This window comes from Hemiscyllium ocellatum, chromosome 10 (assembly GCF_020745735.1).
Source record: "Hemiscyllium ocellatum isolate sHemOce1 chromosome 10, sHemOce1.pat.X.cur, whole genome shotgun sequence".
Taxonomy (NCBI): Eukaryota; Metazoa; Chordata; class Chondrichthyes; order Orectolobiformes; family Hemiscylliidae; genus Hemiscyllium; species Hemiscyllium ocellatum.
In genome coordinates this window covers 46,061,087-46,205,265 of record NC_083410.1, presented here as the reverse complement: position 1 = coordinate 46,205,265, position 144,179 = coordinate 46,061,087, and the positions used below count along the sequence as shown (strand labels likewise).

The 144,179-nt window shown below is 40.4% G+C and overlaps 1 protein-coding gene across 1 annotated transcript; it reads left to right on the top strand.

Annotated features, from left to right (window-relative positions):
* The first annotated feature begins 61,328 nt into the window (after window positions 1-61,328).
* On the top strand, window positions 61,329-139,120 carry kctd3 (potassium channel tetramerization domain containing 3). The gene is made up of 18 exons (XM_060831466.1): window positions 61,329-61,643; window positions 74,960-75,013; window positions 77,747-77,792; window positions 91,267-91,340; window positions 94,951-95,009; window positions 97,509-97,589; window positions 102,046-102,195; window positions 103,387-103,477; window positions 108,794-108,984; window positions 116,121-116,236; window positions 123,086-123,173; window positions 126,021-126,137; window positions 126,747-126,917; window positions 129,052-129,207; window positions 131,689-131,785; window positions 131,889-132,073; window positions 134,383-134,521; window positions 136,340-139,120. The coding sequence occupies exons 1-18, from the start codon at window positions 61,561-61,563 to the stop codon at window positions 136,917-136,919; spliced, it is 2,478 nt and encodes an 825-aa protein (XP_060687449.1). The 5' UTR covers window positions 61,329-61,560; the 3' UTR covers window positions 136,920-139,120.
* Window positions 139,121-144,179: the final 5,059 nt, after the last annotated feature.

Below are 144,179 nucleotides of genomic sequence, written 5' to 3'. Positions count from 1 at the left end.
GAGCTGGTGGTAGAGGGAGTGAATATTTGTTGATGTGTGTTAATCAAATAGGCTGCTTCTTGAATGTTGTCGCATCTGCAGTATTCAGGTATGTGAGGCTTATCCAATTGCACTCTGGACTTTTGCCTTGTAGATGATGGACAGGCTTTGTGGAATCTGGAAGTGAGCAGCTCGCTGTAGAATTCCTAGCCTCTTGATCTGTTCTTATTGCTACTGTAATTATATGACTAGTCCACTTCAATTTTCTGGGCAATGGTAACCCCAAGGATGTTGATAATGGAGGATTATAAAGATAGCTTCTAACTTAACAGAATCAACTATGAGTGTCTACTTTAGTGTGTCCGATCCATTTGCAAGGTCTAGAGACAACTTTCGGGAAATCAAAAAACTGTTCTTTTGTTGCATAGAAATTTGTAAACAGGCTGCACAGTGCCAGGGTTAATAACTGATGACTTCTTAGTCTGATGCAATGGAGCTATGATTTCCAATTTTCATGGGCACTCCTTTCAGGCTTGCTGACAAGACAAATATAAGCAGCCATTGTTCAAAACTTTACCATTCCACACGGCTGTCCAGATGTCAGTGAGTATGCAAGATCAAGGTGGCTCACTGTAGCATTTAACATGCCAATGCATTGCTTTTTTTATCTTGGAAACTGTTGTCTGCATCTGAAAATGTTTTCTTATGTAATATTCTATGAATGTATAATTAATGCTTTCAAGAAATGGAAAATATTTCCTTCTGCTGGAAGCAAGTTTATTACAATGCCTGGATAGTGCAATATTTTTATTATGCTAACTACATTTCCACTGAGAGGAACATGTTTAATCATGGGAAAACCTTTCAAAAGTATGTCATTTAAATGCCTTTTTACTTTTATCTCAAAAGACATTCATTTTTATTATTGAGATGATGTTTTTTAAAATGTATTTAATAAGACAAGGGCATTGTATTAATTGGGCAATAAATCATTTAAGTAATAGCAGCCTGGAGCATAAAAATTAAATTACTGACTCCCCCATACATGAAAAAAAATAGTTCCAGCCTTATTAATATATATTGCACCATGTTGTAGAATATAACCAGCTCTATCAATAAGGGATTTTATTTTGTTGGCATTATAGCCTTTATGTAAATCTTAAACTGAGCATTTTAATGAAGGAAATATCATAAAATACGATCCTGGCACTGTGCTTCACATTGAATTGTGGAAAGCCATTTTCAATATTATCAGCTCATTTTGGAATCACAGCGGGATCCAGAGACAAGACCGGCCAAGATACAGATTTCGGCTCTGTTAGAGGCATTTAGACAATGAAGCTGGGCACCAAATCTGATTTGTAATATCCAAGTGCTCACAGCATAATGCTAGCCATAGGTAAATGCAGATTTAAAGCATGAATCAACCAGAGAATGATCAGGAGAAGACGAAGAAAGAATATACTAGTGCAATCTGGTTGTTTTACTGAGCTTTAGATTCAGACACATCAATGGTATTGTGGGTATAGCACATTGTAAGGAACATTAGCTATAACTGTGCCTCACCTAAAACTATTTGATGCTGTCCAAAGAAAGAAAGCATATATGAGGTAGCGTTATGATTCTTACTGTTGATGAGCAAAGAAATACAAAATATGCAAATTGCTTGTGAAATATCTATCGGCATAAATTATGAAATTTTGCATAGCTGCATTTTGTCTCATGTTATAAAGTTTTCATCAGGTTGATCTCGCTGAGAGCTCTTAAATCAGTCAAGTGCAACCATTCAGTGTCTGTCTTGAGTGCTTGTTTACCAATGCTAATGATTTTACAAAATGTCTTTTAGGCCTGGAGATGGAAAGTAAATGAGCTTCTTTGAGGATGTTTTAGATGTTGTAGTGGTTGGGTCTTAATGAGCCAATGCAGACTGCAGAACATTGGTATGTGCTGGTAGAGTCTAGCCAGTTGGTTTGTGTGGCATTATATAAGACATGATGGAGAGATTGATGGAGAGGAAAGAATGCCTTCACTCTAAAAGAGGGCAGAAAATGCCTCTTCAATTAAATCTGGACTACTTTCTGGGACCTGAGTCATGGTGTGTTTACAGGTATGTTTGAAAACGGCCTATAGGAATGATGTTGCACTCTAATAACCCCTGTCATTGATGAACTGAGAAAAGGTGACAGCCCTCTAAGTTTCTGTGGGATCAGCATGAGATGCTATGGAAGTTTCCAGACCAGAAGTTTACAAATGATGAACTGACTTGGCATGTCCATAGAGCTGAATACTTGCTCCATGTTGAACAGATTGACATCCATTGTCTGAGTTGTAGCTGGATATTTGCATCTCTTCAATGTACAAGGTGGCTGCTGTGATGTAGTGCATCTAGATTTCCTGGTTTATGAACAATTGCTACCTTTGTACTCTAGCCCCTTGAAGTTCACAACTGAGTTGTCTGTATTGGAGCTAATATATGATACTGTCCCCAGGTGAGGGAATACATGTGACAATCTATCCCCTGCTCTAATTCTTACACATTTCTTGCCAATGATTCACAATATAAAGAGTGCTCCTTTAGACTAACCTGTAAAGTACATCTTAGCCTTTTTAGCAATTGATGCTTGTGTTTACAACTTTTATTTTACATTTGATCCCAAAATGAAAATTCGTGCCGTCACTAAAACCACCTCTTTCAACCTCCTTAAAAAACCTGACTTCACTCTGTGTCAGTTCATCAGCTATGAAACCCTCATTCATGTCTTTGGTGGCATTAATTGTAATTCTTTCAATGCAGTTCTGGCTTGCCTTCCATCTCCTATGCTCTATAAACATGTGATCATCAAAAACTTTGCTGTCTGGTTTTTCAAATGCAGCAAGTTTCATTCCTCTATCAATCACTGTGCTTCCTGACTGACATAGACTCCAGTCAAACAATATCATGATTTCAAAATACTTATCTTCACTTTCAAATCTCTTCATGGCCTCACCCCTCTCTATCTCTATAATATCTTCCAGTTCCAAGATCCTCTAAGGTACCAGAGTTCCTCTAGCTCCGGAGACTTGTGCAGTCCCAATTTTAATTATTGCACCATTGGTTGCTGTCCTTTCAGTTGCCTAAACCCTAAGCTCTGGAATACCCGAGATGAAAGTGATTACTGCAGATGCTGGAGATTAGAGTCAAGATTAGAGTGGTGCTAGGAAAGCACAGCAGGTCAGGCAGCATCTGAGGAGCAGGAAAATCGACTTTTCAGGCAAAAGCCTGCCTGACTTCCTGATCTTTATCGAAATTTTGGGCAAATTTCCTGATGAAGGGCTTTTGCTCAAAATATTGATTTTCCTGCTCCTTAGATACTGCCTGACCTGCTGTGCTTTTCCCGCACCACTCTAATTTTAACTCTGGAATACCCTCCCTGCACGTCCCTGTTTCTCTAGATCATATTCCTTCTTTAAGATATTAATTAAAACCTACATTTGTGATCAAGCTTTTGGTCATCTGACCTATCTTCTTATGTGACCCATTTTATTTAATAATTTTCCAGTGAAGCACCAGGAGATGGTTTATTACTTAAATATAGTTTTATAAATACAAGTTTATTTTTGATGTTGATGCATTTATCAGTCAGAGCATTAAATACGGGAGTTGGAATGTCATGGTATGGCTGCACAAGACATTGGTATGGCCACATTCGGAGTTCTGCATACAATTCTGGTGACCCTACAGTAGAAAGGCTGTTATTAAACTGGAAAGGATGCAAATAAAATTTACGAGGATGTTACTGTGACTGGAGGGTTTGAGTTATAAGGCAAGGCTGGATGGATTGTTTTTTTTTCCCCTAGAGCATTGGAGACTGAGGGGTGATCTTATAGGGGTTTATAAAATCATGAGGGGCATGGATAAAGGAATAGTCAAGGCTTTCCCCAGGGTAGAGAAGACCTAAACTAGAGAGCATAGGTTTAAAGTGAGGGGGAAATATTTAAAAGGGACCTGAGGGGTAGCTTTTTCACAGAATGTGGTGCACATATGGAATGAGTTGTCAGATAAAGTGATGGACAAGTGCAATTACAACATTTAAAAGACATTTGGACAGGTACATGGATAGGAAAGGTTTAGAGGAATATGGGCCAGATGGAGGCAAATGGTACCAGCTCAATTTAGGAAACCTGGCTGGCATGGATGAGTTGGGCTAAAGGACCTGTTTCTGTGCTGTATGACTCTATGACTCTATGCTAGGGTCCGACTAAGTAAACTTTATGAAGTTTCCTATTTCATAAGTGATATACTATCTTAATAATTCACATTGAATGGAAATGAAAATGGAGTGACAAGAGTTAATGTTTAATGTGAAAGGAGAGTACAGAAAGAGATGACAAATAAAGAATATAAAGATGTGCTGTGGGATGTTGCCCCCAGCATTGTCACTTGCTAAAGCTACGGTTGTCTCCTATCCTGTGATGACTGGCATATTTTCATCTTGAGAAAACATGATGTTCAGGATGCTAACAGGGCTCAAAGAGTTAGATTATAAAGTGAGGTTACATAATATCAGTTTATATTCCCTGGAATACAGAATGTTAAGGGGCTATTTGATGGAGGTTTGTTTTAGTATATTGCAAAGAATTGAAATAAAGCAAACAGAAAGTTCACCATTTATAACTGAGAATTTGGGTCTTGAGAATTTGTAAAGTCAGGTAATTTTAAGTGTTAATTTTAAGGGTTATTCTCTTTATAAAACCAGGTCAAATTTGGATTTAGCATTTAACAGCAACTTACTGTTAAAATTAAGTTATAGACATAAAAACTCATTGCTAAAGAGGCAGCTACAGTTAATTTGTTAGATCTGCAGTTAAAGCTAGTTTTTCTTACTAGCAGTGCTTGATTCAACTCTTTCAAACTAGTCTAGTTTTTGCAAAGCACACAACTTAAACAAGCAATAAGGTAAAGGCTTATGACTGAGAATTAACTTGGGAATTTGGTAAATGAGTGAATTTGGTGCAATGGAGGAGAAGTTTTTTATTCATTCGTGAACATGGGCATTGCTGGCTTGACCAGCCTTTAATGCCTGCCCTTAGGTGCCCTCACAAACAAAGTGATGAGTTGCCTGCTTGAACTTCTGAAGTCCGTGCATGTGCATGCTATGCATAGACCCATAATGTTTACCCAATGACACTGAAGACTACTTTAACCTTTTATACACAGTTCTTGTGCTAATAAAAGGAGTGGTCCAAGAGAGAAAGAACCAAGGACCAACAGCTTGGTGTAACAGTTGAAGCCCGGAAACATCAATTAGATGAGCAGTGAGGTGAGTGGCAGGTGAATTTTCAGTACTTTTTCTATATAAACAATAGCTTAAACGTTCGCTGGCAAGATATAAGTATAACATTACGTGTATAGCTTAACTACTTTCTGTAAGTTGAGGAAATCATTGAGTGATATTGTGAAACTTAATCTTTTAAATGAAACATAGTTAAGGATCCAGCAGGTGATTTGTAGCAACTGTGGCATGGGGGTGGGGGGGGTGCGGATGGTGCCTGATGGACAAAGCAACCAAATTTGCAATAAGAGTCTGCCATTTGAGGAACTTCAGAGTTAATGAGCTGGAGTCTGGGAACAGTTACTTCAAGTTTGGTCCATAGTTAGTGACTGGAGGGTATGACTGTGAATGAAACATTTATGGAGTAACAATAGAGAAGCCTGAGCCTTTGCAATTGTCTAACAGACTCAAGAATCACCTAGGTAAGTGTGAAGATTGCAAGAAAGCTTAATAAACTGAACTGCTGGTGCAGGGACCATTCAAATGGAATAATTGAAAGGAACAAGGCTATTAGAGGGTTCAATATAGTTAGGGGGATAGAAATGTTTCTCTGCAGCTGAAAGTATGAGTCCTGACATTTGCATTGTTCGTATGGGGCTAAAGGTAAGGACACCTCTTGAGATGATAGAGATAGTTGTAGTGGGAGGGGAATGATCCAATTATCATGGCTTTTGTGAGTACTATTGACAGAACTACAAATTCAATAATCTCTATAATTCTACCTGAGCTATGAGCAAATTGGTACAGAGTAAGATCAGAGACTGTTTGCATGGCACAAAGATTACAGTGGGAGAAACCAGTTTCAATTCATGTGGCATTTCAAACTAAATAGTGGGGCAAGGGTTTCTGTGTGTGGGGTTGTGGAGAATTAAGTTCAAGATAATAGTGCAGATAATAATATGAGATGATAATAATCATCATGTGATAGGAACACACAGAGATCGGGAGGAACATAAGAGTATACCAGCAAGTATAATAATAGTAGGGGAAAATGTTAAAAAAACAGAATTAAAGTATCTTTGTTTGAATTTTCACAGCATTTCTAACAAGGTGCATGATTGGTGGCAGAAATAACAAAGGATTAGTATGATCTGATCACTATTTCAGAGACTTGGTTGCAAGATAAGCAAAGATTGATAATTGGGTGATATTTGGCATTTTAGAAATAAAGGAAGAAAGGGCAGTCAATGATCACAAAAGATACAGTAAAAGTAAAAGTTATGTTGGTTCAGAGAACGGACACACTGAATCAGTTTATGCGGCAATAAGAAATAAGAAAGGAATTAAGTGATCGGTGGAATAGTTTATAGGCCTGCTGACAGCCGTTACACGGCAGGACAATATATATGACAGGAAATGTTGGTGGCTTTCAAGAAGGTTGCCTCAATAATAGCGAGTGAATTTAATCATTGTATTAATTGAACAAATCAAACTGGCTTTAAGTTGGAGTTCATTGAGTGCATTTTGAACATTTTCTTAGAACATTATGTTCTGGAAACTACCAAAGATCAGGTTAATGTAATGCTTCAGCAGTTTGCAAATCAGCAATGCAGCCAAGGGAACCTTGGTATGGAAGATGTATGTTTAAAATATAAAACTCAATGTTATTGGCATTCACTTCAAAGAGCCTTTTCATACGTTCTATTTGAAATAAATGTTTGGTTTGTTGCAGAATTATGTTTATGTATTAGATGTTGACATTTTCATTAAATACTTCATTCAGAATATTTCTGTCTTTATAAAATGTAAAGCTGATTATAAAGGTAAGTATTTCATTTTCAGCACTTAGAAGTTAGTTTCTATTGATTTTGATTTTTTAAACAAAATTTTTAACTTATGAATCAAAAATTATTGCCAGATTGATATAAAATTGTCAGACACCAACCAAATAGATATAGAGAACTTGGCTTTATATGTCCAGGTCAGAATGCAATTATCATTTTTGATCAACTTGTCATTATTTGATAATAGAAACTAAATCACTTTTTGTTTGTTTTTCAAGTATTGACCAGACCATAAGTTTTGGGAAGTTAGTCATTAATGAGCTGCAAAATTATTGGTGGTTTGTTTTTATTGAAAATGGCATTTGAATTGACCGGTGTGATTATGTTGTTTCAGTAGTTTTCAAAAGTGACAAGTAATTGAATTGTGAAAAAGTTATTGGGAATAAGTGGATAAAGGGGTAACCTGTGGATGTGCTGCACAGAGATTTCCAGGAAGTATTTGATGAGGTGCTACATCAAAAGTTATTTCACCACATAGAAGCTCATGATTGTAGGCAGTAACATATTAATATGGAAAATAGGACTAGCTAGACAACAGAAAACAAAGAGTAAACATATAAATTTTAGGGTTAGAAAGATGGTGGTATGTGATGTAACACAGGGGTCAGTGATGAGGGTCTTAATTACTTACAATGTATGTCAATGGCTAGGATGATGGAATCAAATGTATTGTAAATAAATTTGCTCAGGTCACAAAAATAGAAGGGAAAGTGTGTTGTAAGGAGGGCATAATGAGTCTTCAAAGGTAAATAGATAGATTAAGTGAGTGGTCACAAATTTGGTAGACAGAATGTAAAGTGGGAAAATATGAACTTGTCATCACTAAACAAAACAAATTAGAGGAAACTTTCAAGACCATCAGTAATACCCTATTGGCATAAAATTCACTAAAGAGGAGGAAGCAACAACAAACTGCTATCCCTAGATGTCACAGGAGTGAACAGCCAATGGGGAACTTCAAACCAGTATCTACTGGAAAACATCACATAGGGAACAAATACTGAACTATAGAAGCAACCATCCCAATACCCACAAACAGAGCTGCATTAGAGCATTATTTCAATGAGCCACCATACACTGCAACACAGAGAAACTATGAAGAGCAGAGGAAAATCACCTAGACAGTGTATTCAAAAAGAACGGGTAACCCAATGAATACAGTCCGCTGATTTCTCAGCAACAAACCCAAACAAGCAGACATGATGCATCCAGAAACCCTAGCCACTCCCCCCTACATCAAAGACATCTCGGAAATGACTGCTAGACTACTCAAACCTCTTGGCATCATGGTAGACCACAAACACACCAACACACTAAAATAGCAGCCAGTGAACTTGAAAGACCTTATACAGGCAACAAACTAAAATAATGTCATTTACAAAATACCTTGCAAGAACTGTAACAAACACTACATTGGACAAACAGACAGAAAACAAGCCACCAGGATACATGAACATTAATTAGCCAGAAATAGGCATGACCCGCTCTCACTACTACCTTTATATGCAGATGAAGAAGAACATCATTTTGACTGGGACAACACGTCCATCCTAGGGCCAGCCAAACAGAGACACACGCCAAAAATCCTAGAAGCATGGCACTTCAACCGGAACTTTATCAACAAAAACATCAATTTGAATCCCATTTACCACCTCCTGAGAAAAATATAGAGAAATGACATCACCGCAGGAAATTACATCACCAACCCAAGGAGACCTAAAGACACAAATAAAAAGTAGACCATACCACCAGTGCTTCACCGGAGGCTCATTGATAATGTTACCTAGTATGGTGACGAAATATCTGCAAACAAACTTTCCAGCTCAACAAGTAAACTTTCATCCAGAATTATTTGAAGGCAAATGGAATTTTGTTATTTATTGCAAGGGAAACGTAATACGTAAGGAGAGGTTTGCATTACAATTACTCAGTAAAACTACATCAGAAGTATTGTATAGAATTTGGCTCTCCTAACTGAAGAAACAATATAAATATAGTTGAAACAGTTAATTTATAAGGAACTTTTGGACAGGTTGGGTAAGAATCCATTGGAGGTTAGAAAATTAGAGACAATCTTATTCAAACATATAAGATCTTGAGGGGATTTGACAAGGTAGACACTGAAAGGATGTTTCTCTTTGTAGAAGGGACTGAAAGTAGGGTCAATGTTTAGAAGCAAAGAGTCTTCCATTTAGATGGAGATGAGTTCTTTTTCCCTCAGAGGGCTACATACTTGTGGAATTCTCTTCCTCAAAAATGTCTGAGGTACTGTCATTGAATATTTTTAATATAGTAGTAGATTCTTGATAATGAAGGAACCAAAGATATTTGAGGTCGGTCGGAATGTGAAGTGTGGCCTTAATCTGATCTGTGACAATCTTATTGAATGGCAGAGTATACTCAAGGGGCTGAATAGCCAGCATCTGCTCTTAATTTATATATTCAATATTTGTCTTGAACTAGAGTTCAGAGTGTAACTGCAACTTGATTAAAACTATTTTGTTACTAGACTGTGACCATTTTGAATCCATTTGTTCTAGAATGAAAATTGGGTTTCTACGTGAATAACATGATAAATCATGAGAGAAGATATCAGAACCACTTTTTTTTTGGAACTGAGGAGAAAAATTGAATGAAATCAACGTTTTGGACATTAGCCCTTCATCAGGAATGAGGTTTGTGGGCCAGGGAAGGCTGAGAGATAAATGGGAGGGGTTGGGGCTGTGGGGAAGGTAGCTGAGAACGTGATAGGTAGATATAGGTGGAGGTGAAAGTGATAGGTCAGAGAGGAGGGTGGAGTGGATAGTTGGGAAGGAAGATGGGCAGGTCAAGAGGGCAGTGCCGAGTTGGAGGGTAAGGTGGAGGGAGGGGAAATGAGAAAATTAGTGAAATCTACATTGATCCTGTGTGGTTGCAAGGTCCCAAGGTGGAAGATGAGGCATTCATCCTCCAGTCATCAGATGATCAGGGTTTGGCAATGGAGGAGACCCACGCCCAGGACCTGCATGTCCTTGGTGGAATAGGAGGGGGAGTTGAAGTGTTCAGCCACAGGGCGGTGATGTTGGTTGGTGCCGGTGTCCCAGAGATGTTCTCTGAAACAATCCGCATGTTGATGTCATGTCTCCTCAAGGAGACCACATCGAGTGCAACAGTTGCAGTTGATGACGTGTCTGGAAATACTGGTAAATTTCTGTTGGATGTGAAAGGGGCCTTGGACGGAGGTGAGGAATAAGGTGTGGATGCAGGTTTTGTACTTCTTGCAGTGGGGCTGGGAGTGGGGGGGTTGGCTGGTGGAGGGTGTGAATTTGACAAGGGGGTCATAGAGGGAATAGTCTCTTTGAAATGCAGATAGGGGTGGGGAGGGAAATATATCGCTAGTGGTGGGGTCTGTTTGCAAGTGACAGAAGTGGCTGAGGATGATGCGATGTATATGGAGATTGGGGGGCCAGAAGGTGAGGACCAGGGGTTTCTGTCAATGTTATGATTGGAGGGGTGGGGTTCAAGAGTGGAGGTGTGGGAAATGGACATCCAGTCCCTGTACACATCCATCCGCCATGACGAAGGCCTTCAAGCCCTCCTTTTTTGCCTTTCAAGCCGACCCATCCAGTACCTTTCCAATGACACTGTCTTTCGCCTGGAGGAACTGATCCTTACCCTCAACAACATCTCCTTCTTATCCTCCCACTTCCTCCAAACCAAAGGGGTAGCCATGGGCAGCCGAATGGCCCTCAGCTATGCTTGCCTCTTCATCATGTACGTGGAACAGTCTATGTTCTACGGCTACAACGGCACCATTTTCTACTTTTTCCTCCGCTACATGGTGCTACCTCATGCTCATCAGCTTCACAAACACCTTCCACCCTGACCTCAAATTCACCTGGACCATCTCGGGCACCTCCCTCCTCTTCCTGGACCTCTTCATCTCCATCTCTGGTGACTGACTAAATGTGAATATTTAGTACAAACCCACTGACTCCCACAGCTACCTGGACTACACCTCATCCTACCCTGCCTCTTATAAAAATGTCATCTCTTATTCCCAGTTCCTCCACCTCTGCTACATATGCTTCCAGGAGGACCAATTCCACAAAAGAACATACAGGTGGTCTCCTTCTTCAAAGACTACAATTTCCCCTCCCACGTGGTTGACCATGCCCTCCAGTGCATCTCCTTCACTCCAACTGCAAATCATCTCAGAGAACATTTCTGGGACACTCGCACCAACCAACCCCACTGCTCCGTGGTTGAATACTTTAGCTTCCCCTCCCACTCCACCAAGGACATGCAGGTTCTGGGCCTCCTCCATTGCCAAACCCTAACCACTCGACGTCTGGAGGAAGAATGCCTCATCTTCCGCCTTGGGACTCTGCAACCACATGGAATCAATGTGAATTTCACCAGTTTCCTCATTTTCCTCCCCCCCCCTTATCCCAGACCAAAGCGTCCAACTCAGCACCACCCTCTTGACCTGCCCATCTTCCTTCCTACCTATCCATTCCACACTCCTCTCCAACCTATTACTTTCTCCCCCATCTTCATCTACCTATCACATTCTCAGCCACCATCCCCCCCAACTCCATCTCCCTCCCATTTATCTCTCAGCTCCTGGCCCACAAGCCTCATTCCTGATGAAAGGCTTATGCCCGAAACATCGATTCTCCTGTTCCTTCGATACTGCCTGACCTGCTGTCTATTTTCACCCCCACACTTTTCGAATCTGATCTCCAGCATCTGCAATCCTCACGTTCTCCTAGAAAAATTGAATGGGAACATAACTCAAGCAGTGAAGAGCACACTTGAACTCAGATAGGGGCAGTTCAGCTGCTGTCTGATTCACATCAATGACTATGTACGACTCAAACTTTATCACAAAAAGAATGGTTTTATAGTTTTGTACCGATGCCAAGATTACAACCAATTACATCTGCAAATAATAATTTCCAATCAAAACATTACGTACCTACTCACCTATACCATTATCCAACAGTATTAACATAGTCTAAATTTCCAGGTTACTATAGGTGACTATATTATCCAATCATATTCACTACTATCTTACTAATTATATCATAACATGAGCACATCATCAATTATAAGTATATCTTTTAACTGTAGTACTTACCTATAATTATCAGAAAACCTGTAATGTGCCTTTTTTTCCTCTGACTAGAATGGACAGGTGCCCAGCTTGGTGGTGTGCAAAAGGATGTTCAGTGGCCAATTGCTCTCGTTAATGTTTAACTTAAGGGCAATTTAGATGCCAACATTTTACTGGTAGTGGGCTGCTGTGTTAGAAGCTCCTAGATCAGCTGTGATGGCCGCCCTTCAAAGGTCAGGCTGGTCATCTGGGCCAGTGGTTCCATGCCCTACAGAGGATACCAAAAACAGGAAAGACAGTTTGCCTGGCCCTGAAAAAGTATCATGAGAGGTTTTCTCTCAAATCTAGGGGGTATACCTGTTTGGCTATTTGATTTTTAAATTTTAAACATACCTCTCTGAGGGACCATCTTTCTTTTGGAACTGTCTTGATCTTTGACCTGTTTCACCAGTATCCCACTCCCCCAGTAAAGCTGAAGAAGCTTCAGAGATGTCAGAGATTGGGACAGCAGTATTAATTGCCTGACCACCACCTTTAATGAATTTGACTTCCGGCCAGTTAGGGGGCATATTCTGTGTCTGGTCTCTGTCTAGTCCTACTGTCAGCAAGTGCAGGCTTGGGACTCTCTGTTTGGTCCTGATGGCGACGTGTTTCCATAAACATTCAAATCTTAGAGTCAGAAAATCCATTAAACTAAACATACCTATGGCTCTAACATAACTCTCTGGCAAAGGCCAAGAATGACTTCCTTCACAATATCTAGATCAGAATGGAATAAGTTGTTGATCTATGACATCTCTTGCAAGGATATTCACACACAAACTGCAGCATTGGGGTGTCACAGATGGTGGCAATCAATGGATCCACCATCCTTCTCAATGCTTTTGCAGCTACCTCCTGCCAAGTACCTGTACTTCTGTCCTCCAGGAACTCTCCAAATCAAATGAAAGGTTTAGAAAATGACTGCTCCAACACTTGTCCACCGATTCCATTTCACCTTAGCTTGAAAACTGAAGCAGATGGGCAGCAGATGGTTTAAAATTTAGCATGATCCTATGGTTCCAAAAACAGGAATTTGCCAAACCATTGATGTTCATATGTTTCCTTCTCCAAGTAAAACTGCTCTTTCCCTTGCTGCCCATGATAAGGATATTTTCTAAAAGCCTTTGTTTCCCATCTCCTAGCCTGCTCTTCATCTGTCAATTTCCTGTCAGCTTTTACTCAACAACTCTAAAATGTTCTTCTCCCAAAATTACTTCAGGTGATTTTGTTGCTGCTTAGCTGTAAAATGATTTTCTTAAAGTTTATTCTTTCAGGGGATGTGAGTGGTATTGGCTAGATCAACACTTATTCTCCATCCCTATTTGCCCTTGAGTCACCATCCTGAATTGCTGCTGTCTATGTAGGGTAGGTACGTTCACAGTGCTGTCAGGAAGGCCCATAATTTTGACCCAGCAAAAGTGAAGGAATGGAATGTCAATCCAAATCAGGATGGTTATGTAGCTTGGAGGGGAATTTGTTACCCAGGTGTCACCTACTCTTGCCCTTCTTGATAGTAGGGGTCATGGGCTTTGAGGGTGGCATTGAAGCAGTTCTGGTGAATTGCTCCAGTGCATCCTGTTGATTGTATGCACTGCTGTCACTGTGCATTGGTGATGAAGGGAGTGAAAGTTTAAATTAATGGATTGAGTGTCAAATGAGTACACACATTTGCCTTGGATATTATTGAGCTTCTGAGAGGTGTTGGAGCTGCAGTTATCCAGGCAAGTGGAGAGTATTCCATTACACTCATGCTTTGTGTCTTTCAGATGGCAGACATACTTTGGGGAGTCAGGAGGTGAGTTACTCATTGCAAAATTCCTCGTCTCTGATCTTCTGTTGCCTCAGTATTCATATGGATGGTCCACTTCAGTTTCTGGTCAATGGTAACTTCCAGGATGTTGATGGTGGGTTATTCAGTGATGGCAATATCATTGAATGTCAAGGGCAAAAGGTTAGATTCTCTCTTATTGGAGATAGTTATTGCCTGGCATATGTGGGCACAAATGTTACTTGACATGCATTCATTCAAATGTGAATGTTGTTTAGATCTTATGTATGCAGACGTGGACTGCTTCAGTATCTGAGAAATCATGAAGGTGCTGAATACTGTGTAAACGCTAATAAACATGCCCACTTCCGAAGTTATGAATGAAGCAGATGAAAATGGTTGGACCTTGGCACTACCCTGAGGAACTTCTGCAGCAATGTCCTGGTGCTGAAATGAATGAACCATCATGCTCACACATTTTCCTTTGACTCCAACCATGGTGAGTTTTTTTTTCCTCTTATTCCCTTTCACTTCAATTTTGCTCTGGCTTCTCCTGCACACATTCAACATAAAAGATGACGGTCAATTCATTTCTGGAATTTAGTTCTTTAATCCATATTTGTGCCAAGATTGTAATGAGATCTGGAGTCAATTACTCTTGGCAGAACCCAAAATGAGCATCAGTGAGCAGATTATTCATGATGCTTACCACCACCTTGTTGGTGGTTGACAATGCAAAGATTTTGATGAGGCGATCTTTATAATAATTGGCTTTGTTCTATATTTTGTCCGACATGAAAGCTAAAAAAAATCAAGACTGATACTTTAGTGAAGAACTAAAGGAATGCTGGACTGTGAGTGGAAACACTTGGATGGGTCCTTTTCAGTATTGTTCATGCTGACTTTTGATCAACCTCATTGAAACTACTTGAAAGACGTATATAGACATGCCCTACTGACCATGGAGAATAATTTGGTTATAAGTAGTTTACTTAAGAGATAAAAGAGGAATAACAATTACAAAAAAATGTATTTCGCGAGGATATATTATTGAACATTTTTGCCGCTAACCTCTAAGCGACCCAAGAACTTTTCCCATTTCACATCTACAAAATCTTTGCATGTTTTATATATTTGAACTTGTTATATATAGTATGATTAAATTTTGAACTTTGTCAGTATTTTTCAGTAAGGTTCTCTACCATCTCTAACTTCTGTGAGGGTCTATTATATTTCTCAGGCTGGATGTATCTGTTGTGTCCTGGTATGGGGCAGGAATGCACAAAGGGATCTGTAAATTCCAAAAGCAAATGACTCATCCTTCTTTGTGTTGATTGCCTGTAGCAGCTCCCACTCACTGACAATGTAATCATTCTGACCAAATGCATATTTCAGTCATAGTGCCCAAAAAATGATGACAGATACAATGAAGATGACAGAAACAACTAATATTGATTACTGGGTTGCCAAATGCTTATATCTTCACTTAATGGTCTTTGCAAATGCATCAACATAGATCCTACCAATCTGATTTTATCCATATCCTGAATGTGCCTGAAATACTTACCAAATATCTTCAATACTCACTGGAAGTCCACTCTGGTACTGTTGGAAATTCATTTTTGATTTGCAGCTTTAATATATTCGTGAGTCATGTTTCTCCATGTGTCCAACCTGCATCAAAGGGGTGAGATGTATATAAATCAGGCTGTTAGTAATCATTCTTTTCTCCTTGGGCTACTGTGAGACTGGTTGTCTTTCTCACATAAAAGCTTTTTACTTCATAAATATGTGGTCCAACATCACATGGATTATTATATCCCCTGGAGTTTTGAGATGCATTTAGAGTACAATGGAGAAATCAAATATTCTTTTATAAGATTCAGTAGTAACATCCTGCATTTGTATAATACTGTGACAATAGTAAATTGGCACAGGCTACTTCACAGAAGGGGGAGAAGAAACATTTGATAGCAGCAAGCCAAAGAAAGAAACACTAGGAAAGGTGATTGAAAGTATAATCAAAAGAATAAGTTCTAAGGATTGTCTTAGATGAGGATAAAGGGGACAGAGAAGTGTATGGAACTAATCCCAGCACCTACAGCTGAGATGGTTGAATAAACAGCTGCTAACAGTGAGGCAAAGGACATAATAAATGCACAAAATGCCAGAGTTGGAGGCGTACAGAGGTTTCAGTAGAGGAACACTAGAAGTTACGTGAGAAGGAAGGGGTCAGGAGGGCCATGTTGAACACATGATGAGAATTTAAAAACCTATGCATTTCTAAGATTTGGGATTTAGGCCTCAGTTCTCTAAAAATAGACAGTTAGCTATTCATAAATAATTTTAAGTTAGTTTACTAATTCCCTGAAGGAATGTCGATTTAGATATAGAACATCTAAATAGTCAGGTAAAGTCCACAACAGTGACCATTAAGTGTGATTCACACATACCACACATGCCATATACCTTTCTGTCCCTCTATCCTCATTTAAGACACTCCTTAAAAATTATCTCTTGATGTTGATGTTGTGCTGATCTCAATAAGTTACGAAGGCAACATCCTGCTCTGTATCTGGACTGTTAGAGGACATTCCCACTCTTCTTCTTTCTGAATCCATCTTCCAGTCAAAGAAGAAAACTTCAAAAAGGCTAATGGAATGCTGGTCTTTATATCCATAAGACTGGAACACAAGGATGGAAAAGTTATACTGCAGCTATACAAAACCCTGGTTCGACCCCACTTGGAATACTGTGAGCAGTACTGGGCACCACACATTAGGAAGGCTATATTGTTAAATGTTGATTCATAAGAATGACATGTGGAATTCAGGGGTTAAGTTATGAGGAGAGTTAATTCAAACTAGGCCTGTTTGCTCTGGAATTTTAAAGATTAAGGGATGACCTGATCACACTCCTCAAAATATTAACAGATGGAGTGGATAAAGATAAAATATTTCCATTGTTTGGAGATTCTAGAGCTAGGAGACATAGTATAAAAATTACAGCCAGACCATTCAAAAGAGATGTTAGAATGCACTTCTACATATAAAATTAGGAAATCTCTACCAAACAGCAGCTGATGCTCGGTCAGTTGTTAATTTTAAATCTGAGACAGATAGACATTTTTTTTTGTTAAGCAAAGGTATTAAAGGATATAGGCCAAAGGGAGCTATATGGAGTTAGGCCACAGATCAACCATGATTTCACTGAATAGTGAAACAGGCTCGAGGGACTGAATGGCCTACTCCTGTTCCTATAATCCTCGATTCCTTTCTGAAGAGCACTGTTATCTGAAGAGAGACCTCCCTAACAAGTACTTGTTACTACACCAATCACCCATTTGAAATCTTCTATGTAATGAAAGCAAGTCAGGTAGCCAAATGCCAAGATAGTCAGCTCATTCTAAGCCCATCACCGCAGCTTGGGGTCAGATTATGCGATGCTTGGAACATCATCCAGCTGTTTCTGAAGATAAGGAGCTGCATAAGATGAGAGAAAATAGTAGAGAGAGTAGTAGAAATAGTTGTAGTGGTACAATGGTAGAAAGTAGAGTGATCAAATGAATGTGGTATCAGCTAATTTCATAACCTCTTTACCATACGGAAAACACCAGTTTGTCAATGAGCCCAATTACTTACACATTGGTAGCCTGCAAATCCTTTAAGGTAGCAATCAGAGTGGCGCTGAATAAATAGGACTTTGTGTGAGTTAAGACACTAATTGTAGAGTTTTGGATGAGCTTATGTTTGTGGGAGCTGGGAAGCTGGTCAAATTGGCATGGAATAATTGAATCTGAGGCACGGTTCAGGCTTTCAGAAGCAAATAGGCTGAGGATTAGATAGAAATTTGTGAAACTGCAAAGATGAAAGAGATTGTGGCTCCATTGGTAACACTCTGCCTCTGAATGTGAAGGTTGTGTGCTCAAGTCTGGTTTCAGGACTTGATGGCAAGAATTAAGGTTGACATTCTAGTTCAGAACTGAGAGCATGCTGTATATTTGGAAGTGCGGTCTTTCAGATGAGACGCTAAACTGAGGTCCCATCTTCTCATTCTGATGAGCATAAAAGATTTTGTTGCACTATTTCAAAGAAGACCAGGGGAGTTAGTGCTGACCAATATTCATCTCTCAAATCAACGTGACAAAAGCAGAGCACCTTGACATGACCAAATTTCTGTTTGTGGAATCTGAGAAAGTAAGTTAAAAGCTAAGACAGTGGCATACCTTTAAGTCAATATTTTGTAACTCTTAGCAGAAATTTATCAGAGTGATAAAGAAATGTCCTTTGATAAGGATACACCAACAATGACTAAAAAGCAAATTAAGAATAACATAAAATTGAAAGAAGCTCTAAACAAATCTGCAAAGATGTTAGCTTGGTCAGTAGTTTGAACAGAATTTAACAATCAGTAAATAATGACTCAAAATCTATTAAAGAGGGAGAAAACAGAATATGAGAGAAAGCAAACCAATACTATAGAAATTAGAATTCCTATGAATACTGAAATAGAAAAAGAAAAATTAAGGCTAGAATTGGCTACCTAGACTGTGAGTCTTGGGAATTGATAATGAAAAGCAAAGAAATAGCAGTGATTGAACATGTCATGTGTCCCTGTCTTCACTGTAGAAGACATAGAAAAATTCTCAAATGCACTTGAAAATCAAGAGGTGAAAGACACAGGATCTCTAGGGTAGAGGCAATCACAGAAATATCAGATGTGAACATTGGCTTGTTCCGAGTACCAGATAGCCTGCATCTTAGGATCTTAAACAAAGAGAGTGCAGAGAATGCAAGAATGGCCAGCCGAGTAAAAAGGTCAATGTCCTTCGCCACTCCATCAGCCTAATTGCCACTATCTTCCCTCTAAAGCCTCACACACAGACTATCTCTTCTATTGCAACCACTTCCCACCAAGGTGCATGTTCCCCTACTCCAACTATTGCCTGCAACATCTTGCCTCACTTGCTCTCAGCCGCCTAAAACCCACGAGCACTACTAACTCAATTGGACCACCTTCATCAGAACTGGTGAAGAGTAACCGGACTCGAAGTGTGAATTCAACTTTCTCCCCACAGATGCTGCTAGACCTGCTGAGTGTCTCCAGCAGTTTCTGTTTTTGTTTCCGACCTCCAGCATCCATGTTTCTTTGTTTTATCCTTTCTTGATTTGTTTTGAAATGAAGACCATATCAGATATTTCCCTGCAAGGTTACTGGGAGGATTTCCACAGACTCAGGAAAGATGGTATTGCTAAAGCATTGGAGTATCCAAACCTCTCCACGGCATCGAGATAGCAATCCATGGCAGGAATCTGATAACACAGAGGTCATTGAGGGGGGAGGGGAATAAAGCAAATTCATAATGAGATTGAGCTAGGTTGAATATCATTCAGTTGATGGGTCTACTTTGCATTTGTACTCTTTCCATGTTTTAATTGAATTTGGATTTTGCATGGGAGCTTCATTGCTGTTCCAATTTTGCAGGAAATTGATTGATTGGGAAATACAATTCTTTCTGGTTTTTGGCCAACTTGCAATTAAAAGATTGCAAATGGCACTATGAAAATTCTAATTAGGCACTACCAGCCTGAGTAAATTACAGTTTTTAACTGGTTGGACAGAGTAGACAACCAGTTTTTTAGGCAGGTTAGATAATGCTATGACTTTGAGGTTTATAAGAGTATTATATTTGAGGAACATAACTTTAAATTGAGGCGGAATAAAGCACATCATATGACTTGCTCTGAGTCTGCATTCCAGTCAGCATTATTACTTTGATCATTAGAGATTCAATCATTTGACAGTCATTTGAAATTACTACTTGATGATGCGGGAATACGAAAGTTAATTGGAGGCTGGAAGCAAATGTGGACGAGGAGAAAGTGAGGACTGTAGATGCTGAAGACTCAGAGTTGAAAAAGGTGGTGCTGGAAAAGCACAGCAGGTTAGGCAGCATCCGAGAAGGAGAGTCAACATTTTGAGCATAAGCCCTTCATCAAGAATGAAGGTTGAGAGATAAATAGGGGAGTGGGGTTGTGACTGGGGGAAGGTAGGTGGGGAGATGATAGGTGGATGCAGGTGTAGACTGTTTGCTAATTCACGGGAGGAATTGATGTGTGTGACATCTAAAAAGGAAATGTTCCTCTTGTATTTTAAAGTATAATCAATAACAATAAAAAAAATTTGTGTGTAGTCAGTAGAGCATTCAGTCATTTGTTATACTAAACATTTTAAAATGTGAAATATTTTTTGCATCATTCTTACAGCCATCAATTAGAAAGTTTACAACTTTTTAGAACTTCCTTAAAATTTATGTCTCTATGGAGATTATAACACTTTTCAATATAATTTCCAGTTTGCACCTTGTCAGAAATGGGTTCATTTTGTTGAGCACTATTTGAAATTACACTGCATAGATAGTCACATGTTTCATGGGTCAGGGAGCAAGATCTCATGATGGTGGTGGTGGTGAATGCTCACCAACGGAAGTAGATATTTTCATTGGATATGAGATAAACTTATCTCGGGTGAGACCAAACAATAATAGATCTGACATACAAAAATACAACATAAAGCTGACAGCTGAACGTGACTGGATAACTAACAGTTTTAGTTTTTCCATTTTACAGCATTTAGAATTCATTTGAATATTAATTGCAAGAACAAATGTGCTATTGTATGTAGCATAGATAAACATACAAGATAAGTATCTTTGGGGTTTATGTATCACAAAATCTTCTTAGTTTAGTTTTCAGTTTGTAAGACTCATTCCATTTTGGTGAGGTTGAGATTTGTGTAATTTAAAAATATTGTGTGACTTAAAAGCGCGTACCTCCAAGGTTTCGACCTCAGTGCTACAGAGGGCGCACAGAGGGGGGAGCCGGAAGGTAAGCGGAGACCAGTTTAAATTAATGTTTTTCTTTTCGCAGTCTGTGGTGTTTTTTCAACTAGAAATGGGAACCCGGAAGTCGTCTGGGAAGGTAAGAAGTTTGAGTGGAGAATGAACCTGAGACACTACACGTGTAGTGTCTCCCATCCTCCCTCCTTTAACCTAAAAAAAAGGACTCAGTCGGCTGAACAGGTAAGCTAATTAGTGTTCTTGTTTTGGAGACTAAGTGTAGAGTTATGGCAGCGCAGGCAGTGGAATGTTCCTCCTGCAGGATGTTTGAGGTAGGGGTGACCACCGATGCTCCTGCTGACTTCACCTGCAGGAAGAGCAGCCAGCTCCAGCTCCTCACAGACCGCGTTAGGGAACTGGAGCTGGAGTTAGATGAACTGAGGATTATTCGAGAGGCTGAGAGGATGATAGGTAGAAGCTACAGGGACATAGTTACGCCAGAGAACAGAGGTAGCTGGGTAACAGTTAGAGATGGAAGGGGAGGAAGCAGGCAGTGCAGGGATCCCCTGTGGTCGTTCCCCTCAACAATAAGTATACCGCTTTGGATACTGTTGGGGGGGAACGGCCTAGCAGGGGTAAGCTGCAGTGACCGGGTCTCTGGCACGAGGTCCGGCTCTGAGGCTCAGAGGGAAAGGGAGAGAGGTGGAGAGCACTAGTTATGGGAGACTCTATAGTTAGAGGGACAGATAGGCGGTTCTGTGGACATGAGCGAGACTCTCGGATGGTTTGTTGCCTCCCAGGCGCCAGGGTCTGTGATGTCTCGGACCATGTCCTCAGAATCCTTAAGGGGGAGGGTGTGCAGCCAGAAGTCATGGTGCACATTCATTGTTCCCTGCCATTAGCCAAACTCTATCCATGCCAGTATTCTACCTCCAACACTGTGGGATCTTGTTTTACGACTCAAACTTTAATGCGGTGCCTTCTTGAACGCTTTCTGGAAGTCCAAATATAACACCTCTATTGGTTCTCTACTATCCACTCTGGTTGAGACTTCCTTGAAAAACTCTAATAAGTTAGTCAGACATGCTTTTGCTTTCATAAAGCCCTGATAATGTTAGGCTGGTTTATCATTTTCTTAGATTGTTTATGATTTTGTATTAGAGTTTTCAGATGAGAAATCTGTCTCCTTTGGTCAAATGTCCCATTGTGACTTGGCATCAACCATTGAAGTATGATCTCATTATGGTTGTATTTGTTCTTGTAGTCAAATATTGATCAGTAGCTGTTTCTCATCATGTTGTTGTCAATGTGATCTGATGTTCTTCATGTGCAGGAAAGAAATTTATTGACCTGTCCTGCACTTGATTGTCCAATCCTGAAACGGTTCAAAATATTCGGAACTCTGCTTTCCACATTTGCCAATTTGCTGATCTTTCAAATGGATTTAATAGCTTGAGTTGCAGTGATGGCAAAATTGGTCTCTTTGAATTTTGTTGAATTGTCTGATTATTGGTAGGTACTTGAGACTATTGATTATATTCTTGATTTTGATTGTCACTTACGATAGTTACTTTCTTATATTATCACATTCTTTGATTAAAGCAAAAGTGTAACTTTGAAGTTTCTGAAGTTCCAAATTAAGTTTTCAATGTAAAGTTCAGTTTTCCTTTATCAGTTTAATATGTTTAAAGAGATGAATGAAGATGGTTGAAGGATTTTTAGAAGACCTGTGAGTACTACCTTTCTTAAGATAGCTTCAATCAATAACATTCAGTGAGTTTTGACGACATCAAAGATAGCTGACATGACATCACATGATCATCAAACACATTTTCTTTGTTTCCAATATTACTTTTTAATAATTGACATCAACAAAACTTAGAAATTATTGAAACAGACTTGCAATTCTCATCCTAACTGTCAAAATAATGAAGATTATTAATAAAGAATAGAAGTGGTTAAAGGAACATATCACAGATATACTGATTGTAATGAAGTCAGCCAGGGGGACCTCATCGAATATGAGTTCCCTAACTGAGGTTGTCAGTCTGGTCCAATCAAGGAACCCTGGCTGACAGATAATAACAGGAGTGTCAGGCATCCTTTACACTCTGAGAGAGCCAGATCAGTGTCATGGACTCTCCACATGTAAAAAGGGGGTTACTTAGGATGGAATACTGGCCTCTGTGGAGTTATTTCAAGAGAGTTGTCAAAAGAATAAAGACAACTAATCCCAATTCAATGAGACATTCAATTCCAAGAAACAATTCTTATTCCTGACATTTTCAATCAGTTTACCTTAAGCCTTTTTTCTGAATAATCTTCTTAATTTGCTTGTTGATGAATTTGTTATCAAGTAAGTAGACTAAAGCTGTGAAGTCACTGCCAGGAATCTTAATTCAGCCGCCCAGCCTGGCGTTTGGGTTTTCCTTGAGGGGATTATATCTCCTTTGTGTGTCCAGTAATTTACTTCTTTTCACATATGGTTGATTTGGATTTATCCCCTCAGCTGATCATAGATTTTTACCGAATCCACTGCCTTATCTTTTCCCTTAATCATTTCTTTCTCCTATTACTGGCCATAAAATGCTTTTATTGGCTTATGGTTGTCTTTGGTGATTCCTCTGGAGTTTTCTGTTCAGATCAGACATTTTACCTTCCCAGTATCCTGGCTTTTTGCTATCAACTGGTTGCAAAACTGTATTGATTCTTTTTAGGAGACATGATTTTTTAACATATTATTCTCTTCACATGATTTTAGGTTTGATTTGTGTACTTCATTTCTGTCATAGACCATAAGCAGTGGATCTCACTGCTGATACCATATTTTATGATTTCATGCCAAACATCCAAGTGTTCAGCTTCGACACAAACTGTTTGAGGAGAAGGCAAGATCAAGAACAGTCAACAAGCTTAGGCTTCTTTAGAACTCTGTTTATTGTACATTAATACTAAATATAATCTGAGGTACACCAGTTTATAATCTTACCATTACACAATTAAACCTATTCTCCTCATATGCTTGTTTCTGTCAATCTAATCCATCACATCTATTAATCTCCTACTTAGCTAACTGTTCTTTTTATACTACATAAGAAGTTCTGGAACTTCATTGCAAGTTTGCTTCTAAAGTCCTTAAGCAACAATTCCAATAAACACTGAATGAATGCTGCTATGTAGATATTTCTGGGGAGAAAAACAGCATGACCCATGATTAAAGTGGGATAAATATATTAGCTTACATCTCGAATTTTTGTTGGAACACAGTTAACTATAATATGCAGACCTCAGTGACCTACTGGGTGGAACAGAATTGTTAGTAGATGTAGGAGAAGATTCAGTAGCAGACCTTTTGGAAATACTTGATTCAAGCCACACAGTACTTCTTCCAGCATTGATGCTCATCACTGGCCTCAGGATGAATGAGAAGGCAAGTGAAGTAAATATTGTAGAAATAGAATTATGTGGTTGGACCCACAAAGCAATGCCATGATTAGGTTACCCAGATAGTTTGGGTGATGGCCAAATCCTTACCATTCAGAAACGATCAAACTTTTCTCTGATGCTGTGGGAAGTTTTTAAATTTGTCAGATTGAGGTCATGAGGACACTTTCTGAAAGAAGTTTTTGGTAGTTGGGTGCACAGAACATGATGTATTCATATTGAATACATGTTGATAGTAGTAATTTATAAGGTCTTATGTGTTTTCCTAATGGTTGAATGTCAAGGGAAATTGGTTAGAGTCTCCAATATAAAAGTGAAATATTGCAGATGATGGTGACCTAAAACAAAAGCAGAGGGATGAAACTTATATATTTCATTGTTTAGTAACAGACTGATACTAAACCTCCTCCTTCCAGCCTCAACCTAAATGTATTGGGAAGCTCCCAAATATCCTTATCTCCTTCCTAGTAGCCTGTCCTGATAACGCCACAAGTACCACACTCCCCAGTTCCCTATGGAACCTGTCTACATGTGCCTATACCTGCCTACATTTCCCACTGAGGTCCTAGCATCTAAGTTGACCATGTTAACTGTCATCATTCACTGCTTCCACTTCCCTTTCCTCCCTACCACCCTTTCACATTACCTCTCCTTCCAACCATATTTTACAATATAGAATCATAGCATCCCTACGGTGTGAAAGCAGGTCAATCAGTCCAGACTGACCCTCCAAAGAGCATCCCACCCAGACCCAACCTCCTTTTCCCTTTGTAACCCTGCATTCCCCATGGCTAACCGTACCCCCCTCCCCCTCCCCCCATCCAGCCTGCACATCCCTGGACACTATAAGCAATGTGGCATAGCCAATCCACCTAACCTGCACATCTTTGGACGGTGGGAGAAAACCGGAGCACCAAGAAGAAACTGAACCCAGGTTCCTGATGGTCTGAGGCAGCAGTGCTAACTACTCAGCCACCATGCCGCCATTGTAACACCCTTGTAAATTCTAAAGCCCCCTTCACAATTGTATTGCACCCCTTCTCAGAACCTGCAATCCCCTTTCCTGAAGACTAACCTACTGAGGCTCAGTTTCATAGCAATGGCCATGATTGTAACCCCACTTCCCCTCTTGCCCCCTTGCCACTTTAGTTTCTGCCAACTGACTGACCATGGTCCACCATGGATTATCCTAGAGAAGGTTTACAAAGACCCCTGTCTGGTGAATATACACCTCCAGAACCACATTAGCCTTACATTGTGGACTTTATGCTACAGAGCCAATGGACTGAAGTGACCCACTCCTTAGACTCCAAACTAAAGGCACAAACTTCTTGACCATAAATGACTCAAGTGGACACCTGACCAGAATCAATTCCCTGCACTGGTATGGGAGACTGCTCTTGGCTCATCTGTTGGCACTTTCTGACTGAATCACAGAATCATGGAATTGTTATGATGCAGAAGAAGACCATTCAGCCTATTTTGCCCACATTAGTTCTGCAGTGCCAAACTCCTGCTTTTTCCCACACCCTATGTTCCATTTATATCTAAATAATCATCTAATATCCATTTGAACGCTTAAACTTTCCGCCCCCCGCATCTCCAGACAGTGCATTCCATACTCTAACAGCATGATGTGGAGCAAGTCTTTTTTTCTTGCATCACTTTTGGTTCATTTCTGCATCACTTGAAATTTATACCATCTTATTCCTTTTTTCTATTATGAGCAGGAATAGATTCTCCTGACCTCATCAGTCTTGCCTACTCATCATTTTGAACATCTCTATCAAATTGTTTCTCAGCCTTCTTCTCTCCAAGGAGAACAATATCAGCTTCTCCAAACTACCATGAGAAAGTGAGGACTGCAGATGCTGGAGATCGGGTGTAAGAGTGCGGTGCTGGAAAAGCACAGCCGGTCAAGCAGCATCTGAGGAGCAGGAGAGTCAACATTTCAAGCATAAGCCCTTCATCAGGAATCAGGCACATTCAATCTTTGGCGGGTAAGATCAAGGATAACCCCAAGGCCTTTTGTGCGTACGTGAGAAACATGAGAATGATGAGAACGAGGGTAGGTCTGATCAAAGACAATAGTGGGAAACTGTGTATTGAGTCGGAAGAGATAGGAGAGGTCTTGAATGAGTACTTTTCTTCAGTACTTACAAATGAGAGAGACCGTATTGTTGAAGAGGAAAGTATGAAACGGACTGGTAAGCTAGAGGAGATACTTGTTAGGAAGGAAGATGTGTTGGGCATTTTGAAAAACTTGAGGATAGACAAGACCCCCGGGCCTGATGGGATATATCCTAGGATTATGTGGGAAGCAAGAGAGGAAATTGCAGAACCGTTGGCGATGATCTTTTTGTCTTCACTGTCAATAGGAGTGGTGCCAGGAGACTGGCGAGTGGTGAATGTTGTGCCCCTGTTCAAAAAAGGGAATAGGGATAACCCCGGGAATTACAGGCCAGTTAGTCTTACTTCGGTGGTAGGCAAAGCAATGGAAAGGGTACTGAGGGATAGGATTTATGAGTATCTGGAAAGACACTGCTTGATTAGGGACAGCCAGCACGGATTTGTGCAGGGTAGGTCTTGCCTTATAAGTCTTATTGAATCCTTTGAGGAGGTGACCAAGCATGTGGATGAGGGTAGAGCAGTGGATGTAGTGTACATGGATTTTAGTAAGGCATTTGATAAGGTTCCCCATGGTAGACTTATGCGGAAAGTCAGGAGTCATGGGATAGTGGGAAATTTGGCCAGTTGGATAGAGAACTGGCTAACCGGTCGAAGTCAGAGAGTGGTGGTAGATGGTAAATATTCAGCCTTGAGCCCAGTTACGAGTGGAGTTCCACAGGGATCAGTTCTGGGTCCTCTGCTGTTTGTAATTTTTATTAATGACTTGGAAGAGGGAGTCAAAGAGTGTGTCAGTAAATTTGCAGACGATACGAAGATTGGTGGAGTTGTGGATACTGAGGAGGGCTGTTGTCGGCTGCAAAAGAACTTAGATATGATTCAGAGCTGAGCTGAGGAGTGGCAGATGGAGGTTGTCCATTTTGGAAGGACAAATAAGAATGCAGAATACAGGGTTAACGGTAGGATTCTTAGTAAGGTGGAGGAGCAGAGGGATCTTGGGGTCTATGTTCATAGATCTTTGAAAGTTGCCACTCAAGTGGATAGGGCTTGTAAGAAGGCCAATCGTGTATTAGCGTTCATTAGCAGAGGGATTGAATTCAAGAGTCGTGAGGTGATGTTACAGCTGTATAGGACCTTGGTAAGGCCACATTTGGAGTACTGTGTGCATTTTAGGAAAGATGTGGAAGCTTTGGAGAGGGTGCAGAGGAGATTTACCAGATGTTGCCTGGAATGGAGAATAGGTCGTACGAGGATAGGTTAAGAGTGTTAGGCCGTTTCTCATTGGAACGGCAAAGGATGAGGTAGAGGTTTATAAAATGATCAGGGGAATAGATAGAGTAGACAGTCAGAGACTTTTTCCCTGGGTACAACAGAGTGTTACAAGGGGACATGAATTTAAGGTGAAGGGTGGAAGGTATAGTGGGGATGTCAGGGGTAGGTTCTTTACCCAGAGAGTGGTGTGGGCATGGAATGCGCTGCCTGTGGGAGTGGCAGAGTCAGAATCGTTGGTGACCTTTAAGCGGCAATTGGATAGGTACATGGATAGGTGCTTAAGCTGGGACAAATGTTCGACACAACATCGTGGGTCGAAGGCCTGTTGTGTGCTGTATTGTTCTAAGTTCTATGTTCTAATTGTCACAGTGTCAGCAACTAGTGGTATAAACAAGCCAAAATAACTGAAAAATTGATTTCTGGATCATAATAAAAATTAATTTTCTACTCAATGTCATTTTTATGCTGTCATACAAAACACTATCCACTAATTCAATACAAATATTAGTGAAATCCTGTGTTTCACCACAGAAGTACTTAGTTTATCAGTGAGTGCCATCTCCTGGACTTTAAAAAGCATTGCATATATTTGGAAATTCTATGCTTTTCCAGAATTATGTTTCAGCTGACTGGAAAACCATTGTGAAGATATTATGTCATTAAGATATATATTTTGTCATTTTTTTAAATGAAGAAAGTTGAGACAGAGGTGAAGAGCAGTCTGCTCTAAGCCAACAGAATAAACAGATTGTATGGCTACATGGTGGGTGGCACAGTGGCTAGCACTGCTGCCTCACAGGACCAGGGTCCCAGGTTTGTTTCCAGCCTCAGGTGACTGTCTATGTGGAGTTTGCACATTCTCTGCCTGGGTTTCCTCCGATACTCCAAAGATGTACAGGTCAGGTGATTTAGCCATGCTAAATTGTCCATGGTGGGTTACTCTTCGGAGGGTCGGTGTTGACTTGTTGGTTTTTTTTTAAAGTTGGAACAATAGAAGCAACTTGAATGGATGGGTTTAGAACGAGGATTTTTAGTTGTTGCTGGTGTCTTGCAGCTGGATGTGGAAGCTCTTATTCCTCTCTCTATTACAGCTAACAGTGGGATCCTCTTCCTGCTTCTAGAATGGCATGTGAGATTATCTGTTTTACTGACTTTGCCTTTGCTAAGAGTGCATTTATGGGATGTTACTATATTGGAATAGATAATTAGTAATAGTTACTGTATTGACTATTTTGTCAAGCAATTCTTTTCTTTTCTTTTTATTTTGTCTGCATTTTAACTGTAGTGTAAACATAAAGTGTGTTTACTTTAATGTCAAGTATTTTGACTAATCGAATTGCATCTGGAATACAACACCTTACACTTACCTTTAAAATAAGGAAAAAAAGGCTCTAGACTATCTTCTTAATATATTTTGAATGGGTTTGGTCTGGTCTATAACACCATACAATCTCCAAATGTGTATCTAATAACCGCATGTATTTAAATTATGATGAATTCTCCAGTAAATACACATTAAATGCTTGTTAATAAATTTAACAAATTTATACATTTCATAAATTTATTAAACATTGTGAACACACAACATCTGCAGTTCTTTGTTTTATTATATAAATGAGGATAGAGTTTGCTAAAGTGGACCTGGCAGAGAGATTAGCAGAAATGGCAGACTTCAAAAAGGGCAAGTAAAAGGCAGACTTTTAAATGGCCAATTCATGACAAAAATACATGTCAGGAAGGACGAAGAATTCTTAGAAAAGGATAATCCAGTCATGGCTGACAAAGGAAGTTTAGATTAGATTCCTTACAGTGTGGAAGCAGGCCCTTCGGCCCAACATGTCCACACCGACCCACTCCCCTACATTTACCCCTGCACCTAACACTACGAGCAATTTAGTGTGGCCAATTCATCTAACCTGCACATTTTTGAACTGTGGGAGGAAACCCACGCAGACACAGGGAGAATGTGCAAACTCCACACAGACAGTCGCCTGAGGCGGGAATTGAACTCAGGTGCTCTGGCACTATGAGGCAGCAGTGCTAACCACCATGCCACCGTGCCGCCCATAAAAGAGAGTAATAAGTTGAAAGACTTGCAGAGTTACATTGTACTTTGCTCAAAAACTGCATAAATCCATTTCGGACTCTGTTAACTCATTTTTTTTAGATTAGAATGGCACAGACAACAGAGCACAGGGGGCTAACACCTTCAATGTCTTATCTGGCATGACACCAATTGTTACGGTTAGCTTGAGAATGTACCTTTTAAAAAGAGTTTTGTGATTTACATATGAAGGAAGTGAAACTATCATGGTCATTCTAACAGATGACAGACTTAACAAACAATTGATGCCAGAGCCACAGCGCCAGAGACCCGGCTTCAATTCCCGCCTCAGGCGACTGACTGTGTGGCGTTTGCACATTTTCCCTGTGTCTGCGTGGGTTTCCTCCGGGTGCTCTGGTTTCCTCCCACAGTCCAAAAATGTGCAGGTTAGGTGAATTGGCCATGTTAAATTGCCCGTAGTTTTAGGGGCAGGGGTAAATGTAGGGGAATGAGTCTGGGTGGGTTGAGCTTTGGCGGGTTGGTGTGGACTTGTTGGGCCGAAGGGCTTGTTTCCACACTGTAAGTGATCTAATCTAACCAATCAAGGGTATTTTTCAATGTATAATTTCAGTAACATCACACTGTAAACTTTTGCTATAAATTCTGTGTCTTACAATTGTGTGCTCCACAACCACCTGATGAAGGAGCAGCACTCCGAAAGCTGGTGCTTCCAAATAAACCTATTGGGCTATAACCTGGTGTTGTGTGATTTTTAATTTTGTACACCCCAGTCCAACACCGGCAAGTCCAAATTAAGTTGAAAGAAAAAGCAAATAAGAAGGTCAACCTCAGTGATAATCCTGAAGACTTGAATAAATTCAGAATCCTGTAAAGGAGAACTAAAAAAGTAATAAGGAGAGAGAAAATAAACTCCGAGGTCAAACTAGGAAGGAATATAAAAGCTGACAATAATATCTTCTTTAAGTAAACAGAAAGGAAGAGAGAGATGAAAGCAAACACAGGCCCCATAGAAAATGGATCTGGGAAGACAGTTTTGAGCATCAAGGAAACAGCAGAGGAGTTCAACGAATATTTTGCTTCCGTCTTTATTCTATGCACATCGATTTAATATAAAAGAATTTGAGGGAGGAATTAAGCACAATCGCCATCACTAAAGTAGTAGTATTAGACAAGCTAATGGGGTTAAATGCATCCTAGGATTCTAACAGACATTAATACAGGGATAATTTTCCAAAACTGATTGGGCTCAGGAGAAACACAAGAGGATTGAAGTTTTTCTCTATTTAAATAATACTTTCTTACTCATAGAGTAATAGTGATGTACAGCATGGAAACAGACCCTTCAGTCCAACTTGTCCATGCCGACCAGACATCCTAACCTAATATAGTTCCATTTGCCAATACTTGGCCCATATCCCTTGAAGCACTTACTATTCATATAACCATCCAGATGCCTTTTAAATGTAATTGTACCAGCTTCCACTGCTTCCTGTGGCAGCTCATTCCATACACACACCACCTTCTGTGTGAAGAAGTTATTCCTTAGGTCTCTTTCAAATGTTTTCCCTCTTATCCTAATGCTATGCCCTCTGGTTCTGGACTTCCCCCACCCCAGGGAAAAGACCTTGTCTATCTACCCTATCCATGCCGCTCATGATTTATAAACATCTATAAAGTCACCCCTTTGCCTCCGACACTCCAGAGAAAACAGCCCCAACCCATTCAACCTCTCCCCATAGCTCAAACACTCTGATCCTGGCAACATTCTTGTAAATTTTTCTGAACTCTTTCAAGTTTCACAACATCCATCCGATAGAAGGGAGACCAGAATTGCACATAAATGACCTCCCAACTCCTGTACTCAATGCTCTGACCAAATGCCTTCTTCACTTTCCTATCTACTTGCCATTCTACTTTCAAGAAACATGAGTCCTGCAGCACCTCAGATTTATCTAAATTAAACTCCAGTTGCCACTCTTCAACCCATTGGCCCATCTGATCAAGATCCCATTGTACTCTGAAGTAATCTTCTTCGCTGTTCACTACACTTCCAATTTTGGTGTTATTGGCAAACCTACTAACTATACCTCTTACGCTCACATCCAAATCACTTACATAAATGATGAAAAGTAGTGGAACCAATACCGATCCTTGTGACACAACGGTGGTCACAGGCCTCCAGTCTGAAAAGCAACCCTCCACCACCACTCCTGTCTTCTACCTTCAAGCCTGTATCCAAATTCCCCTTGTATTCCATGAGATCTAACTTTGCTAACCAATCTACCATGAGGAGCCTTGTCAAACGCCATACTGTTGTCCAAATAGTTCACATCCACCATACTGCCATTATCAATCTTCTTCATTACTTCTTCTAGAAACTCAATCAAGTTCGTGAGACATGATTTCCCATGCACAAAGCCATGCTGACTTTCCCTAATCAGTCCTTGCCTTTCCAAATATATGTAAATCCAATCCTCAGATTCACTCCAACAACTTGACCACCATTAATGTCAGGCTCACTGGTCTGTAGTTCCCTATTGTTTCCTTGCCACCTTCCTTAAATTGTGGCACCACATTAGCCAACCTCCAGTCTTCTGGCACCTCACCTGTGACTATTGATGATACAAATATCTCAGCAAGGGGCCCAGAATCACTTTCCTAGATTCCCACAGTGTTCTAGAGTACACCTGATCATATCCTGGGTATTTATCCACCTTTATGAGTTTTAAGAATTCCAGCACCTCTTCCTCTGTAATGTGGACATTTTTCAAGATGTCACCATCTATTTCCCCACATTATAGATCTTCCATGCCATTCTCCATAGGAAACAGTGATGCGATTAGTATCTCCCACATCTTCTGCAGTTCCACACAGAAGTCGCCTTACTGATCTTTGAGGGGCCCTTTTGTCCTTAATGTATTTATAGAATCCCTTTGGATTCCCCTTAACCCTATTTGCCAAAACTATCTCATGTCTCCTTTTTGCCCTCCTGATTTTCATCTTAAGTATACTCCTACTGCCTTTATACCCTTCTAGGGATTCATTTGATCTCTGATATCTATATCTGACATGTGCTTCTTTCTTTTTCTTAACCCAAACCTCAATTTTTCTAGTCATCAAGCATTCCCCACACCTATCAGTCTTGCCTTTCACCATAACAGGAATATACTGTCTCTGGACTCTCATTATCTCAGTTTTGAAGGCTTTGACTCTCTATGACTATGACTTTGACCTTAGTTGGGTTTGGTGTGGAAGGCAGTGAAGCAATGGAGGAGAGATGGCAGTTCAGCCATCGTTGATGGTGTTGAGCCAGCTCTGCACTGATGGACTCCCTTTAAGGTATAGAGGATTGAAAAACCACTAACGTGATAACCTTATTCAAAAAGGGAGGGAGGCAAAATGTAGGTAACTATAAGCCTCACTATATTACTGGAAGAATATTGGAATTAATTATTGAGGAAGGAGTAGTAGAACATTTGGAAAATCATAATCTAATCAAGTAAAGTCAGCATGGCTTCATCAAAGGAAATCATGTCTGACAGATTTATTAGAGTTTTTTGAGGAAGTGGCAAACTGAGTGGATAGAGGGGAACTACTAGATGTGTTGTATTTGGACTTTCAGAAGATGTTCAATGAGGTTCACAGAAGATTAAGTCATGGCAGCTCAGGTGTTGTTGATGGTGATGTGCTAGCTCAGGACTGATGGACTCCTGAGTGCAGGGAAGGTCATATCTTACCAACTGAGTGGAATTTTCTGAGGAAGCGACAAAGTAGATTGATGAGGGAAGGGCTGTAGATGTCATATACATGGACTTCAGTAAGGCATTTGATAAGGTTCCCCATGGTAAGCTGATGGAGACAGCGAAGTCTCATGGGGTCCAGTGTATAATAACTAGATGGATAAAGAACTGGCTGGGCAACAAGATACAGAGAGTAGGAGTGGAGGGGAGTTTCTCAAAATGGAGAACTGTGTCCAGTGGTGTTCCACAAGGATCCATGCTGGGACCACTGTTGTTTGTGATGTGGAGGAAGGTATAGATGGTTTGATTAGCAAGTTTGCGGATGACACTAAGATTGGTGGAGCAGCAGATAGTAAAGTAGACTGTCAGAGAATACAAGAGAATATAGATAGATTAGAGAGTTAGGTGGAAAAGTGGCAGATGGAGTTCAGTCCGGGCAAATGTGAGATGTTCCATTTTGGAAAATCCAATTCAAGAGTGAACTATACCATAAATGGAAAAGCCCTAGGGAAAATGGATGTACAGAGAGATTTGTGTGTTGAGGTCCATTGTACCCTGAAGGTGGCAACACAGATCAATAGAGTGGTCAAGCAGGCCAATGGCATGTTTTCCTTCATTGGCTCAGGTATTGAGTACAAGGTTGGCAGGTCATGTTACAGTTGTATAATTCTTTGGTTTGGCCACATTTGAAATACTGCACACAGTTCTGGTCACCACATTACCTAAAGGATGTTGATGCTTTGGAGAAGGTGCAGAAGAGGTTCACCAGGATGTTGCCTGGTGTGGAGAGGAAATGCTATGAAGAGATGTTGAATAGATTAGAATTATTTTCATTAGAAAGACAAAAGTTGAGGGGCGACCTGATTGAGGTCTACAAAATCATGAGAGATATAGATAGGGTGGATAGCAAGTAGCTTTTTCCCAGACTGTAGTACTCAATTACTAAAGGACACGAGTTCAAGGTGAGAGGGGAAACGTTTAAGGGAGATAAGAGTGGAAAGTTCTTCATCCAGAAGGTGGTGGGTGCCTGCAATGCGGAGGTGGTAGAGGCAGGCATGGTAGCATAATTTAAAATGTATTTACACAGAAACATGAATGGACATGGAGCAGAGGGATACAGATTCTTAGAAAATAGGCGACAGGTTTAGATGGAGGATCTGGATTGGCGCAGGCTTGGAGGGCTGAAGGACCGGTTCCTGTGCTGTAATTTTCTTTGTTCTCTTTGTATAAAATAAGAACCCATGATGTTGGAAGCAATATATTGGCAACAGATAGAAAATTGGCTCATGGATAGAAACAGCAAGTGGGGATAAGGAGTTCTTTTTCAACTTGGTTACCTGTGGTCAGTGGAGTTCCACAGGGATCAATGCTGGGATCATAACTGTTTACAATACATATTAACAACTTGGAGGAAGGAAGTGAAGGTACTGCAACTAAATTTGCAAACATCACAAAAATAGGTCGAAAGGCAGGCTGTGAAAGAAATGTACTTTACAGAGAGATATTGATAAGTAAGTGGACAAAACGTTGGCAAATGAACGAATGAATGATTTTACTATCACATGGTATTTTACAGTAAGAATAAAAGATAGTGAAAATCTTTCATTTGTCATCATAATTCAGCACCATTTTGAATGATGTAAGAATAAAGAAAAGAAAGCTATACCTTAAAGGGAGCCCATCATTCCTGAGCTGCCTTATCACCATCAATGGATGCCTGTACCCACGTCCTTCCTCTACTGCTTCACTGACATCTACACCAGATCCAACCAACGTCAAAGTTACCAATCTTCAGGTGCCATCTTTCACCACTGTGTGGATATGCCTCTGCCACCACCTGAACTGGACCAGCCAACCCTGGACCTAGATTATGGAAATATGTGAAGTTGTTCATTTTGGAAGGGAGAACAAAAGAAGAGAGCATTATTAAGTAGAGAAAAACTGCAGGAAGCAGCAAAAGCAGGGGATTTGGGGATACTTGCAGATATACTGCTGAATGTTAACATACAGATGCATCATGTTATTTGGAAGGCTAATGGAATGTTGACCCTTATTTAAAGGTGGATGGAGTACAAGAGTAGGGAAGTCTTATTGCAACTGTACAAGGTGCTGGTGAGACTACAACTGGAGTCCTGTGAGCAGTTTTGGTCCCTTTATTTAAAGTAAGATATCATTTCTTTGAAGATGGTTCAGAGAAGGTTCATTAGAATGATCCTTGGTGCGGAGGGATTGTCTTAGGGGTCAAAAGTTGAACAGGTTATGACTGTATTCATTGGAGTTTAGAAGAATGAGAGGTGATCTCTTTGAAACATATAGAGACTTTAAAGAATAAATGCTGAGAAACTGTATCCTCTCATGGGACAGGACAAAAGTGAGAACTGCAGATGCTGGAAATCAGAGACTAGATTAGAGTGGTTCTGTTCGCCAAGCTGGGAATTTGTGTTGTAGATGTTTCGTCCACTGTCTAGGTGACATCCTCAGTGCTTGGCAGCCTTCTGTGAAGCGCTTTTGTGATCTTTCCTCTGGCATTTGTAGTGGTTTGAATCTGCCGCTTCCGGTTGTCAGTTCCAGCTGTTCATTGCAGTGGCCAATATATTGGGTCCAGGTCGATGTGCTTATTGATTGAATCTGTGGATGAGTGCCATGCCTCTCGGAATTCCCTGGCTGTTCTCTTAAAGCCAAACAGAGAACAGCCAGGGAATTCCTAGATTCTGGGTCAGTGGTGCTGGGAGAGCACAGCAGGTCAGGCAGCATCCAACGAGCAGCGAAATCGACGTTTCGGGCAAAAGCCCTTCATCAGGAATAAAGGCAGTGAGCTGGAAGCATGGAGAGATAAGCTAGAGGAGGGTGGGGTTGGAGAGGGAGTAGCATAGAGTACAATAGGTGAGTGGGGGAGGAGATGAAGGTGATAGGTCAGGGAGGAGAGGGTGGAGTGGATAGGTGGAAAAGGAGCTAGGCAGGTCAGACAAGTCCGGACAAGTCATGAGGACAGTGCTGAACTGGAAGTTTGAAACTAGGATGAGGTGGGGGAAGGAGAAATGAGGAAGCTGTTGAAGTCCACATTGATGCCCTGGGGTTGAAGTGTTCCGAGGCGAAAAATGAGGCGTTCTTCCTCCAGGCGTCTGGTGGTGAGGGAGTGGCGATGAAGGAGGCCCAGGATCTCCATGTCCTTGGCAGAGTGGGAGGGGGAGTTGAAATGTTGGGCCACGGGGTGGTGTGGTTGATTGGTGTGGGTGTCTCGGAGATGTTCACTAAAGCGCTCTGCTAGGAGGCGCCCAGTCTCCCCAATGTAGAAGAGACCGCATCGGGAGCAACGGATACAATAAATGACATTAGTGGATGTGCAGGTAGAACTTTGATGGATGTGGAAACGTCCTTTAGGGCCTTGGATATAGGTGAAGGAGGAGGTGTGGGCACAGGTTTTACAGTTCCTGCGGTGGCAGGGGAAAGTGCCAGGATGGGAGGGTGGGTCGTAGGGGGGCGTGGACCTGACCAGGTAGTCACGGAGGGAACGGTCTTTGCGGAAGGTGGAAAGGGGTGGGGAGGGAAATATACCCCTGGTGGGGCCTTTTTGGAAGTGGCAGTAATGTTGATGGATGATTTGGTTTATGCGAAGGTTGGTAGGGTAGAAGGTGAGCAGCAGGGGCGTTCTGTCCTTGTTACGGTTGGAGGGGTGTGGTTTGAGGGCGGAGGTGCGGGATATGGACAAGATGCGTTGGAGGGCATCTTTAACCACGTGGGAAGGGAAATTGTGGTCTCTAAAGAAGGAGGCCATCTGGTGTGTTCTATAGTGGAACTGGTCCTCCTGGGAGCAGATACGGCTGAGGCGGAGGAATTGGGAATACGGGATGGCATTTTTGCAAGAGATAGGATGGGAAGAGGTGTAATCCAGGTGGTGTGGGTGTCGGTCAGTTTGTAAAATATGTCAGTGTCAAGTCAGTCGTCATTAATGGAGATGGAGAGGTCCAGGAAGGGGAGGGAGGTGTCAGAGATGGTCCAGGTAAATTTAAGGTCAGGGTGGAATGTGTTGGTGAATTGTTCAACCTCCTTGCGGGAGCATGAGGTGGCGCCAATGCAGTCATCAATGTAGTGGAGGAAGAGGTGGGGAGTGGTGCCGGTGTAATTACGGAAGATCAACTGTTCGACGTAGCCAACCAAGAGGCAGGCATAGCTAGTGCCCATACGTGTGCCCATGGCTACTCCTTTGGTCTGGAGGAAGTGGGAGGATTCAAAGGAGGAATTGTTAAGGGTGAGGACCAGTTCGGCCAAATGAATGAGAGTGTCGGTGGAAGGGCACTGTTGGGGATGTCTGGAGAGGAAAAAATGGAAGGCTTGGAGGCTCTGGTCATGACAGATGGAGGTGTAGAGGGATTGGATATCCATGGTGAAGATGAGGCGTTGGGGACCGGGGAAACGGAAGTCTTGGAGGAGGTGGAGGGCATGGGTGGTGTCTCGAACGTTTGTGGGGAGTTTCTGGATTAGGGGGGATAGGACAGTGCTGAGGTAGGTAGAGATGAGTAGGAGCATGCTGAGACATTGGGTTGACCAGAGCGGTCAGGCTTGTGGATCTTGGGAAGGAGGTAGAACCGGGCAGTGCGGGGTTCCTGGACTATGAGGTTGGAAGCTGTGGGTGGGAGATCTCCTGAGGTGATGAGGTTCTGTATGGTCTGGGAGATGATGGTTTGGTGATGGGGGGTGGGGTCCAGGTCGAGGGGGCAGTAGGAAGAGGTGTCCTCGAGTTGGCGTTTAGCTTCAGCGGTGTAGAGGTCAGTGCGCCAGACTACCACTGCACCCCCTTTATCCGCTGGCTTAATGGTGAGTTTGGGATTGGAGCAGAGGGATTGGAAGGCTGCGCGTTGTGAGGGTGAGAGGTTAGAGTGGGAGAGGGGGGTAGTCAGGTTGAGGTGGTTAATGTCCCGGCAGCAGTTGGAAATGAAGAGGTCGAGGGCAGGTAATAGCCAGCGCGGGATGTCCAGGTGGATGCAGTGTGTTGGAGGTGGGCGAAGGGGTCCTTGGAAGGTGGGCGGGAATCCTAATTGTGAAAGTAAGCTCGGAGGCAGAGGCGATGGAAGAATTGTTCGACGTCACGGCGTGTATTAAATTCATTGATGCATGGACGGAGGGGGATGAAGGTGAGTCCTTTGCTGAGGACTGATCGTTCATCCTCAGTGAGGGTGAGGTCTGGAGGGATGGTGAAAACTCGGCAAGGCTGGGAGCTGGGATCTGGTGTGGGTGTGGAGCTGGGAGTGGGGTCGGATCCAGTACCTGGAGTGGGTGTGATGGTGGGGGGAATGGGGGTGGAGTCATGACCAGGGGTAATGTGCCCTTCAGGATTCTGGGAGGTGGGGATAGTGACAGTGGGGTCTGTGGGGGGCGTGTCAACAGACTGCTGGCGCTGGTGGGGATGGAAGTGGTGGCAGGCACGGCAGTAGGAGTGGCAGAAGTCACTGAGCGTGTGGCATCAGCAATGATGTGAGGGCCGGAAGTGGCTTTGGGAGTGGCCATGATGGGCGTGGAAGTGACATCATCAATCAGCGTGGGGGTGGTAGGGAATTCCTAGAGGCATGGCATTCATCCACAGATTCAATCAATAAGCACATTGACTTGGTCCCAATATGCCGGCCACTGCAACGGACAGCTGGAACTGACAACCGGAAGTGGCAGAATCAAACCACTACAAATGCCGGAGGAAAGATCACAGAAGCGCCTCAAAGGAGGCTCCCAAGCACTGAGGATGTCACCTAGATAGGGAACGAAATGTCTGCAACACAAATTCCCAGCTCGGCGAACAGAACCACAACAACGAGCACCCAAGCTACAAATCTTTTCACAAACTTTGAAGAGTGGTGCTGGAAAAGCACAGCAGTTCAGGCAGCATCCGAGGAGCAGGAAAATTGACTTTTTGGGCAAAAGCCCTTCATCAAGAACAAGGCTGTGCTTTTCCAGCACCACTCTCATCCCCTCATGGGACAGTCTAAAAACCATAGGTCATGGTCTCAGCATAAAAGGGGCACCAATTTAAGACTGAGATGAGGAAGAATTTAACATCAGAAAGAGCTGCAGATGCTGTCAATTAGAGACAAAAATAAAAATTGCTGAAAAGAATCAGCAGGTCTGGCAGAATCTGTGGAGAAAAATCAGAATTAACATTTTGGGTCGAGTGACCCTTTCTCAGAACTGATGGTAGCTAAGAAAATGTCAGTTTCTGTCAGAAGATAGCTTGGGGGGGAGGTGTTAAGGAGTAAACAGTAAGTGAGGATAGAGCCCAAAGAGGGAGAAAAACAGTCAGACAGACAAAGGACTGGATAATGATCTGGCTAGGAGGATGAATAGCTCTTACTTGGGACTGTTAGTGGCTATCAATGGATGGTGTGGAATAGCAGACTATGTGATTACAAGGAGAAAGTGAGGTCTGCCTGAAGAAGGGCTTATGCCCGAAACGTCAAATCTCCTGTTCCTTGGATGCTGCCTGACCTGCTGCGCTTTTCCAGCAACACATTTTCAGTATGTGATAACAAGACCTGGTTATGGGCTTTGGGGTAAGGATATGGGAGAGCTCAGACCCTAAAGTTGTTGAACTTGGTATTGAGTCTGGAAAGCTGAGGAATCCCCAGGTGGAAAATGAAGTGCTGTTCTTCCAGCTTGCTCTGAGATTCACTGGAACACTGCATCAAGCCTGAGACAAAGATGTTGGCCAGAGAACAAGATGGCGTGTTGAAGTGACCGGCAACCGGAGGTTCAGCATCTTTTATTGTGAACAGAAGGCAAGTGTTCTGTGAAGCAGTCACCCAGTCTACACTTTGGTTCCACAATGTAGAGGAGACCACATTGTGAGCAATGAATGCAGTAGACTAGATTGTGTGAAATGCAGGTAAAGTGCTGGTTCACCTGGAAGGTGTGTTTGGGTCTTTGGATACCAAGGAGGGAGGAAGCAAATGGGCAGGTGCTACACCTTCTGTGGTTACAGCTGAAGGATGAATTTTTTTCTCTTAGAAGGTTGTGACTCTTTGGAACTCCTTACCAAAGACAGCTGTGGGGGCCGAATCCTAATGCATACATCCTTATATATCCTATATGACTTTACACTGAGCTGGATTGATTTTTGATCAGTAGAAGAATCAAGGGGAAAACACAGGAGAGTGGACATGAGGAATGTTGGATCAGCCATGATCCTGTTGAATGGTGGAGCAGGGTTGAGGGGCCAAATGGCCTACTCCTGTTCTTATCACTTCCTTATAATCCATTAGCTTATTTGAGCTGAAATGTGATAAAGCAATTAGATTTTATACTTGTAATGCTTTAATGTAATTGATGACATTTAACTGTCAATTTCCTATGTTTCTCTGATCCTAATTAATGACTCATTATTTTGCTGGATGATAAAGGGCCCTCTTGTAAAAGGGGCTCTTTTGTGGCACAATGGTAGTGTCCTTGCTCTGAACCAGGAGGCCTGGATTCAAATTCCACCTTCTCCAGACTTGTGTAATCATATCTATCTCTGAATAGGTTGATTAGAAAAATTATTTGCTCAACTATAATGGGCTATTGTGGCACAGTGGTAGCAAACTTACCTCTGAGGCAGAAGGCCCAGTTGTTCGTCCCACATGCTTCAGAAATGTATATAATATATCTGAACAGGTTGATGAAAAAAAAACTGTTGCTGGGCAATGGAAAACTGAACAGTTTGCTTGACTGATATTACCAGTGTCAGAGAACTCAGAGATAACTTGGGGATGAGGCACAATGTCAATAGATGTAAACAACAATTGATACAGTGTAGAGCTGGGAGGATGGAATGACTGCAGAACTGAGATCATTTATAAGAGACAGCTGAAGTCAAGGAATTGATGCAAATGAGGATTCAAGATAGTAGAAGGAGGAATTTCTGGCTGCAGGGTGTGGGAGCTTGACAGCTGGTTGGAGGGTAGCCAAGATATATACTTGAGTTAGGAAGCTGTCCAAAGAAAGGAGGAAAGAAGGGAGTTGTAGGCAGAGTCAATAATTATAGAGACAAATAGTATCATTTGTATGCTGGGTTGAAAATCCGCCTCCTCTTATCGCCCCCTTGACCACGACCCCACCTCCCACCACCAAACCATCATCTCCCAGACCATCCAGGACCTCATCACCTCAGGGGATCTCCCATCCACCGCCTCCAACCTCATAGTCCCACAACCCCGCACCGCCCGTTTCTACCTCCTGCCCAAAATCCACAAACCTGCCTGCCCCGGCCGACCCATTGTCTCAGCCTGCTCCTGCCCCACCGAACTCATCTCCCAATACCTCGACACGGTCCTGTCCCCTTTAGTCCAAGAACTCCCCACCTACGTTCGGGACACCACCCACGCCCTCCACCTCCTCCAGGATTTTCGCTTCCCCGGTCCCCAACGCCTTATTTTCACTATGGACATCCAGTCCCTGTACACCTCCATCCCCCATCACGAAGGACTCAAAGCCCTCCGCTTCTTCCTTTCCCGCCGCACTAACCAGTACCCTTCCACTGACACCCTCCTTCGACTGACTGAACTGGTCCTCACCCTGAATAACTTCTCTTTTCAATCCTCCCACTTCCTCCAAACTAAAGGAGTTGCCATGGGCACCCGCATGGGCCCCAGCTATGCCTGCCTCTTCGTAGGATATGTGGAACAGTCCATCTTCCGCAACTACACTGGCACCACCCCCCACCTTTTCCTCCGCTACATCGATGACTGTATCGGCGCTGCCTCGTGCTCCCACGAGGAGGTTGAACAGTTCATCAACTTTACTAACACCTTCCATCCCGACCTGAAATTCACCTGGACTGTCTCAGACTCCTCCCTCCCCTTCCTAGACCTTTCCATTTCTATCTCGGGCGACCGACTCAACACAGACATCTATTATAAACCGACTGACTCCCACAGCTACCTGGACTACACCTCCTCCCACCCTGCCCCCTGTAAAAACGCCATCCCATATTCCCAATTCCTTCGTCTCCGCCGCATCTGCTCCCAGGAGGACCAATTCCAACACCGCACAACCCAGATGGCCTCCTTCTTCAAGGACCGCAGATTCCCCCCAGACGTGATCGACGATGCCCTCCACCGCATCTCCTCCACTTCCCGCTCCTCCGCCCTTGAGCCCCGCTCCTCCAACCGCCACCAAGACAGAACCCCACTGGTTCTCACCTACCACCCCACCAACCTGCGCATACAACGTATTATCCGCCGCCATTTCCGCCACCTCCAAACGGACCCCACCACCAAGGATATATTTCCCTCCCCTCCCCTATCAGCGTTCCGCAAGGACCACTCCCTTCGTGACTCCCTTGTCAGATCCACACCCCCCACCAACCCAACCTCCACCCCCGGCACCTTCCCCTGCAACCGCAGGAAATGTAAAACTTGCGCCCACACCTCCACACTCACTTCCCTCCAAGGCCCCAAGGGATCCTTCCATATCCGCCACAAGTTCACCTGTACCTCCACACACATCATCTATTGCATCCGCTGCACCCGATGTGGCCTCCTCTATATTGGTGAGACAGGCCGCTTACTTGCGGAACGCTTCAGAGAACACCTCTGGGCCGCCCGAACCAACCAACCCAATCACCCCGTGGCTCAACACTTTAACTCCCCCTCCCACTCCACCGAGGACATGCAGGTCCTTGGACTCCTCCACCGGCAGAACACAACTACACGACGGCTGGAGGAGGAGCGCCTCATCTTCCGCCTGGGAACCCTCCAACCACAAGGTATGAATTCAGATTTCTCCAGCTTCCTCATTTCCCCTCCCCCCACCTTGTCTCAGTCGGTTCCCTCAACTCAGCACCGCCCTCCTAACCTGCAATCCTCTTCCTGACCTCTCCGCCCCCACCCCACTCCGGCCTATCACCCTCACCTTGACCTCCTTCCACCTATCCCACCTCCATCGCCCCTCCCCCTAGTCCCTCCTCCCTACCTTTTATCTCAGCCGGCTTGGCTCTCTCTCTCTTATTCCTGATGAAGGGCTTATGCTCGAAACGTCGAATTCTCTATTCCTGAGATGCTGCCTGGCCTGCTGTGCTTTGACCAGCAACACATTTGCAGCTGTGATCTCCAGCATCTGCAGACCTCATTTTTTACTTGAAAATCCCACATAGCTTGTTGCCTACTTGTGCTGGACTGAAGGACATCTTGAATATGTTTGAAAAAACATTGGAAAGGAATGGGGAAGAGCCTAACTCTGGATTATTACCCAAGCCATGTGGAAACTGGCATGGGGGCAACAGAATGGGAAACTAAACATATGGATGAAAGAGTGAGAGCCTTTAATAGTATATGCTCCACGCAAGCTAGGCTGAGACCAGGATGCTAGTAGAAAGGATAACTAGGGTAATTGCAAACCAGCAAAACAGGATGGGGGAAGGGTGTTGTTGAACTGTAAATGTAAAGCTATACAGATAATAATTCCAAAACAAACAACTTGGAAAAGAATAGAGTAACAGATCAAATGTATGCGCTTTAGTTATTGCATGTCAAAGGAAATTAAAAGATGTAATTAATTCAAAAGGGAAGCAGAAATAGAAAATGTGTGAGTGAAAGATTACAGCAGCAGGACAGAATAAGATATGCAGCCTAAATAAGCATCCTTTACATAAATGCACAGAATGTAAGGAAAGATTGAATGAATTGCAAGTGAAAAATTAATTTGGAGAGTATGACACGTTATAGCTATTGTGGAAACATGAGATTTTGGAAACGATTTGTAGCTCAGGTTGTAATTTCACTCGCTGAACTGGTAGATTTGTTCTCAGATGTTTTGTCACCATGCTAAGTAATCATCAGCGAGCCTCTGGTGAAGTGTTGGTGTTCTGCCCTGCTTGCTACTTATCTATCTGTCTTGGTTTGTTTTGTGGTAGGTGATATCATTTCCGGTTCTGTTTCTGAGAAATTGTTAAATGGGATCCAAATTGATATGTTTATTGATGGAGTTCTGGTTTGAATGCCAGGCCACTAGGAATTCCCGTACATGTCTTTGTTTAGTCTGTGGCAGGACTGATGTATTGTCCCAGTCGAACTGGTACCTCTCTTCATCTGTGTGTACAGATCCCAGTGATAGTTGGTCATGTCTTTTAGTGGCTAGTTGGTGCTCATATATCCTGGTGGTAGCTTCCTGCCCGTTTGTCCAATGCAATGTTTGTTGTAGTCTTTGCAGCAATTTTGTATATGACGTTCGTTCTGCTGGTCGGTATGAGATCCTTTAAATTCATCAGGGGCTGTTTCAGTGTGGCCTACCATGATGCCTAGGGGCTGGAGTTGTCTTGCCATCCTCTCAAGATATCTTTGAAGTATGGTAGGGTGGCTAGAGTCTCTGGGAAAAAGTGAGGACTGCAGATGCTGGAGATCAGAGCTTAAAAATGTGTTGCTGGAAAAGCGCAGCAGGTCAGGCAGCATCAAAGGAACAGGAGAATCAACATTTCGGGCATAAGCCCTTCTTCAGGAATGAGGAGGGTGTGCCAAGCAGGCTAAGATAAAAGGTAGGGAGGAGGGAGTTGGGGGAGGGACGTTGGGAATACGACAGGTGGAAGGAGGTTAAGGTGAGGGTGATAGGCCGGAGAGGGGGTGGGGGCGGAGAGGTCGGGAAGAAGATTACAGGTCAAGAAGGCGGTGCTGAGTCTGAGGGTTGGGACTGAGAAAAGGTGGGGGGGGGGGGGGGAGAGGGGAAATGAGAAAGCTGGAAAAATCTGCATTCATCCCTTGTGGTTGGAGGGTTCCTAGGTGGAAGATGAGGCGCTCTTCCTCCAAGCGTCATGTTGCCATGGTCTGGCGATGGAGAAGGCCAAGCACCTGCATGTCCTTGGTGGAGTGGGAGGGGGAGTTAAAGTGTTCAGCCACGGGGCAATTGGGTTGGTTAGTGCGGGTGTCCCAGAGGTGTTCTCTGAAACGTTCCGCAAGTAGGTGGCCTGTCTCCCCAATGTACAGGAGGCCACATCGGGTGCAGCGGATGCAGTAAATGATGTGTGTGTGGCTAGAGTCTCTGGGCGTGTTGTGTCTCGTTGTTTTGGAGTGCTGTACAGGAATTGGCGAACTGCGCTTTTCAGGTATCCGTTGTCCAGGTGTTTTTTCTCGGCTTCTCGTAGTTCCTGGGTGCTGCAGTGTGTTATGGCTCATTTAAATAATGTCCTGATTCACTTCCGTTTGTAGGTGTTGGGATGATAGCTCCTGTAGTTGACTATCTGGACAGTATGTGTGACTTTTCTGTAGATGCTGGTCTCCATTGGCTTTTCGTTCTACTGTGACATCTAGGAAGGGGAGTATGTTATTGTTCTCTTGCTCTTTGGTGAACTTTATACTGGTACGGATATTGTTTGTATGTTTGTGGGTTTCCACAACACACTGCAGCACCCAGGAACTATGAGAAGTGGAGGAAAAACATCTACACTCCGTACTCAGTAACAACGAGTATCCAATAAGTGTAGTCTGCCAATTCCTGCGCAATAGAACTAAACAAGAAGATGCAATACGCCCAGACAGTCTAGCCACCTCGGAGACTACTCCAGCCCTAGGCATCGTGATAGCCCACAAGCCTACCACCACACTGAAACAACTCCTGATGAATTTAAAGGACCCCATACCAACAATCAGCAGAACGAAAATCATATATAAAATACCCTGCAAGGACAGCAACAAACATTACATTATATAAACGAGCAAGAAGCTAGTCATTAGGATACATGAGCACCAACGAGCCACTAAAAGCATGACCAACTATCACTGGGATCCATACACACAGACGAAGAGGGATACCAGTTCAACTGGGACAAAATATTCATCCTGGGACAGGCAAACAAAGACACGCACGGGAATTCCTACAGGCCTGGCAGTCAAACTGGAACTCCATTAACAAACACATTGATTTGGACCCCATTTACCAACCTCTCAGAAACAGAACTGAAAATGATATTACCTACCACAACAAACCGAGACAGACAAATAGCAAGCAGGGCAGAACACCAACACTTCACCGGAGGCTCACTGATGATGTTACCTAGCATGGTGACCAAATGTCTGCAAACAAATCTACCACTTCAGTGAGCAAATTTACAACTTGCTGTGCAAACAAAGCTGCAAGACATTCGGGAAGTAGTTGAAACAAAAGAAAGTAGGAATCCCATTATTGATTGCTGGCAAGAGACGATAACCTAGAGATGTCAAGGACAGAATCTACTCAATTAGATCTAAGGGACAACAGAGTTCTCAATAGACTATGCTATAAAACCAGTTGGTAATCATTCTGGACTTGTAAGAGTTCAATGTGAAACCTGGATTGATCCATGACATTTTATTTTAGTAATATGCGCACTGTTGTTATTAGTCACGGAATATAATTCACAAGGGGCTGTCAATGCACTTTTAACAAATGATCATTAAAGTTTATTACACACAGAAGAAAAAAAAGCACAAGCTAATTTACATCATACAGGATGTATGTGAAATGGCCTTGTTACAAATTAAGATTCAACTCTTTCACCCTCAACAACAACCTTGCAATTCTCAAACCTCAATGAAGAGTCATCAGGTACCTACCTTAAACCTCCTTATTCAGTTGCCATGATTTTATTCTGCAAAACTATTGCATTCACTTGATTTCATGTTAATGTTTCTAAATGAGACCCTTAAAAAAATTACTAACACAGCTCACTTTCTCTTTAGCATAAATTCTTAAATTCATGCATTCAACAGTCTTGCAGAATGTCTCCCTCGATTAAACATTAAACGTTTCTATTTCTGGAACTTTTCTTTTCTAAACTTCTAAGTCACTCAGGACTTATTTTCTCCTGTTCTGACCACTTTGGAGACTCACCTCCAGTGAGGCCCATCTCAACATCAGGAAAATCTCCCTGCATCGTTTAACAGAGTCTGGCATCAAGGTAAGATTCTCACTAGGGAGTTGCCCATTAATACAGCTTATTGCTTGATAGTGATCCTACAAACTACACAGCTCACAGTATTAGTATATAGCTTCCTATTTTCCCGAATTCACCACAAAAAAGTTGGAGATTGAGAACTCTCAATTTGGAAGTCAGAGATATTTCAATTTATGACTGGTTGCAAGGAGACTACACATTGCTCAGCATCAAACAACATTTCAGGGCATGATCTATGGGCACCAGCAGGATGCACACCTCATCCAGGGGCATTTGTTGATCCCCTCATGATACTCAAGACACTTTTCCAATCTATTTATAGGATGCTTAGGAAGCTCAAGCCAAATTGCAGGGTACACCAGTAAATAGCATTGAAAGGCTGTTGCAAGGACACTTTGCATGCAGAGGCAAGCACCTAGCTCATATATTTGATCAAGCTGCATCTCAGAGCTACTCTTTGTTTTTTAGCACTCACTCACTTAATACCTACCATGCCTTACTAATACCATGCCTCTTAGTTCATTTAGCCAGAGCCTAAAAGCTATCAGTACTGTGTATTGATGTGCTGTTTTGTGAGATACACTGACAGGCTACTTGTCATTCTTGTCAGGAGGAGTCTGTCCATGATTAGTGATGGTGTGGTGGGGGATCATGCTGTACAAACACTATGACATTAAACTAACTTTTTTTTAATTTCAAAAATATACATTATTCATAAAATATTTTGATGATCTGTACAATTGATGGCACCATTCATAGGTGCACCTTGCATTTCTTTACATACAGAGATCGGAATTAATCATTCGTATATGCAGGTCTGTACATTTACCATCCATATATTTAGCTAAGGCTTCAGCGGAGCCTGATTGCTGAGTGGGCCCCCTGTTCGTCTTTGGCAGACAGACCTTATACAGTGGTCTTTCCCCACCGCGCCTTGGTGGCAGCTGCCCCAAGCTTCAGCCCATCCCTCAACATGTAGTCCTGGACCTTGGAATGTGCCAGTCTGCAACACTCAGTTGGGGTCAGCTCCTTCAGCTGGAAGATCAACAGGTTTCAGACCACCCAGAGGGCGCCGTTCACCAAGTTGATGATCTTCCAGGCACAGTTGATGTACGTCTCAGTTTGCATCCCGGGGAACAGAACGTAGAGCACGGAGTCCTGCATCATGGCGCTGCTCGGGACAAACCTTGACAATTACCACTGCATTCCTCTCCAGACTTCTTCTGCATAGGTACATTCCAGAAGGAGGTGTGTGACAGTCTCGCTCCCTCCCCCTCCCCCCAGCCACTTTGAGGACAGCGTGCGGTGCAGGAGAAAGTCCAGGCGTGCATAAAGGATCTCACAGGCAGAGCCCTTCTCACCACCAGCTAAGCCATGTCTTGGTGCTTGTTGGAAAGTTCTGGCGATGAGGCATTCTGCCAAATGACTTTGAGAGTCCAGCATATGCCAACTGTCAGGGTGGAAAACTCACTGCATTGGATAGAACTAGACTCAGTCCAATCAAGAGGGTTTACTGTCAGGTATGATTACCCATTTCTGTCAGTGATGGGCAAAATCTGCACCCAATCTATGGTCAGTTGTTTGTGCAGGCAGATCACAGTCAGGTGTTCAACTACAATCTGGCATAGTCCACAGTCAATAACATAGGGCCATCAGAAGCAGTCAGGGAAATTATTTAGGATCAATCAGGGAACCGCAATGACATTGGTCAGGGTTCAGTCATGTCTAGGGGCATCTCATCAAATTTAGTCAGAGGTCTGGAGTGAATACAGTCTTTGAGGATCATGCATTGATCATTGAGGGGTTGTAATGGAGGTTTTATGAGTGAAGAGGGTGCTCATTGATAAAAGGGGGCAAGGTAACAAACTTTGGGGATGGGGGAAAAGCAGAGACATGTGCTAAGGTGAATATAAGTCTGATTCATGGGGAATTCTCAAGGTATAAGGGAGTATGCAGAACTGCACTGGAAGTATGTAGGCTATGGGAGAGGGTGTTATTGGCAGTGCCCACCACATTGGCATCCACAGAGGGAGCATAGAGGGCAATATGGGAATCATTGGGGTGTGATGTCAAGACTCTGGGATAGAAAAGACAGTTGGAGTCAAAGTTCAAAGCAGTGAGTCTCCACATGAGGAAACGGGTGGAAATGTTAGTAGAACTGCAAGGTAAATGGGGACATGGAGGTTTTGGAGGTGGTTACCTGGTGTCCTGCATGAGCAGTGTACCCTACAATTGTTTATTGTTCAGTACATGATAGCTACAACTCAGAAATGGCTGGGAAAAAATTCTAATGTGGATGGAGTCAGTGTCAGTTTGATGAGCGATAGTGTAGGATCTACACTGAATCTGCTTACTGCTACAGCATTGAAGTGGCAAATACTTAAAGCAAACTTTTGCAAACTCTGGCTTCATTTAATTTTCAAAGATTTCAATGTCCATTTGCAATGCAGGCAGTATGAATGGGCTGATGGTTCAAAGATGATTTGCATCATGCCGTTAGTATTTGCAAATTGAATATCGACATCTAAATGATTGAGACCCTAATGGAAACACCTTAAAAAGAGGGAATTCTGGCTATAAGCAACTTATGATGAAGGGTGCTCTGGGAGCAAAGACAATCACTTCATCATGTCTTGGAAGTACTGTGATGGACTCCATTTAATATAATGAAAGGTTTCATGATTGATGTGAGGTTGGGATGGAGAGGATCGGAGCACAGCAGCTTACCTCTTTTGGTGTAATGTGTAGTTCACTCAGATGTGAGGCACTTTTACCAGGTTGGTCTACAAGCTGAGGCTGAAGCTGAATGAATGATGGAGACATGGCCCTCATTATTGGGATGCCATGTGTCTTACTGTGTGGAGGAATGTGTGCAGCCCTCATCTGCAAGTCATGCCACCACTGATCATTCTCAGAACTAAGAATCTGTTTTGCTTCTTATGTTTCCAATATAGGTCACTTCCACCAAGAGTGACATACCCAGTCACTGGTGAAATGTTGCTCACTGTGGTAACACCTACCAAAGAAAGTAAAGATGAATGCAAGAGAATCAAGGTTGACAGCAAGCCAGAGAACAGCAACAGGCCACTGGGGAGGCTGAGGAGCACCCCTCTGAGGCAGATATCACCGCCACAAGCCTATCAGGATGCATCATGTCTATAGGAGGACCAGAGGTTGAATCAATTTTCTGGGATGAGAGAGGCTCAGTATCAGTGCATGCTCTTTTTTTCACGGGATATTGTGATGGAAATATGTCGACTTCTGGTGTGGGAGTGGGAGGACATCCCGTTCTGTTGCTGGTGAAGGTGATAGCTTCTTTGCAGCTGGCTCCTTCCAGAGATCAATGGGTGACATGTGTGGGATCTCTCAGTCGTGCATCCACAAATGCATCAGGATAGTGGCTGATTATGCATATCTAAGGTCACATCAGTTTGTTCTGTTTCCTGAAGGTGAGGATGGTGCTACACCCCAGGCAGCAGAATTTGGAAATAGAGTCACAGAGACATACAGCATGAAAACAGGCCTGTTGGTCCAACTCGTCCATGGTGACCAGACATCCTAACCTGACCTAGTCCCATTTGCCAGCAGTTGGTCAATATCCCTTTAAATCCTTCCAATTCATATACTCATCCAAATGCCTTTTAAATGTTGTAATTGTACTCACCTCCACCTCTTCCTCTATCAGCTCATTCATATATGCACCACGCTCTGTGTGAGGAAGTTACCGCTCAGGTCCTTTTTATATCTTTCTCCTGTCACCTTAAACCTATGCCCTTCAGTTTTGGACTAGTTTTCCCCAGGTGCAGAGTGCCATCGACTGCACACATTTGGGACTGAAAGGGCTGCACCACAATGCTACAGAATTCATCAATAGGAAAGGCTCTGTTTCATTAATGTCCAGGTATTCTGTGATCGCTGTAACAACTTCCTGGAATGCGAGTCCTATATCTTGGCAATCGTCACAATCCCCACATCCTGGACCACTCTTGTGTATCTAGTGTGTTTGACTGGTTAGGATCCTCCTTCAGGTTATTGGCAGACAGGTTTATTGGGTGATGAGGGCCACCCATTGAAAAATTGGCTCATGAAACCATTGAGCAGCCTCCTAACTGAAACAGAGCGCAGATACAATATGGAGAAAGTGAGGACTGCAGATGCTGGTGATCAGAGTTGAAAGGTTTGGGGCTGGGAAAGGATAGCCAGTTAGGCAGATAGAATATGGCCAAAATTTCGATCAGGGCTGTGGTGGAGCAGACAGTAGGAATATTGAGAATGTAGTCCCACTGGTTGGATTAGTCAGTAGGGGTCATTCCAGGACCATCTGGACATACACCATCCTGTCATGCTGTGCTTTGCACAATTGCAGCAGGTGACAAAATGGTAGAATAGATGCTGAGGAATTGGGGAGTGGAAGCAGTTTTCTAAGGTGGAGGCCATTGAGGAGGAGGAACCTCTCCTGATCCATGACAAAACTCAACTGTGTTGAGTTCAACAAGCCACACAGGATCTGATTGATACCTGGTTCCAGTAGATGGGAACTGGATGCAGCAGACTTTCATGGAATATAGAATTGCCAGTGATCATCATGCTAGCATTTTGGGGGCGAACTTCAACCTCTACTCATGTTGTATGTGTTTGCTTGGCGACTATAAATAAAATTTTATGTTTATAGCTGTCCGATTGCTTGCTTGTATGTGTGATGTCCCCTACTGGGCAATGATAAGATGCAGGTTTGCAGGAGGCATTGGAGAAACAGTAGAGATGACATAGAAAGGTAAAATGCAACTAAGGATTTCTAGACTGTGTGGAGTGATAGTTAAACAGTAACTAGAATGAGAGAATGGAGTTGTATGTGTGTGGGAGTGTCAGCCATGATGGCGTTGTGCTGTGAACATCATGGCTTTGTGGTTGCTGTGCCATTCGGTTGTTGGTGAGGCAGTGCCAGATTACTAAACTGTTTCTGGGTGCAGTGGCCTTTCCAAGATGTTGTAGGCACTAATGTTGTTGGTCTTTTGACACATATCCAGTGAATGGCAAGTTGTTTGAAGAATTGTGCATGATAAGATAAAACTAGAAATGATTGGGAAGGGCACCACAGAGATGGGGTCTGCAGTTAATGAGCTGAGTTTGGTAAACTATGGCAAGAGATCTCAATATGCAATTCAATAAGAAACCCTCCAAAAAGCTTACTGACAAGGCCTACATCTTCCCCATCTTAAGATTAACAATGCCTAAATACAAGCCTGATGTGGAGGTGCTGGTGATAGGCCGGGGTGGACAAGGTCAGAAGTCACATAACACCTGGTTATAGTCCAACAGGTTTATTTGAAAGGACACGCATTTGGAGCGCTGCTCCTTCACCAAGGGATTCAGATCACCGGACAAAGAAGTAAAACTCCAAACGCTTGTGCTTTCAAATAAACCTGCTTGACTATAACTTGGTGTTGTGTGACTTCTGAGTTTAAATACAGTACAAAAGGGGTTATAAGATGGTTCTTTCCACTTTAGAACCCGAGTTTCTAATCAAATAATAACATTTCATAGACATTTATCACAACTACTGGATGTATACTACAGCCACCCACTCGTGGAAAAGATACAGAGGAGTATATCTGCAGGAAAGCAAAGCAGCTGCTTTATTCTAAACTGATTTTTATTTTGTTATTTATGTGTCTGTCAAACACTTTACTACTTTGTGAAAGTTTAATTTAAAGATTTTCTTTGCCCTATTTTCTTTATTTCTTTCTTCCTCTTTTCAGAGGCCCACAGGGATCATGGGGGATTGGAACTAATTGGATTGCCCTGCAGGGAGACAATGCAAATTTAATGAGCTGAATGGCTTGCTTCTATATCATAAATGATTTTGTGACTCTTTATGACTTGTCATCTCTTCTGTATTGCTGTTTTACATTATTTGGAGGCAGCCAGAAAATGGGATTGCTAGCAAATGTTGCCTGCCTTGTGAGTTAGGGGCTTTTAGCTCAGTTAACTGGATGGTTGGTTTGAACTGTAAAGTGGCACCCACAGTGTGGGTTCAACTCCTTCACTGCCTGACGTTACTGTGAATGATTCTTCTTCTTCACCCCACCTGAGGTGTGGTGCCCCTCAGGTTAAACCATCTTTTGCTAATAGGAGAGCAGTCCTCTGGGACAACATTACCTTGCTTGCCTTATTAAACGACCAAAATGTGAAAAGCAAAAAGTTATATAATGATTCATATGCTGCTACAATCACTTCAGTACAGTACAAAATTGACATGGTGAAGCAAACGTGCAGATGTTTCAGGTCAGAGTGAAATACAGTTCAGCCTAGCAAAGAAGCTCATTGTTTTTGTAGCTTCTTTTTAGCATTCATTACTTTACTGAGCGTTACAGGTGACTGAGAACAAAAAAAATCATTTGTCCAAGACCATAAACTTGTTTATTCATACTAATGATTAGGCAGCCAGATGGAGATGGCAATCCGTATTATTGCAACATATTTTCATGAGATGAATGAACTACAAAATCGTAAGCAAATTCCATTTGTGCTTAATACACTGGCAAAATAATGTGTTGTTTCAATTGTCCTGAACCCAACATCAGTACCACTGAATGTTTATCACTAATCTGTCTCATACCTTGTTATTTGATTGCTTGAGCCAATTGCATGGGTTATAATGCAATAATGGAGGAACTGAGGACTGCGGATGCTGGAGATCAGGATCACAAGTGTGGTGCTGGAAAAGCACAGCAGGTGAGGCAGAATCCGAGGAGCAGGAGAATTGACATTTTGGGCAAAAGCCAAATGAAGGGCTGAATGAAGTATAATGCAACAATGCAGAATGCCATGTAAAAACAGAGAGATAATATTGATTTTGCAAAGTAGATATACAGTTCCAAAAAGTTCACACCCATTGAGGTACATGTCAAGAGCATCTTATGCACATTTAACTGGCTTGATGCCAGATATATTTGTAGCAGAAACAGTGTCAAGAATATACAAGTATAATAAGCACAAAGCTCACGACACATCAGTCTCAAGATTTCTGTGAAGTCTGCTGAAAAATAATGGGACTACTATGAAGGTAGTATTAAAATCACGCTTTGAATTGTTTTAGGAATTAATTATTTCTGAGGGAGAAATGATTTCCTGAAAACAAAAGTGGTGATTTTCCAGCCAAGAACATAACATATAGCTGTAGAGTATTGCTAATAGTCTGGAAGGCAACACACGAAAAACAAAGTATGACCAACGGTTCTGAGAGAGAGCCAAGGAATTATTTTGAACATTTGAAAAGATTCGGACAAAATTTCAATTAAAAGAGCTATTATGAATTTCAGTTGCTGATGTTTTTAAATGATTATAGACATTGGACAACAGGTCAAATATTGGCAAGGGAAGAGAAAAGCAAGAGCTAGGCAGTTAGTTTGTTACCAAGTGATTATGGCAAGTGGTATTGTGTCACACAAGTGCCAGCCAATGACCATCTCCAACAAGAAAGAATCTAATCATTGCCCCTTGATGTGCAATGGCATTACTATCACTAAATCCTCAACTATTAATATTTTGTGGATTACCAGTGATTAGAAACTGAACTGTTTAAGTCATATAAGTGTTGTGTATACAACAGCAGGTCAGAGGTGAGGTAACCTGCAACAAATAATTTGCCTCTTGACTCCCAAATGCCTGTCAACCATCCACAATCCACAAATCAGGAGTGTGACAGGAATACTCCTCACTTTCCTGGATGAGTCCAATTTCGACACTCAAGAAACTTGATACCATCCAGAACAAAGCAGCTCGCTTGATTGGCACTAAATCCATAAACATTCACTGCCTCCACTACTGATCCTCAGTGGTAGCAGTGTGTACCAGCTACAAGATGCACTGCAGAAATTCACCAAAGCTTCCAAATCCATGACTGTTACGACCTCAAAGGACAAGAGGAGCAAACACATGGGAACATTACTACTTATATTCCTTCTATGTCTCTAGTTGAAATCTTGGAACTCCCCGTTTAACAACAAGACCCCATAAATGTTTTTTTTAATTTGTATTACCAGGACTCTCGAGGTTGATCAGTTGTTTCTCAGTGATAACACTTGCCTGAAACTCTGAAGATTGCGTCTTCCAATTTCATTTTGAGATTTGAGCATAACCTCCAGATTGACAGTCAAATTTAGTACTGTGTGATTGCTGCACTCAGAGGTGTTGTCCTTCAGATTGAAAATTAAGCTAAAGCCTCTCAGGTAGAGGAATAGATTCAATTTTTTAAGACGGATATGGGATTTCTTCCATTACAGTTACATCATCTCGTCATTATCTCCAAATGAAGAGGGCACGGTCCTGGACTTAATTTTAGGTAATGATTGCAGTATCAGTAGGGCAGCATTTCGCAGACAGTGATGATAACGCCATTAGATTCGAGATTGTTATGGAAAAGACAAGGACAAGCCTGAAATCAAAGCTCAAAACTGAGGGAAGGCTGGTTTTAATAAAATCAGATATGATTTAGACAGAGTGAATTGGGAACAGATACTTCAAGGTAAATCTGTGTCAGAGCAGTGGGATGCTTTCAAGAATGAAATAAGGAAAGTACACAATCAATATGTTCCAATAAAGGTAAATGATGGGACCACTAAATCCAATGAACCCTGGATATTAAGGGATGTACAAGATTGGATGAAGAAAAGGAGGGAAGCTTATGGAAGATGCTGAGGATTCAAGAAGAAGCCCTAGAGGAATACAGAATGTGTAAATGGGAACTTGAAAAAGAAATTAGGAGAGCAAAATGGTCGGGGGGGGGGGGGGGGGGCATGAAACAATAATGGCAGCCAAAATAAAGGAAAATCCTAAGTTATTTTAGAAGTGCTTTAAAGGTAAAATGATAACTAGGGAAAGAAAAGGGCCCATTAAGGGCCATAGTGGTAATTTTTGCATGGAGCCAGAGGATGTATGTAGGGTTCTAAATAAATACTTCGTGTCAATGTTCACTTGTGAGAGGAATGATGTGGGTGTAGAAATTAGGGAGAAGTGTCGTGATGCAATTAAATAAATTAGCATAGACAGACAGGAGATTATGAGTGGTCTGACCAACGTACAAGTAGATTATGTGTATTTCAGGCTGTGGTGTCAGGCAAGGAAGAAAATAACAGGGGCTCTAGAAATTATTTCCAATTCCTTTGTAGCCACAGGAGAGGTGCCAGAGGACTGGTTGATAGCTAATGTGGTACTGCTATTCAAGAGGATAGTCGAGAGTGTGTTGCTGGAAAAGCACAGCAGGTCAGGCAGCATCCGAGGAGCAGGAGAATCGACGTTTCGGGCATTAGCCCTTCATCATGATGCTGCCTGACCTGCTGTGCTTTTCCAGCAACACAGTCATGACTCTGATCTCCAGCATTTGCAGTCCTCACTTTCTCCGATTCAAGAAAAAAGCAAGAGATAAACCAGGAAACTACAAGCCAGTTGGTAGCAGGAAATCTATTGGAAGCAATTCTGTGGGACAGAATTAATCTGTACTTAGAGATGCAAGGAATGGTCAAGAACAGTTGAATGATTTTGTTAAGGAAAGTTAGTGACTAATCAACTTGGTTGAATTTTTTGAGGAGTTGACCATTCACCTAACACTACAGGCAATTTAGCATGGCCAATTCATTGCCACTCGGGTGTTTCCTTTCTTCCTGGTGGTGGAAATTAAAGATTTGTGCACTTTGTGTCTCTCACCTGCAAAAAAAAACATGGCCAATTCACCTAACTTGCACATCTTTGGACTGTGGGAGGAAACCAGAGCACCCGGAGGAAACCCACGCAGACATGGGGAGAATGTGCAAACTCCACACAGTCAGTCGCCTGAGGCAGGAATTGAAGCCGGGTCTCTGGTGCTGTGAGGTAGCAGTGCTAACCACTGTGCTAACCACTGTTTTCATCTTGACAATGCCCCCCAATTGCAGGACATTGACACTTCATGTGTTGGTACATGAACAAAAACAATGCCAATATTTTTTTTACAGCAAGGTTGTCTCATATGAAAAGGCAATATATAAAGATCAAAATAAAAGTAAAACACTGCAAATGCTGGAGTTCTGAAATAAAAACAGAAAGTTCAGAGGTAATTCTGCAGGTCTGGCCACATTTGTGAAGGGAGAAACTAAATTAATATTTTGAGTTCAGTATGACTGTTCTTCAAAATGCCAAAACTGAGAAAAGCTTGATAATCGCGGACATCATCCAAAGCCACAGAGTGCATTCTGATTCAGCTCTCGGTACATCTTCACAACCTGACTCCACTCCGATGGCCATAAGACCTTAAGACATAGGAGCAGAAATTAGGCAATTCGACCCATTGAATCTGCTCCGCCTTTCAATCATGGCTGATAAGTTTCTCAATATCACTCTCCCTCTTTCTCCCCATAACCCTTGATGTTCTTCACAATCAAGAACCTATCTATCTCCATTTTAAATATACTCAATGACCTGGCCTCCACAGCCTTCTGTGACAGTGAATTTCATAGATTCACCACTGTCTGGCTGAAGACATTTCTCCTTATCTCTGTTGTAAAAGGTCTTCCTTTATTCTAAGACTAGACCCTTGGCTCCTAGTCTTTCCCACCAATGGAAACATCTTCCCAACATTCACTCTGTCCAGGCCATTCAGTATTCTGTAAGTTTCAATTAGATTCTTCCTCATCCTTTTAAACCCCAATCGACGATAGACCCTCAAATGCTCCTCAAACGTTAAGCTTTTCATGCCTAGAACCATTCTTGTGAACCTCTTTTGGCTGCATTCTGTCACATAAAACAATGGCTTGCCACATGGTAGTCAACTGTGTTAAGCATCTTTTTGGCCTTGATTTTTATGTCGTCATTGTCTACGGGAATAGTGCCAGAAGACTGGAGGATAGCGAATGTGGTCCCCTTGTTCAAGAAGGGGAGTAGGGATAGCCCGAGTAACTATAGGCCAGTGAGTCTCACTTCTGTTGTGGGCAAAGTCTTAGAGAGAATTGTAAGGGATAGGATTTATGAACATCTGGATAGGAATAATGTGATCAAGGATAGTCAGCATGGTTTTGTGAAGGGCAGGTCGTGCCTCACAAACCTTATTGAGTTCTTTGAGAAGGTGACTAGGGAGGTGGACAAGGGTAAAGCAGTAGATGTGGTGTATATGGATTTTAGCAAGGCGTTCGATAAGGTACCCCATGGTAGGCTAATGCAAAAACTACGGAGGTATGGCATTGAGGGTGCATTAGAGGTTTGGATTAGGAATTGGCTGGCTGGAAGGAGACAGAGGGTAGTAGTTGATGGAATAGGTTCATCTTGGAGTGCAGTTACTAGCGGTGTTCCACAAGGGTCTGTTTTGGGACCATTGCTGTTTGTCATCTTTATAAATGATCTAGAGGAGGGGCTTGAAAGCTGGGTGAGCAAGTTTGCGGATGACACGAAAGTCGGTGGAGTTGTGGACAGCGAAGAAAGATGTGGCAGGTTACAGCGGGATATAGATAAGTTGCAGAGCTGGGCAGATAGGTGGCAAATGGAGTTCAATGTAGCTAAGTGTGAAGTCATTCACTTTGGTAGGAGTAACAAGAAGATGGATTACTGGGCTAATGGTAGGCTACTTGGTAGTGTGGATGAGCAGAGGAATCTTGGTGTCCATGTACACAGATCTCTGAAAGTTGCCACCCAGGTAAATAGTACTGTGAAGAAGGCATATGGTGTACTGGGCTTTATTGGTAGAGGAATTGAGTTCCAGAGTCCTGAGGTCATGTTGCAGTTGTATAAGACTCTGGTGCGGCCTCATCTGGAGTATTGTGTGCAGTTTTGGTCGCCATACTATAGGAAGGATGTGGAGGCATTGGAAACGAGTGCAGAGGAGGTTTACCAGGATGTTGCCTGGCATGGTAGGAAGATCGTATGAGGAAAGGCTGAGGCACTTGGGGCTGTTCTCATTAGAGAAAAGAAGGTTTAGGGGAGATTTGATAGAGGTGTACAAGATGATTAGGGGTTTAGATAGGGTAGACACTGAGAACCTTTTTCTGTTAATGGAGTCAGCTGTTACTAGGGGACACAGCTTTAAATTAAGGGGTGGTAGGTATAGGACAGATGTTAGGGGTAGATTCTTTACGCAGCGGGTTGTGAGTTCATGGAATGCCCTGCCAGTAGCAGTGGTGAACTCTCCCTCTTTATGGTCATTTAAGCAGGCATTGGATAAGCATATGGAGGTTATTGGGCTAGTGTAGGTTAGGTAGACTTTGGTCGGCGCAACATCAAGGGCCGAAGGGCCTGTACTGCGCTGTATTTTTCTATGTTCTATGTTCTTTGGTATAGCTTAGGTGTTATACCAGATAGTAGCATGACAGTTGATGAAGTTAAGTTCGCAGGGATTAAAATTTTAGTTAAGCAAACATGAACTAGCAAATAAGGCATCCAGACTCGAAAAGTTAGTAGCTATAAAAGTCCTTGAGTGAGGAACACACAATTCCTTCAAAGACTATGGGAAAACAAAGATAATATGAGACACGTGGATATTAAATATGGAAATTGTAATATGCATGTTGTAATCTGTACAAAACTTGGAGCTCTGTAATTTGGCAGAGCAAGCCTTAATGGTTAAAACTCTTCTCCATTTGTGTATGAAACAAACAATTGTTATTTGTTTGCCTGGAGTCTTCTGTCAGAACCAATACAACACAGTCTATGCCACATTTGCTGCAGAGGAAGAAAGTGGACTAGAAGGATGCAGAATTTGCTGGTCTCTGTTTTCTTGGTCTCTTTGCTAAGCCAATTAAGTATTTCCTTTCTTCTCAACTCTTTCACTGCCCTTCCAAACAGCCAGCCACCAGACACTATACCCAGTGACAATTGCCTCATAATTGCAAGACTCACCATCTGTCATCTTCATATTTTGCTTAGATATGTTAGTAGTGAATATATGGACTCCCAGGAAGTTGTGAGACTGTGGCTAGTTCACATTGTAAAAGGCATAGGTCTGTCAACCATCTGATGAACATGGCCAAGCCTATGCTTAGCAATGAATGTTTACTCTGGAATTGGTATCTGCTGCAAAAACTCTGACCGATTTTTATCTTGTCATGAAAGGTTGAGGATAATTCTGAGATTTGCTTCCATCTAGTGTATGCTGTCTAGGTCTCTCTGCTATGGAGGAGTACAGGAAGAATGCAGGCTTGATAAACTCAGAGTTTAGCATTCTCATTCAGGTTGCTACTGTTTCTCATTCACTTACTCAGCTTTCTTGTTGCATTGTGGATTACATGGTAGAATTCTATCCATTTGGGAGGTCTGGGTTTGATTTCTACCCAATGGAAGAAAAGCTATCACTCTTTAGTCTGTATACCAGTGACGTCTGTTACATGAGCATTTCAGGTTATTCTCTTCAACTGCATTTCACAGCAAAACTGTGCAATTCCATGGATTTTGGAGGTTGGGGGTTACGGTATTAGGGTTGGAGGCTGAATAAAACACTGCATCACAGAAACAGAGCGTTAACCTAGATGATTTATTGTCACTCAATGATTGCCCATTCTGCAGACCGAAGAAAGCAGAAGGTCATCCCTCCCATCATTTGGAAGCTGTCAATTTTGCATGTCCATCCAATTCATTGGGTGACCACAAGACAATTTCAGGGTCAACGCGTGGCACCTAATTCAAACACATGCGACCATTCGAGGTTTGGGAATGAATTTCAACAACAGTGGGTTCTTCCAGGGACACATTGACTTGCGGCCACCTTATCATCCAATAGGCAGAAATTTAAAAGTTTCTGGAAAGGAAAATAAAACACGGAAAAGACCAAAGTGAATATAAATAACCGTGATGGTGACCTAAAGGAATTTGAAATGTAGTATGGTATGTGGAGCCAAATGGAAATGGAAATAGGCAGGGCCAGGGACAAGGAAAAGAGAAGGAAGGTGTAGATGCGCGCAGGAGCTGCTGGGGGGCGCTGACTCTGGCGAGCAGTGAGGTGCCGGAGGCGGAGGGAGACAGGCCCCAGGCCGCAGGGCGGAGCGAGGCTGCCCTCAAGCTGCAAGTGGGCGCCTGGGCCCAGGCTCTCGTGGCTGTGGACGGGACCGAGCGGGATGTTGTTCGCCGGGCTTGTGATGTGGAGCGAGAGACGGGCACTGGCGGTGTGAGCCGGAGCCCAGACCGATCTCGGTGTGAGAGGAGGAGGCGGTGGCCGTGGCCGGGAGGAGGACGGGGTTCGGGGAGGAAAATGGCGGGGAGCTGCGCCAACTTGACGGCGGCGTCGGCGGCAGCGGCCGGGGAGATCATCCAGCTCAACGTGGGCGGTACCAGGTAAATAAGGAGCCCCCGGGTTGGTACTGACTGTCAGCTCAGTGCTGCCTAAAGGGATCAATCGCACAGCCATTCGGGTCCCGGTCCCATTGGGCTCAGCATCTCCCTCTTCCTGCTGTCTGTGTCACTCGGTATTTTATCATCCTCGCCCTACTCTTTCCCATCTCCGTCCTCACTTTAAACTTTCACCGAGTGGCACGAGTCTCCAGAGGGCTCTCCCGGCTGGGTGGTGCCCTCTGCCCTGAATTCATATCAATCAGCAAACCTTTGGCTATTGAAGGACCCCGCCAGCATTATTGGTTGGGGCTAATATTGTGAGGATTAAAGATCGATTATGGGCTCTTTGCAATTTTATGGTTTGCTAACGAGCTCAATGTTGTGGTGCCTGACATCACTGGAGGAGAGCAACACGAGTCAATCTTCAGAAGTAAGCTGGACAAAGCAATTACATATCAGTCGGACAGAGAAGTGGCAGGATCTCTAAACTGAAGAGATATTTATTCACTCGTCATAATTGCCAAAAGTCATGGTGAGATTGTCTCTTGAACTGTTATAGACATATGGCGAAGTTAAACACAGTGGGGCTACACGGTAGCTCAGTGCCCCTCACAGCACCAGGGACCCAGGTTTGATTCCAACCTCAGGTGACTGTGTGGAGTTTGCACAATCTCCCTGTGTCTGTGTGGGTTTCCTCTGGGTGCTCCAGTTTCCTCCCACAGTCCAAAGATGTGCAGGTTTGGTGAATTAACCATGCTTAAATTGTCAATTAGGTGCATTAGTCAGAGGGAAAAAGTGTTTGGGTGGGTTACTCTTCCGAGGGTCGGGGTGGACCTGTTGGCCCAAAAGGCCTGTTTCCACGCTGAAGGGAATCTAATCTTCAAGTGCTATTAGATTATGAGTTCCAGGTTCCTACTCTTGTACCAAGAATACTTTCCAAGTCCGAACGGTGTATGGCTTTGTAGTGGTAGTTTTCAAATCCTTTGTAACCTTTTGTGTGTAAACTATTTATTTAATTGTAATTTTTGTTTTTGGCACAGCTGTACACATGGTATCTTAAAGGAGGTAACTTGTACATGGCATATATGCTGGTGGCCTTGTCTTTTTAAGTGATAGAGGTTGTTAGAGAGGGGTAATGGAAGTTCAGCACAGCAGGGTGTGGAAATGTTTTGAGCAGACATGAGAAATAGTAAAGCAAAAGGAGTGGAATGGGAGGGAGCCCCTTAACAATAACAACACAGTAAATGAACATAAAGAAAGAATTCATTGGAGCTTGTCAGAATAATATGGCCATAATCATTAGAGATTTTAATGTACATGTATGTTGGAAAATTCAGATGGACAAAGGTAGCCTAGATGAGTTCATAGGATGTTTCTGAGATTAGCTGCAGAACATGCTGTTTGAAAAAAGAGGTTAGAGCACATGGATATTACACAATGAGATAGGATTAGTTTGATCTCATAGTGAAGGTGCCTTGGGGGAACAGCAACCATAATGTGACTTAATTTTAATGAAAGGATAAGTCTGATTTTCATGAAACTTAAATACAAGCAATTATGAGGGCACAAATGCAAAGCTAACTAAAGTGAATTGGCAAATTAGGTTTTTAAGGAAATGTTAATAGAAGTGTACTAGAATCATAGCTTCCCTGTAGTGTGGAAGCAAGCCATTCAGTCCATTGAGTCCACGCCAACCTTCTCAAGAGTATCCCACTAAAACCCTCTCCCCTACCCTGTTCATGTAACCCTACAATTTCCTGTGGCTAATCCAACTAGCCTGCCCAACTGGACATTGTGGGCAGTTTAGCATGGCCAATCCACCTAACCTGAACATCTTTGGACTATGGGAGGAAACTCACAGACACTGGGAGAATGCTCTCCCCACAGTTGCCCGAGGCTGGAATTGAACCAGGGTTCTGGTGCTCTGAGGCAACAATGCCACCATGCTGCTCCAGCAAAAATTCAAGGAGATATTTCAAAAAACACATGTATCCCAAAGAGTAAGGAAATTTCCCAGAAATGGACTCACCATCTGCATTTAAATGACAGGAAAAACTGCAGGTATTGGAATCCAAAGTAGACAAGCAGGGGGCTGGAAGAACACAGCAAGCCAGGAATTCCTGAAGAAGGGTTATACCCGAAACATTAACTTCTCCACTTCCTGATGCTGTCTGGCTTGCCGTATTCTTCCAGCTCCCCTGCTTGTCTAATCTGCAGTTAATAGCAATAAAGGGATAAATTAATAAAAGAGAAAGCTAGCCAGATTATAAAATAAGATAGTAAAAGTTTCTGTAAATATTTTTAACAAGCGTAACAAAGTTAGCTGTAGGTCCTATAGAAAGTGAGTCTGGAGAATTAATATGGGAAAATACAAAAATTGAAGATGAGCTGAACAGGTGTTTTGCATCAGTCTTCACTAGAGAGAATACAACAACTCGGAGCAGCCAAACACCAGGAAAAGGGAAGCAGGAGCACAGTAAATTCCCACTTACTAAAGAAGTGGTTCTGAGTAAATGGTAGGAGCTGTGGCCTGACAAGTGCCCAGGTTTCACTTGGATTTCACTCTCCAATCTCTTTTCAAAAAAAAAGTGGCAAGCAAAATTCTTGATACATTGGTTGGATTTCCAAAGATTCATCAATTTGAGAAATGTCTCATTAGATTGAAAGATTGTGAATGTGGCTTCTTCCTTCAAAAAGGGAAGGAAACAGAAAAATGTAGGTCTGTTAGTTTACTATCAGCTGGAGGGAAAATGTGAGAAGATATTATGAAAAATGTTAGAACAGGGTGCTTGGATAAGTGCAGTTTAATCACTTGGTTAAATCACTTCACATGGCTTGGTGAAGGGAAAGTGGTGTTTAATCAGTTGTTTCTTGTGGAAGTAATAAAAGTTATGTGTAAAAGCGAGATTGGTTAACGTACAGTACTTAGATTTTCAGTAGGCATTTTTGAATAATGCCACATCAAAGATTATTGTCAAATGTAAAAGGCCAGTATAAGGGATAGCATGTTGGCATTGATAGAAAATTGGTTGGCCAACAGGAAGTGAAGAGGGAGCACAATTAGGTCTCTTTCAGTTTGGCAAGATATAACGAGTGGTGTGCTACAATACTTAGTGCTGGAATATTATCTGATTGCAATTTATATAAATTACTTGGACTGAAGTGACAAAGTATAATTGCCAAATTTGCAGATGAAACAAAGACAGATGCGAAAGTAAGTTGTAAAGAAGACATGAGGCTCCAGAAAGTTAGTTATCGAGTGGACAATGATCTGACAAGTAGTGCCATGTGGGAAAATGTAAAATCATCCATTTTGGCTGAAAAATTTTAAAAAAAGCATGTTGTTATTGGTGAGAGTGTGCAGAACTGAGATGTCAGACGAATCTGGCTGTCCTACTAATTGAATCACAAAAGTTGAGTATACACGACAAGAAATAATTAGGAAAGCAAATACAATCCTATTATTTATTGCAATAGGAATTGAATACATTGATCAAGAAGTTTTGGGTCAATTATACGGGGCACTAGTGGGGCTGCATATGGAGTACTCCTTAGTATTGGTCCCATTTCAGGAAGGATGTAAATACTTTGGAGGCAGTTCAGACATAGTTAGTAGGCTAAATGCCAAGAATGGGCAGGTTTCTTATGAAGAAATGTTGGGTAAGCTAGGCTTTTATCTGCTGGAGTTTAGAAGACTAAGAGGTGACTTGGTTAAAACATAAAATCCTGAGGAGTCTTGACAGTGTAAAGATGGACAGAATGTTTCTTCTTGTAAGAGAAACAAGAACTAGGGGTCACTTTTTAGAAATCAATATGTGCCCATTTAAAACAAGTTTTAGGAATCCTTTTACTGAAAAGATGATGGAAGTAAAGTCCTTGAATATGTTTAAGATAAAGATGGATAGATGCTTGGTAAGCAAGGATTGAAAGGTTAGATTGGATAGGCAGGAATGTAAATTTCGAGATTACGTGCTGATCAACCATGATCTTATTAAATTGGAATGTAGGCTTTAGGGGCCTAATGGCCCATTTTGCTCCTTGTTTATGTTCATATCTGTGTTTGTAGGGGTTGGCGAATCTTGTTAAAAGAGTCTGAATGGGATGATGCAGTGCTTGTAAAAATGATATGTACTGCAACATTGATGACAGAGAGTGTGAATGTTCAAGATGCTAGATGGGGTGCTTTGACCTTACCAGTGTCGAGCTTCTTGCATGTGGCTGTAGCTGCGTTCATCCAAGTGGTTGGAGAGGATTCCATCTCCGTCCTGACTTGTGTCTTTAGGTGGTAAGGTGATATTTTAGGGAGTTAGAAGTTGAGTCACTTGCTGTATAGTAATCACCTGTTGATACTATCCTTGATTTTAAAGTTGTGGCATTTATATGGCTGGTTTAGTTGAACTTTCTTTCACCAGTACTGGTATGGCTGATAAATCTGAGCCTTTTCAGGCAACAATAAACGTCATATTGAGAGGGAACTTGATTTTGCCAAAGCTTTTGATAAAGAGCCAGAATTTCTCCAGTAGAATGAAATCCATATTAGTGAACTTCTAAAAAAGGATCTCATTGTCTGAAATAATGGAAGAATGCTTGTAAACTAAGTTGGATCATCATAAAACTTTTGGTGCTCAATACTAAACAAGGTGTACCAAACAAACTGAACAGTTGATCTCCTTAAGGCATCCCTTGTTATTCATGGTGTTATTTATTTGATGGCCCTTGGTGTTCTTTTGTTACGAGTCATCCTCATATTGGAACGTTAATGATGATATGGTATGGCTACAGAAACAATCAATTTAGGTTTTATTTAGAATAACATTCTCATATGTCAAATTATCAATGTGCATTGTATTGAATTTGGATAAAGTGCAGTGATTTGAATGATAGTGCTTACAATAATGTGTGGAACAGCAAATAATTTTTAACAATATTTTCCAGGAGCTGAATTTCACAATTGGTTAGACATTGGGCGTTCACTCTGGAACACCATTTCATATTCTCTCCAGGTTTGCTTCTCATTCATCAACATGCTATAAGGGTTCTGTTGAATGAATTTGGATGTTTTCAATCACTTCAACATGGGATAAATCATAGGATAAGGTTATATAATTGGGCAATAATTGACCTCCTTACTCAGATGCTACAGGATGGCTCGTGCGGGAAAAGGAAGAAAAATGTCATTGGTAGAAAAGTTCTCTTCTGAGGTTGGGCCTCAGGGCAGATGAGTGTGCTTTACTAGTAACCTAACTATGCAATAAGCAGTGACACTGGGTGACTTGCCTTGCAAGCATTCTGTTGTCAAATTCATGTAAATTTTGTTCAAACTGAAATTAAGTCATACAGCATTTTCAGTAAATATTCTCATTCTAACCACATTCTCACTAAAACATTACTAATTAGCCAACACTATTCAGTACATGAGCTGAGCCTACTACAAAGTGGGTAGTGTTATATTAGTCATACATGCTGTGGAGCTTGGCATTAATGTTGAGTTCTTGGAAATCATCTCACGTAAGCACTTCCTCGAACACTGATCAAATGTTTTTTTTCGCGTCTTTTGTTTGACTTTTGAAACTGTGGGCTGCCTCTGAGTTGCTTCAATGTATCTACTTCCCTTGACTTGTCAGATCATAATTGTGAAAGATGTAATAATATGTTAAATGGGCACATTTTGATGATAGTACAATGTGTTCTGAACAAACTATTGCACTAGTGCCATGTGACTAGTGTACTATCTCTATCAATTCTAACAGTGCATCCCAGACATTTTCCCATAATAACATCATTTTAGAACTTGAAAATTCCCATGACCCCATATCTGTGAGGCTGGAGTGGATGAGATGTGAGCATTTTTAAGTAAATAGCACCAGTTTTCCAAGACCGGATTGAGAACTACAGAATAGACAGTTGAGCCATACCCATTAGATGGCTCAAAACCTGTTAAATTTAAAGGGGCTTCACAGCTTTAATACTCAGTTGGAACTCCTCCGCTGTCATTGCGGCCTTGGGGCTTGCATCCACTCAATTTCAACTGGTAACTCTCAGTTTGGGAAGTGCTGTACTATAAACTTGTAAGATGTTTTCTAACTTATCTATTTTAATTGAAAAATTATCAAAAAAAGGTTCTTGGTATGGTCAATGTATGAATCTGTCAGTCATGTTAGGATTTTGATGTTTTTGCCTCTTGGGTGGATGGAAACTGGGTTTTAAAAAAAATTCTTACCAAAGACTGCAGTTTAGTGATCTGGGCCTGCATCAGACATAAAATCGAGCTGCTGTAGATGTAGAAAGAAAATATATATTTTGGTTAGTTAACAAAGATGTTCGAGCAAATCTTTCCAAAGATAAGATCAGGAGACTGCAAAGCTTGAGGCACATGGTAATTTTATTCATGAATTTCACCAGTACAATACAAGGAGTGGCCAAAGACTTCGCTTGAATCTGGCCTCAACATGGAAGGTTCAATTACACTCATCTGTAGTTCAGATTGGAAGAAAAGTCCATGACACTCTGATTTCAACTTCAAGTGAAATGTTTTTATACATTTCTCTTTTAGCATTAACATGGCAGCACATTCTCATTCCACGTGTATACTATTTTATGTAGTGCTGGGTTGTTCAACTATAATTGGATTCCCAGTACATCATTCAATTAGTAATTTTGTTGCTATGATCTGATGGGGCCCCCTTTGGTGTGTGGGAAACTGAACTTTCCATGGTTGCTTTCGACCTTTTACCTCTCAACTATGATGTCTGCGTTTGCTATTTTGTAAAGGGCTGTAAAGTTTTCTTTGAGATTTATCACCGTTCCAACTCTCATAGCTGCTGTCCACATGAACGTTAGGGAGCCCCCCCCCCCTCTATTAGTTTAAACCTTTCTAATACCTTAGAGATTAATAATCATCTTTCTATAACACCTCAACAATAGTTATCTTGAAGAATCTTGATTAAAACCTGCTTGTTGTATTTATATCTAATTGATTAGAAAAAGACTTAAAAGAAATAACTAGTTTGTATGAAATGTTCTTATCTTAGGATAGCAAAGCATGGGGCCATTGTCAGCCATTTTTGTTATATTGTCATGGGGCAGTCCTAACAAAAGATGATTACAAAATCATATGCAGTAAGTTAGTATGATAGAAGGAATAAGAAAATGAGTCAAATCTGATTTGTGTTTAAGAAATGTGTAACTTGTCATAATGTCTTATTGACTGCTCTTATAGGAAATATTTGTGTTGTGGTGAATAAAAGATATGTGACACTAAGTTCATAATGCCTAGCAGCTGAATGTAGTCCAACAGTTAAAATCATATGACAAATTTGGTATATATTCAGAAATAACATAAGAACAGAACTGTAGGGATAAACTGTAGAGGATCCTGCCTAGTGGTATAATCACTGGATTGTTAAGCCAGAAACCCAGGTAATAATTCTGGGGACCTGAGTTTGAATCTTGCCAAGACAGATGGTGGAATGTAAATTCCATATCAAATCTCTGGAATTAAGAGTCTAATAGTGACCATATCTATTGTCAGGAAAAAAAAATCTTGTTAACAAATTCCCTTTAGGGAAGAAAACTGCTATGCTTACCTGGCCTGTATATGACTACAATGTACAATAATGTGGTTGACTCTTCATTAACCTCTGGGAAATTAGGGATGGGCAATAAATGCTGGTGTAGCCGTCCTCCTCATCCCATGGATGAATAAAAATAAGTTGGGTATATTTTATGATTGAACATGTCTTTGCGTTTTGTTTTGGTCTGAATTTGGGTAGTCCAGAAGCTGTGCTGGACTTAGTATTTTTTTTCAAATAATTGTAGTGCAGCATTTTGTAATTTTCCTGTATCTGTTCCTGTTATGAAAATCTCAAGCACCTTTTTCAAAGTTGTTTTGCTTTCATTGTGAAAATATAAACCTTAGCATCAACACCTATGGTTAACAGAGCAGATGTGGCTATCCGACATGTGAAGTCCCACACGTCTCAGTTTTTGTTTATGCTTTTATTTCCTATACAGAACATATTTTAAGGCTTATCATTTGCCAATGCAAACAGATCTTTATTTTTCAATGTGAAATATTGACTATTAGTGTGAATATTTTAAATTTATTAAATAACCTAAGGCTATGATACAGACTTGTCAGCATAAAAACAAGTTTGATGCTATAATGTAAATTGTACATTTCTTGTTTATTCATAATGAGAATGAGGAAAAAAAATATGAATCTGAGATTGGTTCCCAATGTAGTATATATTTTTCTTCGTTTTTTTTCGAAGAATGGCAGAATCTTGTTAACATTTATTGCCAGTTGCTCATTATCTTGGTGGTGATGAGCCACCTTCTTGAACCATTGTAGTCCCAGTTATGTAAGAACTGCCATTATAACACATGCCATTTTGTGTCATTACCAATGAAGAGGTACATGTTGTTAAGAATGCCACTTGCATCACCTCTGCTTTACAGCAATTGTTAATCTACATACAGAACGTAATATTGGGATGAACAGCATACTGTAATTTATTTTGTATTTCCTCAAACCTTTGAGTCTGCCTTTTTGTTCTCTCACTACCTCCCATTGTGCTTTTCTCAGAAATTTACAAATAATCCTCCCAGGTTTGGGAATATTGAGATGTTTGAATTGTTCCCACAGCTGGTCGAGCAGAGCACTTGGCTAGCTCAGCATTCCTAAACTACCTGTGTTTGGAGCAGTCAAGTGTAACAGCCTTGACTTCAATTATATTAGGACAGTTCGCATCCATCTATGACCCTTTTCCTCATCTATACTTCAGGAGTAAGTAACATTGTAACTTTAATTAACATTTGATTTTTCTCTGCTCATTGTTGAATATTTCTGGCTATTTTGCCTCCCCACACAGTTTTTTACCCTGATACATTTTTAATTTGGATCACCAAATGTTGGTTTGTCCTTGCTTGTTCCATGCACTTAGCTCTTTCTCGAGATAAGAGTAGTGTTAATGGATTCATGAAAATGTAGCTCTCTGGAACGATAGCTGCAATGAGTTGAAACTAAAACTTGTCATGTTATCCAGTAAATTAATGGTCATATCAAAAGATATTTTGGGGCGACATGGTGGCTCAGTGGTTAGCTCTGCTGCCTCACAGCGCCAGGGTCCCAGGTTCAATTCGGCCTCTGGTGACTGTGTGAAGTTTGCATATTCTTCCCATGTCTGCGTGGGTTTCCTCTGGGTGCTCTGGTTTCCTCCCACAATCAAAAGATGTGTAGGTTAGGTACATTAGTTGGGATAAATATACAATCGTATGATAGTGGAATGAGTCTGGGTGGGTTACTCTTTGGAAGGTTGGTGTGGACATATTGTGCCAAAGGACCTGTATCCACACTGTCAGGATTCTATGATTCTGTCAAGTATGAATATGTCATAGCATTGACTAAATGCAATAGCACCACTGAATCCCCTATGTTGCCAACTCTGTACAGTATTGACTGGTTAGGTTCGCTGCTATCCCTAATTCTCTCCCAAGCCATGTGATTGAAATGTCAAAATGTATAGCATGTATTCCTCCCCACTCAAAGTCATAGAGATATACAGCACAGAAACCTACCCTTCAGTCCAACTTATCCATGGCAACCAGATATCCTCATTAACTAGTCCCTTTTGCCAGCACTTGGCCCATATCCCTCTAAACCTTTCCTATTCACATACCAATCCAGATGCCTTTTCAATATTGTAATTGTATCAGCCTCCACCACTTCATCTGGCAGCTCATTTCATACATGCACCACACACTGGATGAAAACGGTGTCTCATAGATGCCTTTTAAATCTTTTCCCTCTCACCTTAAACCTCTAGTTCTGGACTCCACCACTCTGGGGAAAAGACCTTGATTTATCCTATCCATGCCCCTCATGATTTTCTAAACCTGTAAGGTCACCCCTCAGCTTCTGCTCCAGGAAAACAGCCCCAGCCTGTTCAGCCTCTCCTTTAAAGCTCAAACCCTCCAACCCTAACAACATCCTTGTAAATCTTTTCTGAACCCTTTCGAGTTTCACAACATCCTTCCAATAGGACGGAGACCAGAATTGCACACAATATTCCAGAAGTGGCTTAGCCAACGTCTTGTACAACTGCGAGGAGAAAGTGAGGTCTGCAGATGCTGGAGATCAGAACTGAAAATGTGTTGCTGGAAAAGCGCAGCAGGTCAGGCAGCATCCAAGGAACAGGAGATTCGACGTTTCGGGCTTATGCCCGAAATGTCGAATCTCCTGTTCCTTGGATGCTGCCTAACCTGCCCTTTTCCAGCAACACATTTTCAGCTTTTGTACAACTGCAACATGACCTCTGTGCTCAATACTCTGCCCTTGCTTCCATTCGGTTTCATTTACATTTGGGAGATGACAACCTGTAAGCTCGAATGTGGACTTCTCTTCAGTCTGCTGTTGGTGATAGCCAAGAATTTATTTTTTCCCACTTGCCAAACTAAACTGTAGTTTGGTTCCTAACCCCTTGTGTCCCAGAGACTTGTGCATCTACCAAATCATTACAGAACATTGTAGAGATTCTGTTCATTAAATTGTATATATTAAATTGTAATTTCTACTCTAAGGTTTAGTACCTGCTATTTCTGAATAATACTGTTGAGCCAGGAGGCCGGGTTTCAAATCCCACCTACTCCAAAGGTGCACCACAGCACGCCTGGACATCTTGATTGAAAAAAGAAATACCTGAGTGACACTATTAGTTATTTGTCATTTCTGGCTGAAAAATATAAAATAATGTGGCTTTGCACTTAACAGTAGGATATCCTGCTGACACCAAAGTACAGTCAATGGAGCTGCTCTGAAGCCAAAGTATAGTTAGACTAGTTCTATAATTTGTATTTGCCTTAGTTAATTTTGTATATTTATATAGCCAGGTTATTCAACATTCTTTCTGTCCGTTCTCATTTTCACTACAATGCTCATGATGCTGCTTTCCGATATATTAGAGTGTATTATGGACTCTGACTGCAAGTATGCAATTTGTTGATATTGAACTTTAAAGAACACTATTGCACCATTTCTGCCACCTACAAACAGACCCCACCACCAGAGATATATTTCCCTCCCCACCCCTATCTGTGTTTTGGAGAGGCCATTCCCTCCGCAATTCCCTTGTCAGGTCCACGCCCTTCCACCAACCCATCTTCCCCTGCAATGGCAAGAAGTGCAGAACCTGCGCTCTCACTTCCACTCTCACCTTTGTCCAAAGCCCCAAAGGATCCTTCCATTTCCAACGGAAATTCACCTGTGCTTCTTCACTCATCATCTTCTGCATCCGTTGCACCTGATGTGGTCTCGTTTCCATTGGGGAGACAGGATGCCAACTTACAGATTGTTTAGAGAACATCTCTAGGATACCCGCACCAACCAACCCCATTGCCCTGTAGCTGAATACTTTAACTCCCCTTCCTACTGCACCAAGGATGTGCAGGTCCTGGACCTCCTCTATTGCCAAACCCTAACCACTTGAAGCCTGGAGGAAGCATGCCTCATTTTCCACCTTGGGATCCTCCAACCACACGGGATCAATGTGGATTTCACCAGTTTCCCCATTTTCTCCTCCCCCACCTTATCCCAGTCCCAAATTCCCAACTTGGCACTGCCCTCTTGAACTGTCCTACTTGCCCATCTTCCTTTCCATCTATCTGCTCACCCTCTCTCTTTCATGCCACCCCAGCCCCACCCCCACCCCCACCCACCTCCCATTATCTCTCAGCCCCCTTGGCCCACAAGCCTCATTCCTGATGAAGGGCTTATGCCCAAAACGTTGACTCCTGCTTCTCAGATGCTGCCTGTCCAGTTGTGCTTTTTCAGCACCACACTCTTTGACTATGATATGCAGTTCTCACTTTCATAAAATAGAGAGGAACCTCGATTATCCAAATATCAATTATCCAAAAATCAGATTATCCGAAGGAGATCTCGAGGTCCTGACAGAAACATTGCATCAAAGAGCTGTTTCATTACTGATCACGCCTTTTGTTGACAATGATTAAAAATGACCCCGGCTTATTGAAATGCTGCTGAGAACAGCCCTGGACATTGATGGTAGCCCAGGAACAGTCTCCAAATGACTGACTGCCCGCCCCTTGCCCCCCCTTCACCCCCCCCCCCCCCCCCCCGACCCCTCTCTTTCCCCACAATTACGCTGGAGTTCTACATAGGGGTGTTATCCTAAATCCCCCTTCCCCAGAAAATCTCTACAACATTGTCCTCTACAGGGCATAGTGGGAACTTGACAACAGTGCAATAAAAGTCATATGTGTGTGTGTCTGTGTTGTGTGTAGCTGTGCATGTGTGCTATACGGAGACTTACCCCCCACTCAAAGGCAGCAGTGGTCTTAATGTTGGTGCTGCCGGGGTGGGGAATGGAGGGTATTGGACGGTTTTTTTTTTGGACGGGAGTTGCGAGGTTGTGGGGTGTCGGATGGGGTTTTGGCGGCGGGGGGGACAGATGGGGGTCGTGGTTGGATGGGGTTTGGGACGGGGATGTGGACGCTCATGCGCGGTGTGCTGCTGCCTAGTGTCCTGAATGGGGAGCGGACTGAGCAAGTGCTCACTGTGTCAATCCCACTGAACTTATTGGGGGGGTGCGGGTGGGGGGAAGCATCAGCAATGCTGCAGGTCCCCTACATACAAGTGTGTGTCTGCTCAGAAACAAACCCTGAGACAGAGAGAGGGAGCAAGGCAGGCAGAGAGAGGGAAAAGGAAACTTTAGAAATCTCCAAGCCCTCGAGGAGAGGTATTGAATCAATTAACCGAATAATCAATTATCCGAACACCGTAGTGCCCACCCATCTTGTTCGGACAGTCGAGGCTCCTCTGTACAGAAGTGGCCTCCCTGTGATTTTTTTTATAAAATAAATTATTTAATAGTTCTCACATTGAACTCAACAGCTGTGCACTATTGTGTACCAGACTGTTTTTGCAATTTGAGATTTGAAAGACAGCAGATTCTTGGTTTTTTGGACAGCACCCCACCTCATCCTACCAACATCACTGCATTACTATCCTGTCTCACTCTGAATACCAGTGCATGCTGGAGGTGTCAGGTCACTGACACAAAGTTTGGAAGCACAATTTTCAAATCGTGTCAGCTACTGTCCTCGCCCTCTTGAACAATTGAAAATCCCATCTATGAACGCAAGTTAACTAGATTCGTATTATTCTTTTTTGTATAAATTTAAACCGCAGAGTAATTCATTATAGGGGATCTGGTAAGTTTTTTTGATTTTATTAATAGTTTTTAATATTTTCAATTTATTTCCTGTACAAACATAATCTTTTTTTTATATGGTTGCAGATTCAGCACCTCCAGACAAACACTAATGTGGATTCCAGACTCCTTTTTCTCGAGGTAAGATTGAGTTTCAATATATGATTTGTATTATCTGAGGTATAGAGTATCACAATACAGTTTATAAAGCACAGGTAAAAATGCTTCACTTAAAATAAAACACTCTAAACTGCAGTGTGTAAATGTAATAATGATATAGCAAAGCAGCTTTAACAGTGTTAAGTTTCAAATTTAAACTGTTTGATATGGTAAGCTTTTTTTGAGAAACTGGAATGATACTTGGGCGGCACAGTGGTTAGCACTGCTGCCTCACAGCGCCAGGGACCCAGGTTCAATTCCAGCTGCAACGGCTGTTCGTGTGGAGTTTGGGCATTCTCCTTCTGTTAGTGTGGGTTTCTCCTGGGTGCTCTGGTTTCTTCCCACGACCCAAAGATGTGCAGGTTAGGTGGATTGGCCATGCTAAATTGCCCATAATGTTAGGTGGATTAGTCTGAGGGAAATGGGTCTGGGTGGGTTACTCCTCGGAGGGTTGGTGTCGACTTGTTGGGTGGAAGGGCCTGTTTCTACACTGTAGGGAATCTAATCTAATTTTAGGAAAGAGAGAAAAAATGTTTTCACCTGGGACCCATTTACACTTCCCAAAACTGAAACTGATTCCACAACTACGAAGTGAAACATTTCCTCAGTGAACTGGTTCCCTTAGGTTGGATTGGATCAACAATTATTCCAGTTTGGGACACTTCATTAGCTGTTGATCATTTAAAAATGAAATTCTTGAAACTTCTGAGAAGTAAAAAGAGCTCAAAACATTTGAGATTTTCATTTTGCATAGCTATGTCTGCCCACAGTGGTGGTTGTTCATTTGAAGTAGGACCTTTCACCTATCCTTATGTATTCTCTGAATAGCTCTATAGTCACTGCTGTTATCCAGGGTACAACCTGTAATGCCAAAATAGGTATTGTTCAGGGTAAGAAAGTGCATTTAATAAAAAGAAGTTGAGGAAAACAATTGGCAGTTTGGAGTGGTATCACAAAGATTTTTATAGTGTTACACAAAGTTCTTGAATGTTGTTTCTACCACTATTAACTTTGCTGTTTTTGTTCCCCTCTGCGTAAATCACTTCACTGTGGCACACATGCATTTTTTTTTCATTAATTGTGAATAAGATGATCTAGATTGGAGATATGGAGACCACAAATCTGTCGGTATTTCCTTTGTTCAAAGCTATATGTGGTGAGTTAATGGGCAGTGTTGAAATAGTAAACATCAGCACACTGTCTCAGCTTACAGGCAGAATACTGCAGATGCTGGAAATCTGACATTCCTATGCAATGCTGGAAATACTTGGCAGGTCTGACAGCATTCAAGGAGCTGGATTAGTTGCTAGGCATTCCTCATTTTTGTTCAAAATTAAAAATCTCACAACTGGTTAGTAGATTTGTATATTTTCTCTTTTTAAGCTAGCCAATGTCCCTGTATACATTACAGATATATCTCTAATCCTACCAGCAAGTCTAAAATCATAAATGTTGGTCTGTAACTCTCCAATTGATTGGAGAGTTTAACCAGCATGATATGTCTACATTTAATACAGTATGATAGTGTTTTGGCTTTAGTGACTCAATGATCATCATTCAGCAGAGACAATGTACAGTATCATTTGTAAAAAAAATTCCTGATGAAGGGCTTATGCTCGAAACGTCGAATTCTCTATTCCTGAGATGCTGCCTAACCTGCTGTGCTTTGACCAGCAACACATTTGCAACAGTATCATTTGGACAGGCACATGGAAAGGAGAGGTTTCAATGGTGGAACAGTTATAATTAGAAATGTTCAAGAGTAATGAATTAGAGCAGTTCAGATAATTCCAAGGTGGAGTTATAAGGAGGTTTGGCCAAGTAAGTAAATTTTCAAGGTATTAAGGAATGAGAGGGCTTTAAGAGGGACTAGGGTAGGTAAATGCGTAGCTGGCAGTGTTGGAGGAATTACAATTGGGGATGTGCAACAGGCCAAATTCCAAAGCAATTTCCAAGATTTTAAGGCTGCTGGAGCTGGAAGTTGGTTGATTAAGGAATGGTGGCTGGTGGCAGCAGTGCCACAGAGGGATCTGCAAACTGATGAGTTTTTAAACCAAGGTGGTGTTTGACTGGGAGCCACTGTACGTCAGAAGGCATAGTGTTGATTAAGGAACATTAGTTGCTGTTGCTGTTAACACTTGGGGAGCAGAATTTTAGGGAGTGGGTGCTTGGAGGGGGGGTGTTGGGGGTACGTGCTCTGTAGAATGTGTGGACCCAACAAAGAATGTCAAGTTCCTAAGTATTACGGTGAGGGTTTCAGCAGCAACAGGTGAGCTGAGATCGGCTTAAGTTGAGCAGTGTTCCAGAGGTGGAAACGTGATCCGTGTGCTGGCACAAATAATGAGATTAGTAGCTCATCTCAGATTGCAGATGTCTAATGTCTTTTGATTCTGGCAAAGTATTGTAGACCTAAATGTAAACCTAATGTAACTCCTTCTAGATGGATGCTGCCAAAGCATTAGTGGTTCTATGATTTCCTGTTTAATTTCAAATTTCCAGCATTTGTTACATTTTGCATCCATTCTAATTGGATCATTTCAACCAATGCTTTTGTTAAACAGTACATATACCAGATACATCAAACTTTAATTGTAATCTCCTTTACAAAGTCTCTTTTAGATAAACTAGCACATATTGTTCAAAATTGTGATGCAGTTTTCTGTCAAGATTGGATTGACCTCCATCTAAATTCATTAATAACTACTTCTGTTCCAGCTTGCTGAGTGGGAGAATTTCAACACTACGAGATGAAACTGGAGCAGTAAGCTGAAACTTTGTTTGATTTGTTTTAAAGCAAAATGCTGTTGTGGAATGTTCTTTAATTCCTTTAAAGGGGTGTACTATATAAATAATGTTTTTTTTTAAACTGGGAAATAATAAATTTTAGTTACTTTGGTTGGCAGAATTGCAAATACAGAAGTCGTCATTGACATTTTACTGTTTTTTGCTTTTCTTAAAACTTTTTTCCCAAAAATTAAAATTAACCTTACAAGTTCCAACATTTAACTGTTTATCACTAGTATTTCTATTTCTAACCATCTGACCACTGCTATGGAACTGATCACCAAGATCTGTTCAGTGCTCAAGGCTAACTCAGCAAGTTGCCCAGGGGCATTTGAAATTTGAACAAAGCAATGTAACTTATTGTTCTGCTCCAGGTGGTATTTGCTATACAGCAGACCTCATGAATTATTATGTTACATGCGGTTTTGTTGTTGCACAATACACTTTCTGAATCTCCTGGATTGGTAATATATAATCCTTTTCATGGCTGCTGCTAATATTTCCACATCTAAATGGCGTTCAGTTGAATTTTCCTATTGTTCCTGTATTGCATTTACGTACAGCCCCATTACAGAAGTTTCGAGCCTCATGTTTCAGCAAAACCAGAATCCCTTTCCAAACTATTTTCAAATATTAAAGTGATTAAGACCGCTTATAGTGGGCGGCATGGTGGCACAGTGGTTAGCACTGCTGCCTCACAGCGCCTGAGACCCGGGTTCAATTCCCGACTTAGGCAACTGACTGTGTGGAGTTTGCACGTTCTCCCCGTGTCTGCGTGGGTTTCCTCCGGGTGCTCCGGTTTCCTCCCACAGTCACAAAGATGTGCGGGTCAGGCTAAATTGCCTGTAGTGTTAGGTAAGGGGTAAATGTAGGGGTAAGGGTGGGTTGCGCTTCGGCGGATCGGTGTGGACTTGTTGGGCCGAAGGGCCTGTTTCCACACTGTAAGTAATTTAATCTAAAAACATTGTTATTATGTGCAGGTTATTAAGTTTTGTAATGTTACAACAGTTTATTGAAATTTTAAAAAGCTATGGCTGTGCTGGTTGCACACGTGGCACAGTGATTCAGTGGTGATTTAGCACTGCTGTCTCACCAAACCAGGGATCCAGGTTTGATTCTGTCTTCAGGCAACTGTTTGTGTGGAGTTTGCACATTCTCCCATGTCTGCATGGGTTTCCTTGGGGTGCTCCGGTTTCCTGACATGTTTCAAAGATGTGCAGATTAGGTGGATTGGCCATGCTAAATTGCCCCTGATGTGCAGGTTAAGTGTGTTAGTGATGGGAAACACAGAGTTACACAGCAAGGTGATGGGGTTGGGTGGGACGGTCTCCAGAGGGTTGGTGTGCAATTGTTGGGCTGAATAGCCTGTTTCCACATTGTAGGGATTCTATGGATATCTGTATTGGAACTTTCCTTGGATGGCAGTCCCTACTGTTATTAACTAACACGTTCGCTCCTGATACATCTTGAAAGCCTGATTTGCTCATGAGCAAATTAAGATGGTTATGTCATCAAAACTGGAACCACCAAGCCAATCTCCACCAGTGCACTATAGTAACAAAGTGAATAGACATTGTTGTAGCTAGTGCTCGTAATTATGAATTACTTATCAGTAATTACTGTGGCTCATTAATTTAAGGGCATGCACTTACATTTTAGATGCTCCTCCATTGATTTTAGCAGCAATCTCCCAGCTAATTGACAAAGGCTATATACTGCACAATGTAGTGTAATGTCTTTCGGGAAGATTAACAAGTGGGCAGTTCAATTTAAACTGGAGAATAAAAGTGGTCATTTAACTTTGAGTACTCCAGTATCATCTTGCTTCTGAATTTAAGGCAAGTGCTAGGTTGTGCTTGGGGTTAATTAAAAGGTATGATTTGGCACTCAGAAAACAAAAAAAAAATCCGTGTCTGCCACCTGAAATTGTTGGTAAAATCATCAATTTCCACTGTTTTGTCATCTTGTATTGAGACAAGAATTCATATTGTCTTACATTTGATAAATGTGTGAAATACTGTTGAACTTTGACAAATAGGCAAATGGGACTGTTAGCAAAATTGATGGAAAAAACATCATTCAAGTATCTGGTCACAAGAAGACACAGCTCACAGTGATTCCATCCTGTATGATGGATGTTACAAAATAAACTGTTGGTGATATTCAAGTGCAAAGCTCTCTCTCTCCAAAGAGAAATTTCAGAAAGATATTGTTATCCACATTTGAGATGGATGAAGGCAGTAGTAAGAAATAAATTATGTAGAATTTGAGACTTGAGTTACACAAAGGAAAAAGTTTTTTCACGTGGGACTTGTTCAATCCCACTTGGCAACGTCAACATTACAGTTATACTTTGCAGTCTTACAAATGTCATTTAGTCCTTGGATGTCCAAATAAACAAACCTCTCCAGGGTAGTATGTGAAAGTTATGGAACAAATTGATGTAGGAAGGCAAAAAATTGTTTAGGAGTCCATTTCCAGGATTTGCCACGTTTTTTTGACACCGCTCTGAATTCACACTTTTGAAGGAATCTCTTCACTCCACAGAAAGCTAATCATATTGATTTGAGATGAGACGTTTGAGCTCTTTTAGAGACCGTCAAACAATGTGCACAGTGAAGTCTAAGAGAGTCCAAATATTTATGTCAAAAAGGGTTCAGAAAAGATTTACAAGGATGTTGCCAGGGTTGGAGGATTTAAGCTATAGGGATAGGTTGAATAGGCTGGGGCTGTTTTCCCTGGAGCGTCAGAGGCTGAGGGATGACCTTATAGCGGTTTATAAAATCATGAGAGGCATGGATAGGATAAATAGACAATCTTTTCCCTGGGGTCAGGGAGTCCAGAACTAGAGGGCATAGGTTTAGGGTGAGAGGGAAAAGATATAAAAGACACCTATGGGGCAACTTTTTCACACATGCGTGGTACATGTATGAAATGAGCTGCCAGAGGATGTGGTGGAGGCTGGTACAATTGTAACATTTAAAAGGCATCTGGATGGATATATGAATAGGAAGGGTTTGGAGGGATATGGGCCGGGTGCTGGCAGGTGGGACTAGATTGGGTTGGGATACCTGGTTGGCATGGAGGGGTTGGACTGAAGCGTCTATTTCCATGCTGTACATCTCTATGACTCTGTGAAATGAACTTAATCCTAATATTATCAAATACTCATTTTTAAAATGTGGAATGTTGATTGATTATTGAATGTGAGAATGATTACATGTGGAATGATGCTACTGAAGTTATTGGTATGTATTATTGTGTTGGACGCAATATAGTTAATAATAGAATGAATAAATGCTAGTGAATTAATTTGTTAATTTGGTTTGTTTTTAACTTTCATCCATCTTAATGGTTTGTTTTGTGGACAGAGATCAAGTTACAAGATAATTACTTAACATCTACAAAATCAATCTAAGACTTTTGGCCTAACTGCTTTAAGTTTTGCACTATTACATGTGGAATGTGCTGTTAAAAATGTTTTATCTGAGATATTATTTTGGAATAAACTGTGAAAATACAACGTGGAATTTGAGATTGAGGTTGGAAGGTTTAGTGCAGCAACAAGATCAACCTCAAATAATTTTCCGGATAGAATTGTGAAAGCTGAAGTATTGATTCAGAATCAGTGGAAATATTGTTTGTACAGAGGCCATTCAAATGCTCATGGCTCAATGTTACCCATCTAGCTGGTGATCTTCTGGGCATCCCTTGCTCAAGAACGTTATGAAAATAGTAATGACAGTATATGGTGCAGAATATTGTTCAGGACCACAAGTGGGAAGGTAAAAAAACTAAATTGCTCCCAAATTTCTGCTATAAATGATTTTGATTCACCCCTTAAGTATTTGTTTAAGTGAACATTTCTGTACCTAGCTTATTAATTTCAAATTCTACTTACACACTCTCTTTTTAAAATTTCATTTTGAATTGTGGTAGACTGATTTTTCAGTTAACTACATTTTTCTGTTTGGCACTGACATTTTTAAATACTGCATCCTGCTGAATAATTTGTCAAAAATGTAATATGGAGGATTGTGATGAGATTACTACTCAATGTTAATTTTTTTTCTTCTTCTTTTGCCTTCACTAGAGGAAATGTTTTCCTTTTTAGTGGTAGGTTGATGCTGAATGTGGTGCAATCAGATTTTATAACCGGTTTTGCTATTCCGGTAATAATCTTCATTCTGGTGCTTCACTGCCTTGGAAATGATTGGTAAAATGTGCCCCAGTAAAATAGGGATTTCAGTAGAGTGATAGTCATAGTCATACAGCATGGAAATAGACCCTTCAGTCCAATTTATCTATGCCGATCAGCTTTCCCAAACTGAACTGGTCCCATTTGCCTGCATTTGGCCTGTATCCCTCAACCTCTTCTTTCCATGTGCCTGTCCAAATGTCTTTTATATGTTGTAATTGTACTTGCCTCTATCACTTTCTTTGACAGTTTGTTCTGTATACCCACTGCCCTCTGTGGAAAAAATTGCAGACAGGTCTCTCTTAAATCTTTCCCCACTCACATTAAACCATGTCCTGTAGTTTTGTACTAGGGAAGATACTTTGGCTATTCACCTTATCTATTTCCCTCATGATTTTATAAAATATAATGTCACCCCTAAACCACCTACACTGCAATGAAAAAAAGTCCAGCCTACCTAGCTAATTCTTACAATGCAAGCTCTCCAATTCCTGTGACATCCTGGTAAATCTTTTTTGAGCCCTCTTCAATTTAATAATATCCTTCCTATAGGAGGGCGACCAGAACTGAACACAGTACTCCAAAAGTGGCCTCAGCAACATCTTGTACACCCTCAACATGAGTCTCAACTCCTATATTCAGTGGTCTGAACAATGAAGGCAAGCATGACAAATACTGCCTTAACCACTCTGTCTACCGGTATTGCAACTTCGAAAAACTATGTACTTGAACCTGGGTGTCTCTGTTTGACAACTCTATCTAGGGTTGAAAATGTGTTGCTGGTTAAAGCACAGCAGATCAGGCAGCATCCAAGGAACAGGAAATTCGACGTTTCGGGCCCGAAACGTCGAATTTCCGGTTCCTTGGATGCTGCCTGACCTGCTGTGCTTTAACCAGCAACACATTTTCAGCTCTGATCTCCAGCATCTGCAGACCTCACTTTTTAACTCTATCTAGGGCCCTATCATTAACTGTACATGTCCTTCCCTTGTTCGTTTTACCAGAATGCAATACTTCACATTTTGTAAATTAAACTCCATTGGTCACTCCTTGGCTCAGTAGCCTAGCTGATGAAGATCTCGTCATATGCTTAGGTAACCTTCACTGTCCATTATACTACCAATTTTGGTGTCATCTGCAAAACATACTAACCATGCCTCCTGTGTTCTCATCCAAATTGTTTATGTAGATGACAAATAACAGTGGACCTAGCACTGATCCTTGCGGCTTGTTCACAGGCCAAACAACAACCCTCTACTACCACCCTCTGTCACCCACCATCAAGCCATGCTCAAACAGTTAGAAAAAGTATTCCAGTAGTGGATGTTGGCTGTTATTTTCACCATGAATTGCATAAAGAGCAAATGCAGATAACATGCCATTTCTCATCTTTTGTCAATACTGCATAAGATAGTAGTGTTAGACTTGTGGCTCGCAAATAGTTGACAGTTGCATGTGTATGTTCCACAGAAGTTGCATGTGCTTCAGCCCTTGAGGCAATAATGTTCTGGTTTTGATTTTTACATTGAAAAACACGTGAGTAAACCATTTTTTTTTTCACATGTGCTTTTTGTTTATGTAGTTACCTCCACTTGCGTAAGTTACAATCCTTGTCCCACGCCATTCCTGAAAGATGTTGGGATGCTTAAAAGTAAGCTTTCCTGTAATGCAAAATCGTTATTGCAACAGGGATCCTTTACAGTGATGTACTGCCATCTGGTGACAAAAATGAGCATTTCAATTTCACCTTTTGGAATTAAAACCCAACTACTGAATTATTCCACCAGTGCAATAATATTCTGTTATGCTGGTGAGTGTCATAGAATTCTGCAATTTTGTATCTCACCCCTAGATTGTCACAACCATTTCCTACGGAATCTAATTCACTTTATAAAGTAACGTGCAGCAATTCTAAACAACCCCCTATTAAAGACGTTCTCCCCTTCTCTTCCTCAAGTTTTTTTGTTTAAATCGAACATTATTTGCAAACGATTTTGCCTTTCCTGGCCTATCAAAGTTATTTATAATTTTGAATGCTGTATCCCTATTGGGCTCTTTGCTTCAAAGAAGGGTGGGTTGCTCTTCAGAGGGTCGGTGTGGACTGGTTATGCTGAAGGGCCTAACCTTCAGCATAATCTAATAAAAAAAATTCCAATTCCAATTTCTTTATTCTTTACGAGCATCCTCTGTGACTCCGTGTGTGACTCCCCATGTGTGTCTCCTTCCCTGTGTATGTGTCTGTGTGTCTCCCTGTGCCTTAAAATTGAAACTTCAAATCAGTTAGCCTTATCTTCTAGTCTTCTAAATGAATTGAGCAAATGCATAGATTTTCTAAATTAGTACAATAGACAGAGCTGAAGCCAGGCTTGTTGAAAATATACTGCATATTGGGTTTTGTGCTATAAGTTTTTGACGATTGTGCTGTGTTCAGGATCCCTTTTAATATTCTGTAAATTCTAAAGACAGACACAGAAGTTTTGAACTAGTGAATGACCTTACACTACAACTACACAATTCATTACAGCAAAATGCCATCTTTGTCATTGTATAACATCTCTGTATAACAATGTTTGATTATTGCATTGGTATTTAAATGTAACAAAGTGAAATAAGACTACAGGCAAAGTTGCGCATTTTTTAAAAACAGCCTGTCTATTTCCACATATAATTGAAGCAGGAAGGTGGGAATGCAGCCAATTTTCTACAAAGAGATAGGGTAGAAGTTTAAATACCTGAGAGACTGTGTGTTTCATTGTCATTCAGTATTTCAACTTTTAATTCTGGCTGTTTTAGTTACCTGGGCCTTGGGAAACTCAGTGGTTTCACCAAGGTGCAAATTTGGTGCATACAAAAGGCGGATCCCTAACTCCTGATTCAGCCTTCCTGAGGAGGCTCTCCAATCAACAACTTATTCAAATAATCCAGATTTTCATTATGTACTTGCCTTTACAGTTCATGAAATCGGTATAATGTCAGTGTTGTAGTGCCCTCTTTTACAAGTTGAGCCTCTTCGAACAAGTTCAATGCCTCACTTTGTCGTGGTTGTTGAAGGCTCAGCAAAGTCCAACTCTCCTTTTGTCTCTCCACCTCTCTCCTGTCTTGCTTGCTTGTTTGTTTCCTTGCTTTCTTCCTTCCTTTACCGCTGTCCCATCCCCAACTCCAAAAATACTGGAGGTCAGATCTGTTAATCATTTTTGTCTTCAGGGTGAGGAATTGGTCAGTGATGACATTCACGTAAAGAATTCTGGTGTGTAGGGGCTTCGATCTTCTGGATTCCATGTGGAATTCTGGCCCCCTCAGTCCAGTTAGGTCAATTAAGTAGCAATTCAGTCCATTCCAACTTTCAAATATTAGAGGGTGTATTTGTAACAAAACAAAATGGATTTTTGTAGCAGTTTCCATGTTCATTGGTTGTGATGCTTGATGTGTAATTTCTCATTGACACTGACCAGTTTACACAGAATGTAAACATAGAATTGTTTGAAATGGAGGAGCAGGTGTTGAACTGGGGTGGACAAAGTTTTAAAAAAAACACACAACACCAGGTTAGGGACCAAAAGGTTTATTTGGAAGCTAGTGCTTCCAAAAAAACCTGTTGGACTATAATTTCAGGTTGTGTGATTTTTAACTTGAATCGTCTGTACACTGTTGAAATTTAATGCTTTCTGACAGTGTGAAATTAGGTTCTCCAGTGGCTAAATGATGTCTGTTTCTGCCTGGTGTTTCTGGAGCACAATAACTTTCTTTATGAACTGCTGGGGATAGAAATTAATATTTAACTGCTAGCTTGTATTTACAAGCTCTTATACCTCGAGCAGTCAGTGACTGATAGACCCGAGATGTAGATTAGTGCAAAATGAGTCCATTCACATGCACAGTCTTTTTCTGATGCAGTTGCAAGTTGAAATTTCATTCTGTTTGCAGTTGCCATGTGAAGCTCTTGGAGTTTGTTCTTTCAGCTTCCCTTCCTGGTTCCTCTCTCCAAATCTGCCAACAGGAGCCCTTCCTGCAAAAGAAAAGCAAGACTTGATCTCTCAACTTTTAAAATGGCTGTCCTGTGTTTGAATAATTACCCATTATTCCTAACTTCACACTTGACTTTCTCCCATCAAGCCCCAGCCACAGTACAGAAACAATTCTCATTATCATAACATTCTGTGTGACTGTGACCAAAGGAAAACTATCCCTCGTAGTTGTCTCTCTGCAGCTTTTGACATGATTGACCCCCTCAGACTCTTGATGCTCTTTCCTCTTTGATGCAACTGTGCAGGGATTCTTGCCTCTGTCCTTTAGCCTCCCTTATGTTTCTTTTCTACATTATTGTGCCTCGATGTACCATCTGACAACATAACATCAGTTTCCCACGGACATTGATGTAACTTGTGTATCTCTAGCATCCATGCACAATATCTAAGTTGTCAGGTTGCTCATCAGGCATTCAGAACCGGGCAAGTAGAAATTTTCTCCATACAAATATTGGGAAGATTGAATCAGTATTTTTAATCCCTACACCAAATTTCTTTCCCATCTCACTAACACTATCCCTCATCTCTTTGACCACTTTATCCCTGTCTCAGCTCACCTATATCCATAACATTGGTATTTCTGTTCTTGACCATTCCAACCTGTTCCTGGTTGTCTCATGTTCTATTTTCTGCAAACTCGAGATCATTCAAAACTCTGGGGTTTACATTTTAACCTATGCAACCCTATTTAGCTATCACCCAATTAAACAATGCTGTGATTTTAAAATTCATGTTGTTTACAAATCTTCAATTAATGATTTTAAAAATCACACAACACCCGGTTAGAGTCCAATAGGTTTAATTGGAAGCATTAGCTTTCAGAGCGCCACTCCTTCTTCAGGTGGTTGTGGAGGACACAACTGTAAGACAGAATTTATAGCAAAAGTTTACAGTGTGGTGTAACTGAAATTATACATTGAGAAATACCTTGATTGTTAAGTTTCTCATCTGTTAGAATAACCATGATAGTTTCACTTCTTTCATATGTAAATCACAAACCTTTTTTAAAAGTTACATTCTCAGGTCAACTTTAACAATTGGTGTCAGCCCAGATAATATATTGAAGGTGTTCACTCCCTGTGTACTGTTGCCTGTGCCATAATGTTTAGACTGATTCTAATCTAAAAAGTGAGTTAACAGAATCTTGCATGAATTCATGCAGTTTTTGAGCAAAGTACAATGTAACTCTGCAAGTACAAATTCACCCCACAAATGTAAACATGTGTGTAGGAGTATTTGTGTGCATGTGTAGTGCAATGGTGGTCACCTGTAATGTGACATGAACCCAAGGTCCCAGTTGAGGCCCTCCCTATGGGTACCGAACTTATCTATCAGCCTCTGCTCGGCCACTTTTCGCTGCTGCCTGTCCCGAAGTCTGCCTTGAAGGATGGTCACCCGAAGGTTCGAGGTCGAATATCCTGGACAGCTGAAATGTTCTCCAACTCTGCGGGAACCTCCTGTCTGTTTGTTGTACGGTGTCTGTTCATCCATTGCCGTAGCCTTTGGTGAAACCGAGCAATGGACCATGTCTCAGGGCATTCTTGCCTGCAGCGTATGAGATAGACAACGTTGGCTGAGTCGCAAGAGTACCTACCATGTACATGGTGGGAGGTGTCCCCACGCATAATGGTTGTATTTATAGCCATAGTCTGACAAGTCTTGCAGAGCTACTATGATAGGGTCGTATGGAGTTGTCCTAAAAGCTGGGCAGTTTGTTACGAACAATGATCTGTTTGAGGTTTGGTGGTTGTTTAAAGGCAAGCAGTGGGAGTGTGGGGAAGGTCTTGGTGAGGTGCTCATCCTCATTGATAATGTGTTGCATCAGTACTTCCAGTTTTTCAGCTCCTGAGAAGTACTGGACAATGAAGGGTACCCTGTTGGTTGCAGCTCATGTCTGTCTCCTGATGAGGTCATTACGATTCCTCGCTGTGGCATGTCAGAACTAGCAGTTGATGAGTTGAGCGTTGTACCCCATTCTTATGAGGACACCCTTGAGTACTTCCAAGTGCCCATCGTGTTCCTCCTCATCTGAACAGATCCAGTGTATGCGTAGGGCTTGTCCATTGGGGATGGCTGTTTTAATATGTTTTGGGTGGAAGTTGGCGAAGTGTAGCATTGAGGTTGTCTGTGGGTTTGTGGTAGAGTGTGGTGCTGAGGTGTCCATCCTTGATGGAGATGCATGTGTCCAAGAACGAGATAGATAGACAAAAGGTGCAGGAGTAGGCCATTCTGCCCTTCGAGCCTGCATCACCATTCAATATGATCATGGCTGATCATCCTTAATTAGTATCATGTTCCTGCCTTATCTCCATAACCCTTGATTCCACTATCTTTGAGAAATCTATCCAACTCTTTCTTAAATGAATCCAGAGACTGGGCCTCCACTGCCCTCTGGGGCAGAGCATTTCACACAGCCACCACTGTCTGGGTGAAGAAGTTTCTCCTCATCTCTGTTCTAAAGATAGTAGAGTGTAGTCCATGGTGAGTTTGATGGTGGGATGAAACTTGTTGATATCACTGTGTAGTTTTATCAGTGACTCCTCGCCATGGGTCCAGAGGAAAATAATGTTGTCAATATACCTAGTGTATAAGGTTGGTTGGAGGTCCTGCGTCAAGAAGTCTTGTTCAAACCTGTGCATGAAAATGTTGGCATATTGGGATCCAGGTTTGGTCCCCGTGGCTGTTTCATGTGTCTGGATGAACAACTGGTTGTCAAAGGTGAAAATGTTGTGATCGAGAATAAAGCGGATAAGTTGTAGGATGGTGTTTGGAGATTGGCAGTTGTTGGTGTTGAGTACTGAAGCTGTTGCCGCAATGCCGTCATTGTGGGGGATGCTTGTATAGAGTGCTGAAATGTCCACTGTGACGAGGAATGTTCCCGTTTGGTCCATGGGTGCTAGTTTCTGTAAGAAATCTGCAAGTATCGCGACAGAAATTGCGGATCCCCTGTACAATGGGTTTCAAGATTATTTCAACTTAGCCAGAGAGGTTCTCACACAGGTACCCATTGCCTGATTGCCCATATACCAGGATGTCCCATCCTATCATTGTGATACTTTCCTGCCCACCTCCAAACTCTTTAATTCCCTTGTTGATCAATTATCTGTTCAGTCACCTGTAAATAGAAACATAAATAGAAGTTCTTTAGAATTCCTACTTCACTGCAGTTTTTCTGTGCTGCAGCCCTGGAGAGATTGACTTCTTTGAGTTGGCTTTGAATTCCAAGAGATTAATTTAAAGCAATTGTGTATCAGAATTTCAAGTTGTGCTCTTTCTGCTGCTATAAACAAACTAAAATCAACATGAACTAAACGTTAATTATTTGGCAACAAATACTCTAAGCTGCAAAGCAGCTGTTCCTTAATTAGTTTCTGAATATAAACAGTAATCCTGCATTTATACAGTACACAGCATTGGTTGTAGTCTTTAAAGGAACCAGTGGTTTTGCTGATCCACAGGATACAGAGTCTGTTGAAAATTACTTCTGTCAATCTGGTGAGTGTTCTTTATCCCTGTTGACAACAACAGCAACTGTTTTTTTGTTTGCTTGGATATGCATCTCTGTATGCAAGGCTTTTGAATCTGTAAGTATGCAGAGAAAAGCCCAACTGCTTCTGTCTCTATGTTCAAGTTTTAAATCTGGCACTTGGGCTTCAAGTGAACTTAACTTGGGCTAGTCCAATGAGACTAAAGTCACATCAGCTTACTGCCAACCTGATCTATTAGGAGGTTGCATGCTTCATTGTAAATTGAATTAAGAGACAGTTGAGAACATTATTATCTTACAAAACATCACGTTTGATGCGACTCAATTGAGGTTGACATAACTTGTAAAACTTGTGAAATTTAAAGCATAAAGTACCTAAATTGTAAATGAGTTTTGTTTGCACTGTTGTTAGTTCAGAACACATCACAATAGAAGCATGTCTAAGTTCTGTTATTGCATTGATTTCCAAGCTTTCAAGAAGGTTTTAAAGTTAAATTGCTTCTTTTTGGTTGCAAGGACACCACTAAGACATATTTAAAAAGTTTTAAATTTTATTTCAAATTAAAACTGACTACATGCCCCAATATCACTTTCTAAACTAATTTTCCATAATTAAAAATTCAGAACACTGAAATAACTGATTAAAAATACTTTTTTTTTGTGTCTGATGATCACATTTTAGTTGCAATAAAACTGCAGCAAGTTGCCACTTCAAACTTTTTGACGTGTAGAACAAACAATTTATTTTCAAAAACATTTATGGGTAAGATCTTCAGATGGTGGGGCAGAAGTCCCATCTTCTAGCCTTCCTGATTGATGTACAGCACTGTAGTTTCAGCAGCTGTAACTGCAACAGGGTATGGGCCTGGGACCACAGGTAAACACCAAGTTTTAAGTCCTGGACCTGAGAAACTAGTAAGTTTTGGGTGGGGAGGCAAGGTATGTATGGGTGTTCTTGATTGAGAGGCTGGGGAAAGGTAGATCAATAGTAATTGAGGGGGTACTCAATGTGGAAAGGGAACTGTTGAGGTAGGCATTTTCTGCTGCTTGTGCAAATTTGAGCAGTGTGACCTGCTGAGTTTCCCACCACCTAACCTATGAACTCCTCCCTTCAGCCTCAAATTGAAGTCACCAGGCACCCCACATCTGTAAAATTGTGGAGAAGACAGGGGTGAGAGATCAGGCAGTTTTGTCAGGGAGTTATATCGGCAGCACCACCTGTAACCTTGCTGGTTTGTTTGAGGGGGAAGAAGTGGGGAGCTGTGAGATTCTGTCCTACATTTTCAACACACCTGATTGTGGTGAGCCGTGGCGGAGTCTGCATTTGGGTCTACCCAAAGAAATGGGTTTGTCTGGAAACCAGAAAAAAGGAAAAGCTTCTCTAAACTGGAAATCTTTAGTGCATGTTGTGCCTGGAATGCTGATTGTGCCCAAAGTGGAAGCACGTATGTCTTTGCTTCTTCAATGGTTAATGAAGAAGCAAGTGCTGGAGTCACTTATCTGTCAAACAGGAGTGACTTTTTTTGTAAGTTTGATTTTTGTTGCTGTTTATCTTCAAGGGAACCACGATATCTTCTAGAGCTTTTAAGCTAAAGAAACGCCTTGCTTTTATGATGACAATATGGTAATATGTAATAGTATGTCCAGTAGATTTGCTAGCATGAGCAATCGGTGTCACATGAAATGTTTAAAATACATGTCTTTCATTGTTACTGAAATATGTATGTCTTCCATCCTATAGATATTTATTGATAGAGATCCTACAGCATTTGCACCAATTCTGAACTTTCTTCGAACAAAAGAATTAGATTTAAGGTAAGAGAAAGCTTTCCTTATCTCAAAAGTAATAATGTATATGCTACTGTAGTTCAGCAGCTCATGACAGAAGGATAAATTTAATTCTCCTCAAAACACAATTCAAGGGTTTATCTTGAAATGAGTCCCAGTCAGATATCTGCATACTTAGGAAAAGTTTGGTATTCTTCAATACTTGTAGCAAAATGCCTCATAGCAAAATATGAGAATGCAATTATGATTTCAGTGCTCAGAGATCAAAGATGATTTTCCCCATGGTCTTTGCATTAGATGTTCAGAATGTGTAAAAACAAATCTAGAGTATTAATTTCGAAGCAAAATTTGAGGCTGTGTAAGTGTAGACCTTTAAACCATAAAGAAAATGGCAATCTTAGTGGCAAGGAAGAGATCTGCAATCAACTTATGACCTTACCAAGTCTCCCAAACGTGTATACTGCTATTTTATTCTCTCTCCTTTTTCAGAGATAAATGTCATTGTATTGGGAATTCTATAAGCTGATTATTCGGAACTGTTGCAACTGTCCAGTCAACAAGTTTGAAGTTGCACAGATCAAATTTAGTATTTTTTTAAAAATTTCATTTGTGTGCAAAATTTACTTTTTTGTTTCCCACTTATTCCACGGGCATGTTCTTGTCTTGAATTAATACTTATTTGTTCTCAATCCGTCGCATTAATCAGAAGATAATTGCACTGCATGGTACAACATTGAAATATAAGTTACATGTTGTATTGTTACTTCTTTAAACCTCTGGAGTGACTGGGTTTAAGTACATAGCTATGGGTAAGCTTCATTTTGAGACAATAAACTGCAGTCTTTAAAGATACCAAATGACAAAAGTGTATATTTGTGATAATTCCTACAGTTCCCGCCCAGGCTCTCATTTGACTGCATAGAAATTTCCAACTATCCCAATCACATTTGCTTTTATCCGGTAAAAAATCTATCTTAAAATATTCCATCAACCTGCCTGCACCAACACTTGAGGCAGAGGGTTCCAATGTTATAAGGGTAAAAACAATGACTGCAGATGCCGGAAACCAGATTCTGGATTAGTGGTGCTGGAAGAGCACAGCAGTTCAGGCAGCATCCAAAGTGCAGCAAAATCGACGTTTCGGGCAAAAGCCCTTCATCGGGAATAAAGGCAGTAAGCCTGAAGTGTAGAGAGATAAACTGTGTGTGGGTGGGGAGAAAGTAGCATAGAGTACAACGGGTGAGTGGGGGAGGGGATGAAGGTGATAGGTCAGGGAGGAGAGGGTGGAGTGGATAGGTGGGAAAGAAGATAGGCAGGTAGGACAAGTCATGGGAACAGTGCTGAGCTGGAAGTTTGGAACCAGGGTGAGGTGGGGAAAGGGGAAATGAGGAAACTGTTGAAGTCCACATTGATGCCCTGGGGTCGAAGTGTTCCGAGGCGGAAGATGAGACGTTCTTCCTCCAGGCGTCTGATGGTGAGGGAGCGGCAGTGAAGGAGGCCCAGGACCTCCATGGCCTCAGTAGAGTGGGAAGGGAGTTGAAATGTTGGGCCACGGGGTGGTATGGTTGATTGGTGCGGGTGTCCCAGAGATGTTCCCTAAAGCGTTCTGCTAGGAGGCGCCCAGTTTTCCCAATGTTCCAATGTTACTCAACCCTCAGAAAAAAAATTCTTATCTCTGTCCCACAGGGTGCCACCTAATTTTTAAACAGTACTCCCCAATTCTGGGCTTACCACATGAGCCTCTCTAAGATCATTAAGGATTTTATAATCTTCAACCAATTTACTCCTCACTCCTGTAAACTCCAGTTGAAACAAGCCCAGTCTGTCAAATTGTTCTTAAGACAACTTGTTTATTCCAGGTGTCCTTCCGTAAATAAAGAGGCCTAAACGGTGTGCAGTCTTGGAGATGAAGTCTCACCAGTACACTGTACAACTATTTCTTTTATATTCAGTTCCTCTCATAATATTAGATAATATCTAATTACTAGCTGTACCTGTGCAACAGTTTCCATGACTGAATCCCTCGCGCTGACTCCTGTGAGATACCAGTTGTCACATTCTGCCAAACAGAAAAAAGATCCATTTCTATTAGCTGGCAGATTTTCTATCCATGCTAATACAGCATGTTGTTTCCTTCTCTACATATTCCAACTTTATGCAACAACTTAGCACTGACAACCTTGTCAAATGCTTCTAGATATCCAATTACAGTACATCTGCAGGCTCCCCTTTACCCATAGTGAATTCTGCATTTCATTGCCTGATTTACAGCTATTACTGACTGGTGTATGTTTGTATCCTCTAACGTGATCATGGAAGCAAGATGTTTCTTTATCTGCCATTTCTTCATTGTCTAGTATAAATTCCCAAACTCCCCAATCTTTCTTTACAGCACTAACACTCTCTCTGCTCACTTCATTTTTACATATCTGTAGAAACTGTTAACTGTATTTACCTTTTTAATTGACAACTACTTGCACTCTAATGGTTTTTCTCCTGGTTAGTATTGTGGTTAAGTTTTGCCATTCTTTTGTGTTGTTCAAACATCTGATCTGCAGCTTTGAACAGTTATGTGTCTTTATCACAAGCACCTGTGTTTGTTTTTGTATTTCACCCTACATTGTGATTATTGTTAGAAAGCCTGTGGACCACCCCAACTTAGTCATTATGTCATAAAAGCAGTTAATTCGAATTGATTCTTAAATATATTCTGTTCTTCTTTCTTTGAACATGTCATGCCGAGTCCAGAATTGTGTATGCCTCTTAAACATTATATCAAGGTGCTGTCTGCCTGTTCTAATAGTACCAGTAGATATCAAAGTTCTATGGAAAGAATAGTCAAAGTTTTCCTAAATTTCTGGCTAACATTAATCCTTCGGTCAATGTCACCAAAAATAATGAGCAAAAGACACGTCTCATTTCGGGCTGATGAGATTTTACTTTATACACATGAAATGCTACATTTGCATTCATTATGACTTAAAAAGTGCATATAATATATTTGCCGATCATGAAAAGTCTTCTGGAGGCACCATACGGCACGGTGGCACAGTGGTTAGCACTGCTGCCTCACAGCGCCTGAAGACCCGGGTTCAATTCCCGACTCAGGCGACTGACTGTGTGGAGTTTGCACGTTCTCCCCGTGTCTGCGTGGGTTTCCTCCGGGTGCTCCGGTTTCCTCCCACAGTCCAAAGATGTGCGGGTCAGGTGAATTGGCCATGCTAAATTGCCCGTAGTGTTAGGTAAGGGGTAATGTAGGGGTATGGGTGGGTTTCGCTTCGGCGGGTCGGTGTGGACTTGTTGGGCCGAAGGGCCTGTTTCCACACTGTAAGTCTAATCTTAAAAAAAAAACCGGAATAGGCTATATAATGCCTTGTGCTTACTCTGTCTTATAATAAAATCATGGCACACCCTCCGCATTCGCTCATTTATTTTTTTATCTCCCCACCGAAAGAGAAATTCTGAGACCCCCTTCAACTCTAAGTATCTATTAATCTTACCCTTGTATGTATTTAATGACTGAACATCCACAGCTATCAGAAATAGTGAATTCCTAATTTGATGCATTTCATTTTTTGACTTTTTTTTTGAAATGTTGATTAACAATAATTGCTCGTATGTTTTCCTTATCTTGCAGGGGAGTAAACATCAATGTTCTGAGACATGAGGCAGAATTTTATGGGATTACTCCTTTAGGTAGGATATAGAATTATCTTTTAAATGAAACTGAACAGTCTATTTTCTCTCTATTGATCTAACCCTTCGCTTTGAACCATGAATATTACCTGAAGTACTTTTTAATAGGAAAGCAGAACATTGTTGTGGGCGGCATGGTGACACAGTGGTTAGCACTGCTGCCTCACAGCACCAGAGACCCGGGTTCAATTCCCGCCTCAGGCGACTGACTGACTGACTGACTGTGTGGAGTTTGCACATTCTCCCCGTGTCTGCGTGGGTTTCCTCCGGGTGCTCCAGTTTCCTCCCACAGTCCAAAGATGTGTAGGCCAGGTGAATTGGCCATGCTAAATTGCCTGTAGTGTTAGGTAAGGGGTAAATGTAGGGGCATGGGTGGGTTTCGCTTCGGCGGGTCGGTGTGGACTTGTTGGGCCGAAGGGCCTGTTTCCACACTAAGTAATCTAATCTAATTATTGAGACATAGGCCTAAAATAGCATATACAATCTGTTTACTTTTTGATGCCTATCACAGGGCTGTATTTGCATTCATCACTTTTTATGGGCCCTTCCAGTGCATCAACTTGCAAAGTGGAACTTGGTTCATTAACAGCAATTATATTCAATTTTTTGTAAATTCATTTCCATTGTTTCATCTGGGTCTGGTCCGATGAAATAAAGGAACGTAAAAATCAGTAATTAATAAACAACATGCATCCCTTTTGAAATGGCTCAACAAACCACTTCGATCAAGGACCATTATTTCTTTCTTTGATTCGGTCTTTCTTCATTTACTCATTCTTCACTATTACATCTGACTTAACTGAAGGACTCTTCTTCATCGCTAAATCCCTGTATGTCTTGATTTTCTGTTTTGTGCCAAACATTTCATTTTACCTTCACCTGTTGTCAACTTACTTTAAAACCCCAAGCTTATTCAAACTTGCATACTTAAATGTTCCTCCAGTTTTTGGAGAGGCAGTTCTAACAGCTTTACAAGAAAAGCTTGTCAACTGATGACTCTAATCCCTCGCTTGCTTTCGCCATTCAATCTCTTAAATGCTCCTGTGTTTATTCAAAAGTCCAGTGTGTTGTTTTACATCTTTTCTGTGTTAGCATTCAACTCCTCAACCTCATTTTTCTTTCCCGTGACTTCAAATCTCGACAATTTTGGAACTTGTTTTTCTCTGTCCCTTTTTCCTGCAACCTATGATAATGTCGTCTAATCAGTTTCCTGATTTTGTTCAGCTTCCCTCTTTCAATTCTGTTGGAACTTGTATTTATATAGTTCTGAAGTTCCTTGAGTTATTGTCCTAGGCCAAATCATCTTTTACTTCATCAATGATCTTCTGTCCATTCATATGGTCAGAAGTGGGGATACTTGTTGATTGTGAAATGTTCAGCACCACTTTCAACTTTCCTGATAATACTTCATTTGGTCATGAATTGATACACAAGTGCCAGGCAATGATCACCTCAACAAAAGAGAATCTAAATGTTGCCTTTTGACATTCAAGGGTAACTCTCATCTGGACTCCGAAGAACCATCATTGTCCATCATCGACCGTGCACATGTCAGGAGTATGCTGGAAACTTCCCCTCTTGCCTGAATGAGTATATTTCTATTAGCACTCGAGAGGCTGCACACGTTGTAGGACAAAGCAGCAGTTTGATTGGCATTGTATCCACGTGCATTCACTCTCTTTACCTCTGATGCTCAGTAGCAGCAGTGCATATAATTTACAGGATGCGCGTGTTCAGTAACATCACCGCCTGCATTTCTCTTCCAAGTCACTTACCATCCTGACTGAGAAAAATATTGCTGTTTCTTGACTGTAGCTGAGCCACAATCCTGAAACTCCACTGCAATTTATCCACAGCAAACAAATGCAGCAGTTCCAAAAAACGGTTCACTGACACCATCTCATGAGTAGCCATGGATGGACAATATTCCCTAGTCCAGCCAGTGACGCCTGCATTCCTTGATCCAGAACTTAATTTCTTAATTTTAAATGTTATAACTTTCTATTACATAAAACATCATCTCTAAATTTCTATAACTTTGCTACCAACACTTACAAATAGACTATCCTAGTGTGGATCAAAATGGTATGGCATAAGTCATCCATAGAATTGAGACCATTCATAAAGGTTCCCTTGAAGAGAATATATTCCTGTTCAAATGTGCATTTTTTTCCTTAAATGTTTTAATCCCCTTGAGCTTTTTGGTTTTTAGTATTGAATTTTTTTTTAAAAAGGGCTCGAGAATTTACTTAAACCAAGATTTAAATTTTTCTTCGATTTAAATTTTTAGATAAGACTTTTTTTTCCATTTCTTGGAATGTTTTTTAAATGTGCAGTTGAAGCATTGTTTTATTTTTGAGCCATCCTCATTGTCACTTACCAATGTAGTTGCTTGTTTTAAATGAAAAATAAATTGATTTGTTAATGTGTTACATAAATTATTTGAAAAGGTAATTAGATGAAATCAAATGCTTTATACAAAATTATTTGTGTACTTAGTTCGTCGTCTGTTGCTGTGTGAAGAACTTGAGAGGTCATCTTGTGGCAGTGTCCTCTTCCACGGCTATCTGCCACCTCCAGGTACATTTTTTATTTTAAGCTGGAACTGAGTTTTTTCAAGAGTGTGACTGTGGCTCTGCTAATACTATTCTCTTTGTACCACATCAACTTTTGCCTTCTACCATTAATAAGTAATGTACCATCACTTCATAAATATACAGGCTACTAATATTCATTATATTTTCATGTTTATTTATGCTTCATTTTGTTCTCGTGGGAAGAGTGAAAGATGATAGTGCTATCATTGTCCTTATTTTAAATCTTTATTTTGTCCCTTAACATATGTCTTGCCACTACTACCGAAAGAAAATGTATGTGTCAGTCAGACTGAAAGAGCACCTGAAGTGTGTTTCAACTCCCCTACTTTGCGTTAGTGTTTGACGTTTGACCACAAAGGCTTCATTATGCAGGTTTAAAAAATCAACAAAGCTAAATTTTAGGACTACATTTTAATTTGGGAAAACCTCAATGTCTAAATTCTCATCCTTTATAAATCCTGTGCTGGCCTTATCCCTTTCTATTTCGAGCCTTCTCCAAGCCTTTCAAACTTCTGAAATCTCTGCACTCCTCCAGTGTTGGCACCTAGTTTCATCCTTGATTGAAACGCCTCAGCCACTGCTGTCTACAAATTCAACCACCCAGCCCTTTTAAAGCCCTCTGCCTCTCAACTTCTTTCTCTTTTAAAGTGCTTCTTAATAGCTACCTATTTGACCAATCTGTTCTGATTTGTTCCTCCTCTCACTTCATGTCAAATTTTGATTTGTGAATAATCTTTGTATTGTTAAAGCGACTATAGAAAAACAAACTGCTATTGTTGAAGCACAAAGGCATTTCCTGAATCGTTAGTTTGAGATTAGAATCCAATCAAGTTGAAGTTTGGAAGGAATAATTTGCACTCAGACTTCACACATGATTTGAACTTTACCCATTCAATTCAGAAAGTAACTACCAGTTAACGTTAACGGGCAGATTATGGCAAGATAAAGAACATGACCAGAAGTATTGCTCCTAGTTGCATCTATTGTTCGCTAATAAGGTTTCAGGATTTTTGATGGGCTGTCTATCAGCTGCTGTTTTATCTTTGGTGATTAAAATGTAATGTTTTGATTCTGAACTCAGCAGTTGAGAATTAAGATGATTGGCCCCAAACAATCAATGACATTGAAGAATCCTTTGTCTGCCTCTTTGCATGACAAAATCAATGATAAAACTTGCACCATGTTTAAGTAATGGTTGTACCTGTAGATGGCAATGTGATAGAGGACTTCAGTGTTAACATTATGCAAGATTCACAGTGAAGAAACCCATACACGGTTACATGGTCTGACCACTAAGTGTCACTGTGGAGTAATTTAAGTTCTTAATATTATTTTAGCCAGTATTGCTTTCTCTCTTGCTTGCCCATGCGATCTCCATCTTTCTATAGTTGCAATTAGACATGTTTTACGTGGACAGCCATGGGCATGAGAGTACATCATATAAAATGTTGACTGGACTTTCCGGGAGCTGTGTAGTCTTTAATGTGATTAGGGAGGTATGTTTGCCTGTCCCACTGACAATTCCACTTATCGTTTTACATTAGAACATTTGTACCTTCTGGCACCAACTCCAGCAGGTTAGCAGTGATGACCAGAGTTAGGAGATCAAGTGATGAGTGTCATTTTAGTGAAGCCATGCATCTTTTAACATCATGCACTGAAAACGTGCAGGGCACTTCTGAAGGAGGGGCATTGGATCTGAAATGTCAACTCTGATTTCTCCTCTTCAATGAGATTTTTTTGGCAATTTCTATTTTGTTTTTGAAAATATTCAACCTCTGGGATCTGATTAGGTGTACCCTAGGACTCTGTCGGAAGCTGGGGAAGTGATTGCTGGGTCACTTATTGAGATATTTATATCATCGATAGCCTCAGGTGAGGTGCTGGATGACTGGATGTTGGCTAATGTGGTGCCACTATTTAAAGGTGGTAAGGAAAAGCCAGGGATGTATATATGAGCCTGACATCAGTGCTGGCCAAGTTGTTGGAGAGAATCTTGAGGGACAGGATTTACATATATTTGGAAAGGACTGATTAGGAATAGTTAACATGACTTTGTGCGTGAGATGAGTGTGTCTCATAATTGAACTTTTTGAAAATGTAAAGAAGATTTCTGAGGGCAGAGCGGTGGACGTGATCTATGTGGATGTCAGTAAGGCATTTGACGAGGTTCTTCATGGTACACTGGTTAGCAAGGTTAGGTCACGTAGAATACAAGGAGAACTAGCCATTTGGATACAGAACTGACTCAGAGGTAGAAGACAGGGTGGTGGTGGAGGGTAGCTTTTCAGACTGTGGAGGCCTGTGATCAGTGGTGTGCCACAAGGATCAGTGCTGGATCCACTACTTTTCCTCATTTCTATAAATGATTTGGATGTGAGCATAGGCGATATGGTTAGTACGTTTGCAGATGACCCCAAAATTGGAGGTGTAGTGGACAGTGAAGAAGGTTACCTCAAATTACAACAGGATCTTGATCAGATGGGCTAATGGGCTGAGGAGTGGCAGATGGAGTTTAATTTAGAGAAATGTGAGATGCTGCATTTTGGAAAGGCAAATCAGGGCAGGACGTTTACACTTAATGGTAAGGTCGTGGAGGAGTGTGGCTGAACAAAGAGCGCAGGTTCATAGGTCCTTGAAAGTAGAGTCACAGGTAGACAGGATAGTGAAAAAGGTGTTTGAATTCTTCCCTTTATTGATCAGAGCATAGGGGTTGGGAGGTCATGTTGTGGCTGCGCAGGCTATTGGTTACGCCACTTATGGACTATTGCTTGTAATTCTGGTCTCCATGCTATAGGAAAGATGTTGTAGAACTTGAAAAGGTTTTAGAAAAGATTTACAAGGATGTTATCAGAGTTGTAGGGTTTGAGCTATAGCGAGAGGCTGAATAGACTGGGGCTAACTTTCCTGGAGTGTTGGAGTCTGAGTTGCAACATTATAACGATTTATAAAATAGCGTGGATAGCGTAAATAGTCAAGGTTTTTTTTTCCCGGGGGTGGGGGAATCCATAACTAGAGGGTATAGGTTGAAGATGAGAGGGGAAAGAATTAAAAGGATCCTAAAGAGCATTTTCACACAGAGGATGCATGTCTGAAATGAGCTGCCTGGGGAAATGGTGGATGTTCGTACAATTGCAATATTTTAAAAGGCATTTGGATGGGTGGTTCGAGCGATATGGACTAAATGCTGGGAGTATACTAATTTAGGATTTCTGAATTGGACCAAAGGGTCTGTTTCCATGCTGTACGTCACTTTTTTTTAGTTCTGAAAATGTCCATTCCCCCCTCCATTCATGAGTATTCTCAGTCTCTGAACCTCCGTGTTCAACTCCAGACATTCTGAAACCCCCTTCCTGACTGCAACAGTGCTCAGCCTCTCTTTTTCAGCCTGACATTATTGGCCACTCTTGTATCTCAAATGCTGTCACTCTTCCTTTCTTCAACCCCAAACAACTGAAGAAGCAAGAGGAATGCCATAGCTATCCCAGATGGGGAAGTCTTTGCGTTTTAAGGCGAGGAAAACACCTAGAGCACAATGAGTGGGGTAAGGGGCGGTGGTCATGTGAAAGGTAGACAATGACATCATCTTCTGGGTGTCTCTAGTGTATGTATGTATCCTGAATGTTGTGTAGTCCCCTTCCTGCCATTCCTTTCTTGGGCCAGTAAATATGGCCTCCTCACTCACTCATTCGCGCTAGCTATATTTTTTGGGTGGGTAGCTTTATTATTTAAGTCAATAGGCTTCTTACAAGCCAGAAAAACCCTTGATCTGTTTAATTGTATGTGACGGATAGCTTCACATTGAGGCTCACAAACTGTGCATATAAAATCAGACTAGGAAGTGGGCACAGAAGTGCTGAGCTTGCTGCTGGGCCTGTTTTACATGCCACTGCCCCTCACCCCATCCCCAGGGGTCAGAACACAGAATCTGCCCTTCCAGTCTTTAATGAGATATACAAGAGTATGTTTTGTCAATTAAAATGTTATAAAGTTCAAATTTATTTCAAAGTGTGCTGCCTCCAAGTATCAGGAAAATGTTGGAACGAGGAACACTTGTCAGCAGTTTAGGTGATTCTAAATACACAGTATTAGATAGAATGTAAGTTGTTTGGAAAGTGACACTGATTGTGACTATTCTTTGAAGGAAAAGAACAGAGTAGTGGAGCACATAGACAAAACTAACTGAAATTTTATGTGGCAAATGCTGGAAGTCACAATGGCTGAGACTGCATCCCTGGAGGGATAGCAAGCTAAGGTTTCAAGTCTAGATAACTTCGTCAGAGCTCCGTGTAGATTCTAGGATCTGCAGTAATTTGCTCCTCTATTGTATCTAATGAGCCTGAATGCTTTCTTCAGACTATTTTCTGCTTTCGTATTAGGAGAATGTTCATATTCCACGTTTTTATATAGTTAAAGAATGATGTGTTTAAATCTCCTAGCTATTCCCAGTAGAAAAGGAAGTATTGGAGTGCCCGGTCCCTCACAGGAGAGTAAAGCTGGACAAAGCACAGCAGAAGGTACAAGTCGCTCAAATACAGCTCCTTCTGTGTCTGCTGGAGTCATCTCAACCGAAGGGTCTGCCAGATTAGGTGAGAGAGCTGTTTACTTTTTCTTCTAAAACATGTGCAAATGCTCATCAGCTAATAGCCTGGCTAAATGCTTATGATTGCACCACTCCATCATCTGCTTTTCAATCATATGTTTCCTTTCTTTGATTTGGACATTATTTGATCAGAAATTGCTTTCTACAAATTTTTAAATGCTCATAATATATCTCTCATTATTAACCATGTTGTTCCTTAAATCGTACTTACCCTCTTTGTAAAGAAAAATGTTAATTTCAAGAATATGTTTGAAAATAAAATTGCAATGCATCATCGCAGTGCCAGTACAGCAAAACTTGCTTGCAGTGAATGGGTGACTGGAAGACTGCTGTCCATGATTCAGTGGGATGCATTGCCAGTGATGAGGCTTTCTGTTGCTGACATGTGCTGCACTGAAAAAATGTTTGCATAGCACCAAATTATAGAAATTTATTGATGTAATTATTATTATGCATGATTGTTGTACATGGAATTGGGATGTCATGAAGTCTTGGTCATATAAGACGACTATACTATTAAGAATTGATTAACATGCACTCATGAGGCTCATCTCTGCAGAGCTACCAGATTACAAAATCTGACCTGTCGATCAATCAGTGATGCATAAGGGTATCAAGGCCTTTTCATGTTTGGAGGACTCTTTTGTACTTAACAGGCTTTGAAATTGTCTGTACCCATGAGAAAAGCTGGAAAATATCCAGGTGATTTTCATTCTCTGGGCGAGCATAACATTTAATTAGTAACAGTCTCTGGATTCGTGAGCATTGTTCTTGTTTTGAACACAATCAAGGAGTAAAATTTTAACACTGCTGAAGTGGCATCAGATGAAAAGTATGGTTTGGAATATGAATATTACATAGTGTTCTTCAGAGTATATCACATTAGTTCTGATTCACCTAGGTGATTAATTCTGGATTGAAGAATACAATGTTTTGATTGTGAAGGCCTGCTTTGTCTTACTGCCAACTATCCGTTTTCCCCGATGGACTAAATGGTTGAAAATTGTTGCTAAAGTTTCCTTATAGATTAATGCACATTACAGTCAGTGATTTCATTGCAAGTAGTTTTTACTCATTGTGGTATTGTAATGATGCTTATACATTTCATAAAACCAAACCACATTTTGAAGGAAATTAATTTTGTAATTTTGTCTTTTGCATATTGTTTTGTTGCCAGGCACAGTGGTGGACCCCCGGAAAGTTCTTATAGTAGCTGGTCATCACAACTGGATTGTTGTAGCTTATGCACACTTCGTGGTTTGTTACAGGTACCAGAAGCTCATTGCAATTCATTATATTATTCCGTAAATAGGGGTCAAAACACAACTTGCTAAAATACAATAGAACTTCGGTGTTTACAGGACGGCCCAGTAAAGTGCCACCTTGAGAGTTTCAAGTGTAAATGTGAGTAGAAAATGCAGTTGACTTTCCTGATGAGAACTCTGATGTTGTCTGAATCTCTGCATAGCTTTTAAAAGTGGTACTAAATACCTCAGCGTATAATATGAGGCAAAATGTTGAGGTTTTGAGCACGTCCACTAACAAGCTGCCGGCTATTTTGGTTTATAATTTTTCTTGTTGATCTTCTCATGGAGTATTTTGTGCTGTTTTACAATGTTAAAGGCATTACGTGATTGCAGGTTTATATAGATCTACAAATGCACAGAAAAACTTGAAAGGTTAGGTTATTTCTGTTAACATTCTATTATAGAGATATAATAGAATTTAAAATCATTAAAAAAGGGGCAGGATAGATGGACAGTCTCCATTAGTTAACCCTGGAATGAACAGCTGAATGCACAAAACCCCTTTAAAAAATATTAAAACTGAGGACAAAACAAAATTCTTCTGTCACCGTTGAGGTTAAATTCATATCCAGAATGAATAATAGGTACCTAACTTATGTCAGCTTTCAAGATTAGATTGAATGGGTATATAAAGAAAGGAGATTGAACGGATGGGAGAGCAAGACTACCATAATTAGTAAACCCACAGGGGATGTATTGATTGACTTATCAAAAAGTTGCTTGAAGTAGATTGATCATCATGTGGAAAAGGGGGCAACTTAATATCTCAACAGGACCTTTGCAACCACTAAGTTTCCTGTCATTTTATCTTTTTTCATATTGTTGATGGCTAATTTCTGATGATTTATCTGGGAGCTTGCATACCATTCCATCATTAATGTAAATGAGTGATCCAAGAGTTTTGTATAAAAGTATTTAAAGTGCAAATGGAATTTTGCCCTTTTAATTTCTTGAATATTCCCATTGTCACTATTTTCAAATAGAGACTTTGTTGTTGAGGTGACATGTTTACAAAAAATTTGTAGCTTATCCCTGCTGTATAAGACATCTTATCATACTGGGCATCACTGTTCTTCCAACCCTTGTATTATTGTGATTCAGCCTAGGAAACCAGCTTCTGGCAATGTCAGCAGATGTCACCACCAGCTCATTTTTGTTCTCAACTCTTGGTAACATTCCATTTTGGCATATACTCCACTTGTACAGTTTTCAGTCCTTTTCTACATGAATCCAATCCTCATTCCTTTTACAGCTGTCTTGAGACACACTCCATTCATGTTTCAACAAATAATCAACATCTCTGCTGAGGCCACTTCTAAGTTTCAGCATCTCAATAGTCTCAAACTCAACACTACCTGACACTTTTTCTGTCGTATACCTCTGTGGTTTCAGTCATGTCCACATTCTTTATTTCTTCCAAAATACACTAATCAAACCTTACACCATGGTCAGTTATTTTGACTGATATATTAACACGCATGTAGAATCTACTAACATTGGGAAAACACTGGAAACCTAATCATATGATAAAAAGATTTCATTTGGGTGATTGTGTTTACATGATTACCCAGTATGTTGCAGTGCCGTATGTGTTATAACTGTTGACAAAACAACTGCAGGACACAATCTAGAAATAAAGAAATACGGGTGTTAGAAATGTAAAGTAAATATGAACTGAAAGCACTGGGGATATGCAGCAGGTCAGGCAGCACCTATGGAGAAAAAATAGAATAGTATTTCAGGTTGATGACCTTTCACTGATTTGGAAAGTTAACTTTTTTTTTCAGTTTCTGACATGAGTATTGCCAACCATTAAGTTTTAGTTCAAGAAGCAGTCTATGCTCAGAGTCATAAAATTCCCACAGTGTGGAAGCAGGCCATTCGGCTCATCAAAATCCACACCAACACTCCAAAGGGCATTCCACCCAGCTTTAGTCCCATACTCTATCCCTGCAACGTTTATCAAGTCTAATCTGCCTAGCTTGCACGTCCCAAAACACTCTGGACAATTTTGCATGGCTAGTCCGCCTAGCATGCACAACTGCGATCTGTGGGAGAAAACTGGAGCAGACCCACGCAGACATGGGCAGAATGTGCAAACTCCACATAGACCGCTGTCCGAGGGTGAATTGAACCCGGTCACTGGTGCGTGAGATATCGGTGCTAGTCACTGAGCCACTTTGCCATCCCTGACAGACTGCCTTTGGCAAGTCTCATGTTCAATTGTTTCCTAGTCTTTTGGTATTTAAAAAAGTTTACTTCTGTTTTAATTCCTGCCAGTTTAAATTTTAAGTGATGTTTTTTCTCTCTCAGTATAAAAAGAATGAAAGCCTAGATCTAAGAGACAGAAAGGCAGTAGTCACATGTGGCTCATACAATTCTAGAATAAATAGCCATTTTTTTAAGACCAGAGGTTGCATAAATGAAATAAATCTCATGCAGCACCTGGGGAAAAATGAAACCAAGTATTGATAATAGCATCAAAATAATATTGTAGGTAACCAGACATGCTGTAAATTACACTTGTACAGTGATTTTTAAATCTACTGTCTATATATTTTTTGACAGTTTACTGGCAACTCTAGCATGTGCAAAGTGATGAATTCAAGAATTCTGTGGAATGTGTTTTTTTTTGTGACTTTTTTTTTTGAAGGTTAAAATGTGTGTGTATATGAATAAAAGTTCTTTTTCACCAACACTGCAGGTGGAAAAATCAAGCACAGTTATTGAGTTCTTGCATGCAGCTTATGTGTCATTGAAGGTTTTGACTAATACTAAGCAAGAACTTTAATATTATGAAAATAAGAGTTTGCTTTCTCAAGGAATAATCTGGAAATCCAGAAATATTACTCTCCACATCAAATTTGCATTACATCAGAACTATTTCTTAATTTTCAGTAAAATGTCTGCTCGAAGCTGCGTTGCGGATGTTGTGGAGAATTGTATTTTTGATTTTTCGAGCTTGTTGCTTTCATTTAATGCATTTGACTTTTTTCTTACACTTCTGGTTTTTATATGTATTTCCACATCGTGAAATTGAAGCTTAAAACCATTTTACTCGATTTCATCTTGTCAGATAACATTTTGGTAGTAATTCTTGCCCTTTGGTCACTAAAGAACCCAGTTCAAAATGCAATTGCATAAATTAATGCAAAAGATTCAGATGTTTGCCCAGAAGGGATGGTAGGTGGGTGGGAAATCATCAGCTTTTAACACTTGCATTAAATTTTATGGTATTCATCATTAGTTGTAACTACAGTGGATATTTTAACTGTGCAAAAGCACATGAGTTTGTGTCAGCTGGGCTTTAAAGTTTTGAAAATCAGAATCCAGTTTCCAATCTTGCTTCCTGCTTTAATAGAAGATGGTATCAGCAATAACATTAGCAAATTTGCTGATGATACAGAGCTGGGTGGCAGGGTGAAATGTGATGAGGATGTTAGGAGATTACAGGGTGACCTGGACAAGTTAGGTGAGTGGGCAGATGCATGGCAGATGCAGTTTAATGTGGATAAATGTATGGTTATACACTTTGGTGGCAAGAACAGGAAGGCAGATTACTACCTCAATGGAATCACTTTAGGTAAAGGGACAGTACAGAGAGATCTGGGTGTTCTTGTACACCAGTCATTGAAGGCAAGCATGCAGGTACAGCAGGTAGTGAAGAAGGCTAATAGCATGCTGGCCTTCATAACAAGAGGAATTGAATATAGAAGCAAAGAGGTGCTTCTGCAGCTGTACAGGGCCCTGGTGAGACCACACCTGGAGTACTGTGTGCAGTTCTGGTCTCCAAATTTGAGGAAAGACATTCTGGCTATTGAGGGAGTGCAGCGTAGGTTCACAAGGTCAATTCCTGGAATGGCGGGATTACCTTACACTGAAAGACTGAAGCGACTGGGCTTGTATACCCTTGAGTTTAGAAGACTGAGAGGGGATCTGATTGAAACATATAAGATTATGAAAGGACTGGACACTCTGGCAGCAGGAAACATGTTTCCGCTGGTGGGTGAGTGCCGAACCAGTGGACACAGCTTAAAAATACGGGGTAGACCATTTAGGACAGAGATGAGGAGAAACTTCTTCACCCAGAGAGTGGTGGCTGTGTGGAATGCTCTGCCCCAGAGGGCAGTGGAGGCCCAGTCTCTGGATTCATTTAAGAAAGAGTTGGATAGAGCTCTCAAAGATTAGTGGAATCAAGGGTTATGGAGATAAGGCAGTAAGAGGATACTAGTTAGGAATGATCAGCCATGATCGTATTGAATGACGGTGCAGGCTCAAAGGGCTGAATGGCCTACCCCTGCACCTATTGTCTATTGTCCATTAATAGAAGTAGGAAAGTGATCAGCCCATATTCCAAGGTGGCCAGTTGGCACTTCAAGTCTGGTAATGAAACTGAGCTTTATAGTTGTTCAACCTTTGAAATTTAACAGCTGCATCCAGATGGTGTGTGCCAGACCCAAGAGATAATTAACTTAGCACCTATGTGCTGGATTCAGCTGCTTCTCAGGATAAATCTCTTCATCTGGTACAACCCCTTCTGTTATCTGATCATCTTCCCAGACCTTTAACTTGTCACCATGACTCCTGGATCCTGATGTTTCTGTCTTTTGTACCGGTCCTGGGCCTCTGAAGTTCTAGCCCCTTTCTCAAGTCTTAGAGTCAAAGACATTTTGAAACAAAAATCATTAAAATCCTGCATGGTACAGGAATTAAAAGCATTGGGTGATAAACGCCATTTGCGTTAGTATTGCGGTTGCTGATAAGTTAATAATATCTTGTCAGATTTTAAACAATTAACCTAAAGGTGGCCAGTTGTAGAATGCAGCCCTTTATTAGAGGCTAGCAATTGTTGACCATTCTGTTAAAATTTATTGACATATAAAGTCCATTAATAACAAATCCTTCAATCCCCACTTCCTCCAGAAATGAACTCCCCTAACGTAGCTTATTTTCAAATACTTTTTCTTTTAGTGTTACTTTATTTTGTTTTTCCTTCTTCTGTTAAATTTATAATTTCTGTCCTATGGTGTTTGAAAAATGTTCGCTATAATTTTGCATTAACTTTTATCAGTTCCATAAGTCATCTTTGAAACTTCATTTAGGGCTTCATCTTGAACTCTTTTAGAATAAAAATTAGCTCAACTTTGTTAGATTACTATTCTCAAAATTATACATATGAAAATCCTAAGTACTAATGGTTATTCCAACAAGTTCTGTTTTCAAAAGCACTGTGCGCATTGTGTTAATTGCTCAATAAGGTTTCTGGTTTCTTCCTAGAATTAAAGAGTCCTCTGGATGGCAGCAGGTTTTTACGAGTCCGTATTTAGACTGGACAATAGAGCGAGTAGCAGTTAATGCTAAAGTTGTTGGAGGACCTTTTGGTGATAAAGACAAGATGGTAGCTGTGGCATCTGAAAGTAGTATAATCCTGTGGAGCATTCAGGATGGAGGAAGTGGCAATGAAATAGGTATGTATTGCAAGTTTCTGGAATAAAACAACATTCTTTTATCATCTAAAATGAGGAAAAAGCAGTTTAAAATTGGTTCTAAGCTCAGTTGAATGAATGAAACAGTCTCTTCAATTACTTTGGAAATGATGTAGGTTTAGTTTCCACTTAAGAGCTGAACAGTTTAATTTACTGACCTTCAGTATTAACTAACTTTTCAGTACTGGCTGAGGAAAGTTCAATATAAATAATGGGAATAATTTCTGAATCAAGCCACATATCTATTTATGCTAGCGATCTTACCGGTGGCCCTACATTGAACTCCACCACTACCAAGACGTTATCCATGCCTTTATTGCCTTAGGATTCATTCTTTTCAGCCTTTTTTTTTCACAAATTCCAACTGTTTTTCTATCTTGTGAAAAGTCTGTGTTGCCATCAGTCTCTGTCATTGGGATATGACAAAAAAGTAGCATATGCTGTTTATTAATAACTTGAGTTTGTTCTGCTATTCAATTAGGTCAAGGTGAATCTCTACTGCCACTACTTCTAACTGCCATTTCTCCATGTCTCTTAATATCTTTTCTTAATAAAAATCTATCAGTTTTAGTCTTGAAACTTTTCAATTAGCCCAACATTTGGGAATACTGTTTCAGATTTCCACTAAACTTTGTGTGAAAAATTGCAACCTGGTGTCACCTTTAGATGGTTCAACTCTGGGTTCTTAATGTGAAACTTTTGCCTTCAGCCAAAGCTGGGTTTTCTTGGACATAAAGTATGACAGTTAACATGTGAGTACAATTGGGAAAACAAATGGAGTGCTAGATTTTGTTAAAAAGAGTTCAAGTGCAGTTTTGGTTATTTTACACAAGGAAGAATACACTTTCACAAGAGGGAATGCAGTAAAGATTTACTAGATCAGTTCCCAGGATGAGGGGATTCTTCTATGAGAAGAGATTGAGTAGATGAGATCTATCTTTGCTAGAGTTTACATGAATAGGAGGTTTAGAAATGGGAGTATAAAATTTCAAAGGGTAGATGTTGAACAAAATATTTCCCTTGTTTGGGTTGCATTCTTAAAATTAGTGGTCAGCCAATTATGACTTAAGAGAACAGCAAATCCTTGGAATTGTTTACCCTATATGCCCTGAATGCTTAATCATTGTGTATGTTAGACAGAGGTTAATAGTTTTATTTTGAAAATTAAGGAGGATAGTGCTCAAACAATTATTGCACCATGATTTTGAGCAATTTATTTTTGGGTTCATATTCTAACCAATTAATACAGCATTGGCGGTAAAGCTATTAGCTGTCATTGTCATATACTTGGGCATAGTTTTCTAGTAACCACTTGTTATTTATTTCCAAAACAAAAACATGCTAATATATAGGTTTCAACTTTGGTCCTGTCATTTAACTTACTTTATAAATTGAGATTTTTGTGAATAAATTGTTTGGGTTTTGTCATGATTCAGTTGACATAGAGCAATCTGTACTGGCATTAATCGGGAAGCACTAGATTTAATATAATTTGGTATGAGATTGTCTGTCTGGTTATTGAATCCTCTCCTATCTATATTCTAAGAGATACGGTTGACTGAAAATGAACTGGACCAGTCATGTATACATACTGTGGCTGCAAGAGCAATTCAGAGGTTAAAAATCATGCAGCGAGTAACTCACCTCTTGTCTCCTTATTGTTTGTCCACTGTAAGGCACAAGATAGAAGTGTAATGGATTCAAAGTCAGTATCACCCAGGTAAAACTGTCTGATTAAATGTCATCCCATCCACTATCTTAAAACATTCACTCCCTCCAACACAATAGGACAGCACTGTGTCTGAGCTACAAGGAGCACTGCAGTAACTTACCCAGACTCCTTCAATAACAACTTGTAAACCTGGGATGGCAGATGCACAGGAACACTCACCTGCAACTTCCCTTCCAAGTGACTAACCATCCTGACTTGGAGCTATATTGTCATTCCTTCACAATTGCAGGGTCAAAATCTTAAAACTCCCTTACTAACAAGCAACCCAAGGATTGCAGTGGGCCAAGAAATCAGCTCGGTACCACCTTTTTGAAGGCAAGGGTTATGCATTTAACTCTGACCCAGTCACTGATGCTGCATCCTGTGAACAAATGCAAAAAAAGTGGCACAGTACTGCACCTGGAGCACAAGACACCTTTAGGTTTGACTGAGTGAATTCCATAAGCTGCTCTTCCTGAGGTGGCTGTAAAGGTGTTCTTGTTAAGGGAGAGGAAATATTAACTGATTCTCATGCTGCCTAGTAATCTGCACTGTAGTTTGCATGCAAGGAATGTCTTCTAGGGGCAGTAATAGATGTGGCTGTGATATGCTAGGGAGGAGCTATTGCATATGTGATAATCTGGTAGATTGTTCAGATAGTTAGTATTTCAATTACTAATTAAGTATGTCTTGAGGAATTCTTTTCCTTGCCTTCATTTTTGATGAAAGCTTATAAACAGAAAGTGCTGGAAAAGCTCAAGCCTCCTGGCCTGCTTTGTCTTTCTAGCACTTTCTAGTCACATTTCAGGTTTACAGCAGCTGCACTACTTTGTCTTTGTGAAGTTTCTAGCAATTTCCTCCTTTTAATTTAAGGTTCCTTGAGAGAGATGTTTCTGAAAATCCCTGATTTTGCATTTTTCATATCTATTGTTTCTTTGTTATAAGCTGCATAGTAGATTTCTACAGGGAGAAAGCTAGCAAATAAGCAGATTTATATGTCAACCCAAATCTATTTCAGAATAGCTTCTAATGCATATTTTGAAAATAAATTAAAGCAAGTGATCACCATTACTGTGGCTGCCTGTAAGGCTGTCAGTCCTTTGCTGGGCTTGGGAGATGGTTCCTCTCCCCAGGTGAATTTATTACAAGTTACCAGTTGTCAACATACAATTGGAAAAAGGGGGTTTAATATGCACAACAGATGTTTATGTAAATTGTAGCATTATTTAATTGGCATGAATATTTATGACACTTGACGCGTATGGGGCTGAAGGTGGAATTAAACTTAGTGGATTCTGTCCTGAAAATATTTTTGCTTCTGAGAGATTGACCCTCCTAAAAGTGATTTTAAAGCACTTCTTCCAACTTGACTCTAAAGTATCCATAATATTTCCTTGTTTAGATTTTTTTTCTCATTGTAATGAAGTGTAGCCTGCTTAACTTGTCATTGGTAACAGGCAACTCATTGCCATGGAGAGACTGAATTTCAGAGTTGGGAATGGGGAAAAATGCCAACTAGCTTTTAAATACCCCCAAAAATTGTGGAAGTTTTCTATGTAACTTTTAGTTATACATCTTATTAAGTATTGAATTGGATTTATGTCCAAAATGTGCATACATGGTTCCAAGAGCCACCATTCCTAACAAAGATATACATAAATTAATGAACTTAGATCTGCAGTAACATCAATGGTTTGAAATCAGAACACGATGTTGCATATGAACATTTCTCCAATGCAGCGATGTTTCTCATGAAACGTATAATGAAGGTGAAGCTGTGGAAAATCTAAATGCATTTGTGACACTTGCTTATTCCGAGGTCAAGATAATCTTCACTAACTGTAGTTAACAGTAGCACTAAAACCCACTAAAGGAACAAATAGAAACAGCAACCTATTTCCAGATCTTCGCCACCAATGTAACTGGATAATTGTTCTAAGGGTTTGTAGAAATTACACCAGATTGTTTTGTTTACGTATTTCCGTGTTTTGTATTTAATTCAATGACCTCTGCTCACTCTTTGCTCCCTACTTCCCACAATTTATATTAAAAAGGGGAAATTTGCTGTTTGTTCCTTGATTAGCAAAACCATAAAGTCATTGTGGCTTGTACTGTCCCACCTTATCATGGATAGTGGGCTGTATCAGGCAACTGGCACTTTTTGCCAGTTGTCAATTGCAAAGTCCTTGCTTAAAAGCAATTAAGTTTGCTGGCTATTTTGGCAGTTCAGGGCTTACTATTTTAAAAGCTTTGCTGATTTCAGCTGCCATTCGATCTTCAAGCCATTTAAATCGACTGTTTGTACTCATAACAGCTGAGAGGCTCTGATCGTGCGGCCACCATGGCCACATTTTTGTGTTCAGAGGTCAAATAATTTTATTGGTCAGTGCATATACCTTGCAATTTCTCACAAGAATATAGTCTGTTATATGTCGTGAGAACTGAATTTGTGTTTAAAATTCTTTGCTATCAAGTAGGAATTGGAAGGAATCTGCCATTCACAATAGTAATTTAGAATTTCACAGATTGTAAATGGCATTTTTAAATTACATTTTAACAATGTCAAGAAGTCTCAACAAATACATAAAATAACTTTGATTTTTACATTTCTGAATTTTGTTCTAATTCAGACCAACTCAGATGGTGTGAATGTTTTGCAATAAGTGCCTAAGGTTCCTGCATGAAATTCTGTTTATATTAGACATTTGTCTACGGAGCTAAGTGAGCCATCAATTAATGAAACATTTCACTTTTTTAATAGTTGCAGTGTATATTGAAGCATCAAACTTCAATCTTTGGTTGCAAGTGATAATGAAAACTTAGCAATTAAGATGTTGTGGACTTAAGACTGGCGTAACGATTTGTGAAATAGTCTTGTGTGTTTCAGTGACTCCATATAACTGAGTTAACTGGCTAACACACCATTGTAAAGCATTTAAAAATTTTCTACTAATTGAGGACTGAATCTCTAGTTTCATCATCTGCATTCATTCTTTCAAATGTTCTACTTACTTTTGCTCCAACTGATGGCCATTCCTGGTTTGAACAGTGTCTAAAGTCTGATGCACCTTTAATACCCTTCCAAAATCGCGTGTATCAGATCCATATAGATTGGTAAGTAAAATTTTCAGAATTGTAATTAAGTTACGTCAATGGCAGTCACTTGAAGCAAGCATTACATTGTGTTTTTATCACAGCAAAGATTGTATTTGAATTCTGCTTCATCTTGTGCCAGAGAAATTACTGGCATGGTAAGCATTCTTTTTTCAATATATGCACGTCTTCTTCAATTGTGTAATTAGATATGAGTGAGGAAGAAGGAATCTTTGTCTGAAAATTTAACATATTTGATCTGATTTTGTTTCCTGTTTATACACACTTTTGTTTTCTTTGAGTTGAATAATGACAGAATATTTCAATGTTCACAAAAGTGGATTGTAGAAACATAGTACTGGATCACTGGTTTCAATATCTGTTTTATTTCAATTTACAAGGGGCACATGGCTTATGAAAAAAAAATCCAAATTTGAGAGTATTAGTTAAATGGTATGCAGATGATGAGAGCACTTCTGTCATCTGTATCATGGCAGTATCAAAACTGAATTCAAAAGACGACTTGCCCTTTATATCCAGTGTTACCACATGAGTAGGAGCAGTATTTAAAATTCTAAGGAATAATCAAGCCAATACAATCCATCCTTAAAATTTCAATGTGATTAAAAGTTTTCTTAAATAAAGATAACCATCAGGTCAGGACCAAAGGCCCTTCCAAACCCTGCTGAAGGTTAAAAGAAAATAATTTCCACAGCATTAATGTGTACTGAAATCTATAGTAGTGGCAAGCTCAAAAATAGAGAAAAAAAATAAATTTTCTATAATACTGTAAACAAATCATCATTTTGTTGGATAGAACTTTGAGCGTGGCTGACAAAACAATTTTGTTTGAGCTTTTTTCTTGCATTCAATCAGGGCAATTTGCAAGAATTATCAAGGTAAAGGGAAAACACAGTTGGCAGTGGACTCTGATGGAGGCATGACTGTGAAAACTTAGCCTGTTAGATGATGACTGACATCTTGGAAGTTAACTGTCAGTCTTTTTGTAGCTAGTGCATTCTCTTTGGCAATACCTGTATCGATCAGAGTTCACTGCCAACTGATCCGCATTTTCCTCTTAAGTAATTTGAATATGTTTTGCCATTACTTTGGTAATACTTGTAATTTGTCCTGGTAAGTGGAAGATAAAAATCTTCAAAATATTTTTCTTTCAGTAATAATGCTGCTAGTTAATGGCACTTGAATTCACTGAACTGTGTAAGTTCACTTTGATTTGCAACCATTTCTATCTGCTTCCTTTCAAAGTGCCCATTTTGCCATGGTACATCATGACCATACCACTTACAAATAAAGGACTCCTACAAGTTGATGTATTTTTTTTAAAATGTTAAACACTACTGTAATCCTGAAGCCTTTCTATAAAGGGAGCACTTAGCAAATACTTGGATAAGATTATCTATGCTGAGAGGAGCAGTAACCCACATTCCACCATTACAGTAGGAACTTAAGCACTTTCTGAATTTTATTTGCGATCCCTTGACACTAAGCATTTGAAGGTCACTATTAAATGACTCAAATTTCAAGAGATGTCAAGTGTAAACAAATTTATGCAAACACTTGCCAAATCTCTACAACGTGTATTTATTATTACCTACCTCCTGTGGTTTCACACCTTTCATATTACTTAAAGGAAACATTAACTCCCTTTTTCCTCAGGGTATCTTCGCTAACCCTCCATGCACCACCCTCAGGGCAATACTCCTGTCATTCTTCATGACATGCTTTATTTTTCTGGCAGCTTTCTTGGCTGCTTTAACTAAGCAGGAGAGACACTTCAAATATGGAAGGAGTTGACATGCTGTTGTGGATAATTTTCACTGTGTCCTCCCTCTGGAGTAATCTGCCCGCTGTGCATTTGTTTTGTGTTCCATTGTAGCTCTGTACACATCAGTTGAAAAGGAAATGTACAGTAGCATTGCTTGTAAACCTGTTGTTATTTCTGAATCCAGCATTGGAAGCCTCAAATGTGCAGGTTGATGGTTGTTCTTTTGTAGAAGAGTAAAATAAACAGCAATCACTGGCAATTATTTGTTGTTACACCTAATCAGTACTTTTAAGAAAACTTGTGATTTACCATCTTTTAAAAAAAACGTAATTGATGGTTTTTTGGGGGGGCGGGGCAAGGGTGCTTGGTTGGAGGTTGTGAAGATCTTTGTTACATAATACCCCGTGACCTTGGGATCAATGAAAGTTCCTATTTATTGATAGAGTTGTCAGTTTTCAGATGAGTGGATTGTTATGAAATGTAACAAAATTTGTAACAATAAATTGTTTCTGCTGCTCTGTGTTGTAGGTGTGTTTAGTCTTGGAGTTCCAGTGGATGCACTCTTCTTTATTGGGAATCAGCTGGTTGCAACCAGTCATACTGGAAAAGTAGGAGTGTGGAATGCGGTCACTCAACACTGGCAGGTGAGCTAATACCTTTATGAAATGTAATAAAAAATGAATTTTCTACTTTTTAAAATTTCTGATGCTATGCAGCTGATATACAATATGGTGGTCATATCTATTTTGCTGGTGCCTCACATTCATAACTTGCAAATGCAGTACAGAACTGAGTAAATTATTTTCAGTATCTGTGATCATTCATTTTATAAATATGAAGGTTTAAGGATGGTCTTCAGGGAATTATGTTCATAAATGGTCACACAACAGGTGACGAATTTGTCATGCTTAGCAAACGAGTAATTTTGTTGATACTGTTACCAAGTTCCTGTATTCCTTCATGTGTTAAGATATGCAAACTCCAGCCACCAGAGGAAGTTGTGGGTAGGTCAAATGTTTCTATTTATAGCATTGAAAATGTTGTCAAATACAAAACAGTTGATTCAGTGACTAAACATAATTGAACTGAAGTACTGCAGCCAGAACAAAACTTGCTTTTTTTTTGTTGCATTACTTGTTCAGATGATTAAACTGCGCATCAACTATCTAGAATTTCTATTTGTCCTTTAAAATATTTGCTCTCACCTGTCAATGAAGCTTTGCGCTAGTTTGGGGAATAGGCCCAATGGAATAAAAATGAAAATTGTAGCCAGCAAGATCCAATTAAAAATCCATGTTTGCTTTTTGAAGGTAAATGGCTGCATATGTAGACAAATTATAATTTTCAAACTTCAATTTAGATATTTATCAACCATTGGAAAAGATGGAAGCGGATAATTGTTAAGGATTTATTAAGTAAAAGAAAACCCAATTGGGGCAAAAAGCGTCTGTGGGCAAGTGATGGAATGGTGTCACACCCAGTTCTTTGGTTGACGCATGGCTAAATGATTATGCAGCTGCGTCAAGTAAGATTAAGTATGGGCCAGTCAGCTCCTCTGTTAGATAATTGGGTGTCTGTGCTTCAGTTTCATTTGCTCCACTCTGGTTTAGATCCCTTGATATGCTTACCCATCAAAGGCCTTAACAATCTAATTTTGCACACTTCAGTGAACCTAGTAATTGCAACATTTGGAAAAGTTTCAAATCTCCACCGTCCTTCATTTCTACTCCGAAACAGTGTACCTGTTATTTTAAGATTACACTACCTTGTTTTTGATTTGTCATCAACTGTCAAAGATGACATATATTCTTGATTACACTAACAAAGGAAACCAGTGCCTTGAGTTTGTAATATGAATGCTCCTTGCGTTAAGGACACAGAACACTGCCTCAACCTTCTAAACTCAAGGTAATGGAACAATATTGTAATCTGTCATTGTGATATAATCATTCAAATCCTAATGTAATTGTAGAGAATTTGTGCTATGCCCACTCCAGGCCAGTGCAACTTTCTTGCTGTTTTGAGCTCAAAATTGAAGGCAGTACTAAAGGTGGAGCCTGAGTAAGTGTCATGTTCCAATTTTTATTGAATTCCAGGCACCTCAAATTAAATGCAGTATATAATTTATTGCTTTTATTACTCTTTCTTTTTTGTGTAACTGGGGACTTAATTCCCCATGCTCCTCCACAGCTCACTGCTTTGCACCATTAAGAACGTATTCAGTTTGTCTGTCTTAGGACGACCCTGTATTTCCCTCACTGAACTTCACTTGCCTTAAATTAACTCATTCACTTAGTCTGTTTTATTCTGTTTGAAGCTTCCTGTTCCCGTTTGTATAACTTTTGCCTCCAAATTTGGTCACATCTGAAAGTTGGTATTTATAACTTTTTCTATTATTTTGATCAGCTTATGACTATTTAAATATTCACTGTATAATAGATTCTAGTAACTTCATGCACCTGGTATTGAACTGACTGGTTTATAGTTAATATAATTTTCCTTGCTTCTTAAATAATTCAGTGATATTTGCTATTTGCCAATCCAAAGCCACAATTTCTGATTCTAGAGAGTTTTGAGAAATTATCCAAAATTGCTTTATCTATTGCTTTTAATGATCTGAGAGAAATCTTCAGGCCCTGGAAATTTCTCTATCTTAGGACATCTTATTTTCTCCATTTAATTTTTATTATTATTTTGACTATTGTCTATATTAGACTATTATCTCTATAGTATGTACCATCATGTGTAAAATGTGATATCTAAGTTTTGATACTGCCTCTAACCTTATTTACTACACTTGGTTGCTAATTGTGCAAATGAGGTATTTGCTTTTTAGATGTCTTTCCGAGTTTTCAACCTTATCAAACATTTCCCTCTGTTGCTTTGCATGTTACCCAAAATCTGTTTAGCCCTTTTTACTGTGAGCAATTCCATTTTAATTCCTTCAAAGTTTGCCTCTTGTAAAGTATGAAGTTGGTTTGAGACTCTTCATACCCCCACGAGACCAAAAGATGGAAGAGAATAAGTAGGCCATTCAGCTCAGAAACTCTGTTCAACCATTCAGAGATATCATGGCTAATATGATAATTCCCAGCTCTACTTTCCAGTTTTTTTGCCTGAAACCCTTGATTCACTTCTGTGTAAAAAAAAAACTCTCCATCACAGCCTAGAATATATATAATGGCCCAACCTCGACAGCCCCTTCTAGTAAAGAATTCCACAGATTAAGTATCTTCTGAGAAAAGAAATTTCTCCTGTTCTCCATTTTAAATGGGCAACCCCTTATTCTGAGATTACAAAATTCTTCCACCCATGGAATCTACTTCTCCACTTCCATCCTGTCAATCACCCCAAGAACTTTCCATGGTTCAATAAGATCACCACTCATTCTTCTCAATTCCAATGAGTACAGCTCCCCCGCCCCCCCTCCCCCCCCCCCCCCCCCCCCCCCCCCCCCCCCCCTCCCCCCCTCCCCCTCCCCTTCAACTGCTCCTCATGAGACAGTACTTCCACACCTGGAATCAGCCTAGTGAGCCTTCTCTGTACTGCCTTGGATAAGAGGCCCAAAAGTTGTTCACAGTATTCCATAAGACCAAAAGACATAGGAGTGGAAGTAAAGCCATTCAGCCCATCAAGTCCACTCTGCTATTTAATCGTGGCTGATGGTCATTTCAACTCTATTTACTATCACACTCTCCCCTTAGCCCTTAATTCCTTGCAAGATCAAGAATTAATCTGCCTTTAAGATATTTAATGTCTCGGCCTCCACTGCTCTCCATGACACAGGACACCACTCTCTGGCTGAGGAAATGTCTCCTCAATTCCATTCTAAATTGACTCCCTCTAATTCTAAGGATGTGCCCATGGGTCCTCATCTCCCACCTAATGGAAACAACTTCCTAGAATCCACCCTTTCTAAGCTATACATTATCTTTTAAGTTTCTATTTGATCTCCCCTCAACCTTCTAAAGTCTAATGAATGCAATCCCAGGATCCTCAGTCGTTCATCGTATGTTAAGCCTAACGTTCCAAGGATCATCTGTGTGAATCTCCGCTGGACACGTTCCAGTGCCAGTATGTCCTTCCTGAGGTGTCGGGTCCAAAATTGAACACAGTATTCTAAATTGGGCCTAACTAAAGCTTTATAAAGTCTCAGAAACTCATTGCTGTTTTTATATTCCAGCCCTCTTGAGATAAATGACAACATTTATATTCGCTTTCTTAATCACGGACTCAACCTGCAAGTTAACCTTTAGAGAATCCTGGACTGATACTCCCAGACCCCTTTGTACTTTGGCTTTGTGAATTTTCTCACCTTCCAGAAAAATAATCCATGCCTGTACTCTTCTTTTTCGAAGTGCAAGATCTCACATTTGCTCACATTGAATTTCATCAGCCATTTCCTGGAGTACTCTCCTAAACTGTCTAAATATTTCTGCAGCCTCCCCACCTCCTCAGAACTACCTGCCTGTCCACCTAACTTCATATCATCAGCAAACTTCGTCAGAATGCCTTCATCAAGATCATTAATATATAAAGTGAGCAGCTGTGGCCCCAACACTGAACCCTGCAGGGCACCACTTGTCACTGGCTGCCATTCCAAAAAAATCTTTTATCCCAATTCTCTGCCTTCTGTCAGACAACCAATCTTCAATCCATGCCAGTAGCTCACCTCGAGCACCATGGGCCCTGCACCTTACTCAGCAGCTTCCCGTGAAGTACCTTGTCAAAGGCTATTTAGAAGTCTAGACCGAGAACATTCATTGGCTTTCCCTGGTCTAACCTACTTGTTACCTCTTCAAAGAATTGTAACAGGATTGTCAGGCATGACCTTCCCTTACTACATGCTGACTTGTTCAAATCTGACCCTGTCCTTCTAAGAATTTAGAAATCTGATCTTTAATGATGTATTCTAGAATTTTACCAACAACTGAGGTTAGGCTCATTGGCCTATAATTCTCCATCTTTTTGTCTTGACCCTTTCTTGAACTTCCTTTCCAGCTGTGGTCTGACTTGTGCTTTGTGTAATTTTAGCAAAACCTCCCTAGTTTTATGCTCCACTGCATTTGAAATAAAGGCCAGTATTCCATTTGATTTCCCTATTACCTGTTGAACTTACCAACTTTTTGTGATTCATTCAAGAGCACTCCAAAATCCTTCTGTTCTGGAGTTTTCTGCAATCTTTCTCCACTTAAATAATATTTAGCTCCTCTATTTCTTTCTGACCCCAAAGTGCATAACTTCACAGTTGCCCACAGTGTATTCCATCTGATAGGTTGCCCTGTATGTGTCCCTCTGAAAACTCTTTTTTTTATGTCATCTTCACCATGTGCCTTTTAAACTATTTTTGTGTCATGCACAAATTTGGCTATAGTCATTCACTTTCCTCATCCACTTCATGAATTGATATTGTAAATAACTGTGGCCAAAGCACTGATCCCTCTGGCATGCCACTAGTTAGACACTGTCATCCTGAAAAGGCTCTCTTTATCCCAACTCTGTCTTCTATTTGTTATGATGTGGAGATGCTGGTGTTGGACTGGGGTGGACAAAGTTTAAAAAAATCACACCATGCCAGGTTATAGTCAACAGGTTTATTTGAAAATACTCGCTTTCAGACAGCGCTGCTCCTTCATTAGACACAGAATTTATAGCAAAAGGTTAAGTGTCATGCAACTGAAACAATATATTGAACAAACTAGATTGCTGTTAAGTTTTATTTAAAAGTAGTAGATTTCAGAGCTCAACAATACATTTGAACATGTTAAGTGTTTCTTAATGTTCTGTTATTACATTCTTTGTTGTAGACCGTAGCATTTTTCCAGTGACCAATGTTAAGCTAACTGGTCCGTGGTTAACTGTTTTCTGTCTCCTTCACTTCATGACCCCATTACCAGTGCAGCCATGAACTGAAGCCCATTCAACCAACACTAATTTTGGGCCATGTATTTAATTCCTTGACTTTATTTACCCTATGCCAGTATGCCTGTGGCTCAGGTAGTAATCCAAAGATTATTAGTTTAGTTCCTTTTTAGTTTAGTTCCTGTTTGTTCAAAATCTTTGAGTAGAGCGGCCTTTCTGGTCCTACCAATGTCATTGGTGCCAAATTGGATGCCGATTACTAGATCCCTCCTTTCCCTCCAAGTTCCTCTTCAGCGCAGAGTAGATGTCCTGAACTCTTGAACTAGGGAAACAACACAGCCTTCTGGAGTCTTGCTCACAGCTGCAGAGAGCAAAATCTAGATCCCTATTTCTGTATAGATTCTGTATCATTGCTAACTCCCTGTTTCCACTCCTCGCAGCTCCGGGTCCCAAGCTGCCATGATCAGTTTGTTCATCTCATTACTGTTCTCGCTCTCCTCGCAGTTTGCATGAACTTCATAATTGTTGGACAGTTGCAACAGCCAAGGCTCCTCAGTGTAAATCCCTGGGTTCTCTCAAGTGCAGTCGCACCTTTCTGTCTCAGGCAACTCAAAACCGACCTGTGATTCGGAACGGTGTGATTGCTCTGGAGCAAAATACCCAGGTGACTCTTCCCCTGTCTGATGTGGCACAATGTCTCTAAATCAGATTCCATCACCTCAAATGAATTGGAGTAATTGCAAATTCAGTGTAAACTGGTGACCTTTTGTAAGATGTTTCTTATTGTTGGATTGTTAACTAATCATGGTGTGTTACTTGTGGCTAAATCTACTTAACCTGTTGTTCGTCCGTTTTAAAATATTTCTGTTTCCTGCTGCTCATCTCTGTAACTGTGCATCTTATTAAGAAGACTATATATAACTCTTAGAGTCATTGAGTCGCTTACTAAAATTTTTCATCTTTTTTGATCTTTAACTATTTCCAGACTTGCAACGACTTAAAATAAGAATGTGCCAAACAAAAGGGTCCCACAACAAATGCATCTTTTCAATCTAGCAATTGCTTTCCACATAACAGCATTTGTTCTATGTGGACTTCCCACCAAGAAAAAGTTTTCTCTCAAACTACAGCTCATCTCCTAGGATATAAGGAATTCTGCAGGAATTTCCATCTAATAGAACCACTCCACATTACACCATTAAATAAAATAATTTGATTTAATGTGGGGACAAGGAACTGATTCAGAGACTGAAATATTAGCCTGGCAGTTGTTTTACTGCTGACATGATTAATTATCGTGTAATATATGACATGAAATTCATCTCTTACTGGGGTTGAGAGTGAATCAAAAAAACTCTGGTGCAGTCAGTTTCTAGATACATGTGCTGTACAAATTGACAGATTCTATTTGCATGAATTGTTGTATTTGATCAGTAAGGACTGTAAACATTTTGTTTTTAAGCTCTTAGTTTGTTTCGGTCAGGTTTTCTAAACTGACATTAATTTTTTTGTAACTGAGACTAAGTAGGTTTCATTACAATTTTTTTTAAAGAATGTCATCTTAACTAGGGGAAAGTATCAATAATTGTGTCAAGATCCATGTTTCCTTAAAATTCTCTTGAAATATACAGGTGCAGGAGGTTGTTCCTATCACCAGCTGCGACACTGCGGGAACATTCCTTCTGCTGGGCTGTAACAATGGATCGATATATTACATAGGTAAGAAACAGTCATCAGCCATTGATAAATATTTTACCTGGAGTTGTGGGTAGGAGACTGCAGAAGCTCTTAGTAAAAGGAAAGGTAAAAGACAAGCATCTGTAAAGATTATGAAAGCATCAAGAAATACAAAAACTAATGAGGTGCTGAAAAGAGAGTGTCAAAAAAGATATCCAAGTTTAAAGCCGAAGTTTTCCCAAATAAGATGATTCAGAGTAGTCTGGTAGAATGTGTTGTAGTGATGATCAACATTAGATTTGCGACATCACAATGAACATCTCACATCCAGGAAATTTTGCTTCTTTTTTTTTCATGTACTTGGTGAAAGATTATAAACCATTTACTTATTTGCTCTTTTAAATTATCTATCATTAGGGCCCTTTGCGGTGAATAGTAGAGGTTACAATATAAGTATTGCTAGGACTTGCCAAAGATGCTGAAGTTCCATCTGTATAGGTGTTCTGTGCCTTCTACCTGATTGTAGCAGTAAAGTTGCTGTTTCATCTGAATAGTATTTGTGGTTTTGAGAATACCCATTACTTACAGATTTACTTGGCAGTGTAATGATACCCACCTTAGCTTGTTTCTGACCTTGTATTTTTGTCTTGTCAATGACTTGACTCATTTCTATTTGTATCCGACTGCTAAGATTGGCATTTAGCTTTTGTGAATAAGGTTTATGTATTATTACTGGAGAGCTTGCTTTAGGAAGCATTCTGCTTTGTAAGGATGTTATTAAACTGGAAAGGGTACAAAAACTATTTACAAGGATATTACAGACACTCGAGGGTTTGAGTTATATGAAGAGGCTGGGTAGTCTGTGACTTTTTTCCCCAGGAGCGTAGGAGGCTGAGAGATATATACAATCGTGAGAGGGGATAAATGAAGTGAATAGTCATGGTATTTCCCCTAGAGTAAGGGATTCCAAAACTAGAGGGCATAGGTTAAGGTGAGAGGGACAAGATTTAAGTGACCTGAAGGGTGACTTTATCATACAGAGGGTGGTGTGTATATAGGTCGAGCTGCCAGAGGTGTGAAGTAAGTGTAATTATAATATTTAAAAATATATTTGAGCAGGTACATGGACGGGAAAGTCAAAGAGGGATATGAGCAAAATGCAGGTAAATGGGACTGTTTCAGTTTAGGAAACCTGATCAGCATGGATGAAATGGGCCAAAAGGTCTGTTTCTGTGCTGCATGACTCTATAACATGATTATAAAATAGAGTTTAATGGGTTATTTTGTTCTGTGAAGGTGTCTTTATTTTATTGGGGTCCAAAACATTTTTAGCATTTGTGTTAAACCAAAATTTCAAGTAAAACATATGACTTAAGCTAACAGCTACCTGGTGAGATAATTACTGAACTGTTTATTAAGTTGATCTTGTATGGCCCAGATAGAGAGGGAGAGATTAACCAGGATGTTGCAGGGTATGGAAGGTTTAAGTTATAAAGAAAGACTGGATAGGTTAGGACTTTTTACACTGGAGCGTAGGAGGTTGAGAAGTTTATAAAATCATGAGGGGTATGGATAGGATTAGTGGTAGTTGTCTTTTCTCTAGGATGTGAATTTATAGACTAGTGAGCACAAGTTTGAGGAGAGAGATTTAAAAAAGACAGAATGCGTTTTTTTTCACATAGTGGTTCGCATGTGGAATGAACTTCCTGAGGAAATGGTGGATGTGGGGCACAATTATAGCATTTAAAAGACATTCGGATAAGTACGTGAGTTGGATGACTTTGGAGGGATATGGGCCAGGAAGAAGCAGATGGGACTATCTTAGTTTGGGATTATGCTTGGCGTGGACTGGTTGAACCGAAGGGTCTGTTTTTGTGCTAAATGACTCTATGAACAGGTCCGGTTCAAAAGGAACAATCCATACCAACAAATATGTTACTTACCAGCCTAAAGCAGTCAAAGTCCAGGAAAAAAGTTTTTTATTTTTCCCCTTTTGAGATTCATGCGATAAGTTAGTGAGTTAGCCTATGTCTGTGTATCTTGGGGAGGGACACAGAAAATCACATTTGGTAAAATTGCAGAAAATCATTGAAAATAAATCATCAGTTGATAAAGAAATTTTAAAGTGAAGGTTAACATGTTATTTACAGAGTTGAGTATCTGTAAAGGGTAATATTTGCAGGGTAAAAGTTTTTTTTTGAGATCTTTCCACAATTCGTTCAATAAAAGTTCTGCAATTATCTCACTGGGTAGCTGTTACTTTAAGTCATATGTTAAATTCTGGTTTAACACCAATGCTAAAAATGTTTTGGACCCCGATAAAACAAAAAGGCACCTTCACAGAGCAAAAACAGATTTAACTCTATTTTATAAGCATGTTATAGAGTCATACATCACAGAAATAGACCCTTCGGCCCAACTCGTCCATGCCAATCAGGTTCCTAAGCTGAAATAGTCCCATTTGCCTGCATTTGGCCCATATCCCTCTAACCTTTCTTGTCCGTGTACCTGCTCAAAGGTTTATTAGAAAACAAGGAAAACATATGATCTTTTGTTAATTATATATTGACAGCCTTTGTGACTGACCACCATGGCAACTAGATTAATAAAAATAAAATTTATGATCTATGAAGCCAGGTTTCACTTTGGGATCTGACTTGTCGAGTAGTACCATCAGCTGGGATAACGCAATTGGCCTGTCTCTTTTCAATTTGTCAACACCACCCCCCCATCCTCCCATCCTCCTTTGCTGTATCTTATTCCAAACTATTCCATACTATAAGTTTAAAATACTACACCTAATCCAAATTTGGATTTAGTGTTTTATTTTTCATACGCAAAGTATTGCACGTTGGTTATTAATAAGAGTGACCTTGTACTGTATTCTAGACATGCAGAAGTTCCCATTAAGGATGAAGGATAATGATCTTCTGGTTACGGAGCTTTATCATGATCCATCAAATGATGCCATCACTGCGTTAAGTGTGTACCTTACTCCAAAGACAAGTATGTACGTTGTCAATAACCAATATAGTCTGCTAATTAAAATTTCTACATACTAAGCGATTGAACGTTTGGTCAGTTCAGATTATCAAACCTCAGACAGTATAAGAGGCTCCAGTGGATACATAGCTTTTCTAAGCAATAAATGATGTTATGGAAATTGGAATGCTGATGGGATGAATCTAGAATGGCAGTAAAGAGAAATGGTGAGGGGAGATTGAATTGTATTGGTCAGCTGCCATCAAGGTTGCGGGAAAAAAAATCCTAAGATCCCGTATAAGCTACAGTTGTAATAGAAGTAAAGTTATTGTGTTTGCTGCATTCTTGACTTTAAAATCAGTCACAATTCCAGCTCCTAATCCTTACCCATACCGCTACTTTAAAGAAAATGTGTGTGTTGGTGTGGACAAAGCTGGGCTCAACTGTAATATACTTTTTCCACTACTCACTATCTAGGGTTACTTGGGTTGTCAGAGTACTGAAGCTATACCCAAGCATGTTAGTTGCCTAATGTAAAAAGGGGAAGGAAGATATCTGTTCTGTCTAAACATATATTACACTTGGAGACTTCAGTTAATGTATGATTGTTAAATATATTTTGCATATTTATAGGTGTCAGTGGCAATTGGATTGAGATTGCATATGGAACCAGTTCTGGTGCAGTGCGTGTAATAGTCCAACATCCTGAAACTGTAGGGTCAGGTCCCCAACTCTTCCAGACCTTCACAGTTCACCGAAGCCCAGTAACTAAAATCATGCTGTCTGAAAAATATCTGGTGTCTGGTAAGCTTGTGAATTTAATTTAGATTTGAGATGAGTTTTTAAAATGTTTTTATTAATTTGTGCTGTACTGATTTCTTCCCAGTTAAATCTTACAGTCCTTCTTTTATATATTAGTTTAGGATTGGTAGCTTGTCTGTGCTTTTACATTTTCAGTTGTTCCCTATTACAAATGATACAAAATATGTGATATCCTGATGGGGAAAAAAAAATTAGAAAACCTAATTCCATAGAAAATAGGATAGTGAGAAATCAAGTGAAGATCATAATCGGATACTTTTGGGAATGGAGTATTCTCTTAGTTGGACTAGCCAGCTCCCCCCATCCCCAACATATGCCACATGTGTCCATATCTGTTAATAGCTTCTCGTTTCAGAAGTGCATCAATCTAACTTACTTGAAATATCTGATGTTATCCACTTTGGTGATCTCCTCTAGCATTATGGCCATACCCATGCAGGTTCATTAATTCATTTAGGTTTCAGGCAGATACCCCAAACAATTAAGCTCCTAACTGAGGAAGGATGAATTGGCTTCTTTTTTATTCATCCATCCCCTCAGTCGCAACAAAGTTAATTTAAAAAGAATTCTCTCCGTTGTTGTTACCTTTCTCCTAGATCCAAATGGGCATGTATTTTGGAAAGAGCCAATTAACCAGGCTTCCTTGTGTTAACAAATGTTGAGTTTATTAATTATTAAATGGCAAAAGGATTAGTAATAGTATTCATACCGTTTAGAAATAAGGGGCGACTCCAAAAAGATGGAAATTAAAACCTATGTGAATTAGTCTCTGAATTGTTCACGAAGTGTAGATAGTTCAATGTCCTAGCCATTGCAGTGGTGGCTACTGACATTGTTGACCTTGGTAGGTGAGCAGTCACTTTCACAATCCTTAGTTTTGCAGATTAGTTGTGATTATGCAGTTCTGAGTCCTTTTGACTATGATTGAATTCCAGCATTCAGAGTGGGAGCGAATCCTTTTGTTGTCCTGTTTAATTTTGTCGGGTTTGTAGCACTGGAAGTGAGAGAGATTAGTTGCAGTACAAGGGTGTCTAGGAGAGAGTCCTTCAACCCTGACCTTCAAAGCATGCTCTCGCTCAAACCCAGGCTGTTATACAATTTTGTGTTCATTCCTATAAGCACACTCTACTGGGATTGAAACTTTTTTTTTAACCCTTGACTTGTGTATTCTTCAAAAGTGAAAAATAACAAAATGTGTCTATAGTTTGAGAGAATCTACTGGGCGTGGTTTGCTATTGAGCAGAGAGTCATCAAGCCCTTGTTATCTTTGTAGTGGCAAGGGATTATAGTCCAGTCTGCTTCAGACTTGCCTCTTCGTCCATTTGAAGGGCTGCAGTTTAAAGTTCCCTTTGCATCTGCAGCTGTGATATTCTGTGGATCTCTTGCTCCAGCCAACCAGTTAATTTACGTTGTCAGCTATTTTTGGCTGTGATGGCTTTCTTTTGAAAACCATTTTTGAATTGCAAGGTAAAAACATTCACAGTACTTTGGGATTCTGATCCACGATTGTGACATTTATGACTTAATTCCACCACTCCAATGACCTTCAAATAAGAAGATCAGTTCCTTTTTGTTTTTGCTTCAAATCCTACATTTTTCCCACGTTTGAACCCCCTAATCACTTAAATCCTGTTACATAGATCAGTGATGTCCGCGATCTTCATAATCTTCAAATACTATGATGTTCCTTCCGTTGTGTTACTGTGAGAGGTACCCATTTTTATGCTTCTATACTAATGAAAATTATATATATCAAAATCGTAAATGGGTTATGATTTAAGCTTTGGAGAGGAGTTGCTGTGTTTGTTATTAGACAGGTGTGTATTTATAGTGCATTTGAAAAAAATCTATTTTGCAAGAAATATTCTTCATTTATATGTCCGAGTTGGTACACTTTCTTTGTAAATTGGGTTTGTTCTCTTCTGATTGCTAATATGAACTATATGAAAGAAATGCAGTTTTGTTCTTATACTGGCCTTTCTGTTTACATTTAACAAATATTGCGTATCCATATATTTCTCTATATTCACAGAATGAATCACAATATTTTTCCTTCCTGTTTTGCTTCTGAATTTTGGAAATGTCTTGATATGATTTAATGTCCTTTATCCTGCAGTGTGTGCTGATAATAACCACGTGAGAACTTGGACAGTTACTCGTTTCAGAGGCATGATCTCCACTCAGCCAGGTTCCACTCCACTAGCTTCATTCAAAATACTTTCATTAGAGGAGACAGAGAGTCATGGAAGCTATGCAGCTGGAAATGATATAGGTAAATACTGGTGTTTTAAGGTAAAACTATTTAATTAAAAATACTAGGAAATATTACTGAAAGTATCAAATGTGTTATTTAGAGATGCTAATTTCCAATATTTTGTAATACTTAGTATCATCTTGCTTCCCCACTCTTTGTCTCACTTACAACATTGGGATTCTTCCTTTACAGCAAAAACCTGATATAAGCATTTTTAGAATGTTTTTGTCAAATCATTTATTAAATTGTCAAAAATGAATTAAAATTGAACTCAGTTTTTTAGTGGATGTAAAGCTATAGAAGTTACTGTATTTTGCTAATGGGTCATTTCTTTCAAAAGGCCTTAAGATATTCTGACATTGCAAGTCAAAGTGGGAGTTCAGCAGTAGAACAGTGTGAGTTTGATGTGTTGGTAGCATTGTGCTGATGGCTTCACTTTCCACCTGATTTTTATCACAAAGTACAAAATTCATTATTTTGGAATAAATCAAAACCTTGTTCATTTGGTTCACAGTGATCAACAGACACAAAGAAAATTTGGACATGTTAATTGTGCAAACACCCTGTATTTAAAAATCTGTCAGATGCAGTGTCTGTCTGATTGGGGATCCTGAATATTTTGAGTTTAGATGAGTTACATAGCATTCCTTGTGTTCGTTTGTGTTTTGACCTTTGGAAATAATGATTATTTTCACACTGCATGAATTAAACTATTAATCAGCATGTTAAACTGTTAAGAGCTGACTTTGTTATATTTTGAATTTTACACACCTGTTCAAAAAAATGTTTGCAAGAATAAGCTCAACAATTACAGATCTGACATTTTAACTTCAGTAGGGGGGGGGAGCTTTTAGAAACTTTTTTGAGACAGAATTAGTTGTCACATGGTAAAATAAAATGTGGGCTGTTTAGGAAACTAGCATGCAGTATAAAATGGAAATTGGAGTCCTAGAGATGTACAGCACAGAAGCAGACTCTCTGGTCCAACTCATCCATGCCGACCAGATATCTGAACCTAATCTAGTCTTGTTTGCTAGAATTTGGCCCATATCCCTCCCAACCCTTCCTATTCGTAAACTCATCCAGATGCCTTTTAAATGGTGTAATTATATCAGCCTCAAACACTTCCTCTGGCAGCTCAATCTACATATGCACCACCCTCTGCTTGAAAAAGTTGCCCCTTAGGTCCCTTTTAAATCTTTCCCCTCTTATTCTAAACCTGTGTCCTCTAGTTTTTAACTCCCCTCTTTCAGGAAAAGGTCCTTGATTATTCACTTTATCCGTGCACTTCATCATTTTATCAACTTCTGTGAGGTCACCCCTAATCTTCTGAGGTTCCAGGGAAAATAGGCCTCTCCCTATAGCTCAAATCCTCCAACCCTGGCAACATTGTTGTCAATCATTTCTGAGTCATTTCAAGTTTAACAACTTCCATATAGCAGGGAAACCAGAATTGAACTCAGTATTTGAAAAATGGCCTGACCAATGTCCTACAAGGCCGCAACATGACTAACCAGCTTCAATACTTGATGCACTGATCAATAAAGGCAAGTAATACAAACACCTTCACTACCCTGTCTACTTTCATGGAACTGTGAACCTCCACTCCAAGATACTTTTGTTCAGCAACACTCCCTAGGGCCTTACTGTTAAGAATGTAAGTCCTGCCCTCCCAAAACGTAGCACCACACGTTTATCTAGAATAAACTCCATCTGCCATTGCTCAGCCCATTGACCCATCTGATTGAGATTCTCTGAGGAAAACATTGCTGTCCACTACACCACCAATTGTACTTAATTTATTGGAGGCTTCCGGAGTGGTGACAGAACGTGTATATGGTCTTCCAGCAGGTGTTTGAAACAGAATCCAATAGCATACTTGTGACGCAAGTTAAAAGTAGCAAAGTGTATCCAAAATCATCTGAGTAGTGGGAAGCAGAGAATAATGATAATTAGATATATTTTGGGCTCTAGGAACGATCATGGTGTGCAAGAATGATTTCAAGAGACATCTGTTATGAAGATAGATTGGAGATTGTAGAATCATAGATGTTTGGACTGTTATTCTTGGAGAGAAGAAGCTAAGTGATCTGAGAAGTTTTCAAAATCACAACCGGACTAGAGAAAGTAGATAGGAAGAAACTGTGCCCTCATAAGTATTAAGAACATGAGTGCTCAGATCTAAAGTGAATAAAAAAATAAGCAGATGTAATATGAGAGAACTTTTTCACACGTGGTTCGGGGCTGGAATGCACTGCCTGGATGTTTGGCAGAGGCAGGTTCAATTGAGGAATTGAAGAGGACTTTAGATGATTATTGTTTCTAATCAATTATGCAAGACTGAGAAAAGGCAGGAGAATAGCACTAAGTCATAGTGCTTAGTTGAATGGCTGATACAGACGCAATGGGTTGAATGGCCTACATCTATGCTATAATGTTTGAGTGATTCTGTTCACTTATAACGCTGAGTTTTTCATTTATTTTTGTGCATTTTAATAGGACCATTTGGGGAGAGAGATGACCAACAGGTTTTCATCCAGAAAGTTGTTCCAGTTACTAACAAGTTGTTTGTTCGCTTGTCCTCTACAGGGAAAAGGTAAAACATTCGCCTGGTTTTTTTTTTCATTCATCATTGGGAACGATTATAGTTAACTTCTAATTATATTATACTTTCTGCTGTTTGGTATTTTTGGTTCCAGGATTTGTGAGATCCAGGCAGTAGATGGCATGACAATAACTGCATTTACTGTGAGGGAATGTGAAGGTTCGAGTCGAATGGGTTCTCGACCAAGGAGGTATCTCTTCACAGGCCATGGAAATGGAAGCATTCAGATGTGGGACTTGACGACTGCTATGGACATGGTAAACAAAAAGGAAGAGAAGGGTGAGTTTAAAAAGTCTGTTGCAACTCTGAACAGAATCATTGCAGTTCAGATATGCATCATCTTTCTTTTAATATGTTTTACTAATGGTACCTGGTGAGATCAGGGCTCTTTCTAAGGTAAATTTTATAATTAATGTCAAAAACCATAATTTCTTTTATTGCTTGTACAGATATCTTTAAATGAGAGATGAAAAACTGAGTATTTTGAAATAGTTGTATATTTAACAACCTGTTTAAACACTCTGAAAAATGTAGTGGATAGCTCATATTAAAATAACAAGTTGTAATGTACTTGTGTTCTTCACAGATGACTGTGGAGGCCAACTCATTGAGTATATTTAATACAGAGATAAGTAATTTCTGGTTCAAAGATACAGGAAGAAAGCAAGGTTAAGAAACATATCGGCCATGACTGAACAGCAGAGTAGTCCCGAATGGCCTATTTAGCTCCCATGTCTTATGTTTTATGGCTTATTGTATTCAGTTTGTAATCTGGATATTAAATTCTTTTCTGTTAGCCAATATTTAACTTCAGGAACTAAGGTGTTAAGGTGTCTGAAATTACAAAGGAATTCTAATGTTGCTCAGCCTAAATAATTTTATTTTTAAACATCAAATTTCTACAAATGCGTTTTTTTTGTCAAACTTGGCAGTTTTTAACCTACCAGCAGGTTCCAGGGATGTTCTACAAAAAAGAGCAAGTATTTCTTCAATATTAGGGTGATTAGCTGATATCCAGTGACATAGCTGATATTCTAACAACCTTTTGAAGATTTATTGACCAACATCAATGCATGCTGGGTCTAGGTCATTATCTGAATGATTGACATGTATTGGATGAATGATGCAGTTCTGTGCAATGATTTAACTACTAGATTCAAAGCAGTGGAGTTTTGGGCAATTAGAACAACTCGTGTAATTTAAAAATAGTGGACAGAGCTTAACTAAAGGATTCCTCGCACTTCCAGTTTTTCCTGCCGTGGCTATGGGATATAGGTGTGAGGAGCAATGGGGAGCACATGCGAGGCTGAGATGCCCTGGAGAGTACAATAGGATTTGAATTGGTATTGTGTGGCTATTATCTTATCAGACCGTAGGGCTGTTGTCTTATTAGAGATAGACAATTGATGATTTAATCAGAGGGCCACCATACCTCACATGAGGGGAGAGATTGAGAAGGGCAGTCCTTCATCATAACACCATCTGGTGCCATGGAATTGAATCCGCGGCATCGGCACCAAACTGCTTTGCAAGCCAACTGAGCTAAACCGACCTCCTACTTGAATTGGTATTGGTATAAGGGGCAATGTGAGGTAGTTGGGGGAGTATTGAGGGGATGTGAATTGTGATGGTTGGACAGCCTAAAATCTTCTAACGTTGGCAGCGCTGAAACAAAGTCCTGTAGTACTGAGCTAGGTATCTAATCAGCCCCTGCCCAATACTTGTCTGTCTCAGGTGCTGGTGATGCTCTGCTTTTAGAGTTCAAACCTCCTGACTCCATCTTGCACACGTGCACGCAAACAGCTCCTTCCCCTTGAACCTTGTGTGTACCATGACACTTTACGCCAAGGCCAGTCCAGCGAATCAAGACATTTTCTAACTCAAGCTACTTGCTCTGGCAGCCAAAATTAAATAGGGAATGTCAGATCGTTTTGGGGAAGTTCAGTTTTTGATTTTTAAAAAAGATTGCTATTACTGAGTTCCATTTCATGTATTAGATATTGTCCAGTGAGACACTATTAGGACAAATGGATCTCCATAAGGAATTACAAGATGTAATGCAATTATGGTTCTTGACGAATTGTAAGTGACAAGCTCGGACTTTGGATATTTTATGGTTTCAAAATCTGAACTAGATTATCCTACCATTTTGCAACAACTGGTAATTATAGCATTTTAATGTGGAAAATGATACAAATGCACTATAGGTTATTTAATGTGATTTTGGCATTATGTACAAACATGTATGTATTTGGGTATACAACTGTCAATCTATTATGGGTATTACTGGATTAATTTTAATGGCAGTTTTTACTATAGTTCATTGCTCTGTATATAATCGTTATGTAAGTGCAGTGATCTTAAAATCTTTCTGCTGTTCGCGATACATCTGCATCTCTATAATCATAGCTGAAGTAAATACAAGTAATAGTATTGCATTAAAGTTTGAACTTGAGCTAAAAGTGAGGCAGGCCATGCAGTTGTGAAATTGTCTGTTTCGGTGCCATATTCATAACAACAAATAACTAACTTAATCCACTGCTGGTGAAAGGGTATATGTGGTTCACAACATAATTGATTTCTTTCAGATGTTGGAGGCCCCACGGAAGAAGAGCTGCTGAAGTTGCTGGATCAGTGTGATCTAAGCACATCCCGCTGTGCTACTCCCAACATCAGTCCAGCTGCCTCACTAGTACAGCATACTAAACTGCGGGAGTCAAACTCAAGGTAATGGTTATCAAACAGACTATTTTATTTGCTATCTTTTAACACCAAGAGCAGAAATTTCAAAGAAAAGTCCCAGCAGTTAGTGTAGATGCAGCTTTTCTTAATTCTTTTTGAAGACTTTTTTATCATCTAAAAAGTGCTATCACAGCATTTATTACAGGTTTTTTGATTAATTGTGAAATGTATTTTTATTTGGACATTTTTCTCTCGTATTGGTGTGGGTCCCTGCTTTCTGTTTAAAATGAGTTCATGCCTAATACTCCTCAAAATTGACCTTCCTCCAATTCATACCGTTAACTTTTAGATCCGGTCTGTCCTTTTCCATCACTATTTTGAAACTAATAGAGTTATGATCCCTGGCCCAAAAGTGCTTTCTCACTGATACCTTCACCACTTGCCCTACCTTACTTCTCAAGGGTAGGTCAAGATTTGCTCCTACTCCTGTATGTATATCCACATATTGAATCAGAAAATTTTCTTATACGCTCTTAACAAATTATTCTCCATCCCAATCTTTAATATAGTGGCAGTGCCAGCCTATGTTTGGAAAGTTAAAATCCTCTACCGTTACTACCCTACTATTCTTACAGATAACGGAGATTTTCTTCCAAATTTGCTTCTCAATTTCCTACTGACTATTGGGGAGACTACAGTATAATTTCAATAAGGTGACCGTCCCTTTCTTATTTTTCAGTTGCACCCAAATAACATCTCTGTATGTACTGCCAGGAATATCCTCCCTTAGGACAGGGTAATTTATCTCTAATGAAAAATGCCACTCACCCTCGACTCTTGCCCCCTTTTTATTGTTCTTATAGCATCCATACCCCTGGAATGTTAAGCCACCGGTCCTGTCCATCTGAGGCATGTTTCTGTAATCACTGTGATATCCTAGACCCATGTTCCCAACCATGCCCTGAGTTCATCTGCCTTCCCTGTTAGGCCTCTTCCATTGAAATAAATACAGCTTAATTTATCAATCCTACCTTGTTCTCTGCTTTGTTTCTGCCAACCCTGAATGTTTGTTTGATTTGCTTCCTTTCCCAGTTGTACCAGTCTTAGACTGATCTCCTTGCTCATTCTCCCTTCCCTCCCCCCACACCTGTGCACACACCCACCTCTAATGTCGCAATCCTGCCGAGGTGTTCTAGCTTATCACCCTGCCTATAGAGTGGTCCTGGTCCGGTTCCAGTGCAATCTGTCGTTCACATGCCGGTCACGTCTACCCCAGAGGTCATTCCAATGATCCAGAACTGTGAATCCATCTCCCCTACACTAACTCCTCAGCCATGCATTCATCTGCCCTATTCTATTCCTACTCTCACTAGCTAGTGGTACGGGGAGTAATCCCAATATTACTACTCTCGATGACCTACTTTTTAAATTCCTGTCTAATTTCCCATCGCCTTTCCTCAGAGCCTCGTCCTTTCTCCTTCCTATGTTGTTAGTTCCAATGTGTACAATGACCTCCTGCTGGTTCTGCTCCCCTTTTGAGAATATTCTCTACCCTGTCAGAGATATCCTTGATCCTGGCACCAGGGAAGCAACACGCCATTCTGAAAGCTTGTTGTTGAAAGCAGTAAAATCTGTTATCTTCCATGGCCAACAAATTCTAGAATGAAACTTGAACCCAGAGCTTCTAGATTCAGAAGAAGTCTGCTACGCACTGAGCCATGGACAATCTGTAATTGAGTAAAAATTGACAACAACCTAATAGCAAAAAACTGATTTTCATTGACATTTTATTGATGATGTTTTTAACACTCACCATTTTAATTTTACTCAGTAAAAATCTAATTTTCTTGTATCTTTCCTCAGTCTTCAGCTTCAAACTACTGATACTCTTCATGAAACTGCAACATATGGTTCTGTTAGACCATATAGGGAGAGCCCACTGCTTGCAAGAGCAAGGCGTACAGAAAGCTTTCACAGTTATCGAGACTTCCAGCCATTTACATTCAGTAAAAATGTATTGGATAAAGGAAGCATTGCTTCGGAATGTGATTCTTCAATACAGACAGAAGGTGAGCTAAAAGGAAAGAAACTTGGAGCCACTGAATGTAGCACTAATGACAGGAAGAGTCAGGTGACTGACACACGAGCAAGAAGTCTGGATGGAGCGCCAGAGATTCTGAAAGCAGGTGAGAGTCTGACTGACTTCAAGAAAAAGGGGCAGGATGAAGAAACTGATAAAGTTGAAAACAAGAAGAAAAATACTTTTGAAGGAGGGTTTCTGAGCAGGAAAAAGACTGTTGTAGCTCAGCCGTTGGCATCATGCCCAAATGGTCCTGAAACGGGCAGTGAGCCACATGGTGCACCCTCACAATCACCAACAAAAGGAGCCACTTCTCCTCGCCACAAGAAGGTTGAGGTTTCCTGTCAGGACCACAGTTTGTGAGTCACTACAAAGAGCTTGGATTTTAATTGACAGAAACCATATAATGCTACAGTATTCACATGCAAATAATTTGTTACACTAACTTCTATTTCCAGTTCAAAGAATTACTACAATTTTTTTGTCAGTATTAATTGTTTTTTAATATTTTTATTTTGTTGCATTACAGCATTTTAGTATACACTAAGCACCAGCATAAGCATTATGAAAACTGACACAAGGTGTCTGCTCCCTAATAACTGAGCCTGTTGAAATTTATTTTTTTTGTCAATGCCTCAATTATCTGGCTTCTGTTGTAATACGCACTAATTTTTATATACTGTTTGTGCAACAAATTTTCAGTCTTGTAGGTATATTGAAGTTGTAAAATCCCATTCTAATGGTTTTTATTCATTGTTTGATCTGGAGGGCTTCAAAATGCATTTATTCAAATACACATGGGCAAAAACTTAAGACCTGATTGAGAGGTATTGAAGCAAAAAAAAGCAACTATCTATAGAATACATTACCTAAAAGATTTCCAAGTCAAAAATGCTACAAACATGAATGAGTTACCTTGCAAAGAAAAAAGATCACAAGTGAAATATTTAATGCAGCATTGCTTTTATTGAATGACCTATATTTAACTATAGAACGAGTGGTACAGACTTAACTCATCATAGAGCTTATTTTTTATTTGCCTGCAGCATACTGTCTCATGCTGACTGAATTAGCAATAACACCAGTGGAATTTATACGAAGGCATTTTGGATTAGACAATTCTCTTAAATACAACATTGTACTGAGAGTATAGAATAAAACCAACTGGAGATCTTAACCAAATGATATATGGTTTGACAGTATCAGCAACTAACTATTCTAACAATGGGGAGAAAATAACTCCTTTGTAGAGGCATTACTTGTACTTAGACTTTCCCAATCAATATGGTTAGTATGAAGGTGTTTTTGGTACAGGTCCAAATGGGAACTTCTCATTTCCATCATTCAAATGAAACCTCATCTTTCTGCTTAGGAGGATGATTGCTGTGCAATCTGTTCAGTGCATGGAAAAAATGTCCAGCATATCATTTGCACAAGACAAACAATTGATTAACCATTTTTTTTTTAAAAAGTTAATATACCTTTCAAAATTTAGACACTTAAGTCAAACTTGATAGATACTTAATAGCCCTGCTTACTACAAGCTTTGTTGGTCCCTGGTATTTAGTTGAGACTAAACAATTATTTAGTTGGTATGATCAGAGAGCCTAATACATTTGAAAAATATAGGATAAAATTTGGACCATTTCATCACATACCCCTACCAGTTACTTGAACTCAAAACACAATACTAGCCAATTAACCATTCACTCATGATACCGTTTTATCCTGCTTGACTATTTCAAAAAATGTGATTCTTGTGGTGCAGTGGTAGTGTCCCTACCTTTGAACTGGAAGACTTAGGAGTCAAGTTCCACCTGCTCCAGAAGTGCTCTGAACACACTGATTAGAAAACACTGATGTGACAAAATATCCAAAATTACTGCTTCATGTAAATAAATCCTTTTGCTTGGAGATGGGTTGAGATCAGGACAACAGATAATAACAATCCACTGCATGTAAAACTGAAACATTTTGTACTGCACCTGAATGGGCTAGACTGTTTGTGTACGTACGGCAAAATGAGCCTGTTGGCAGAGTTCTACCTCTCTGCTATTCCAGAGGAAGCAGTCAAAGTCTCAGCAAGGAAGCTGATCAGTTTTACCTTATCAAAGTCTGCATAGATGATGATTTTTGACATACTTAAAAACTATTTGGGCAGTTCTGCCTCTTTGAGTGTTCTCACTTCCAAGTTTTATCATCATCCTGCTAACTTTCTAATATCACAACCAAAGTGGGAATTCCATTTCTCAAGTGGGTTTGGCATCTCTGTTAGAAAATACCATAAGAAATAATTGCTGGTAACCAAAAGTTCCTGCAGTGCAATTTAGTACTTCAGATGCGAACTAAGAATGTTCTGGTGTGTCTGCCTATGAATTGTTCTATGACACCAATGATTGATTAATCAACATTTTCAAAAGCAGTTTGCACAGCTCTGCACCGAAGAACTTAGTTCACATGAGATTGTGTAACTACAGAATTTTGTAGCTATTGCACTACATATCTTGTTTCACTGTAACAGATTCTAATGATCAATTAAAAATAACTTGTTAAACAATAATGTATGTGGATTTTAATTCATTATTGCCAATGTGCACACTCTACTGAAACTCTTTCTGATATCGCATTCACTTATGGTCCTTAAAATTTCCTGTGTCAAAATATCTACAATGTAAATGAGAATCTTCTCAGGGAAAAGAAAACTATTTCTCTATTTTGATTTTTCAATGACCATTAGCCACTTTTGCAGTTTATGAAACAGGGCAGCTAATTCACACACAGCAAGGAGTCACAAGCTGACTGACATTGTAGCAGTGTGAATGTAATTCAAGATGCAAATCCATTAAAAAATTGCAGAGAAAATCCTAGTCTGTCAAGCCACTTCTAGCAATGTTCCAGTCAGGTACTGCACAAACATTCTATTGATACATCTTATTGGAAGAGGGGAAGTTTGGAAAATCTTTGTGCAGCCTTTCAGGGCAATGATCTGAGCTCCGGGAAATGTTGTAATGGCAGACGCTCCCTAATACCAGTTCTAATGAGATCCACCTATTATAATTTTAATTAATTTCATTGTTCCAAAAGGCAATAACTCAATAACAATAAGAACAGAATGTTGGAGAAACTCAGCAAGCCTGGCATAATCTGAGGAGAAAGAGTTAATGCTTTATACACAATATAATGCTTTAGAACGAAAGGGAGGTGGAAAATGTTTTATTTTGCTGTTGACAAAGTGGGAGGAAGAGCAAGTGGAACAAAAGGTGAAGGTGCCAAGAGACAAAGGGATAGGGAATGCTAATGGTACAGAGGAGTGACAAAGCAGCAGAGTAGGTGTTAATTGCCAGGAGTTAATACTAGAAAAACTACTTAAAACAAACCCTTGTATATTGGACATGAGAGGATTGGAGAAGGAGTATAAAAATGAAGAAATGAGTTCATGGTCTGAAGTTGTGGAACTCAATGTTGATTGAGTCCTCAAGTCCATAAAGTATCCGGGTGGAATATGAGGTGCTGAACCTTGACTTTTTGAAACATTTCAGCGTATGAGGTCTTCGTCATTTTTGGTTTAGGCATTTAATGGCTTTCAGGGTACAACAATGAGTCAACAAAGTTCAAACCATGAACACACTTTCATTTTGATTGTATCCCCTGTTTCCTGCAACATCCCCCACCACCACCACCACACAGATGCAAGCTCTGCTGCTGACATGGTGTTTCCTCAACAGAGCTGACCCATTTTTCTGTCATTGTTTTGGTTCTGCTGGAAATGGTGATTAGTTATGCATTGAAGATTGATAGAATGCCAGATGAGAACATGTGGCTGGAAAAGCGCAGCAGGTAAGGCAGCATCCAAGGAGCAGGAGAGTCGACGTTCCTTCAGGAATTCATTCCTGAAGAAGGGCTCATGCCCGAAACGTCGACTCTCCTGCTCCTTGGATACTGTCTGACCTGCTGCGCTTTTCCAGCAACACATTTTCAGCTCTGATCTCCAGCATCTGCAGTCTTCACTTTCTCCGAGAACATGTGTCACCTAATTGTGTTTCTGGAATGGGTGGGAATAAAGTACTGAAAAATGGTATGAATGTGGGTCTTGTCAACTATGCTGGTGTTCAAACCTTTCTCACTCTTCATCTTATCTGTTAGGATAATGTTACCTTCCCTATTAATGTCTCCAGTGTGTCTTCCTTATCTTAAGTTTCATTCAGTGTATGAATTGAAGTATTAATTGTGACTTATTCAATAAAATGCTTGGTAATTAAACAGTTAAGTTTTTACTTCAACCATCAATAAAACTGTCTATGGACATGAACTGTATATTGTGCCCTTTTGAAGTGAAATCCGTAGATAAGACTTTAATTTTTGAGAAAGAACTGGTGGTGGTTGGAATGCTAGTCAATTGGCCTGCTTTTTACTTAGTGTCAAGCTTCTTTCTTAGTGTTGTTGGAGCTGAACTTGAATAGGAATTGGGGATTATTCCATATGATGTAGACATTTAGGGGAGTAATGAAATTAGTTACTTACACGAGAATATCCAATCTGTAGCCTGTTGTTGCAACCACAGGTTAGTGGAAATTTCTAGTCTGTGCTAACCCCTACGATGTTGATGATGCAGGATTCATCCTTGGTCATAGAGTCATAGCAATACCTCTTATGCTCGCATCTAAATCATTTATGTAAATGACAAAAAGTAGAGGGCCTAGCACTGATCCTTGTGGCACTCCACTGGTCACAAGCCTCTAGTCCAAAAAAAACCCTCCACCACCACCACCCTCTATCTTCTACCTTTTGAGATAATTCTGTATCCAAATGGCTAGTTCTCCCTGTATTCCATGAGATCTAACCTTGCTAATCAGTCTCCCATGGGGAATCTTGTTGAACGCATTACTGATGTCCATATCAATCACATCTATTACTCTGCTTGGTAATGCCATTGAATATTAAGTAAGGTGTTAGATTCATTGCAAATTATCATAGCAATGCCTGTTTGATTAGTTTCACATTGAGTAGTTTAATTATTCACTCCCTCCACCAGTGGTGCATAAGTGTATATCAACATGATGCATTGCAGTAATTCTGTAAAGCTCCTTCAACCACACTTCTCGCATGTTGCAGGCACATGGGTGCGCCATCACCTGTAAGTTTTCCAAATTATGATGTTGCAGTTCATGATCCTACTCTAATTAGAGTTTTAGAAATTAAACTTTAATTCTGGAAATGGGATAAAACAAATGAAACATCCTGAGGTGTGTCTCACTTGAATGATTAGAGTCACAATACTTAGAGGTTAGCAGCTGGACAGGTGGGAACAACTTTGGAAATAAAGCATTTGTAAATTCTGAAAGACTGTGAAACCTATTTATTAGATCAAAGAAGAAATTGTGGAATGCATAACCTAAAATCAAATTAAGAATAGCTCAGTGGAGGTTATGCCATCGTACTGATGGTTAGAGCTGAAGGTTCTTTGGTTTCAATTTATCTGTGGTTGTTAACGGAGCAAGTAATTTCACTTTAGAGTTGGGAGACTGTAGCCCTCACGTTATGAGTGCAGGCAGTTGGGACTTAGATGTCCCAGTTAGTGGTGGTTCATTGCCAAGGGGAAAGGTTAGGACCAAGGTGATTTTGTACTAGAATAATAACAAGGATGGCAGTTTTGCTTGTTTTAATGATAAAAGTTTATTAACACCAGAAATTAAGATTAACAAGGGAGAAAAAAACCCACACTATTCTTTTATAACACAGATCCAAAGATTTAAAGCACAGTAAAAATGATCCATACAGAAGCGATTATCTGATACAGTTTCCAACCGTTGCAATTCCAAGACCACCCAGTACTGCTCTCGAGCAGGATCCAGCCAGCTCATTTGTGAGAGATTTTGCTGTTCGTTTCAAGCCCATTGAAGTGTTAAAATTTCAAATCATCTGCTGGACCTATAGATACCACATTCTTAACTATTATGCTCCTGACTTTGATTCCATCCAGTGATATCCTATCTCTCCAGCTTCAATTCATCTTTCTTTCTCTTAAGTTTCACAAAAACTATTCTATTGACTATCTCAATGCTCAGGATTAAGAATAACTTATTCCAAGATATTTTCATAACTTTAAAGTCTTTAGAAATGCTGCTTAGCACTTTATCAAATGTTTTCTCATCACTCCAGAGCTTAATACATGCTTCTTATTGAACAACTCCGTATCACAGTCTGACCGATTGACTCTGCAAAGTTCTCCCCCGACCCCTCTGGCTAGTTCCCCAGGGAAACTATACAACTTATGTTGCTTGGAATTATGGATATTATAGTATTTTCCCCCTCAAAAAAACATCGCCAACTACAAGTACACGTCCAACATACAACTCCCAGATGTCAAATTCACAGTAAATGAAGTATGTGTGTATATAGCCATTCCGTCGGACATGACTTGAAACTATTTGCCCTTCGCTGACTGCAACTGGGACAAAATCCTAATCAACCCACTTTTTAATCTCACTACGTAGGCACTTATACAACAGAGGTCAAGAAGGTCATTCATCATGTCTCTAGGGCAATTAAGGAGGATCTGCAGTAAATGGCCTTACTGTTGATATCTGCATTCTATCACCAAATAAGCTTTTCCATAAAATGCATGGTGTCTGCTAAGTGTAAAGGTAGCTCTTCCATCCGTAGCTGGTCAGAAAGCCTAAAAAAAAATCTCAGGGAGAGTAATAAATTCTTTGAATTTTTATTCTGAAAAGGTGATACCCTAATTTTAAAATGGACAGACCACAAAAGAAAACATCATTTTGATGTTCAATTTGTCAAACAATTCAGGAACTTATATTTTGGCCAAGTCACCCACTACACATCTAAACTCTCGTGGAAATAATTCTATTCAAAATATTATAATCTGCTCTTGGTGGGTCTTAACCTAGTACCCCTCTCAACTGCTTCCAAATAAGGAGATCAAAATAGCACATGGTATTCGAGGCGTAATCTCACCAATAGTCTAAATAACAGAAGCATAGCATCTTTTTTATCTTCTGTTCCTTTTGTACTAAATATTATTTCATAAGCCTTCTGAATGGTGTGCTGTTTTTGCAAACTAATGTTCTGTGACTTGTGCTGTAGAATACCTAAATCCCTCTGTGCCACAGTAATTTCCTGTTTAAGTAATACTACTTTTATTCTTGCCAATGTGAACAACTTTGCATTTTCCCATGTCTTACTCCTCCTGCCAGATTTCTGCTGAGTCACTCAACCTACCTACAATTGTGCGCAATCACGTTATGTCATCTTCGCAACACACTTTCCTCCCTATCTTGGTGTTATTTGTGAGTTTAGATGTTCTGCTTTCTCCTAAGTCAATTACAAAAAGTTGATTTCAGTCAAAACATATGTGGAATTCAATCTGACTTTATGGCAACCATGTAACTGTTGTCAGTTTTTTTTTGGAAAAACTTATCTGGATCACTAATGTCCTTTAGGAATGGAAATCTGCCATCCTTAAATGGTCTGGCCTACATGTGACCCCAAACTCTCAGCAATGTAGTTGACTCTTAGCTGTCTTCTGAAATGATCATAGCAACACAACGCCTTGTCTTCCTTAGGTGGTTTAGAAAATTTGGTATATCCATATGGACACTCACC

Coding starts and splice junctions, on each gene's coding strand:
- kctd3 (XM_060831466.1), top strand. CDS start 61,561: ATGGCGGGGAGCTGCGCCAACTTGACGGCGGCGTCGGCGGCAGCGGCC. Junction 97,590..102,045: donor CGGCTATCTGCCACCTCCAG/GTACATTTTTTA, acceptor TAAATCTCCTAG/CTATTCCCAGTAGAAAAGGA. Junction 129,208..131,688: donor TGCAGCTGGAAATGATATAG/GTAAATACTGGT, acceptor GCATTTTAATAG/GACCATTTGGGGAGAGAGAT.